Raw genomic sequence first — 121,896 nt, 5'->3', positions numbered from 1 at the left:
TCAAATTGGATATCTTTGCATCATATGCCTTTCAAAGCAAAACAATGAAGACATACAGAATACTACTAACATTTGACAACTTCAGACACATTAAAAGGAGAAACTTCTGATCACAAATTTGAGTTTTGTGGTTGTTTGACTTTCTTTTCTTACCGTATTTTTTATTACTGTACTTTGTATGATTCATCATTTCTATAATTTTGCTTTGCTTTCTACATTTTGAGAGAACTTGGAAAGCATGCACACAAACCATGATATTTGCAGACTACAATTTGTCAATACCTATTTAATTCACAAAGCTCCTGTACCTGCTCCAGTGTAGACTCTGAATGAGGGAAAAAGATGATGATGTGAGAAAAATACAAACAACCAGATTAGACGAGAGATGGAGCAAAATTTGAGGAAAGTGCAGAAAAGACAGAGAGAAAGAGAGCGAGAAAAGGACAGGAAAGAGGGAGGATAATCCACATTGCAGGGGTTACTTACCTAAACACAATGCAAACTTCACAGGGAAAAAAAAAATTTTTTGCAAGTTGAGATGAAAACGGTACATATTGTCAGTTTGGATCCAATAACACTATTTAAAATTTCTCCAGTGCATTATTGATTGGATTTTCTACTGAATCACCACCACCAAAAAGCTACCGATTTCCAACAAAAGTTTGCAGTTTGTAAATACTGTGTATTTGGAAAGAACTGCTCCTGCCCCTTGTAGGCCATAGTCACAGAAAATCAGCCAATGCATGATGTGGCCTACAACGTATGTACCAACCCAATTCAGTATACTTTGCCCACATGATATATTCTTTCAAGCAAGTGTAGGCTGGACAGAGTTTTGATAAACTGTATCTAGAACACCCTTGAGACCTTTTGAAAACCATTGAATATTTTACTGACCCCCACTTTAACACACACACACACACACACTCACACAAACATACACACACTCACAAGTATATACTGAAAAAAAAAATTAGAGCTACACCTGGTGACAATTGTACCATTCAAATAAGAGAACGCCCAACCATATCACACCCGTCCTTTAGCTGTGAAACAAGACCCAAACACACACAGTCACTCTTACCCAACACTGAAGCTGTACCCAGGGTCAACCCCCCCCCCCCCCGCTTTTTTATGGATTTGTATCATAAGCCGTACAGTTAGCACTATCAATACAATGCTAATTTAATTATGATTTTTTTTTTCTTTAATCTATTTTCTTTTTCGTCTTTTCTTTTTTTTTACCAAATATGGAATGCTGCTTCAGCTGCTTTCTCGCCAAATTTCTCCTTTCCTCTCCCCCAAACTGCTGCAACAGGGCTGGCCAGAACAGCTTTTCCGCTGACGCACCATACTGCACTGGACAAGCCGAACGCTGCACTTCTGCCAATGTGCTCTGGATATAATTAGGCCCTGCAGCACCTCCTCACAACTCTGCTCAGCGGTACACAGCTACTGGTGTGAAGAGGCTGGTTTTTTAAAGATTTTCTCGGCAATAAAGCACCTTTCGTACTGCCACCTCCTTCTGCTCTGACAACAGCTGCACATATTTCGTTAAACAGCTTTTCTGCAGGAACCATACAGCCACTGGAAGCAGGCAGGCAGGTCTGCATAACCCCACTACAGCCAACAGCTTTGCCTCTGCACGGCTTTTAACAGCTCTTTTCTCTCTTTAACAACCCCTTTAACAGCACCAACAACTGCTTACTTTCAGGCATACACTGGTGCCTAAGTAAGAAAAGACAAGGAGAAACTGAGTGTTAGAATTGACAAGCAAAGAGTAACACACAATCGTCTTTTTGTTTATTATTACTTCTATACTTGTTAACAAGATTACAGTGAACAATGTTCATGTTTGTGCTGAATAAAATCAAAATACTCGTATTGAGGGACAAAAACTTGCCTATAAAGCAACATCATTATCTTTTAACACAGTTACTCAAACTTTTCTTTGTCAATACATTTTTCCCACAAAGGGCCCACTTTGTGTGTATAAACTGTGTCATGACAGGCCTACAGGAAAGTACACACACAAAGTTTAGAGTACGCAGGACACTGAATTAAGCATGACCTCTGCAACATTGAAATACTTGCTAAAGTTCGAAAGCTACACAGAGTGTTCACTTTTGAATATAACGTGAACAGGACCCCCTTCTACCATGCAACATCTGATCATGAAGAATATAGTCATCCTCTTATTTTGTCACCTGCTAATGTTTCTGGCAACAAGAAGCAATAAATGGATAAGAAAAAAACACAGCAAATGTAAACTGATTCAAAATAGATACCAACACTGTAGATTCAAGAGTAAATATACCTGTAGCAACAATGAATATGGGGTTTTGCAACAAACATACAAGATGAATGTATCAAAATACTAAATACATATGAACTGAGTCTGAAGTCTTGGTTAATTCTTCATAAGATATTTGGCTTTTCCTTTAAATCTTCATGCATATACAATTGTTTGGGCAAGGGGGTGAGTATCTTTCATATTCAAAAAGCAGTTTAAATGGAGAGTGTAAGGTCAGACTACAAACAGGAATGAAAAACTGCTAGACAGCTCATGAATCCTGTGTAAGAATTTGCTGAACATTAAATGTGGAGAGATGACACAGTGTCATTCTACGAAAATCATTGCATGCTTATCATATCTAAGACAGGAAATTTTTTGAAAGTAGGAAGGCGAGAGTATTTTTGCAATACATGTACACCAGGGTAGGCTGGCTGGCATTTTACATAGCCAGATATGCAGCCATGTTTGGGTTTATATTTCTTTCTTCATAATAATAAACTTGATTACTGAAAAGTGAATGACTCGTGTATTTGAAGCATAACACAGATTTCTATACCACCCAACCTGAGATCAGCATGATACAGTTTGCCTATCCCCTGCTAAAAAGGTCCCATAATAATAATAAACTGCTCAATTTCTGTTATATCAAAACATCAAATGGATCATAATGTACATTTAACCCTTCACAACAAGTGCTACACTGCATTACTTCAGCACTGAATCTGCAGGCTAAACCGTGATACATAGTTTTCCACTGTACAGGAAAGAAAAGGGAAATGAATCATGATAATCTATGGAGATCACCACCGAGTGGGAATAAGGGGTTATTTTCTTTTCTCAAAAATCTCAGGACGGAAAAAAATTAAGACAGAATTTCACACATTGACAGTTTGTACTTCGTATCTTGATGTCCCCTCTGTTTAAAATTGTGTATATTCTAATCTGAAAACTTACAAATTTTCAGACAATCACTGCATGAAACAGAGCTTTTAGACTTGTTGGATAACAAACTGAATTTGTAGAAACGCTGATGAGAATAGAATTAACAGTGAAAAAAGAAAATAAATGTATATTTGGTGATGGTACAGTGTGTAACTTTGCGGTGTCAAAGGCTAATTTTAGTTATCCATATTTTTGGTCCCAAAAGTTGATAGCTCTCATAAAATTTTATTACCTACGGTCTGCTGATGGTGACATATGAGGGAATCTGACACGTGACATGAACTTATTGTTATATTCCAAGTCATATTACAAATTTTGAAATCACTTCGGACTTATTAACAGGTATAATCTCTGCAAGGTTCTCAGAAAAAAAAAAAAAAATAAGAGAGCAGACTAACCAAATACATAGAAAAGCAAAAGTACATTCACTAAGTTTTCTAAACACATACACAAAATTGGGTAATAACATTCTACAATTCACATAAAAAAAAAAAGAAAAGAAAAGCAAAAGAGAAGAAAGAAAAGGAGAAGACACCAGTGCAGACAGAGTCAGGAGAGAAACACAAAAGAACATCTTGACGATGTGGTATGGAAAAAAGCATCAGCAATATTTACATCTGGACGAAAAAGCAGACATTTACCATTCCATTACTGCAAATGCTCTGGAGCGTGTTACTGCCAAAAAGCTGTATCTACAGGAAACAACATAGTCCAGTGTCCTGCCAGTCATCTGGATTTGATAGGGTAATTTACAGCGTTCCATCCAGCTATGGTGTTGATGAGTAATCTCCCACTGGCTGCTCTTACAGTTGGGCCAGCCTGTTCACTCCTCATCATCCTCTGGCGTCTGGGACCGGGACCGGGACCTAGACCGGGAGTGCGAGTGGTCCCGTCTGGGCGGCGGGGAAGGCGAATGGGATCTCCGCGGGGACTTGGATGCCCCACGGCTCTGCGACCGGCTCCGCCCTCTGCTGCCGCCCCGGCGGGGTGAGAAACTCCTGGACCTTGATCGGCTGCGTGAGCGGGATCGGGAATATGACCTCCTGCGTCTGCGAGGTGACCTTGAATGAGACCTGGAAAGGAAGGGACAATACAGTTTTGATTAATATCACTGTCAAAATACTACTAGCTTTTGACAAAGTACATGAGTGACAAAAATGATCATGCACATGATATAAACTAGTCTACTTTAACTGACCACAGACAAACACAACAGAATATAATGGCAGTTACATACCTCAATTTAATACATTCGTACTTGAAGAAATTTTTTTCTACATACTGCACAATGAAGACTATAAAATTGTTTATAGCCAAAAGAAAAAAAGCAGATCAATCTTCAGCAAGGCACCACGTCATGGAATCACAAGTTGCTGAAGCCCTGCTACTCATAAAGAAACAACAACAGGAATCACACCAACATTACCTGTATCTTCCACGTGATCTAGACCTTGACCTTGACCTGCGAAACAAACAACATGAAGGACTGATTAGCACCACCTCCCTTTGGAAAGGTGATACATCATTTTCGAATGCTACGCTAAACTAGATCCAGAATGGCTGTGAAACAAAGAGTGAGGAATGATTATCTACCATCCCTGGTAAGAAAGACATAGTAAAGTTTTGGAATGAGCTCAAGTAAGCACATGACTGTGGTGCACCTCAAGCTGAACAATACAGAGTTTTAGATCTGCGATGCGAACACTAAGATGATGCAGCCTCCCGGGTTGGACAATGGGAACAGCTGTCTGGTGCATGTCCAGAACAATATACAATGTAGGTAATTAGTGTTCACGTTGCAGATCTAAAGCTCGCCTTGTATCCTTTGATGTTGTCAGGCACTGCGAAAACATTGGGGAAAAAGCATGTTGTGTGTGGCACAGAGGACCAAGAATGAGATAAACCTTTTATATTCAAGATTTTTGAATTTAATATAATATACCTATTTCTTAATTACTCATCAAGCCTCATCTGCAAAGGAAGGCGATTAGCACGTGTATGGTGTCTGTAAGAAAATTCTTGAGAAGGAGGTTTACTTATATAACAACCTTATTTTGGCTTGCCAATGATATCCTGCAAGGGAAACAGACTTAAAGGCTTGTCCATTTTAATTTATTCAATAAGATCTCCCTCTTGTATTTCTTAGTATTGCAAGCACATCCTGCTTGTGATACTGTAAAACGAGAAATGTTCGTGTGCATTTAATTTCGCGAATTTCGCGAGAGCCAAGATTCGCGAAATCAAAATGCATGTGAAAAATTTTGTCTACACTATATGCATTGAATGTTAGAGACAACTAGCGAAAATTTCATGATGCAAAAAATGCCATCGGCTCCAATTCGCGAAAATTTCATGCCACGAAAATCAAGAGTGAAAGTGAGTGTGTGTGTGAGGGCAAGAAAGGGAGAAAGGGGAGTCGGTCTATGAATTGATTCTCCATGCCCTGCAGACCGATACAAGTTACATGTATGCTCAAGCTAGCATCTCTGGCAGCAATTGTAGGCTGCATGAGCATTTCACTTGGGCTAGGTCAACACCCAAGCTGCAGACTAACAGTGGTAGCTCTTCAGAGAAATATGCACGCTTGATCTCTGTAAATTACAAAACATCAGATGCTAGAGAGGAAGAACAAAAACGCACAGATCTTTCTAGATTCTGGACCCAATTTCAAAGACATGGGAGTCTTCGATATAGACGAGTTTCACATTGCATAATCTGACATTTACCTGCTACAGCCTACATACTGATACCTGGTTAAATAGTAAAAGCTCTAAAACAGCAAATTTCAGCATGTGGCTATGTCAATTAAGTGTGGTAGATGGAAGTCCTACAAAAGTGAGTTCTACATAATATTTTAAGCATTAAAACATCAAATCCTAAAAGGAATCCCATTTACACTGTAAGATAGCTTTCAGTTGTCTGATGAGTGTTCTAGATGCAGAGGTCTTTATAGTGTTTCAATAAATTTCTGAATAGTGATGGATACAACACTTAAGACCATCAATTCACAAAATCCTTATTTGCCACTCACTTGTTACTCCCTCTATACGAATATATTACTTGTAGGTACATGTACAATGTATTGTATGTCTAGCATACAGTAGTACACTATAAATATTGCCCTACGCCTGGCAAGGAATATCCCTGTTTGTGGGTTGTTTCCTCTCTCAGTCACGTTATCTGTTGGGGTGACAACAGAGGGAGAGGGTAAAAACCCCACACACAAACTTCTGCAGCAACCTGCCACAGGGAAATTAATGCATTCATCCCACAGCTCTGAGTGTCATGGCAACCAGCACACCCAAACGTGCCAAAATGAATATACGAGTATCAAGCAAGTACAGAACCAATATGTGCACTCCATGATATTCATTGAAACAATGCAATCAATATGGCCAAACTTGGATCAAACGGACATCAAAGAGCTGACACATGTGAGAACATAATTCTGTAACCTAAAGCATCAATTTGAGTAAAGCAAGCAGGCCATAATTCGGTCATTACACCGTCCAAAATTTGACCGCCTGTTATGCATAAAACCTATGCTTTTGCATGCTAGTGAATTTTGGCACGGGAGGTTGAACCTTGGTGCAGGATTTTTTTTTGCAACCGAGGTTCAATCTGAACCAGGGTTTGACCTCCTGTGCCAAAATCCATCCACAAGATAAGCACCTCAGGTTTCTACATGTGGCTGGCGGTCCAATTTTCGACAGCAATTATGGTTGAATCATGGGCAACTTGCGTTAGTTTGTGCATGACTGAACAGGGGTCGCACTTAACTTTTTTTTTAACTAGCCAGGCGGACGACTTAGAATCAATTTTGACACTGAAGCAATATTTTGGCTAGCCAGACGGACTAGTAACTTCAGATTTTATGATTTTTAGCTAGTCCGATGTGATTTTGGGTGGACAATGGCCAGCGGACCATCGCCAATTTCGAACCCTGCTGAAAATCGTTGGTAACCATACCAAGGTTTGACCTCCTGAGCCAAACTTTGACACCATGAAAAAAGCAAAGAATAGTTTTCTACATGCGTAGCTACTGCAAATAGCAAAGTCAAATTTGAAATGTCAAGATGTAAAATGGTCAAAAGTTGAGCAGCTGTTACATTCGAGACAGTGCAAAACTACTTCATGCCTTGCTCTTATAGCTCACAGGTGTCCATGTATCTGCCCCCCCACGGAAAAAAGCAGTAACTGACATTTTTATGAATGTTTACTTTTTTGCAAAAATGAATAGTTTACCCAATGCTCTCCAATGTTAATAGGTCAGTTTTGCAAAAACAAAAATGAAAGTGACCAAAAATGCAATTTTTCACTTTTGCAAAAAGCAGTAACTGCATCCAGTTGATTCAACTTTGCAAGTTTCCCCACGGAAGAAAGCAGTAACTAACAAAGCCCACGGAAGAAAGCAGTAACTAACAATTTAGTCTAATCATTCAGACTCTGTATAGTCCTTCCTGTATATTTTTTCCGTAATACCATTTATTTTTTCTACTAATTTTTTCTTCAAATAATGTAAACAGCAGTTTCTTCCATAATTTAGGGGAGTAGATATAAAAAGATTGTTTCACCAGTAACTTGACTCTGCCCGCAGGGAATCATATGACAAGTTGTAGAAAAAGCTTCTTTCTGGAGACTAGCAAACCTGGCAGACTCGGCGCGCTCAGAGTGCAGAATACGCGTGCAGCTAGCTGCATGCGCATAAATTCTGCAGCATACAGTAACTACATTGCATCACATCACAGTCATCACTTGCACAGTATTGCAGGTCTGGTAGGCCTACAGTCTGAGTGATCATGCCAGTGCTAACCATGCTGTCACACAGTTTCTGCGGTCCAGGCATGCCTGTAAATCTATCATGAATTGCAGAGGAAAAGTCATGGTAGCCATGGCTTTGGCCAGAACCAGAAAATCTAGGTGAGCTGAAAATATATTGAAGGGAGATGAGCACTAGTATTAATACACTAACGTTAGTCTAACGTTAGATGTAGGCCCTAAAGTTAGGTCGACCAGATCTAAATGTTAACTGTTTAGTGTTAGACAAAATGTCAGTAGGCCTAATCTAACGTAATAGATCTAGGTCTAGCACTAACATTGGGCATAGATCTGTAGTCTAGCTTAAGTGTAACGTCAGAGTTCGTCTAGGATCTAAGACGAAGAGACTTGACTTTAACGGTTATTGTCTAGTCCGGACTCCAGGGTCATGTGTTAGGGGCCAGGCCGGGCACTTCAAAGTTCAACTTCAATTACCTTATTTTTACACAGAATGCCATTCAATCGACAAGACCTAGTCTAGGTCTAGCGTTAGGTCCTAGATCTTATAGATCTAGACTAACCAGAAAGTAGAAGAACTTTATAACCTGGTTGTGGTAACAATTCTCCTCCTATGGTCATGTGGCATGTGCAGTTACTGCTTTTTTCCATGGGGAAAACAGCAGACTCCTGGCCGTCTGCAGTTACTGCTTTTTTCCGTGGGGAAACTACCCAGAATCAAGGGTGAGCCACCGCAGTAACTGCATTTTCCTAAATAACATTTAAAAAATAACGGAAACATAATTTTTTCCTAGGTATTGTTAGACAACTAGGTATGGTGCATAATCATACCACAAAATTATTTTTGAATGTTCCTGTGTTTTTAAAGAATCTGCAAAAAACACAAAATCGCATTTATCTCAGCTCAGGAGCTATGCAGTTACTGCTTTCTTCCGTGGGGGGGGGGGGGGGGGGGGCAGGTATGCAGCTGCAGCGACCTCGGATCAGAGGTCCTAATCCTAATCCTGAACCTAATCCTAACCCTAACCCAAACTAGAACAGTAAACCTAACACTAACCCAAATTTTTATTCTAACCTTACCACTTACCAGTATTTAGCATAGAGGTGGTGGTGTGTGAATGAATTTGTACATTGCCTGCAGATATGGCTACCCACAGCAGGCAATATCCAGTTTCTCTGTGAGAAGACATGCGCGCTAGGGGCTGTACCCAGCCACTCGTAATATGGCTAATGCAAGCCACCTAAAATTCGACCACAGCGCCGTCCATGACATGTGAAAACCTACAGACTAGACCCCTTTGCTTTTGCGCACCATTGAACCTTGGCACAGGTGGTTGAACATTGGTGCAAGTGCCAATACAACCACACGGGTGTGGCTGGATCATCAGTTGATGTAAGCCCGGGGCACTCCATCACACACATTTACATGTATACTGTGGGAGCGCCCAAGTCAACAGAGTGGTGTCTCTGTACAATGAAAAAAGAAACACAGATTTCAGCACCTCTAAAAATGCCCTATTCTACCAGCTAAAGGCTTAGATCTACTTTTATACTATAATACATTTAATATAGATATTCATACCCGTCATACACTTGCTCATTTCCAGACTGATCCCACGGTCTTGAAAAGATGTTTTTCTAAGAGTTCATCCCCATTTCCCCCGTTCCTTCCTCCATTTTCGAAACGACCCTTACATTAGCTACGACGGCCCAAACACTTATTTGACAAATGTTGCTAAAAAATCACATCAGTAGCACCCTGTTATGTTGCTCATAAGCTGGCCGCTATCAAAACCATGAACGACGAGCACACACACACAAGTTTCCGATCTGTTGAAAGGAACAGTTGTCGTTCTCACAGATTCCACTTGAACGAATAAAGAACAAAAATAAATCTTTAATTTGGGCAGAAACAGGACTAGAGTTAACAACTCTGTTTGTGGTAGGGTGCCTATTTCTGGCAGGTGCACTTTCATTCATCAATAAAACAGCTAATGAACATCATGTGTGCTTTGTCCCATAGGGCCATATCTCACTTTGGACCACAAGCAGGAGTTTACTCTCAAGTGCTATGGGAAGTGACACATGATTGAGCCTCTTCATCAATGAACGAAATGGCCCCAGCCGCAAATAGGCATCCTGTACAAAGCCTCCCACAAACGGGTTTACTCTTAACAGTAACATGTTAGGCTATTGCATGGGGGGAACCAAATGTTCCACAGCACTACGCCCGCTGTCAACCAATTAAACGTTAGACCTAGAATCTACACCAAGATTTGTAAGATTGTACGTATTCAGTTGGATTTGTTGGATTTAAAGGGATTGTATAGTTTTGGTTGAGACTTTACCTAACCTCGGGTTTCAAACATTTTGGGGTGAGATTATGAGAAACCTCTTATGAAATATGAAAGAGCATGTAATTCCAAAAGGAATTCAACGTTTATTTGATGAAAATTGGTTTTGAAATGGCTGAAATACTCAAAACGGAGAAATTCTAATAAAATGTGGGACCGGACCCAGCATTTATTATGATCGCTTTGTTTTACTTTATTTTTTGGATGTCTCAGCCATTCCAAAACCAATTTTCATCAAATAAACTTTGAATTCTTCTTACTAATCTTAGAAAGGTACGCTCTGTACTGTACTATTTTACAAACGGTTTCTTGATATCTCGCAAAAAGCTAAAAGCCCAATTCTCACCTCTACCAATAGAGTAAACCCCCAATTTTTGGACACTTAAGCTTTTTGCAATATTTACTCAACTCATATACAGTAGCGCTCACGGTAACCTGTGTCACTCCCGCGTATTCCCGCGTGCTTCTTCGAGTGGATAAATCGGCGTTCACTTCCGACATACCTGCGGGGATACGCGGGAATACAGCGGGAGTACAACGCAGCGAGAGCGCGTGCGATTTATCGTGTGGGAAACACGCCAAAACAGCCCGATGTACGATCAACGCAAGCCCGATGTACGATCAACGCAATGTATGAACAATGCCATCTTCGCATGGCTGAGTGTGCGATTTGCGCTGTGTTGGCCTACAGGTACATCCTTGCATAGCGCGTGTGCTTGCAGACGAACCAGCTCAGTGACAGTTGCAATTATTTGCAGAGTAAGAAAAGCACGCAAAGAAAGCTGCCTCCACGTGCCAGCACATCGTACTAGTACCTCGCACGGAGGGCCCTGTAAGCAGCGAGGTGGGAGGGACTCGATTCTACCTTCCTGTCAGTCCACTGCACAAAACTGCAAAGCAGTAACGTCAGTATTACGAATGGAGCGATGTTACAAGCACGTGATTTCCCGAAGTTTTTTCTAGACTCACAGAGAAATTACAAAAAAAAAACCCTGTTTCTTTTCAACTTCGTGCACTCACCTCGTGACACATTTCCTGAGAAGAGTTCTTCTATCTTTGTCAATAAATTCACATCGAACCATGCAGTAATTTTCCAGAAAAAAAAGAAAGAAAAAGATTCATCTTTAAACAATAAAATACAAGTATTCATGTACGGAGAAAACCTTGTGAAGAAATTACTACATGTACGGTATCCGTAAATCGCTACTCATTCTCGGGGAAGTTGCACATCTCTCCATCCCGTACTCAGTGGAGGAGTGTGGGAGAAACGCGGGAGTTACAATTTCAAGCACGCGGATACGAGAGTTTACAAAGATCGAACCCTCGGGTGTGAGGGGAAACGCGGGAGTTACAAAACTCGCACCCCTCCCGTACTGAGAGCATGGTGTGCGGGAAACGCGGGAGTTACAAAGCTCGGATACGAGAGTTACAAAAAAGAACGTACCCCACCATCCCGTATTAAGAGCATGGTGTGAGGGAAACGCGGGAGTTCCAAGCTCGCACCCCTCCCATAGTGAGAGCGTGTTGTGCGGGAAACGCGGGAGTTACAAAGCTCGGATAACAAAGATAATTGTACCCCACCCGTATTAAGAGCAGGGTGTGAGGGAAACGCGGGAGTTACAAAGCTCGCACCCCTCCCATAGTGAAAGCGTGTTGCGCGGGAAACGCGGGAGTTACAAAGTTCGGATAACAAAGATCGTACCCCACCCTATTAAAAGCAGGGTGTGAGGGAAACGCGGGAGTTACAAAGCTCGCACCCCTCCCGTACTGACAGCGTGTCGTGTGGGAAACGCGGGAGTTACTATAAAGCTCGTCCCCCTGCCGTATTATTTTGTGCCCGTTTACTTTTCTTTTTTTTTAATCAGGTGATGAAACATCGTAGACCAACAGAAAAATAACAAAAAGCCTTTCTATTTCTTTTCTAATTTATGCACTTTCTCTACTGTTATCTAATCTTTTTCTGTTCTTCTTTTTCTTTTTTTTCTTCTTCTAATTACTGTCATTACAGTAGGCCTATTAGTATCATCACAACTTTGTTACTATATATAACCTCTGAAATTTTCTTTTGTGCAAGCAACAAACTATCTTTCTCTATCTTTCGTCTGCATGAGCACCAAGTGTTTTCTTTATTCAAGAGAAAAAGAAAAAAAAAAAAGCAAAATCACAAGCGTTGCGCTCAATCTACTTCCTTACGTTTATTATTGAGAAACTTAAATATATACTATAGCAACGATTGTACTAGAAATGCATACCAGCATCAAAGTAAGCCCATTTTCTATTATTCCTTGAGTTACAATAATCTCGCATCCTTTCCTTGTTAACTCTATACCAGAGGAGGGATTACGGGGTAATTTCAAAGTTCGCGCTCTCTATTCAGTGGAGTGCGCTTCTGCGGTAAACGCGGGAGCACTAATCTCTCATCCCTCTCGTGATGCTTAGAGGAAGTTGAGGGAATACGCGGGAGTTACAAAGCTCGGATAACAAAGATCGTACCCCACCCGTATTATGAGCAGGGTGTGAGGGAAACGCGGGGGTTACTATAAAGCTCGTACCCCTGCCGTATTATTTTGTGCCCGTTTTACACTTCTTTTTTTAAAATCATGAATCATGTGATGAAACATCGTAGACCAACAGAAAAACAACAAAAATCCTTTCTATTTCTTTTCTAATTTATGCACTTACTCTGTTACACATTTTCTGGGTAAAGTTCTTCAATCTTTGGCAATAAATTCACATTCATACTTTTCTCGAAAAAAAAATTGTGTTGCACAATAAAGTTGAGGGAATACGCGGGAGTTACAAAGCTCGGATAACAAAGATCGTACCCCGCTCAGGGTGTGAGGGAATTAAACGCGGGAGTTACAAAGCTCGCACCTCTCTCGTACTGAGAGCGCGTTGTGCGGGAAACGCGGGAGTTACTATAAAGCTCGTACCCCTGCCGTATTATTTTGTGCCCGTTTACATTTCCTTTTTTTTTTTTTTTTGTTTAATCAGGTGATGAAACATCGTAGACCAACAGAGAAATAACAAAAAGCCTTTCTATTTCTTCTATAATTTATGCACTTGCTTTGTGACACATTTTCTGGGGAAAGTTCTTCAATGCAATCTTTGGCAATAAATTCACATTCATACTTTTCTCGAAAAATAAAGATTGTGTTGCACAATAAAAGCAATGAAATATTCTTCCTCACATTTTCTTCTATACAGTTATGGTTTAATGAGAAAAATAGCGATATTTCCTTATAGTTTAGGCTTCATTGAAAAAAAAGAAGGTATGGTTGGATGTTTTGTGATACAACTGACTTACACATTTGCACCAAAAAGTGATATCCTGAACATATTTAAAATCATGATCATCATATAGATACAGTAAAATGTAATATATGATTTTTGTTTGCTATATCCCTTTTTTCAATTAGATATCATTGCATTTCTTCAATTTCACAAGCTCTGAATCTTCGATCTAACAGTACCATGAATATGAAGTGCCTACATTTTTTTTTTTTTTTTTTTTTTTTTAGTGGCCTAAATCACTTAGCGATAATGGTCTAACGCATCATGGTGTGATAGAAAATTATTTTCTGGCACGGGGTATATCCCTTTCTCATTTTCGCATGAGTGACATAGCTCGTATCCCCCTCCTGTATTGAGAGTAGAGAGTGCCCCTCCCCCAACCGATACTTCATAAGTGATATCCAGAGTGCGTGATTACACGAGTGACGAGGTTCGTATCCCGCCCGTATTGAAAGTAGGGTTTGCAGGACTATACCCATACGCGGGAACTTCAAAGCTGATTACCCCTCCTGTATCGAGAGAAGGGGCGCGGGAAAACGCGGGAGCAACAAAGGTCGTAATCAACTTGCCTGTATTGTGATTACAAAATGCGGGAGCACGCGGGAGCTTCAAGGGTCATTACCCGCGTCCCCTCCCTTATTGAGAGTTGAACAGGCAGAGCGGGACTACACGGGAGCTACTATCTTTCTTCTCATTTACATGGCCACTTTCAGTGTTAATGCCTTCACAGACCACAGGCAATTATTGTAATTATATAATAGCCATGCTTTATTTTCACTTACCTTTCTCCTCACTTTCACGAAGAGTTTGTCGGTATATCATTATCCTCACTTCCTTGACGGAATGCTTGCCCTTCCCATTAAGGTCTTGGTTCACATGTCCATCGACAAGCTCCGGATCTTAAATTTATTATGTTAAATATCTGATGAACGCTATTAACGAAAGCTTAAACCTCTCTGCCACGACACGGAGTGATCATGCATTTCTTCATCTGGCGGCAAAATATTACATACGGTAAATATCCAAATGATGGTTGTACACCCGGAAACTAAAATTGAGTCGTAACGTGGCAAGCAAAATCCTCGACGTTGTTGAAATATCAAGTGTTTATTGTAGATTTCATTGACATCCAATGAAGTGAAAAGGGAAAACTTGTCACATAGTTTCATAACCTTACTAAGTGTTCATCACGCAGACGAAGAAAAATTTGTCAAGGCAAACCTATGGTTTCACTATGCGTTCACTTTTTGAATTGTATTCGAATAATCTATTCTGTACTATCCTTAATCTGATCAATCTTGCTGCTCTTCTCTGCGTCTTCTAGTATCATTGTAACTTCGTTTCTTTTACCTCTTTAATGTCCTTTCCGATAGGCGATAAGGCAAGTGTCTTCTCTATATTTCCTCTGAGCACCAAATGGTTTCATCAGTCAAAAGAAAAAGAGGAAGACAAACAGCGAGGAGCTCGATATGCAAGTTATATACATTCTTCGTAGAATATTTGTTCTGGCAGGATATTGGTCCTGGCCATCACTATAATGTCTATTTCATGTATTCATGAACTGCGCATTCTTTTCTTCAAACCCACCAGTTATCAAACTCATTTTCTTTACTGGAGTAACAGTAACAGTAATGTCGCATCCTCCCCTTGTTAAGACAGGATACAGAGGGGCAATTTCAAAGTTCGCACTCTCTATTCAGTGGAGTGCTCTTCTGCGGTAAACGCGGGAGCACAACACTGATCTCACACTCCTTTCATGATGTTCAGAGGATGTTGAAGGAATACGCGGAAAGTGCTACCAGCTCCACAATACTTTGGGTGCTGAGGATTACGCGGAAGACACAAAAGCTTGCACGTACCCCTTCCATATTCCTTGGAGCGAACGCGGGAATCGCGGGAGCTACAAATCTCGACTCCTCCCGCGTTCACAGGAGGTTCTGAGCAAATACAAGCATACACAAATCCATTCCAGAATCTTATTTTCTGTTACATTTGGTCCTATCCATGGCCACATTTTTTCGGAATTGTGGTACCGGAAATTTTATATTGTACTTCTTCCCATCCACAAGCTTTGGTTCTACTATTTTTTTTTTTTTTTATAGTATGCATGTAATATGGCAAACCTGTAAATCCATCAACAGATTACAAGTAGTTTTTTGATTTGTTCTGCTTTTTGATAACAGTAGTTACAAAAATCCATGGGAAGAGGGAAACTTGTCAAATGCATAGTATTCAGCATTCACCTTAAACAAATGCGTTCATCTTTCGAACCTTATACTCACATCTTTACATCTGTTATCTAATCAGTCTTTTTCTCTTCTTCTTCTTCTTCTTCTTCTTCTTCTTCTTCTTCTTCTATACTGTCATTCGTATCATCACAACAACCTTGTTACTATATATTATAACCTCTGTAATTTTCTTTTAGACAAGCAGCAAACTGTCTTTCGCTATCTTTCCTCTGCATGAGCACCACGTGTTTTCATTATTCAAGAGGAAAAAAATCACAAGCGTTGCACTCTTAATCAATACTTTCTTGACAGAGTATTTGTTATGGCCGATTTTGGTGCGGGTCATCAGTATAATGAACATGGGAACCATTTTTCAAACTCACCAACATATCTATAGACATGAAGCAGAGAGGTGGAACTGCTTGAATTAATGCACTATAAACTATGGGTATACACGGTTATATTTACTTGAGAAACTTTAGTAAATAGCAACGACTGTAGACATGCATATCAGCATCAAAGTATACTATTTTCTATTATTTCTGGAGTTAAATAATCTCGCATCTTGTACTTGTTAAGACTATTATATTATACAGAAGAGGAGGGATTACGGGGTAATTTCAAAGTTCGTACTCTCTATTCAGTGGAGTGCGCTTTTGCGGTAAACGCGGGAGCACTAATCTCTTATCCCTCTCGTGATGCTCAGAGGAAGTTGAGGGAATACGCGGGAGGTACAAAAGCTTGCATGCCTTCCGTGTTCACTGGAGCGTACGCGGGAATCGCGGGAGCTACAAAGTTTAATCTCGACTCCTCCCGTGTTCACAGGAGGTTCAGCGTGAATGCAAGCTTACACAAATCCATTCCAGAACATACTTTTTTTTTGTTACATTGGTCCTGCATGGCCACATTTTTCGGGATTGTCGTACCAGAAATGTTCTACTGTACTTCTTCAAATCCACAAGCTCCGGTTCTTCATAAAATAATAAATAATCATATATGAAATTTTATACAATGTATATATACATTTTCGGAAACGTTGTTTATAGTAATAAAAGATGGCAAATTAAATCCTCGAAACATCACAAGTCTTTGTTTTTATCTTTTAGTTTGATAACAGGAGTAACAAAAATCCATGGTTAGAGGGAAACTTATCAAATCACTCAGCAATATTATTCAGAGTTCACCCAATAAACAAACAAACAAAATAGTATGCGTTAACCTTTTGAACTGTATATACTCACATATTTACACCCGTTATCTCATCAAATCTTTCTCTGTTCTCTTCTTCTACTTGTTACTGTCATTATTAGTATTATCATAACAACTTTGTTACTATTAACCTCTATAATTTTCTTTTGGACAAGCAACAAACTAACTGTCTTTCTCTATCTTTCCTCTGCATGAGCACCACGTGCTTTAATTATTCAAGAGAAAAATAATCACAAGCGTTGCACTTAACCAATACTAGTCTTTCTTGACAGAGATTTGTTATGGCCGATTTTGGACCGGGTCATCAGTATAATGAACATGGGAACCATTTTCTTCAAACTCACCTGCTTGAGATCTTACAGACATGAAGTATTGGGAGGCGGAACAATTAGAATTAACGCATATTTATTTGAGAAACTTCAGTATATTATTTATAGCAACGACTGTACCAGTCTTGCATAATCAGCAGCAAAGTATAGCTAGTATAGGCCTATTTTCTTTTATTTCTGGAGTTAAACTTAATAATCTCGCATCTTTTACTTGTGAAGACTATTATACAGAAGAGGAGGGATTACGGGGTAATTTCAAAGTTCGCGCTCTCTATTCAGTGGAAAGCGCTTCTGCGGTAAACGCGGGAGCACTAATCTCTCACCCCTCTCGTGACGCTCAAAGGAAGTTGAAGGAATGCACGTACGGGAGGTACAAAGATTGCATCCCTTCCGTGTTGATTGGAGCGTACGCGGGAATCGCGGGAGCTACAAATCTCGACTCCTCCCGCGTTCACAGCAGGTTCAGCGTGAATACAACCTTACACAAATCCATTCCAGAATATTATTTTTTTTTTTTCTAACACTGGTCCTGCTTGGCCACAATTTTCAGGATTGTCGTACCGGAAATTTTATACTGTACTTCTTCAAATCCACCAGCTCTGGTTCATAATCAAATATTATACTTTTTTTTTTTTTCCGTACACGTTTTTCTTCTAGTAATATCAGATGGCAAATAGATCCCTAAAAACATTACAAGTCCTTGTATTATTCATTTTGATAACAGCAGTAACAAAAATCCATGGTAAGAGGGAAATTAATCAAATCATTAGAGTATTCAGCATTCACCTTAAAAACAAACAAATGCGTTCACCTTTCGTACTGTACTCACATATAAATACACCCATCATCTTACCAATCTTTTTCTGTTCTTCGACTTCTACTTATTACTGTCATCATTACTACTATCATAATAACTTTGTTACTATAACCTCTATAATTTTCTTTTAGACAAGCAACAAACTGGTATCTGTCCTCTGCAAGAGCACCAAGTGTTTTCATTATTTAAAGAAAAAAATATCAAAATCACAAGCGTTGCCCTCTACTTTCTTGACAAAGTATTTGTTATGGCCAATTTTGCTCAGGGCCATCACTAGGTAGTAATGAACTTGGAACCATTTTCTTCAAACCCGCACCAGCTAGAGATCTTAGACTTGAAGCAGGGAGGCGGAATTGCTTGAATTAACGCACTATCAATCTATGGGTACGTATTTGAGAAACTTACGTATACTATAGCAACGACTGCATACTATAGAAATGCATATCAGCATCAAAGTAGGCCTATTTTCTTTAGTTGAGTTACAATAGTCTCGCATCCTTCACTTGTTCTCTATACCAGAGGAGGGATTACGGGGTAATTTCAAAGTTCGCACTCTCTATATTCAGTGGAGTGCGCTTCTGCGGTAAACGCGGGAGCACTAATCTCTCATCCCTCTCGTGATGCTCAGAGGAAGTTGAGGGAATACGCGGGAGGTACAAAAGCTTGCATGCCTTCCGTGTTCACTGGAGCGTACGCGGGAATCGCGGGAGCTACAAATCTCGACTCCTCCCGTGTTCACAGCAGGTTCAGCGTGAATACAACCTTACACAAATCCATTCCAGAATATTTTTCATTTTTATTTTTTATTTTTAACGCTGGTCCTGCTTGGCCACAAATTTCAGGATTGTCGTACCGGAAATTCTATACTGTACTTCTTCAAATGCACCAGCTCTGGTTCATAATAAAATATTATGCAATTTTGTTTTCCGTACACGTTTTTTCTTCTAGTAATATCAGATGGCAAATAAATCCCTAAAAACATTACAAGTCCTTGTATTATTCATTTTGATAACAGCAGTAACAAAAATCCATGGTAAGAGGGAAATTTATCAAATCATTAGAGTATTAAGCATTCACCTTAAAAACAAACAAATGCGTTCACCTTTTGTACTGTACTCACATATAAATACACCAATCATCTTATCAATCTTTTTCTGTCCTTCGTCTTCTTCTTATTACTGTCATTATTACTACTATCATAATAACTATGTTACTTTAACCTCTATAATTTTCTTTTAGACAAGCAACAAACTGGTAACTGTCTTTATCTATCTGTCCTCTACATGAGCACTAAGTGTTTTTATTATTTAAAGAAAAAATATCAAAATCACAAGCGTTGCCCTCTACTTTCTTGACAAAGTATTTGTTATGGCCAATTTTGCTCAGGGCCATCACTAGGTAGTAATGAACTTGGAACCATTTTCTTCAAATCCGCACCAGCTAGAGATCTTAGACTTGAAGCAGGGAGGCGGAATTGCTTGAATTAACGCACTATATAATCTATGGGTACGGTTATATTTGAGAAACTGAAGTACGATAGCAACGACTGTACTAGACATGCATATCAGCATCAAAGTAGGCCTATTTTCTATTATTTATTGAGTTACAATAATCTCCCATCCTTCCCTTACTCTATAGAGGAGGGATTACGGGGTAATTAAGTTCGCGCTCTCTTTTCAGTGGAAAGCGCTTCTGCGGTAAACGCGGGAGCACTAATCTCTCACCCCTTCGTGATGTTCAGAGGAAGTTGAGGGAATACGCGGGAGGTACAAAAGCTTGCATGCCTTCCGTGTTCATTGGGGCGAACGCGGGAATCGCGGGAGCTACAAATTTCAACTCCCCTGCCTGTTCACGGGAAGTTCTGAGCGAATACACTGGTCAGGAGGTAAAATCAAAACTTGTCAAATCATTATGAAGATATTTAATATTCACAAATGCGTTTATTTTTCGAATCGTATTACATCGTCTGTGTCTACTCTTTGCCTCCTCTTGTAATCATAATTTTTATTGTCTCCTCTCATTTTGCAAGGGGTCTGTGCCGTCCATTTACTCACTTCACAAAAGCTAATTCCAATAATCTATGTCATTATTATCATGACTTCATAATTTTCTTTTAGCTCTATAATTTCCTTACGGATATTTCTAAGCGATACGATAATTGTTTTCTAGCTCTATTTTTCGTATGAGCACGGTATGGTTCCCTTTTCATATAAGCAAATTTAATAAACAGAGGGCCGCGGGGCGCTCAACAAATTGTCGATCGCGAGTGCCAGCTGTTGTGATCGCATATTTCTCGACAGGTTGTGAGTATCAATGACATTTCGGGGAATACACGTTCTTTAGGGGCTACACGTGTTTTCATGGTTCTCTGCTAAACTTTATTCTCTGACGTTCGTGGCATAAAGTTACGGCAAATACATAGGCCCTAAGTAAAGCAAACAAATGGAAAAAAAAATCTTTCTCGTACGTTGCCTTACGCTGTGACAGGGAACAGCTGATACGAACTAGCGCAGGCTTATTAGCTCATGCGGTACCAGAAACACATGGAAGGCAATATTATTTATTTATTATCACTATTATCATTATTATTATTATTATTATTATTTTTTTTTTTTTTTGGTACTGCCAACCAATCGACTCGGTGGTCATACAGCACGGCCGGAGAACTAGATGTGAGACACAGGTGCGTCAGTTACCAGTGGGCCTACAAACTGTACTTTACGTACAGGAATACTGCACTACTATCGCGCAAAACACATCGTGCTGTTTTCATGGGACTGGAAATCAATTCGACGTTTTGCATTTGCCATTTGTTTGTCATGTTGCATTGATTCTTGCCGTTCGATACCTCCTCGGGACTCACTCGAAATGAGAAGGTAACGATATTGTACCGTTGCGTTCGTGGTCCAATGCGAATGTCTTCTAGTCTTTAATGATATGTAGCATAAATTTTACTTGGGTTTTGCTGGGATTAATTCCACATTTGTTTTTTTAATGTACAAGTTTTGTACTGTGATTACGCCACTCGTAACACATACAGTGAGTGCACATTGCGTCGTCAGGAACAGCACTACAAGCACAACGTTGAATCGCGCGCTGCTAGCTGTGCTGTGCACAGTGTGCATGCATGCTGCAATAGCGATCGTACAACTCGCACTGAACTGGAGTCTCGCTCGTGTGGGCGGGAGTTCCCTGTACTGTGTGCGGTATTGTCGCGATTTTTGGCGCTGCACACATCGTCCACGGACTTGCGAAAATTCTGCATGACAGAGCGCGGGAGTACGCGGGAGGACGCGGGCATACGCGGTAATCGCGGGAGTGACACGGACCCCCACAGGTTACCGCGAGCGGGACTGTAACACTCTACAAAATCATATCTATAATAATGTATGTTAAATATATCAACCTTTTTCCCAATATTGATTTTGCTAAAAACATTGTAAAATTTCACAGAATCACGAAATATTATCACCGTGTCAATTCCCCAAAATTTGGACAGCCTCTCCAAAATTTGGACATGTGCGCAATCTCAATACGCATACAAGGCCACTGAAAAATGAGCGTGCGCCATGCCTTATTGGCGCAATGTTGCATCGGGGATGTTGCGGCGCCCGTTCCGTGTCCAAATTTTGGTCACTCTGCACAACGAGTGCATTTAGCCCCTGTACATTTATACACTGCATCGGCACATACAGAGATTTTTTTCTTGTGTGTTTTTTAGGATACCATCACACTCTGACTGAGCTTGCGATAAGCGAAAAATCTCACAACAGAACGGCATAAGTTTTCAGTTTTTAGCGCTTTTTCGGTGACCCTGATTCTTTACACGGGACCTAATTCATGCACGCTTTGGAAAAGTTGCGGCTATTCTGCATTTTTGACGGCAAAATTTGGGATTTTAAATGGATTTTTGGAGGTGACTCCGGCACTTTCCTGTGGTGAATGTGTGTGTCAGTAAGCCTATGGCTATGTGAAACGATGTGATATGCGTGTGTTGTGACAATAGAATTTGCTGGCTTGTGATTTAAGTGATCGTGTCCGGATTTTGGAGGCCGGCCAAAAATTGGGGTTTTTACTCTACGTAGGAAGGTCTACTGTACCATCCCTTATCACTACCACACACAACCAAAAATCTTACCATCCACAGCCGAACGCTCTGCATTCGCTTTGTGTTCGAGCTGGTCGCAGTTACAGTGGATGGTAAAGACACACTGACACACATGTGGCGGCACTGCCTTTACAAAGATACTGTACGTGTTAAACAGGACATGCCTATCTAATAATAAAATGCCTATAGAGGTCTAAGTGTTGAGATGATACGCATGATCACTGATCTGATTAATACTGCCTGGTACGCCTCATATCATACACTGCATCGGCATGTCCCAAGATTCTTAACGACACAATCACACATAACATGCTGCAGATTGTGCAACTTAACTTAAGTGTTTAAATACTGTTAATCTACCACAATTACCAGACCGCTACTGGTACCACTCAGGGGAGTCAGAGCCTACTCTCTTGCTCTGTTTTATTCACCTTCTTCTTCCGCCGCCGTAGCCCCCGCCGTATCTTCCTCCGCTATCGTAACGACTTCTACCTCCTGACCTACGGGTGTCGTTCGGCCTGCCGTATCTTGCCATTTGAACTCGGAGCTTCCTTCCATCAAGAATGTTGCCATCCATGGAATCCATTGCATCTTCAGCATCCCTCTTATCGAGAAAGCGGACAAAAGCGAACCCACGGCTTTCTCGCTTGAATCTGTCCCGTGGAATGTAGATGTCGCCAACTTCGCCATACTTATCAAACACACGTCTAAGGTCTTCGGGTGTTGTTCTGTACGTTAAATTGTCAACTTTGAGGGAGGTCATTCCCTCAATATCGGGTGGCATTCGCCCATATGACATATCTGCTGTTGATGTGTACAGCTGTGAAGAGAAATAAAGATGCTCAGAAGGTGATTTCCTTGGATTTCGATGGTCTGGGCAGCTCTTCTCGTTGGACACCTCGAAACGCTCGTATGTACACTTCCGATGGGATTTACGTGTACCAAGCATGCATGCACAGCTAGCTTAGCTTTACTGTACTGCACTGTACGCTCGACCACTGACACCGTGTAAACTTGTGTCAATAAATTTAGACGCGACGCGCGGCGGATCCTAGTCTGGCTTCCAGACCGTTTGCTCGTACTAATAATTCTTCCCAGAATATTAACGCCCTCTAACGACAAAAGAAGCAGCAGATTCAGCTGCAGGCCGCCGCACCGCACACCGCACAGCTGCCTCCCAGTCATATTAGTTACAGTAATGCTCCCAGTATATAGTACATTATAGGCCATGCAGTATGAGCTCAAAGTCCGCCAAGATATCGTGGTTTCTTTTGCCAATACTTGGTATTAATGGGTTAATTGGGGACGTAGAATTAATTGAACACAATTTCAAACTCTTATTACGTCATTGTGATGCTAATTTTTACTAGCTACAGAAATATATCTATAAATGACGAATTAACAAGCACCCCTTATTCTAAGTTGATGTCTTTCTTCGAAGGTTGATGTGATAGGGTTTGATTTATGTTTTTCACATTCAGTGACATTGTTTAATATACTACCAATGAATAAAAGATGTTAAATAAACATTCAGGTTTCATTAAAGGAATCAAATTCATGCTTAAAGTCACCTTTAGTTTTCATGCTTTTGGGCACTGAATTTATTTCCCCACTTCTACATTTGAATTATTTTGTTTACTTACCCACTCTTCTCCATCTTGCCATGCTCAATCCTTCACGTACAAATCTTTGGGGTTTTTTTTCTGTTGTACAATACTCTCACCTATCCCCTTATTGATGCTTGGGTCTGATGTATATTAATATCACGTATTTTGTTTCTATGTAGGTTTATATTATCAGTGTTATTTAAGTTTCATCACGAGTCTGATGTATAAAGCAACCGTATCAGCCTTCGAGCTGCTGGATTGTTATCTTATATTTGCACAATAAACCATATTAAATAAGAAAAAAAAAGTTCCACATTACAAACGTCCAGCAAAATGATATCATTGTCCGTGTAAAGTGTTCAAGTTTATGATGTACGCTGTACTGTTGGGCGAATTTCTTCGCTCTCTAGCAGAACACAATAGAATACGAGTGACAAACCAGTCTTCGATATCGCCGCCCTTAATATATCAATACGTATTTTAAGCGCAACACAAAAAGGTACTTTTTAAAAATACTCAACTGGAAAGATAACAGAATAGGAAGCCAATAATCAGGAAAAAAGGAGGTTAATGATTCAGCAATCAAAAAAAAAAAGAGTCTCCATTGTAAGAAAGTTTGCACTGAAAAGAAATTCTAAAAGACTTGTTCATGAAAATATTCTAAAATCACTATCATGTGAAATTATATACCCCCGTTCCACAGAGATTCTCTCCTCCCCCCCCCCCCCATCGGTCACTCGTCGGAAGTATTTTTTTTTTCCGGTAACCCACTGAAGTGTATCGGATCACAGTCTATGATGAATCCGACTTTTGGTGGCCTATCAAGTCCGTATCAGACATGTCAGGCATGATGAGATGAGGCAAGAACGTCCGATGAGGATCACGCGAGCAATGTCTGGCACTGACCCGACAGTCGATCGACACAAGTCGGAGTCATCAGACTGCGATCCGATATACTTTGGTGGGCAGCCGGAAGCAACAAACTTTGCTTCCGAAGAGTGACTGATCACATGGTCAATTGCATTATACGTTTCAGCTGCATAGTGAAGAGTGATAGGATCGAAGTTCTCTATAATATGTGTCCATTATTGCCTATATAATATCGCAAAGTTGTAGAGGACGTACAGGGCGAGACTGTAAATACAAAATGTGATACCTCCTTTGTTATGATGATGATAACAATGATGATAATAATAATAACGATAATGATAATAATAATGATAATAATAATACACGTAATAATATCAGATTCTGGCGCTCCACCATGCGGTGCCGTATATGATGAGAGATAATTATTCTTCAGCGGCTGCGTGCACTGGTCCAAAATAGACGTATTGTGTCGCGGAAAATGGGCTCCGAGCACAAAAAAAAAAAAATGGCAAAAGGTGGCAACCAAATCTGGTAATATCAGCTTAAATATGGTATTAATAAAATTGAGTCGGAAGTCCACAGAAATCTAAACTTTTGGATATTCAAAACTCAAATAATCAGCCTCTTTGCCAGGATATTTACCATTATAACATTCACGAAGATTAAAATCTTTGACTTTTTGCGACATTCATACATTAAGATGAACTCTGAGGAATATGTGAGAGCAATTATAGGTCGATATCTTAAAAACTATGTGTCGAATTAACTTATTTATTAAAGTGGTTACAATTTGTTCTGAAATCCTTATTATAAGTATTTTGCTACTTCAGGAAGGATATAATGTACATAAAATGAGTTGGATTTTTTTGTGAAATATTCTTCAAAGTATTGTCTTTCAACAGGGCATGTCAAAAATTAAAAAAAAAATCAAAATTTCCCAAAATTACTTTTGGCACACTTTGGTATCTCCCTGTGGGTCCATCACTCACTGTGCGCCGCGGCGACAAAGTCGCTGCGGATATTCTGTGGAAGAGAGTACATTTGACAACGGGTCTGGAAACCAGACTAGGTGGATCCGGTTGAACGACGTAAAACCCACTGATCTCTGGAGATCAGTGGTAAAACCGACGAATGCAGTTTGTTTGTGTCAGAGTCAAGGAAAGAACAAAAAGCATGTTGTGCAGTATAGTAGAGAAGACGCGTCACGTGAGTTGTTTACCCGCCAAGCTAGATCAGAATACAGCAGCAAAGAACTCAAAGCAATCAAGCCCACACAGACCATACATGCTGCACTGGTTGAGAGTGCAATGCGTTTGCGTTTTTACTCAAAACGTATCATAGAGAAAACATATTGAACATGCATTATATTTAATTAGAGTCACTTATTCAATCGACACAATAAGGTGTTGTAGGGCCTATAAAAAACCCAAACAAACAGGAGTCTGACACAGGAATAGATTTAAAAAAAAAAATCCCATCATGCATAATCTTGATTTTTTGTTGTTGCAAGTTTCATGGAAGCCAACTATCTTCTATAAGGACCTACTTAGAGCCAATGTTTTCTAACTGATATTTGCGAAAACATAATACTCCGATAATGTTCTCTTGTTTCATTTAGGCCCTATAATTTAGTAGGAGGCCTACATGACCACCCTGTGTCTTTACTAAAAAATGTAGCTTTACTTTTTTTCTTCTTCAATTCTTCTTCTTCTTCTTCTTCTTCTTCTTCTTCTTCTTCTTCTTCTTCTTCTTCTTCTTCTTCTTCTTCTTCTTCTTCTTCTTCTTCTTCTTCTTCTTCTTCTTCTTCTTCTTCTTCTTCTTCTTCTTCTTCTTCTTCTTCTTCTTCTTCTTCTTCTTCTTCTTTAATTTTCAGTCTAAGCCATGCCGAGAGATACGCTGAGTATCGGCGAGCGCCAACAGAGAGGCCGTATAGATGAAATGTACCTACTGAATGCAACTTGATATGGCTTGGTAATGTGGAAGGTGTGTATGCTTGCCTTCTCATGTGGAGATTACAGTACCTTGTGTAATCATATCAGGGAGATGTTACAAAGGAGTGTAATCTCTTCGCAATGTATGCAAATTTACGCGTAGGGTAATATTTTAACATGACAAATAATAAATGCTTAGTATTTCACCGGCTGAATTATGTTCCGAGAGTGGTCCAAACTAAGCCGCTCGTAAGAGTTTTAATATGAAGACCAAAGAAAAAAAATGTTAGAATCATGTGAAGAACTATAGGTGGTAATCTTGTGTACGGAACAACTATTTCAAGTTTTTGTTCAAATCTCATTATATCCCGGACTGAAAAATAAGAGTATTGCATTCGTAGGCGTATATTTCAGTCACAAAAAATTAAAGTATAACCATCTTGTGCACATTTTGGGCATTATTGTTCGCCAGGTTTATCTTTCGAATTATAAGTTATTGGCTAATGCGTTTTTGTGTTGTTGTTTTTTAGATGCAGGGCAGCATTTTCAAAAGAAGTATTGTTTGTTTGTTTGTTTGTTTGGTTGGTTGGTTGTTGTTTTTTTTTTGTTGTTTTTTTTTTTGCTAATTTCATTCGTGTGTCTTATATTCTTCGTATATACACTCAACAATTGCTGCCGTAAATATTGAAGGGGACAGGGAATTGCTGCTGGCTAGTTACGCTGTGTTTAAGAATTAATGATGCATATACACCTAAACAGAAGTGCCGTCTTTTATCAAAACAATAACCTGAAACACCTGCGATAGCGCGCACAGTAACTTTTCGGCGGCTCGGCGCATGGGTAGGCCTATCTCTGCCCCTCCCGAGCTCTCCCGGTAACACCTCCCTTTATCATGTCTCGATGTGTCATGCTCACTCTCTCCCATTCCAATAAATCAACCTCGAGTCATTTTCCCATAGTTGTGTCATGTTATTACAACTTACTTTTGAACTAATTTCGAAATCACACTTGAAGATAACCTCTCATTGTTGGCCGTCTGAAAGTTGAGGACGTGACCTCGGGGATATAGCCTTTTGCAAATGCAGCTCGCTTTAATTTCAGCACACGCTCACATCAGAGAGCGAGACCTAGTACTGTATTAATACCACCATAATTATTTCTTAATATCTCTCAAAATGGGTCTAGAGCAATTACCCCCTGGGTAATTACCCCGGCCGGACCCTTCCCCTGGCCCTAATCCTAATCCTAACCCTAACCCAAACTCCCCGGTAACCCTATAACCCTAATCTTAGTTGCTCGGATATACGCTCAAAATACCTTAACAGCCCATGGCCGGCGGAGCCGTGGGGGCCGTGGGGGCTCGATGTGCACCATACAAAGGAATACATAAGGTGTCATCACTTTTGGGCCCCCACATTTCTTTTTTTTTTTACCCGGAAGTACGTAAGCGGCACTCAATAGAAATAGGCCTAGATAGAGATCTTGAAGTGTGAGCGCGGTAAGGTATGTTTTTGCACTGAAAACCTTTTTTTTTTTTTCTTTTTGCTTGTCAGCTGAAGAAACCCGGAAATGGAAGAGGAGAGTGGAGGTGAGGAGCTTTTTTTTTTTTTTTTTTTTTTTTTTTTTGCTTGTTAGCTCATGAAACCCGGAAGTGGGCCCCCACGCTTTTAAAAACGCTCCGCCGGCCCTGCAGCCTATTTATGATATTGCATGATAGTACACCACGTGGATACTGGATCTCTACCTATACAAATATCGGGTTTGATTCAAGATTTACAAAGGCTGCCAGCCTTTGTAAACTTAAGTTTCATTTTCTCCAAAGAGATTGTGTTGTGTTAATACTAGGGTCCTAACATATTCCTAGTAATCATTTTGAATGCCTGTATCAGCTTGTTGGATATTATGTAGACGGCTAATGTAAAATATGTATTCAAATACACATATTCCCATGCACTTTTTATTATGCTTGACTGGCACACATTTTCCACTTTGTAATTTTGCTTAAAATGGGTGTGCTTTTCACCACTGATGTTACTGATTATTTATTGTCGAAACAGAGTTACCTTTTAACATTTTTTTTTCTTTCCAGCAAGGTTTCATTGTCTTCTTATGGAGGAGCTCCGTGGTCTTTTTTTTTTTTTATTCGATTCAATAATGTTAAAAATGTTAAAATTGTTGTATTGTTCGAATGAAGACAATAATATAGATGTATTTTAACTGAAACTATAGAGCTCTGTTCTAGTATCTAATATGTCATCCTTTTTCATCCTTGATCAAGATTATGGGAGGGGGGGGGGGGTGCGTTCTACGTTCGGGCTCGAGGGGATCAGAGGATCCAAGAATGCTAGTGATAGCGAGAATCAATCAATCAGGAATGAAAACCATGTGACCATTTTCAGCCAATGAGCATTCATCCTTGTCACTTCGATACACAGTACACAAAATGTACGTGACTGCGAATATTCGAGGGCTATTTCATTAACCAATGGAAAGGTAAGAAATTTATCCACTTCTGTAAATGTCTTTTTTTGTAATGTTCAAGTGCTTTGTTTGGCATTACATATTTCAAGCTCTGTATGGATTTTCTAGGCAAAGCGATGGGAGGAACACGAAATTCCATCATAACCGGTTCGCAGCTAGTGCAGCTGCAGATTCCCGCGAAGCCTCGCCGAACAGACAGCAAACTGACCCTGATACACCGGGGGAGGTGTCTGCCGTGGTCCCGTTAAGAGCAGCTAGCAGCTCCCTGGCCTTGTGTACGGTATAGTTGTTCCATTTGCACTGCACTGAGTGCTGAGGCGCTGCGCTGACAACAATGCAATATTAATGTCAACTGTCCATCACCATCAGAATTTGCACTCGAACGTTAGATTGAAATTGCGACTTGCAACGCATAATCATTAATAGCTTCTAAGCTACTGTAGCATGAATGTGTCTACTCCATCGAGTCCATGTCTGATGAACCAGGAAAAGTGTCATAGACATCCCATAAAACTGTCAGTTAAATTGCCGTCAGTTCTATTAAATTAACCGTGTTAACGTTATACCTTAACTCAGATATCTAACATTACTACGTAGAGAATCTGAATGGTATTTTTAATACTGACTGAGTCATAATCATTGCCAATTGCATGGATCGGTAGTCTACATGTAATAAATAAAAGACTTTGTATGACAAACAAGGTCCATAAAGTCTGTTCTTAGTGTTATATGTAACGTTAAGTGTTAAGGTGTAGATTATAATGACATAAGTTAACAGTAAGAATTCCAGTACTATGGATGGTATCTAGTATGAATAGTGCATAACTCCTATGAGAGAAGAAGGGAGGGTGCCGTGTCACTGGCAATGCAGTTTCGTACTCCCTACACGCACGAGTATATTCTTCAGTCCTCAGTGTATAGGATATATGGGTTAGGCCAAGGGTGTGGGTTTATTGTGGTATTAAGATCTACATGTATAAGAATGCCGATACAGAATGAAACTACATTATAGCATCAAAGGGGGAATGTGTCTTAGTCTGAGGATTCCACTGAATGCAGAGCTATTTGCGAGTGAGATGAATTTCAATGCAGTGCAGAAAGGATTTTGTGTATGTTCTCCTTTCAGAAATAATTCATTCCTCTAGGAACCAGCTCATATGAGAAGCTAGATTGCTTGGATTGTTGATGCAGTGTAGTCATTTGCTGATAGTCATTATGATTTAATATGAATCAACACATTTTTATGCATCAAACATGTACTCTTAGACTTAAGCCACTGTTAAGCGTCAATATTATGAACCTAGAAAGTACATTAATGAACGTAAAAAGTACATTATTCATGGTTTGTAATCTTTGACAAGTTATTTTGTATGAAGTATTCACTTTGCTTTGAAATGTTATCAACAATTGTTTATCAGTAAACTGGTCGATTTGATTTCAGCAGTTCACCCTACATATCATAATAGGAATGAGATGAGCATTGACCAACTACTGCAGCTAGATTAGCCATGATTCAAAGCTATCACCTTCTATTACTATCATTCAAGGAAGTACAAGTATCACATTCATCTGTCAATATGGAAAATGATTATGTAATTTTATTTGTCAAAGAAATTCAGCTTACTCAACTGGCATTCTAAAGGTGATAGTCCAGTATCCAGAACTTTGAAAAGCTCAGAAAACTTAACCTTTACAAAAGAAACATGGCAAGTGACAATGGGACAACAGCAACATAAATAAAAATACTCCTTGGGTTTACTGCAAATACTGTACGAGCTGAAATTTTCGCGTACAGATATTTTCGCGAATTGCTACTAGGAGGACATTTTCACGTGTTGTTAATTTCGCGGTTGCGAGGTCTAACTGTACTTATCTATTCGCACGTTGTTATTTTCGCGTGTTGTTATTTTCGCGATTCAAAGGTGATTCGCGAAATTCGCGAAAATAAAACCACCGCGAAATTTTCAGCTCGTACAGTAAGGCATGTTTTGCAATGATTGTGGAAATTCTGTTCGTGTCAGTGTAATGTCAGATACAAGCATTCAAGACAAGAGTGTAAGTATTTAAAAAAAAAGAGCCAGCAAAGAATTTTGGACAAGTTGCTCTTACCAGACAGACTTTAAAAATTTCAAAATTTTCAACAGACTGTCTGATTTTCCTCAAACTTCCCAGACAGACTCTCAAAAAAAAAAAGCAAAAAAAAAAAAGCAAAAAAAGCAACTTAACGCATGATGATTTTTTTGTTTTGTTTTTGAAATCACATTGTGTACTCACAGTGTGGGAACATACTGAAGATTCCATATCAAAGTAAATAGTTTCTATAGTACAAGTGAAGACACAGTCTTATTATGTGTAGTTTTTATGGCTTTAACAAAAATCAGGGAAGTTTATTTTGCAGGGCCTTCTCTCTTTTATAGTAAAGTTTGTGGTGTCTAATACACAAAACAATCAAGCCTTAAGTATCATATACACGTTGTATTCACTCATATTCATGAACTACAGTCAAACCTGCTGTGGCAACTGACAACCACCTGTATACAACAACCTGCGCATTACAACCACTGTGAAAATTCTCCACAGAGAAAACATGTTGCTGAGTTCCTGCTATATAGTGACCTCTTGCAGCATGCAGCAATAGAGCCTATTAGTGAAGTTTAAGGAAAATCAGACAGTCCGTTGAAAATTCATGAAATTTTTTCATGAAATTTTGGTGCTGCCATTGCTGGATGAAAAGACTACGGTGTACTGCAGTTTGTGATGTCACTACAGACCAACAATTATCTAAAAACTGTACCAAAAGAGAATCCCACAAAATTTTAGGGATTTTTTGTGATGATATGGTTTTATAGAGCTACCTACATGTGTATGTATAATGTGTAGATGGTAATGTTATATAATATGTAATCACATTATGACTTATTTCCTCCAAAGGCAGCATCTAAATGTCAGGGAATGTTCCTGAGCACTGATAGATGTTTTATTGGATTTTCCCAGAGGATAAAAATATGCGAGGGTGACTAAACAAATCAGAACAAACTCCCCCAAAACAAACAACAACAGCTGACAAACCACTCCTCTGCTATTTAGGTGATACGCTAACGACATATCACCTATTGTGTTTGCTCAAAGTTCCCATTTCTTTCTGACGAATTTTGTGAACAAAATATCTCAGTAATGACATTCAAACCATTTCACATGAAATTTTCAGTCATCATATCTCATGACAATATCTCAGCACAGCAACATTTTCATGCCGATAACTTATCTGTGACGTCATCTAGGCGTCATTTTGTGATTTTCAATGATCCATCATAACTTCATAACTAAATGTCATTTCTTTACCATTTTTGGTAGACATAAAGTTCAAGTCACATCTGGGGGGTGTTTCATCAACGCTTGTCAGCGCCGCCAACTGTCGGCGCTGACCAATTTCAACGAAATCTTTGGTTTTGATTGGCTGAGATGCTCTGGTCACTGACTGTTACTATGGTGATTCAAGTTGTCAGCGCCGACAAACGTTGATGAAACACCCCCCACATCATCCTGTACTATGCTAATTACCCAGGTCACCATGACCTCCAAAATATAAAATGCTCCACACGAACTCCCGACCAGTTTTCTCGAGGTTTCAGACAATTTTAAGCGTTTAAAAAAATTTTGTGCGTGCGCGTCTGTCCGCACGTTTTCGCGCACGCAGTGCGTAAGCAACACGAAAATGCACTTTTTTTGACTGATTTGGATTCCTGATACATTAAGTAACAATATCCATTGATTTCCGATCGATTTTGACCAATAACAAAGGAGTGCACTGGCGTCAAAGTTAAAAATCCGCGAGCGCGTCTATGTGTAAATATAGTTAAAAACATGTCTTCGTTTATTTTGCCATAGCTCTTTAAAATGTCCGGTAACTCTATGTTTTTATTGCATATTGCAAAAGCATATGAATTGTTAATAACAATACAGTATCAATATTTCCATGAATACTCTATGACGTCATCATATCGTCATCTGAAATCAAAAAAGTTGAATTGAATTTTTTGAGGTACTGTTTCTGACATTCATTTGCTGGTATCTGTGTTGTTTTAGCTCAATATTATCCCAAATTTATGTTGTACTTTGAACATTTCTCTTTCAAGTCCATGTCATTGTTTTGCAATTTAATAACGTCATCATACTGGAAATTGTGATTAAAGGCAAAGACTCAAAATCAGCCAAGTTTACGTGTTATGTCTATGGGAGGTGATTTTTTTTTAACCATGCATTGACTTGAAAATGTTCAAGCACCTTTTCCTCAGCTGATTTTGCTCCATTTCCTCTGAAACTTAAGTATGTTGTAGCTGAGACAATAAGCTGCAGTAATCAGGCATTTTATTTTTTTCAAATCTCCTCATCAGGTTGATAATTTTGCAGCTTAAAACTGAAAATGAGAATGGAATGTGGACGAAATGATTCCTGATTTATCTTTCACATAATAAGCTTACGTTCCTCATATTTCCTCGTCGAGACATATACAGTAGCTGAGAGGTTAAAGGCGACGTCTCTGACGCCAGAGACGTGAGATTGCACACGTGCGGGTTTGAACCCCACAAGAACATGGAAAAAAATACTTCTATCTTTTACTTTTTTTTTCTTCAATGGAGTAATTACACTTTCGTCCATGTTGAAATCACGTTCTCATGTAAACGCACACACACACACACACACACAATATCCCTTTGTTTTGTGTCGGAGACCACATTGCTTCGACTGCTGCAAAATTTTGCAGGCTTATAGGGTTTGTCAAACTTATCATATTATATAATGACGACGAGATGAGACATAGCCCTCTTGGTTTTGTAAATAATGGTCAAAGTTCATATTTGAAAATACAAATGTTATTTACGTAAAGTGAAGGTGACTCTTAAAAGACTTTATCGCCATGTTTGATTTCTGTTTTCTTTTTTTTTTACATTTTGAAGACCTATTGGTAAATATTCATTTACATAGCCTGTCTAATCGACTTCCTTGCACACGTAGACACATGCATGAGATTTCCGCTTGGTTGCATGACAGAAACAATTTGATCTGAATTATGTAGGACTGTATAAAAAAACTGGACTTCACAAATGTTTCTCAATATGATTTCAAGTCGCTATTTAATATCATTTTTTCGTTGTCGATCACCCGTGACCGATATCTGATGACCCCCAGCGTATCACCTAACTCGTCTTCACTGTGGCGAGTTTCATATCTCGTTAATAATTCAGAATCAATTATTGGATCTTTAAAGGAGACCTCCGGATGATTTTCAGATTTTTACATTTGAACAACTATAAATTAGTTGTACTGAGGACAGAGTTTCAGAATTTATGATTATTGGGATGAAGAATAAGAATATTTTCAAAATTTATAACAAATTGCAATGAACAAGGATGATGACATGGCAGAGTCACCATAAGAATGCATGAGTTGGGGCTCAAGGAAGCAGAACAAAAGAAGAAGGCATGCATAGATTATTCACAGGTGAACTCGCAGGCAAGCAGTATTGTAAAGAAATTACACTGCTACATTTCTGAAATATGTGAGCCTCCTATGTCATCATCCTTGTTCAGTGTAATTTGTTTCAGGTTTTTCAAAGTATTGTTTTGCTGCTCAAGAATCACAATAAATTCCACAAATCTATACATGAAGCTGTTGATTTATGTTCTTCATGATGCTAAATTATGAAAATCGTCTGGAATTCCCCTTTAATACAATTCTAACAATGGTTGCAAGCAGCTGAAAAGCAATCAGCCTAACCTTCACCATACACTGCTGATGTTAGTAATGCACAGATGACTAGATGATAATCCAAATTTCACATTGGTCACTCATCATTGTGGAATGCAAAATGTCGCTCTTTTGCCAAGTCATGTATAAATTACAATGTAGGTGTGTGTACATTCATTAATATCTTAACTTGAAAATCCTCACAACCCACAACAATCAGAATACAATGGCCTTGGTTCTGAAGAAAGAAAAAAAAAAAATGTGTGTACAGTTTGTTCTTCCTGCTAGGTTTACTTCATGATGCAAGGGCTGCAATTGATGACAGTTTTCAAATGAAGTATAAATAGTGGGATGCAGTTTGATTACTGTAAACAGACTAAACAATATTTTCACGGTATGAAATTCCTGCAAATTGGAGCCGACGGCCTTTTACGCGGCACAACATTTTTGCAAGTTGCCTCTAACATTCAATGCGTATAGTGTAGACAAGAACTTTCACATGCATTTTAAAGGGTGTGTACAGTTCTGGTCGAGGTGAGGATTTAGCTTTTAACGTTTTGGAAGATATTCAGAAACCACTCTATGAGATGTCAAAGAGCATGCAGTTCTGAGGGGTATCAAAAGTTTATTCGATGAAAATCGGTTTTGAAATGGCCGAGATATCCAAAAACAAGGTGAAACAAAGAGATCCTAATAAAGTTGTGGCATGTTGCCTTTTATTATTAGCACTTTTTGGGATATCTCAGCCATTTGAAAACCAATTTTCTTCAAATAAATGTTGAATCCTTCTTAAGATTACATGCTCTTTCATATTTCATAAGAGGTTTTTCATTATCTCACTTAGGAATGTTCAAAACATGAATCCCCACCTCAACCAGTACTGTACAGTCCCTTTAATTTCGCGACTGAATCTTGGCTCTCATGAAATTCACAAAATTCAAATGCATACGAACATTCCTCATTTTACAGTCTTGTTTTTAACCATTACAGCCCATTATGTGGAGGGCTCAAGGCAGGCATTGCATAGTCTACCCATGGAGCTACCAAACCCAAAGGACAGCATATGAAATCATGATAGGCCTATTTGTGTACTTGAAGCATATAAAACTGCCTTCCCTGAACCTCCTGTGCATGTTTGTTTATAAATATGGTCATTATTTGTATTTCTTTTTTTTTACATTTATGTGATTTCCATTGCTTCATTGTTTTTGTTTTGTAATATCAAAATGTAGGAATGATTTAAGTGTTCTTATACTTGTTTAAACTACATATGATCATGTCTGTCATTTCTGAGGTATTTACTCTTACAGTATGGGTGTTGTATTTTTTTTCCCCACAGTGTTTCCAGTTACACCCAGTGGAATTAAAAGCCCTCTTTCATAGTGTACATGTGAAAATATCACAGACATAATACTAAGAATGCTGAATGATTTTTTTTTTTTTTTGCATCCAATGAAAGAGGGAGCGTTTGCATTTCCTACGATTATTTCAGGTGAAAGCGCTCGGCCAGTGACACGAAAGGAGATGACGTCGCAAAGAGATGTTTTTGAGGGGTAGCGAGAGAAAGTTTGCAGGCAGCTGACGGAACAGTAAAAAGAGAGAGCAAGCATGTTCAATCCAGATGGATCATTCCCTTTCACCCCTGACAGGGATGTTGGCCAACAGTATGAATCTACTCCCCTTTTTCTTTTATTTATGAAATCATTTTGTATGTTGTCTCTTTGTAATTTAAGACATCTCGATGGCTGTTTCATTTGATTTCTTTGACTAACACTTTCCTTTCGTCATTGTATTCCCATCGATTAAAATCCACTCTTTGAAATGCAGGGTTGCTGTACGATTGATGTGCTGTCACCACACTTTTAACTTTTAACATATAGTAAACAGAATGGAAGTAAGAATCATACATTCATAATTCATCATGTACACACATTTTAAAGGTCTAGTTTACCTTTCAGTGATTTAGAATTTTTTCAAGATATCACATTTGATGCATCTGTAGGTCTGTTGTATTACAAAACATCCTACCATATATAATTTTTGCAATAAAGCCTAAAGTATAAGGAGATATCACATCAGTATTTTTCTTTTAAACCATAACTGTAGACAGTTAAAGTCTGGAAACATTTTTATTATAACTACTGGTATTGTTAACATTTTGTGTATTTAACAATATTACTTAACATTGATAATATGGATTCAGATTCACAGTGGTTGTTTCTATCCCTAACTCTCAGTTTAAAACTATTCTAAAGCACTAATGCTGGGTTTTGTTTCATCTGCAAATGGTATTAAATTAGACCTTTAAGTGCACTGGTCTATGGCTTGAGGAGCGATAAAGAGGGAAATGTCCGACGAAATCTTGATTGCGTATGCAATACAGTATTAACACTATTTTAAAACTGCTTAATGTGAGGCACTGTTGCCTTACAGGTGCTCTGGCAGCTCTGCACAATGTTCAGACGGTAATCCTCAACTCTAAGTTAAAATGGCAATCCTTAACTCGAAATTAAGAATCACCATCTGAATGTAACTATTTTTGTGTTATCATTAGATCATTTAGATGTCGCATTTTGAATAGTAGTACTTATACTGAATAGTATATAGTAATAATTACATTAAAGGACAAGTTCACCTTCATTAACATAAGGATTGAGAGAATGTTGCAAAATTAGTAGAACACATCATTGAAAGTTTGAGGAAAATGGGACAATCCGTTCAAAAGTTATGAAATTTTGAAGTTTTTGAGCAGTAACCGCTGGATGAGAAGACTACTGCAGTGTATGATGTCACATGTGTACAACAATATAAGGAAGATATAAAGAGAATTTCACGAAATTTCATCTTTTGAAAAAAGTACACATTCCCTTGACTCGTTACTGACATATGTTATGGGCATTATTATTCCCATTGCCTTTAGAAAGGCAACTCAAGTGCTCTTTTATTATACGAGAAAAGTGAAAATATGTTTAATTTTCCTTACATTTTCTTTATACTGTTGTACTCATATGACATCACAAGCCTTAGTAGTCTCCTCATCCAGCGGTTCCAACACAAAAATTTTAAAAATTCATAACTTTTGCATCGATTGTCCAATTTTCCTCAAACTTTCACTGATGTGTTCTACTAATATTGCTGCATTCTCTCAATCCATTTGTTTATGAAGGTGAACTTGTCCTTTAAGTACACACCTGCGTAACCTTAGAAATGGAGTTGGCAGCCAGTAAAAGTATGGAGAACTTCGAATGATGCAGTAGACTGCAATGTTTTGTTTGCACTTTGCACAGAAGCTTGCCGTGCGTAATTGTAGTTAAATTATTTGTACAATCGGAGGTTGACACAAGGCTTCATTGGTACAGTACTGTGGTGTTGTTGATAAATGGGAAATCTGAGATGAAGTTAAGATAATGTTAAAGGTAGGGGATACCTTTTACAGATCTCCCAAAATGCAGCAAAACATTAAATATGGACCTCAGGGGACTTGTTTAGGCCACTGCTGAGAAATTTGGAAGTCAACAGTTATCTACAATTTGAATAATGCACAAAACTCAACTACTCAGTAGTTCTGTGTGTCAGCCACACTTAAGCCTTTTTGTTGCAATCTTCTGTATTTTTCATCTATGAACACAAATCTAAAAGTATAAGAGCTGATGTAATAAGATATAGAGTGTGTGGCAAGAATGTACATAGAAATGTTTGTAAGTTTTGATGAACTTTCTTCACAAAATATACATGATGGACACACATGCAGTGCATGGGTCTGCAAAGGTAGCCTAGTAATGTACTGGAATTTACGGTGAGCCCCGAAAAAAATTCAATTCAAAATCTAACGGTCAATAAAAATGTACTAAATGTTACCTTTCACTTTCAATACTTTATGGGAGTTTCTAAAATGATACTCTCTTCAACATACCACTGTATTTATACAACTCTTCATTTAAGGCATGCAAATGGGATTCCCTACCTTTAAGTCAGAGTAGTCAAGATATATGGTTTGCTGTTGGGTCAATATGTTTGTTTGTTTGTTGTACATGTATTTTATTGCTGTTTTGTGGAGTGCACCGGCAAGCAGAATTGATGATGTTGTTATCTTGTAGTGAAAACACTCATGTGATGGCACTTGACCTGATGGCCAGGAATACTATCAGAGCAGCTTCCCAAATGGCAAAGTTTTCCATATTCCTGGCTGTTCTAGGGCTTGATATCGTATTATAAAAGCATGTTTTAATTAACTTGTGTTATCATGACATAATGGTATATGGTATATAATACAAGGGGTTTGACACACTGTCAGCTGATTAAGATCTCCTCTCTACTGGTAATTCTGTGACATCATCTCATACTAAATTACACAGTATACACACACACACATAAACCCATGCAGGTTACAGTCGCACACAGGGACATCGGTGTACATGTATGTGCAGCATACATGCAATGTGTGCTCTGCATGTATGTACTACTGTAATTAGTTGATAACGATTGTATTGTGTTGTTACAAACTCGCATGGCTTAACTCTTGCCTTTATGGAGCAACAACACATTAACACACTGTGTTCACAGAGGACATTATGGATGGAAAATGGAGAGAGATCACCAGTCCAAATAAAGCAGATAATGATATCAATGATAGTACATTACAACAAAGGAGAAGATGCAAAAAAAAAGTGTATATGATAATCATAAGGTAATTCTGTTTTTCTCTGGCATTTGGCATGAATGTACCTCAGCAGCCATTATTTGCAAGAGTATTATTTTTCAAGAAATGTATCATTAGTATGAAATTCATTGTAGAAGCTATCTGTGTAATGCATACCAAAGCTATGCGGAGCTGTAGACACATGTCAACCAACTCCAGCTTTGAAAAGGTGCTCTGCCCCATTAGTGCATGAAAGAAGAAATGGGTATAACACTGCATTCTTGGTAGTACATGTATATTGTGAGTATTTGTCCAAAGTGATTACTGGTAGAAACATCATCCTAGAGCTACTTGTACTACCAGTATATCAAAATGAATGCCCAGCCATAGCACGTTAAATGGAAATTATATTTCAGTCTCATTAAGAGTTTATTTCTTTATTTTGGCTGAATCATGACAAATATTAAAGACTGTTGCTTTGACTTGACACATATTGAGACACCCCCCCCCCAAACAAAAGAAGTTTAATGAGCAGTGACATTTGTTTTTATTTTTCTACTGTAGGGCCTTTGGCAGTAAATTTGGAGGCCCGCAGCCTCTTCCGGGAATCCCTTCGCAGCAGACACCGCAGCCAAGCCTGGAGAACGCCCTCGTGCCGATTGGCGGGCGTCGGTCTCAGCTTTCCCAGGTCCCCGGCAGCCAGCTGTCCATGGGGGACTACCAGAATGGCCGCCTGCAGCAGATGGAAAATAGGCTGGGCATCGCCGAGCAATCCAACCGCGCCCTGCTGGAGGAGGTCGTCCGCTTACAAGGTGAGCACTCGACAGACTGCGAAGAAATATATCCAATTCTGTGTCTTTTCGTGTCGACACCTCTCAGTTGTATTAATGTGCAAAAGATGAAGGCACCTTTTTTTCATTACACTCGGGGAAACATTGCCCTCAAAAGATTCAAAGCTAATCGCAAGTCGATCTGAAGTACCTCACTGTAAAGAGTTGATGTGCTGTAGTCACCCTAATTTGTACAGAATCAATGAGATCTTTTGAATGAGGGTTTGTTTTCATGTTGCCCTAAATCCCAGTGAATGAATATCAGGGTAAAACCATTTATATATCATGTTCATGTGTAAATTGCAGTATAATATATGGAATCCCTATTTTCTATTGTCAGGCGAGCTAAAACAATCACATCGGAGAACAGAAGACTCTCTGCTTGCTGAGCGGCAGGCGCGGCAGCAGCTGACAGAAAACATCCGAGCCTCCAATGACCTGATCGGCCAGCTTGGGGCGAGGCTGAAAAGGGCCGAGGAGCGGGTGTCCGACGAGAGGACGGCGGTCGGTGCTCTGGTCAACCACACCAAGCAGGTGGAGCAGGCTGTACTGGGGAGCCAGCAGGAGTTGATGGCTAAGAAGGACCAGCAAATGGCCAAGTAAGCATGCCAGCTGGTGGTGGTGGTTTTACTGGTGGTGGGGATAGCGATGGTGCCGATGGTGGTGATGGTAGTGGTGGTGATGATGGTGGTTGTGGTTGTGATGGTACTAGTGGTTGTGGTAGCATGGTGATGGTGGTTGTGGTAGCATGGTGATGGTGGCGGTGGAGGTGATTGTACTGGCTGTGGTGGTGATTGTAATGGTGGTGATGGTGATGATGGTGGTATACTACATGATGATGGTGATGGTAGTGGTGATGATGATGATGGTGGTTGGTGGTGGTTGTGATAGTGATGGTGGTGATGGTGGTGATGATGATGGTGATGATGGCGATGATGGCGATGATGATGATAGTGGGGATAGTGGTGTTGACTGTGACGGTGTTTACTGGGATGCTCATAGCAATGTGTTGATATTGGTAGTCATAGCAATAATGGTGAAGAGGAAGAGGAGGAGGAGGGAATAAATATAATATAGAGATGTTGGTTATGATGATTGATGTGGATTTAGTCAGATGCCTATGTTTGCAGTCATGGTATGGTCTGCTTGGTACTAATGACCCTCATAGAATCACAACTTCTTCATTTCATTTACATGAGAACAGGTTGCCAATTGCAGTGAAAGCATTAATGGATTGGAAAACGAAAGGGGGAGGATGAAGTGAATGTCATGACAGATATGAATTTTACAGGGAGAGTAATGCTCAACTGGATGAGAAGTAATTATCTGCAAGGATGATTATCTGTCATTTTAATAACATTAATGGCATTAGTCTTTTAACTGATGTAATGTACAAAACATTTAGAGGAATTATGAGGTGACAGCCTATTACGATGGCCAGTCACTTACTGGAGATGAAGTACACATTAGTCTTTATCAACCTGAAAACTTTTGAGCTAAATAGACCGAATAGTGGAGGAATGGTGAGATGAAAATAATGCTTGTATATTGCAGCTTTGGAAACAGGATGCAACAGTGGGGATGGGTCTGTACAGTATAAATTGGCAGCATCGTTTGAGATTATACAAACATCCTGCCCCCAATGCAAAGGGACCTTTGGCATGTGAGCAGGCATGAAAGGTGACAGGGAGAATGAGTCTGCTTTATCGGCCATTATAAGATCTTGTTTGCCCTGTGCAATCTCGACTCGGTCGTCTGCTCGAAGAACAGAACTAATGAATTGCGACTTTGTACATTGACAGTGTGACATTGACAGCCAGGGTCGTCAATTGTATGAAGTGATTAATTATAGATATTCCTGGGCACACTGCTTTCATCTTTGCCATCCTTGCTCTTTCTTTTGTGTTGCATAATTTATGTGACATTGATTGACATTCTGCTGCATGAGTATGCCCCCAGAAGATTTAATTTTCTGTAGACTAGTTTCTTCGACCAAAACGCTAGGTTTTCATTAAACATCGACCCTTATGCTCTTAGAACATGAGGGAATGCGCTGCAACAGCTAAAGAGAAGGAATTAAGTACACTGTACAAGCATAAAAATGTATTGGAACATGTGTTTTTTTGGTAAAAAAATATGTGGGAGCTGAATGGCAAGTGAGATGTAGTGTGATGAATGATGCACAATCATGTCCACCAGGACTGAAGAATATGCATCTACTTTAAGAATATATTTGACTTTTGCATGTATATGTACAGTGGAATAATACACAAAAGGCTATGAATATCTATTGGGACTTTTTATTTAATTGATCAACTTGGCCAATCATTCCCCAGATGAACAGATGACTTTAATAATAATAATAATAATAGCTGGTTTTTATATAGCGCATTTCACACACTTCAGGGTTTCAATGCGCTTTACAGACTATTATTACCCCGATCACTGGATACATTATCAACCAGCACTAACAGGTGGAGTTGACTGTTACACAATCTAAATTAATGAACTGTGCTTGTATGCTGGTGTGTTTGAAACGTGGTGTAAAAAAAATGTTCTCAGTTAGTAAAATTACAAAGTGTGTGATTTTCAATTCTTGTATGCCCTTTCATGCTTTATATCATTTGAAGCCCCCATTGCGATGAAGTTTATTATCAAAGAGAGCATCCATCTATATATTTTTATGCAGAGGAGGGGGTACATATTTAAATGCCAAAATTTAATGCAGAGGATTATATAATTGTACTTTGGTGAGTGAGCTACAATTTTCAACACTGTAACATCTGTATTTTGTAAACTAGAAAGACAGATTTATAATTAAATTAGGAAATGCAATACGTTTTGTTTAAATACTTGTTCAGAAGGAAAGGAGAGTGAACAAAAGAAGTGATCTGTATTTCATGAATTTGTGAAAACAAATTTTTTGCATCAAGAGTTTTAGTGCATTTAGACTATTAAATGTCAAGAAAGTTAGATCAGTCTGAGTGTGCATTTTGTAGGTTAATAGTCATGTGATGTTCCACTAATATCTCAAGACAGGACCTTGTGAAAAGCTGCAAATGTTTCACACTTTCCCTAAATAAGATGATATATATTCTATTTATATCATGGACATCAAGTTATTAAACACGTAGAATTACAACACGTACAGTATGTCATTATTAATTCACGATGCAATCTGACTATTATCGAATCATCTCTTTTTGCTTACGTTTTTAATAGTTTTAACAGCTATTAAAATTTATGAAACTTTGTTAGTAAGCATATGATTCTTTCAAACTTAAAATGATATCTGATATTACTCGTATTCAATGACTTCATTTCAAAAGTGATTTCATATTTTTGTCAAGAATGTTAAAAACTTGAACATACAGTATGTAGCTGTCTTTCAAATGAACTAGATTATTATTTTTATTTTGTTCTATTGTTTAGAATGCACTTTTGAAATGTTGGCACGGTATGACATATGTTAAAATATGCATCTGTTTGATAGTTGATGGGATTCCTGCACTTTCTCTTCAAAGATATGCGGAGCTCAGAAATGATCTGGACGAGGCCAACCGGATGAGAGAGCAGGTGGAGCGAGTGATGACGACCCTGGTCGATGATGTCCGGCAGGTCAAGAGCCGCACCGATGCCTCGCAGGTGGAGATCAACAGCCTGGTGCACGACGTCAAGGAGAGAACCAAGAGACTGGAGGAGGACAACCGAGTCTTGGTGAGTGAAAGATGTGGTCAGATACCAGTCTCGTACCTGTGTGGTATGAGAAAATGTCTGCAGATACTTCAGGGAGATGCACTTGTAAGATATGGTCAGATACCAGTCTCGTACCCGCATTTGTGGTACTGTATTTAACCAGAAACATTCGTGGCATGAAACTTTTTATGAATTGGAGCTGATGACCTTTCTCACGGCATGAAACTTTCGCAAATGTGTAGCATATGAAATATTGTCTATGAGAGTTAGGTGAGGTAGATTGGTAGTATGGTACATGCATCGTATGTCTCTCCCATCTCAATTCCCTGTAATAAAATACAAAATAGTTTGGATTAATCATAATTACACATTGATCACACATTTACATTCCCACTTGTAGTTTGTCTGCTTTAATATCACAATTTATTATTTGAACTGACTGAGGAGAATATTAGTACATGTATCATATACCACCTTCATATTACCCCTGGTTTGTATTGTTTTAGAGCATGTAATAACTTTGTCCCAATCATTCTTTCCCTTGTCATTTATCTGCATCATTGATATGCATGGATTTTTTTGTATTTTTGTGTAAATTGTACAGAGGGTAAGACTAGTTTACTTCTAATAACTCATCCACCAACTGCTGTGTGTTTGCATGTTTCATCATACTCATTGCAAAGAGTTCTCACTAACTTACCATATCACGTTTGTGTGTAGACAAATTGCGGTCTTTCAAAATATACATGTGTCATGAAAGAAGAGAAAAATGTTTTTTTTTTTTTTTAATATATATTATTGTATTATGTTGAAATCTTTATGGTGGTTTTGTCATGATGGTTAGAAGACCACAAAGACAACAAATTACTAACTGGCGAAAAAGTCTGATCAATGACCATTCACAGAAATATCTGTGCATTACCTCTTCAAGGAAAATTCCACCTTGAGTCTTGGTAGACTTTAGTATTGAGAGTAGTGAAGTAAATACAACCAGAGTCGAAAAGAGGGTGGTTGAAACAAATTGAGTACGAGAAGTTAAATGAATTTTCAAGATGAGTGTGATTTTGTGAAAAAGTGTTATTGGTTACAATATCAAATGCAAATTAGGCAGTTGATGATGTCATAGCTTTACATGTCCGACCAATACAGTGAATATCCAAATTTAGCGATCAATTCTTTTTGTAAAGAATTCTGCTACCATGTGGTACTTAAAATCTCTCCCCTGTACAAAGTCATAAGTGCTGCTTGCTTCAACTCCAAAATGAGATAATGTACAAAATATATAATTTCTTCTTCAAGTAAAGTCAAAAGGGTCTATTTGTGTACAAGTAAATATCAGTGGCACCATCATGTTGCTAGTTTGTCTATTGTGAAGGTAACTGAAATCACTGTTCTTGGATTTAAGTGAATGAAAGCTTGACATAACACTACTCATCCTGTGGATCTTTTGTCCATTTTTAATGAAATTTTCTCATGTTTATTTTATCATAATCTTCAGTAAAGTCAACACTAACACGCTGTGGATTTTGCAAATTGATTTATGTTTTCTTAGTGGTGTAGTTAGTTATTAGGCAAAGCAGAAAGGCCTTGCTGCATGTAACAGTTCACTAAATGAATTTTCAATAATAATTGCAACTGTAGTGCTGAAGCAAATATAGCTCGCAAGATTGGTAACTGCACACATATTGTATTCAGTTGCAAGGTCTCTTAAATTTGGGGCTGCAGTGCTACCAGAAGTGGCAGGGTCACAGCTTTAAAGGGAAATTATAGTTTTTGGTTGAGATGGGGATTCAGATTTTAACTTTTTACAAGATAATTAGGAACCACTCATATGACATTATATTAAAGAGCACACCATTCTGAGAGGAATCAAATATTCATTTGATGAAAATCGATTATGAAATACATGTAGCTATCATGATATTCAAAAACAAGCAAAAGCAAAATGGTCCTTACAATATGTAAAAGCTGGTTCCTGTCTTTTTTTCAGGACCACTTTGCTTTTAGATATCTCAGCCATTTTAAAAACACTTTTCATCAAGTAAACCTTGAGTCCTCGTAGAATTGTGTGCTCTCTGATATTTCATATTTAGTGATTTCTTATTACCTCACAAAGAGTTAAAATCTGGAACCCATCTCAACCAAAACTATATTATCCCTTTAATGCTGCATTTATGTGAGTGTGCATGGATGTGAGTGTACTGTGTGTGGTTTGTTTGTTTGTTTGTTTTTTGCTGACTAATGACTAACATATAGGAATCAGTAGTTGAATGATGCGTGTTGCTTTATGAGAGGGTGCAGTGAAAAAACAACAACAACAACAACACAAAGTTGAGCAAATGTACTCCTAAAGGCTGAAAAGGTACTCTTTGATAAAGTTTCCAGCTTAAAAAAAAAAAAAAAAAAAAAAACGAGATGCATGGTCCTCCAATTTTATATGACATGTTACCAAGATCTCCAGTCATGTAGATGGGAAGCTAAAAAAAGAAAAGAAAAAGAAAAAGAATAGCCAGACAATTGAAAAAATGAAAATCTATTAAGTGTCCACATCATAGGCACTACCGTACTCAATATTTTCCCCAAAGGCAGAATGGAAGAAACCATGAACCAGTAAATAGTATAAAAGCATGTTGACATTTATATAGTTCATTGATCTCTTGATTAGTACAGGGTAGTTATTAAAAAACACACACAAAAAAAAAAAAAATGACAACAAAAACCCTTGGATACTGGGAGTGTTTTTTCATGCTTTTGAAAAATTAATTCAACATTCCCACACAGCTTAGCTAGCAAAGATAGTTTGAGCCAGAGCAATTTATGCTTCATTCCATTTTTAATTCTGCATGTGTCAGTTCATCAGAATGCTATGATTGGTCATTTTGGGATGATTGCAATTTTCTTAGTTGTGTGGCTGTCTCCACGGGAGAGCATTTTGAAGTTATTTGCTTGTGATAGTAATTTCAGGCACTCAGTTTTATTAAATGGTACCGTATATGTGGTGTGCCTCTTTCTGACAAGTGAGAGTGAAGTTGGGGTACAGCCTTGTTTTAAAAATCACAGAAAGAACCAGCCGTACATGGAGTGGCAGTTGAAATGCATGGGTTGAAATGAGCTAGCTGAAATAATTTAAAAGTCAATTTCAAGGGAGAACAAAATGAAAAATATCCTATATCCATTCATCCTTGTTTTCTTATTTTTGACTATGAATCAGTGGCAATTTTTGTACAAAAAAAAAAAACCAAACCTGCCACTGATTAAAAAATCATAATTAGAAATCAACTACTAAAGTAAGACGAGTGGATATAGGCGATGGAAGCTTCAACTGTTCGTAGTCTCACCTCATCAGATGTGTTGCTTAGCAAAGATAATAGTCTTGCCGCATCAGACATTTAGCGTAACAGCAAAGACAATAGCTGCATCATGCTCCGCCTAGATTATATAGGCAAACCCTTTCCGTGTCCTCTTCTCCCTTTCCTACCCGTTCCCCTCCCCCTCCCTCTTCCTATCCCCTTTTCCTTCACCTTTACCTTTTCACCCTTCCTTTCACTGTCACCTCCCTATTCCCATTCCCTTCTACAACGTACCTCTCCTTCTCCTGTCCCTTCCACTCTCTCCTCCTCCCCCCTTTCCCCTCTTCCCCTTCCCCCTTCTTACCCTTCCCTTTATCCCTTTTTGATACCCTTCCTCTTTTTCCCCTCCCCATTCCCCTCCTTTTCTTCCATTTCCTCCTCTCCCTTCTTCCTTTTCTCTTCCCACCCCTTCCCCCCTACCACCTTCTTCTCTCCCTTTACCTTTTCCTCCCCTTTGCCTTTTCATCCACTCTTTCCCTTTTCCCTCCCTATTCCCTTCCCCTTCTTCCTCCCCCTCCCCTAGCTAGCCCTTCCACTCTCACCTCCTTCTCCCCCTTTCCCCCTCTACTTCTTCCCCTCCCCCTTCCTTTTATCCCTCTCCTCCCCTTCCCCCTCCCCTTCATCTTCTTCTTATTCTACTCCCCTCTTCCCTTCTTCTTCTTCTTATTCTACTTATTCTACTCCCCTCTTCCCTTCTTCTTCTTCTTCTTCTTCTTATTCCACTCCCCTCTTCCCTTCTTCTTCTCCTCTTCCACATGCCTTTCACCTTCCTCTCCCCTTTTCCCTCTCACTGTAAATATATTCCATGCTCTATTAATAATGAAATATTACCATCAACCTTTTGTATACCATTACATGTGCAATCAGCATCACATGATAGCGTATTTCCCATTTATCAAGCCATTTATGAAATGATGTTAGAGCCAGAAATATTTCATCCACATAATAATGCATTCCCCCCCCCCCCCCCCCCCCCCCCCGGTAGATCAGTAAATAGAAAAATAATGTGTGTATTATTTCTGTGCTTTTTTGCTTGTTTTTTTTTTTTGGGGGGGGGGGTGGATTTACAAGTTTTCTGTGTTATGGAAACAAATGGTTTGTGCACTGTCATCTTTGTTTGTCATTATGTGGTGTTGTGGGACTAAAGCTTTACTTTCATTTCTAATGTATGACATTTGTTTTATCCTTCCTGTGCATAAATATGAAAATACTGGTAAAAATGACACATCATTCCATGCAAACCAGACTACCATACCATCTTTCAATATTTAAAGTGTAGTTAAATGATTGCAGGAAAGGAAAATCAAGAGGGTCAGCATATGTTAGTGGAATACCTAAAACAGACTTTCCCTCCATTGGCAAATATGCAACACATTGCAAAATTGCACTGTGAAATTGGCACTGAATTTACCAGCCAGAATTTGGGAGTTGGCAAATGCAGCAAACTGAAAATTATTGTGCTAAAATTAGACACACCGGGTAAATTGCCGTGGAATCAACAATTGATGATAACCATGCGACATTTGTTCAGTTCGATGTTGGGAAGAGAAATTAAGAGCGAGGGGGAGAGAGATATGGGAATTACAGCAGATGAATTTGCCTCACGTTGGCATAATTCCTCTGTCCTTAGAAAGGCATAGAATGTGGATTTCATGATAGATATCATCCCCACGGTTTGATGATATATTCATGAGGTTTGTTTGCATGCATGTTTTTGTATACAACATACATATATCTATAATGTATTATGTGCAGTTGTGCATGCGATGTGATGAAAATAATGCAGTGTGTATATAAAGCAAGTTAGGAGTCCTAGTGAAACTGTAAATATATTATGTGTATTTATTATTAACTTGTGGGTATATTTAGTTCTAGAGCATATTATTTGTTGGCAACTCAATAGTAATTTGCTAATTCTGCCTGGTTGAGATTTTACTGGGCTTAGAATTGCCCTGTAAAATTGTATCATGAACTGCTCTTTGAATGAAAGAATTAATTTCTTTAATGAAAGACAATTGAAAAACCCTGCTTGCTAATCATGTGGTTGTAAAAATGCAGTCAGTGGGATAGAAATCAAGGTGGTGAATTAACTGAACTACAGATTCGTAGCTTACTGAATTTGGCGGAACAAGAGCCAATTAAGAGTGAGAAAAAAAAGGGTGTATAGTGTTTGTGCGTGTACATTGTGTATGAATGAACGTCTGCTCTCAGAATCAAATACTGTAAAAGTGGATACTTTCGCGCGACTAATTTTTCGCGCTTGGCTGGGTAAGAAGAGTTTCGCGTGTTTTTAATTCCGCGGAATCAAGACATCACGCACACAGCCGTGCAACAGGAACATATGGCAAGCAAAAATATTTGTGTGCTTTTATTTTCGCGCTAGTTTCTGAAATGCGCGAAAATTTCAACACTGCGAAAATTTCCACTTTTACAGTACATGTATGTAGGATTTTCCAAGGGCTGATAACAGTACGTGATACCTCCCTTAGTTTCAGCACATGATGTGAATTGCACAGTGAAGTGGCAGTACAAATAACACATTTAACTTGCAATCCATGCCACAATTAATGTGGGTGATAATTTGACATCTTTTTACCTCCTTTTTTTTTCTGGTTTTTTGCTGTGTTGGTTATCTTTCCTCTTCTCTTGCACTAAATAGTCTGCCCAGCTGACTTCTCTCAATGTGCCAGATCCCTTCCTAGAAAAACTCATAGATCAGTTGAAGTCCCAAGTGAATGACAGGTAAAAGTCGGCCACACCGTCAGTGTAATTTGTTTCTTTGTTTCTTTGGTTTGTTGTGGTTATTTTAGTCTGCCTGAATAGAATAAAGAAAAATTGAGTGAAATTCATCCCCTTTCCGTGCTGTTTTTTTTTTTTTTTTTTTTAAACCAATCAGCTGAAACAGAACTGTTGCATTTCTTTTGTGTTGCATGTTCCACAAATTATTCGTTGATGTTATCCTCCCTTTCTGGATAAGGCACTTTTGTGACAGTCCAGTCTGATATGACATTGTAGTAACTTAGTTGCCTAATTATCTTTGTGTGCATGCACCATGCACCATACTGTATTTACATTCAACATCTTGAGAAGTGACTCTAACGCACTACACAAATAGACTGTTAGTTTCATGGTAACTCAGTGATGTCTTATTTAGCAATTCTGTGCGTGTGTGAATTTGTTGCTCTATTCTGTGCACAGCTATTATTGTCTTAAATTTATTAAACAATTTATGTCATTCTCAGTCGGTTAAATTCGCTTTTGTATGTCCCGACTCTGAGGCATGTTTGTTTATATTTTGTGTTGAACACTTCCCCCTCTTCCCCTTCAGTGGTGGGTCAGCACAATTTTGAAATTGAAAGTGGTTCGTGGGCCCCTTTAATTAATGTTTTAATCAGAACATAGAATGTTTAATGACATATATCTGAGCCGACCTTGCCCTGACATTTATAATTGTGCCCAGAATTAGCCTTGTGTTCTTGGTTACTAAATTATGCACGTACCTGACCTCAACAACAGACTGCCTGTCTGGATGCATAGCGGTGGATGTCTGTGAGAATGGCAGCACTGACCTTCATTCACTGATTAGGGCATAATTAATGAGGCGATGCATTCGGATTGAATAAATTTACTCCATTAATAGCATTAGTGTTGCATTATGTAGCATGGATACCACACACTGGAGAAACCATCACATCTGTTAGATAGAAAGATTGTATTAATTTATTGAAGCACCGATTGACTAGTCATTTTAAAATGAAAACCTATCCTGCAAAGAATATATGCTATTCAAGTATTGAATGGTATGAGTCAATCTACAGTAGGACATGCTTTGTGTAGTGCCAGAAGGAAAGTGAGCCATCTGAATTGATACGGATATAAAAAGAGTCATCTCGAGAAACTACATCGGTCGACAGTGGCCCACAGATGATAGGAAATTATTGATTTTATTGTCATTACTTTTTTTATAAAATCATAGCAGAACACAGAATAGACATATCTTCTTGTGAGCTATCCTAATAACAAGTTTTTACAGCAGTTTTCTTGGATCTAACCAAGATCATTTTTATTTTTGGAAGTTCTTTTAATAGCAAATTCCTGGCCAGGCAAATGTAGAAAATCAAAATCTCCTATCCATAATACCATAAATTTTTCAATTTTTTTCATTGAAAATAATATGTGTTAGCTTTTCCTGTACAGTTCCCATCCATTTCTGTCTGTTTCCAACAGTATGCTTGTAACATTTTTCTTTATGCCCATTTGTGCATGCTGTGTTTCAATTTGGTGTTTAAAGGGTGTGTACAGTTCTGGTCAAGGTGAAGATTTAGCTTTTAACATTTTGTGAGATATTCAGAAACCACTCTATGAGATGTCAAGGAGCATGCAGTTCTAAAGGGTATCAAAAGTTTATTCGATGAAAATCGGTTTTGAAATGGCTGAGATATCCAAAAACAAAGTGAAACAAAGAGATACTAATAAAGTTGGGGCATGTCGCCTTTTATTATTAGCACTTTTGTGGATATCTCAGCCATTTGAAAACCAATTTTCATCAAATAAACGTTGAATCCTTCTTAAAATTACATGCTCTTTCATATTTCATAAGAGGCTTTTCATTATCTCACTTGGGAATGTTCAAAACATGAAACCCTACCTCAACCAGTACTGTACAGTCCCTTTAAATTTATTTTCTTGATTTCCTCTTTTTGTTTGCTTTGCTTTTGTGCATGCATGCTTTGCATTTGTATTCTCCCCGGCCGAACCGCTAGATGGATCATCAGAGAAAACACAACGAAAACCAACACCACACTAATCAAACGACAGCGGTGTTGCGATCTCAGCTCGATGCTCGGTAAATGTTGTGTTGTAGTTCGAGTGCTGTCATTGGCTCCCTAGAATGACCGCCAGCCACTAAGCCACCATAGGCCTGTATTAACGAAGGTGGTTTAAAATCATAACCATCATTTAAATCAAGTCTATGGACTAAAATAAGCATGAAATAGGCATACATTACATGCGCAAGTATCAACGCACAGTTATTATTGGCATGTCTTTTACCATACATGGTATATCATCCTGTCATATACATAGAAAATAATTTTTTTATAAACCATGGGCTGGATTTAAACTTTCTTTTATGAATACAGGCCAAAGAGTCACCAGAATTCACAATCTTACTTTTGTCCTGTCCAAAAAGACTTGACTCTTAGCTTTAAGATACTGCATCTTTGTGTCCAAAAGCCAAAGCTCCCAAAATCACCTGATTCAGTTGTCAATAGTGGCAAGGGGCAGAAGAAATCCCCCCCCCCCAAAAAAAAAGTAGAAAATGGAGGGAAGAATGAAAAGGTCTTGTGAGGTTGCTGTTCTAGGGACTTGATTTTTATTCATGTGAAGTACTGAATCAGAAAAGTAAAACAACTGGTTTAATCTTAAATTTCGTTGTTTTTTTTTTTTATCTGTTGATTGGGGAAATATTTTGTGAAAGGCCTCAATTTATCCTCTATTAGTTTGCTCTGATGCATTGTCTTGTGTCACACCTTGAAAATGTGTTGTAAAAGAATGTATAGAATTTCCTGTTTGTTGACATTTAACCTTCTATATCAATGGAAGGTAAAGGGGGGGGGGGGCTGACGAATTTCAAAACTTGTCTAATCCCAAGTCAACAAATTTAAGTAATCATTTGTCGCTCTTGCTCACCTGTGGAAGGCAATCACACACTGTTGCCAGACAAAACACAATGGGAGATGGTGTCCAGCTTGAATTGACATTTCCTTTGAACTTGAAATTATATTTCCATCATGACCTTACGTGACTAACATTTTGCTTGAGCAAACATTGTAGATAGAATGAAGCAAGAAATATTTATAATAAAGAATGATGCCGTGAAAGACATAGTTGATATACTTTCTGCTGTGAATTCATATGTGCATGTAATGTAAAACCAACCAGAATTTGTCCTTACATGCATGTAATTAAAGAATCCTTTTATCAAATTTTGATTTTTCTGTCAGATTATACCACTGTATAGTAATTTATTTCTTTTATTCTTTTATTTCTTTTTTTTTTTTGGGTGGGGGGTCATAAATAAGTCCAACAAGATATTGAACATGCTTTAACAGTGGTTATTGAAGCACTTGACAAGTTAGCGACCATTTTGATGGTTTGATTGCCTCCTGTACAAGAAAAGTAATTCATAGATCACAAGTAAATCCCTGCCCTTCTTGAATATGTGCTCCTTTCCCCCCTGGATTTTGGTAGCATTGCATATGTATTGGTCTGGTGTTCTTGCTAAAATTAGACAAAATGCAGTGCACAAGACGTCAAAATGAAAGTTACACCGTGGAGCTGTAGAATACATTTTGTTATTTCAATAGTGAAAGTAGTAGTGAGTAGAGCAGTGAGCAATGTTTTACAGTGATCAGACATATATTTTGCATGCCTTTGCAGAGGTTTTTCTTTGCTCTGTTCTTGTCAGTTTCAGTTTGCATTGTAACCACAGTGTTTGAATATGTGCTGAAGTAAATGATTTCATTGTGGTAAAAGACTGCTTACTTTCTTGTTTTATATATAATGACATCCTGTGTAGTTAGAATGCCAATATGCTAAATGCTTTTTACACAAAATTGTTGCTAGGATCCTGATTAAAAAATAAACAAACCCTGAGAATTTAAAAGCTGTCAAGCAGTGATTCAACTGGTTCAATATTGGCCAAAAGCAAATTATGTACAAAGTTTCTTCTTGAATTACCTCTGCGTGACACTGATAATGAAATAATTCCGCAAAGATTTTATGCATAGTTTACAATATAGAGAGAGAGATACTTGTAGACACTATATGAAATGAAAATGTTGATGAACACGGATTGCATCTCATCTGCATTGACAGGCTGGGAGAGATTCGAGATGTTCTCATGGATCTGAGAAACAGGATAACGTCGGAGGAGACGGAAAGGAGACAGCAGGAACAGAACATACAGATCAAGTAAGTCAAGCCCCAGGAGGACGTTCCCTTACACTTTACAAAGTCATTGAACTTTTTGCCCTACCTGTCTCCCAACCAAATCACTGACAAATGGATATATGACACATACATATGTACTGGTAATGCATATACCAGCACCTTGTATGCGCTACACAGGATGCTATCAGTCAGAAGGTCCTTGGTTCAAGTCCCTCAGCTGCTACAGTCGGGGCCCTAGGAGGGCCACAGTATCCTCCTTGCCTAGTCTTTCAGAGCTCTTGGTCTCTTGGTCACTTTGCTTGCTATTAATAGAAGCATCCCTTGCTTCCCTAGTGGTCATGTAAAAACAAATCATTTACATTGATTGACCCCTCACCTTACAAGATTTTGTGTGCTGCCCTCTTCCATGGTTTGCTGTCATCCTTTCACCGGCCGCAATCCTCTTACTCCTCATCCATAAACTGACTTGAGTCAGATGTTTCTTTTTCGCTCTTCATCATAAATATGTGAAATGATGAAAAGCTACTCACTCCTTTTTGAAGGTCCTAGTGTTTCCTTTATGAAGATCCAAGCTAGAATCATCAAATTGGTCTGCTCTTCCAAAAAAAAAAATATTGGAAGCTTTAACATGTCTCGTCTCTGCTATGAGCACTCCTGTGTGATCTCATCGACCTTTCACCCCAGTGACCCTGTATGTGACCTTTCACCCCCTAGGACCAATGACCTCCAGGCCCAGATCCACGAGGTCAGCCGCAAGCGGGACGAGTCCATGCACGCCCTGGACGTTGTGCAGCGGGAGCGGGAACACGCGGCTGACAATGAGCGGCTGAAGATGCACGGCAAGATCGCGGAGATTGCTGAGGAGGTCAGCAAGAAGATCCTGTCCAAGGAAATTCGTCTGCGAGAGGAGGCGCAGCAGAAGTTTTCAAACATCGAAAAGGTATGCAGAAACCCTTTTCTTATTCTGCTGCTTATTTCGTTCATCCAACTTTAATTGGAGGGTCTCAGCTAACGTTGCAGAAAAGTAAGAAAACAGAAGAGCTGTGTTGGCCATTGCACGTGTGAAGCCATGAAATATCCAGCAATGGAAGTTCTGATAGGACAGTTTTTCATTATTGAAATTTCCATCAAAGGTTTGAGAAGATTAGGTGCCTGTGAATTTATGATGTAGCTATTATACGTGTATCCCTATCATAAAGTTTTTTGATTCGGATAGGTAGTGGTTTCATTGCCATTGTTTGTTTGTTTTTTCTTCTTTTGCACAAAAATCACCCATTGATATAGATTGTTTGTTGCCCTTTCAAATATTGTCCTGTCAACTCAGCCATGTTTCAGGACTGATTGTGATGGAAATTCAGGCACATCCAAGTGCTTTGTCTGTATTTATCTATGTTCCATACTCTCTGAATCTCTGTGTCTTTACCTTCATTGAGCTAAGTTATTTTATCATAGGACACTGCACTTTGATTCTGTAAGTGATGGTGCAACCGCTCCATGTGTTATACCCTGTCCAAAATGCGTGCCATTCAGTTTCAAAGAAAATGTTAACATGTAAGAGAAAACTTAAATGTTCTCCTTCTCCCCATCATTAAATTCCAGTTGACAATGTTGCCCTTTAACCTGAAAATTTTGTGTCTTCCAGTACCTGCATGCGGAGCAGGCAGCCCGTATTGCCCATGAGCAAGCCATGCGGGAGGAGAATGAGAAGAGGTGGGCAGCGTTGCAGAAGCTGACAGAGGAAGAAGTGCTGCATGTCAGGGAAGGACAAAAGGTGAGAAGCAGTGATGTCAGCTGTGTGCTTGTCCTTGAGTTAACTGAAATGATCGCACACCAAACTCAGCTGATAGCTTGCTAAGTTTGCATATTTTCACTTAAGAATTAAATTTAAACAACTTTGACGGAAGAATTTCATGAATTTGAATAATCATGCAGTACCCACTGCAAACTACAAGGATTAGAACCAGCACTAGCTGTCGGATGGATAAGACGCCTATCCGGAGAACAGGAGGTCGTGGCTTCAAATCCTGCTCGAGTATGAATGCCCATGATTTCTATTGTCATGGCTACTACTGAAACACTGATCAATTCAGTGCATATTTACATTGATGTAGGATAATTTGTTAATCAGTTGCAATAAAGACAACTCGCCAGAAGAATTCATGAATTTGAATGATGAAACTGTTGGTGGCTTTAGCATGAGTTTTAAAAAGAAGAATTGACAGGAGGAGGACACAAAAAAGAATATGAAAAGAAAAAAAAAAGAAGAAAAGGGTGATGAGTAGGAGGGAACTAAAGAAGGACAATAGAGAAGAAAGGAGAGAAGGAGAGAAAATAATGAGACAGAAGGAGGAAAGTTATAGAATGAAAGGGATGAGAAGGATGAGAATGGGAAAAGGGTCTGAGGATTTGATTGGAATGTATTATGCTGTTTTACACCATGTTCCCGGCAACCACGGCAGCCACGTTTCAGGCCACCGTGGATAAAACAGGATGAATGTGAGACAACGCTGTGAGACGGGATAGGCAAACGTGACAGGTTGCGATTGCCGTGTCAGATTTTAAACTGTAAAAAATTTGTCACAACAGTCCCGGAGCTAATGAGGAATCTCGTACGCCGTAATCAAATGGAGTGGACCCAACAGAACGTAGCGGCACGTTACAGGCCGTAGCAGGATGCTATGGAAAATATTTATAGTCTAGCATGACCAGACACCGTGAGAACAGCATCTGATAGCCACATGTTCACCAGGGCGAGGACTGGAACGAACAAGACTGGAATGGGAAGGAGAGAACTACGTTTTGGGCGAAAGGGGCTGCGTGGCTGCCAGGAACATGGTGTAAATGCAGCTTTAAGGATGAGGAGGAGAGGAGGAAGATTAATGACTTACAAGGTATTAGAAAAAGAGGAGGGGGAAGAAGAAGTAAGTATGTGGAAGAGCAAAACTTGCAGTTTCATTATTGTAATCATCTCTTTGTTTGGTCCACAGCTGGACAGGCACAAGAACCTGGGAGGCATCAACAAGATGGGTGATTCGGTGGAGAAACTGGAGAGGCAGGCAGCTGAAACCAGGAAACAGCTGGAGCAGGTCATGAAGGCTGAGATTAAGACAAGGTTAGATTCAGGGGTCTCATTCTATTCACTGTGTATACCACAAAATTACATACCAGTTTTACGAATTCAATTAAGATAAAAATGAAGGATGTTTAACTCAGTAAAGTGGTCCCGCCTTACATCTAACTGGATCCCATGGAAGACCAGCTATTGCAGCTGAATATGGGCTATCAAGCCATCTTCTCAGATAGAAATGAAACAAACAAACCAACTTCCACACACAACAGCACAACCAAGTCTCCCTTATTATGCTGGAGGCTTCCACCCACCCCCCCCCCCCAAAAAAAAAAACAAACCCAAACAAACAAACAAACAAACAAACAAACAAACAAACAAACAAAAAAACAGGATTTTTTTTTTCAGGCTCATACAAGAGAGAATGTCAAAAACCCAGATGATTGGAGAATTAACAGTGCCCGTGGAGATCCCTCATTGCTCTTTGGAACCTCCATAATTTTGATGTAAAATTGGCTGCAGTTCTGTGCAATATAGTGTGAAGTCATATCATTACATTTCTTGAGGAAAAGACAAATTTTGTCTTAGACCTATAATTATGTTCATTGAGAGTGTCTGCTGCTGACAGAACATTTCTCCCCCCCCCCCCCCCCCCACACACACACACAGGCAAAGCCAGGACAAGCAAATCGAGACCAAGATTGAAGATGTGCAAGAGAAACTGGGAGTGGCTATTTCCACCCTGCAGCAGGCCATTGGTGGTATCAATGAGCAGGTGGCAGTGCAATCCAATGTGGTGAGTCACTCAAGGAATGTGTTTGTTTGTATGTGTATTCCCTTTCCACCTGTTGCATTGAGTACCAAAGTGATGATGTCAGTCTTTTGTTATAGCTGTGTTTGAAACCAGGTGCAAGCATGGTTACTGACAATAGAATGCCAGGTGATGATATGGGTTGGAACCAGGTGGAAGCATGGTTAGCAACAATAATGTTTACAGATAGTTTGAGTTGTTTACAACCAGTTTCCATGGCGATAAATGGCTGTGACATTACACTTTGGTATTCTGTTGCCCTCAATTTAATTTGTTATTGATTTGTTATTGATCTGTCAACTGCACCACAGTTGAAAGGTTCAGTTCACAATAGTCAACTTGAATAAGAAATGTATGGAAATGTGGAATACATACATGATACAAACTACTGTGAACTAACTGCCCTCACTTTTTATCGTGAGCATAGTTGAACCAATAAGCAGAAAGTCTTTCAGTAGTGGCATATTTGACCAAGTTTGTCTCTGATTTGATTTCCTTTCTGTTACATGGCAGAGTAGATGTTCACTGGCTGAAAGCCTAGTTCTTGAATATCAAAGTTATTGTTTTATGCACATCCATGCTTGACCAGTCTTCTATTGCAAATAAAGACATGCCTTTCTAGGACTTTTGCTTGGAATGCTAGTCATAGATTCATATATCATTTCCAACTCCCGTGATGACAAGCAATAATCCTGACTGCTGATTAATCTATGCTATAGCAGTTGCTCTCAGAGTACCAGTATTAAAGTTACTGTTAGAGCATTTCATTTCCTGATGGAAATGGTAACTGCTCATTTCTAACTTGTGCAAGGGATACTACCCAAGCAACACTGAACCACTGCACTACTACTCAAGTCATGGAATCCTACTGCAACGATACATGGAAGAAAAAAAAACCCCATAAATCATACAATGAATGAAATTGACAATTTGTGACCCGCTACAACAAAATGATCCTAAAGTCGGGTGATGTCGATTATTTGAAAATTGCTTGACAAAATTCCCTAATCTTTCTGCTTTAAATTGATATATAACACATCTTATGAAAATAATCGGGTGCGGAGATATCGATGTTTAAAAGAGAGCATGTCGAGACGTATGGGAAATCACTGTTTCGAGAAAAGCGCCCTAAAAGTTTTCCTTGCGACGCAATCGCGATCAAGGGGCACGTAGTCAGTTTTCACCTCCGGACAATAGAAGGTAAACCCTAGCAACCCCCGAAATGCTCATTCAAGCACAGCGTCGGCGGTCTCCTCACCGACCAATCAGTGACCAGGATGCCAGGAGAAGCGGCTGGGCATAGCGCACCCCGCCCGCACGCACCAGTCGACTTGGCAGTGTGCGAGCTTCACGCTTCGGTTAGCGGCAAGCAGCAAACTGACCAATGAGATCACTCCGGTCGTTGTTAGGGGCGGAGCCTGTCTGTGGCGCTCAATCCAAATTTTCGAACCGGTTTCTGCTTGGTTGAAACGCCAAAAACATGGCCCAGAAAAACGCTATTTTTTGGTCTTTCCTTTCATCATTTTGCTTCAAAATTTCGACAGATGATAGAAGACATGTCAGACTCCAATAATATGTCAAAGTCAGAAAATCGTAAGTTTTGACCAATTATGATGCTCTGACTTCAAACTTGATTTTCACGGCTTCGACCGTGCGCGACTTTAGGACCTTTTTGTTGTAGCGGGTCACATTTTTCCCTCAATGTATCTGTCCTTGCCTGCTTGTCCTTATGTGTGTGTGTGTGTCTGTCTGTCTGTCTGTCTGTCCCTCTCTTGATAACCCTCTCCTGTTATTCCTGACCCATGCAGAGTCAAGACAAATTGTCGGCAGCCTTGGAGGAGGCTAAGCAGAGCAGCCTGAGGGGCCTGGCTGACCTGGACACAAGGCTGAATTCCATCAGCGGCAAACTCAATACCCAGGAGGAGACTCTAGAGGACAGGATAGTAGCGGTATGCGTGACATTGCCAAGGGCATCAGCCATTCATACTACTAGGGCCTGTTTCGTAAAAATTGAGTGTATGCTGCAATCAATTGCAAATTGTGTTTCATAAACAACTTTGCAATTGATTACAAGTAACGCTCAATCTACTGAGAGTTACCCTTGATTTTTCTTGATATCGAGCCCAAGTGTCTGTATGGAACAGAACTTACGCTCAATTTTGAAATTACGCTCGATTCATCAAGTTACGCTCAATAAATCAAGCGTAAGATCATTCGCAACTCTTTATGAAACAGGCCCCTAGTGAAATGCCACAAGATTTCAAACTTTGCAAAACAAGTGCTAAGCGATCTCAAATTTTGAGAATGATGATGTCACCGGATTTCAAAACTTGAGAGGTTTTCCTCAAAATAGACCATTTTGTAGTTCCACTTTGCACACCGGTAGAAAAAAGGTCATTCATACCAAAAGGCGTGTTGGTTTTAATTTCACTTAAATAAGCATTTGTGATGTAGAGATTATTCATGTGATCCTTATAAAACAGTGCTTCGGCTTGCCAGTACGTCCATCTGACAGTAAGCCTGGTATTTGGCAATATTGAAAGAAAAAGATGTTAATGCATTCAATGCCAAACAATTAAATGTCAGTTTCCACAAGTATGGGCCATTCTGGTCAATTGCTCTCACAAGCTCATTCTTTGTTTGAACATGCATTTCAAAAATTATTATGTCGGGCTAGCTAGCTTTATGCATAGCCTATGTTAGCAATAGCAGTAATTAGATAGTAAAAGTATCATTATTGTTGCTTCTATGTTACCAGTGACTACCCAACGTACTTCATTTACACTCCTCTCATACATCTGATTCCCTTTTCCTTGTGTCTCATTCATTTTCAGGCTGTGGAGGCTGCCATGGCAGAACAGGATTCACAAGTGAGTTCTTATATACCGTTGTCCTCCTCCAAACAAACTTTTTAGCTCATCGTCTTTGCTATTATTAGACTTTAATATCAGGATAAGGTTTTGTGGATGTTGCTTTGTGGCAGCCATACAAACTTTTTAGCTCATCGTCTTTGCTATTATTAGACTTTAATATCAGGTTACGGTTTTGTGGATAGTGCTTTGTGGCAGCCAAATACCATGTTGTTTTGTTTTGTTTGTTTGTTTATTTGTTTTTTTACATTGTGTTTAGTTTGATTTATTATCTTCCTTTTTTCTTCTTCCTTTGACCATGAAATGTGGTTGCAGACAACAATAGATAGTGGGATAGAGACTTTTAATTGCCACATTGACATTGATTGATTCATTTTCAATGACGTCACATAGGGGATCTGATTCATACGTAGGAATATGCTCAATGAATTCTCTCTGAATTGCCTGAAGAGAAGTGATGATTTGATGGTTTTTTGCCATTTTCAAATTAAGCTATGGTGAAGTGTTGATTCCATGATATATATTTGATTACAATCTCAATAGATCAAATCCCAGTTGACATTTATTGATGATTTATAGTCTCCTCTGCGTGGGAAGCAATGTTTAGATTGTATCAGTGTTTGGATACCATGGTTACGTGTTCATTGGCCAGAGTACCTTGATGGAGCAAAATGATAAGAGACTTAGGCTCTCCACTTTCAATGAAATGCACATACAAAAAAAAAAAAAAAAATGTGCTGTGGCTAATTTAATTGTCACCCTTTGTACAATGTGTTCAAAAGATCGCAACTACTGATATACATTTTAACAAACATGTCGGAAAAAAGGAACCTGTAGGATTCAAACCTCTCATCTGCTTTTTGGGCAGCAACACTATCATCGGGCCATCCCTGGTTGCCAGCGGTGACACGATAAACTTGGAACAAATACCCAGCTCCAAAATTCTGACATTGTTATGTTTAGTAGTCCAAAACAGACAAGGCATGTGAAAGAAAGATTATTAATACAGAGGGGTGAAGATAAGCTTTTGCTGATATTTTTATCAATTGTTACCCACTGAACAAATGTACATGTGTATCAATCTTCCCATAATTGAATTCTTTGCCCTTCTGTCATGCATTGGATTGAACTTTGACCTCTATCCTCCCTCCTCCCCTAATCCCTTCAGATCATGTCCAAGGCTGTGGAGGAGCACACAGAGAAGCTGGATACCATGGAAGACTGGAAGGACAGTGCGGATAAGAAGATGAGCAACATCAAGGAGCGGATGGATGAGCTTGGGCCGGAGATCAAGGAGATGAACCGCACCAATGAAACACTCCAGGAGGACATGAAGGGCCTCATCGACTCAGAGGCTAAGGACAGGTGGGGATGATAGGACCGCTTCTTCCCATTAACCCCCCCACACTCCGAGGCTAAGTACAGGGAGGGATGATAGGACCGCTTCTTCCCTTTAACCCCCCCCCCCCTTAACTCTGAAGCTAAGGACAGCTGGGGATGATAGGACCACTTCTTCCTACTAACCCTTTTTTCCACCCCTCCCCTCCCCTATCCCTTGACTCCGAGGCGAAGGACAGGTGGGGATGATAGGACCGCTTCTTCCCATTAACCCTCTTATCCACCCCTCCCCTCCGCCCCTCTTCTCCCACACATGACTCCAAGGCTAAGGACAGTTGGGGATGATAGGACGGCTTCTTCCCGTTTACCCCCCTCACTTTGACTGTCCCCATTAATACCCCTCGTGTACTATCCCTACATGGTTAGCAATATTAGCAATAAGGTCCATAATATTTTGATCGTAACCTTTACACCCCTTGTTTAAGTCTTGTGCCATGATTAATACTCCCCCCCCCCTCCCAAATATTGTGGCGCACCTGATCACCCCCTGCTTGATCCACCTTTACCCTCTCTTCCTGCAGGATCCGCGATGTGCAGATGATCCGACAGGAGTTCTCAGTCAAGTTCACCCAGATGCAGCAGCAGCTGGAGTCCAATGCCCAGAAGGGGGCGGGCGGGGCCGCACCCCAGGCTGCGGCCATCCCTGTCTCCCAGAAGGAGAAGCTAGCAGCTGGCAAGGGAGGCAAGGTGGACTCTGCCGTTCTGGAGAAGATTGATTTCATGGACGAAGAGTTGAATAAGGTCAGTTTCAATGTAACTCATGATAAATATTGCCATGTTGTTGTTGTTGTTGTTGTGTGTCTGTCTCATGCAGACTACAAGTGTGTACCATGTTTTCTGTTCACTCTCCAAACGAGCTAAGTCAGAGTATGTTAGTATGTCAGAGGTAGAACAGCTAGATCTTGTACATGTAAATTCTCTCCAAATATGTTTGCCAAAAATGTGAAATGTGACACGTCATTGAAATAATGGCAAAGAGTTTCTGCAAGAAATTTATGTTAAATCATTTCATACAAAGGAATTGAATGCATGGGTTATGATGTACATTGCAAGCAGAATGTGTTCTTCAAATGATTTCAGGACACATCAGTGATCTATCCATGTGCTATTTATTAGAAGAATGCGTATCATGCAGAACTTGTGATATGAAGACAGAAGTTTACAGGTGGCTTCACAAAGCTCACAGGCAGCTGTAAGGTCTCTATGTGAAGATCAGTGGCTGATTTGTGGATGTCTATGTACACTGAATCTCTGCCTCATTGTTTGCTGGACTATTGCACATCATACACACCCACAAACAAGACCCATCTTCATTTACTCATGAATCCAGTTTTGGCAGATCTAATGTTCAGTCTGTACTTCAGAATTTTGATAGGGCATGAAGTTGAAATCTGTCTCAACAGTAATTGAGGGCCTTCCCAATATGAACAATGAATTCCTATTAGAATATTCTCATACCATTTGCAAGAGTAATCTTTATGAAATTGCTCTTTTCACACAAAGATTTAGACCAACTGATCTGTCAAATTTTGGCATTTCAAAAAAAAAAAAAAAAAAACACCATGAAATCAGACTTGGACGAATTACTCACTTGCTTCTTTCTGCCACAGTGGTTCGGTATTTGCTTGTCAGCCATCTGTGCCTGTTCTTTGTATTAAATTTGATCCTTGTCTGATCACAGCATTTGCTTTTTTTGTGCAATCATTACCATGATAACTGTCGCTATGCTCAGTGTTTTAACGTTAACATTTGTATTGACTCATCCTGCATTGCGACCACAGCAAAGGAGAAAGGTTGATGAGGTTTGTATCTCCAATGGCGTAGTTGGTGCCTTGTTTGTTATTATTTTGTTGCTCTCTCACACCGAGTAATTGATTTGCCGTACTCACTCTGCACACCTGTGATGTCTTTCTTTGTTTTCACATGTATGTGTAAGTGTACCAAGATCATACAGTGTCGTACACGATGTTTACCACCTCATTTAATAATAATAATAATAATAGTAGACATTTATAGAGCGCCTTTTCCACTGGATGCAAAGCGCTACGACATGTCATCCGTGGTCGCCATAGGAGATAAAAATACATACAAAATACCAGGCAGTGACAGTATCATTTCTTGTGAATCATTAACTCGACAATGAACTGATTGATAATGAACTGATTGATATACATACGGGAGAGCAGAATGAAAAATGATGTTGAGATTTGTGTCCAGTATTCCACACCAAGCAAGTAAGCCAGCAGCTGGTGATATGTTTTGCTTTGGCAGCATGTGTAATAATAGGAACAAAGGAAATGTAGTAACTCCATTAATGATATTAAATGCTCTTTTGTTTATAGATGCTTTTTTAAAGAATTCAGATACATTGTACCCCCTCCCCCCCCCCCCCACTTTTATGGCATTCAAGTAGAGAAATAATGGTTTGACTTAAATTGTATTGTTTGCATGCTTTTTCTTTTATAGATTGTCTTTTTATGAGCCTGCATGCACCGCAGTATACATAAATTTGATTGGAGTTACCCTTGTTTTATCTCTTAGATGCTTCTGACAAGGATAAACTACCTCCTGTGGAAAATAAATGTTTGGTGTTTACCATATCAGAATCAAACAGGCATTTTGTGTTTAGGCTACAATCTCAGTGTTGTCAATGTAGAACGTGAAAAAAAGAATTGACTGCAGCAGGTCATTACAATTATTTCTGACTCAGGCAGATTGATTTCAACATTCTGCTGGGTGCCAAAACATCCCCTTTTCAGATGATTTGAAATAAACTGTTGCAAAATCAGTCTTAGGAGTATGCACTTACTCTATGCACTTTATTCATCAAACATTTGAACCCTCTAAGTTCCCTTCCACATGCACATTTTTGTTTTTGTGATCAATCATGCAATACATTCTAAATGAGTGATTTTGATATCGTGTTGGGCCCATGTAAGGTGAATATACTGTTGCCTTACTTTAGAGCCCGCACATATTGGTAGTATCTTATTTACTAACAAAATTTTCTGTGTGTATCAAGTTTGATTTTCCTTTATCAATGTTTGCGATATTCATCTTGGACTTATTTTCCCCTCCAATGTTTGTTTGTTTGCTTGGTTTTTGATGACACCTCCATCACCACATGACATAGGTTCAAATATGTCAGTAGGCAGTTGGTTGGTTTCCCCTAACATATTACATGTATGCCAGAAAGATGATTGTGTTTTCAGAGTTGATTTTTATTCCTTGTTTTGCTGATACATATTTTTTCCCACTGTATAACTATGCACATTATATTGTTTCTGTTCCACATCACAACACTTTGACTGTATGACCATGAATACCCCGGGGTATTACCTTCATTCATACACACTATGTGTTCAGCAGCACTCGTATCATTGTATGAAGAGCATGGCATAAATTTTAAATGAGCTCCTAGGATAATCATCCCAGAAAAGTGTTTATACACGTATTTGTATTTGCTGTGTATGATATACAAAATATGTTTGCATGACCCATTTTATATTGTTTATAGAGTGAGAGTCATGAAGTTTTGATGGATGTTGTAACATTATTCAACCAATGTGTGCATGATCCCAAACCAAGTGTAAATCCAAAATTTGTGTGTTATTAAACTTTCCTTTTTGTTCAAGCAGAAAGTTCTGGATTTTTGTTTTTCTCCATTGAAATTGTTTTTTTTTCTTTTGTCATACTTAAATCTGAACAGATTGTGATGGAATGGAGTATCTATATGTTGCAGATTACCATTAAAATTACTGATGTTGAATAAATGAAAAGTTTCTATTTAAGTTTTTAACCAACAGGTCACATTTTAATGATGATCACTCTATTGCATTATGTAATGATTTGCAAACTTTCAAACTTGAATTTAATTGGAATAACTTCCAAGAAATCAGAATTTCTTCAGTTTGTTACTGCTCCAGAGTTCTCTTTATCCAAAGAAAAAGAAATATGCAGTCTCTCTGTTTCTGTGAAATGTTTTCCATGGATAGTTCAGAATTCTAAAGTAGGTCCATTATAATTCATACATGAGTATAGGAAGAGAAATTCAGACTTATTCACGTACGTCATTAATTGCATACATACTTTCTACCATTACGAAGAAAAACAGGTTTCAAAATAAGAATGAAACTGCGCAAGATTCAGGTGCACAACAAAATTGGTTTATTTCAATTTTCATTACACTTCAGTGAATGCGATACCTTTCCCCCTTGGTCACTTTTGAGTACTGTATGTGGTCATCAATCCATAGGTCAAGGAACAGATGGCCAAAGTGGAGAGCAGTGTCCAGACGGTCAGGGTCCATCTGACCAGGAAGGTGGAGAGTGAGACCAAGGCGGTGAGTTCACCATGAGACAGCCTAAAGAGCTGCTCTTCAAGTGATATGTGTGATTGATGAGTGTTCCACCATAAAAATGAATGTGAATGACACCCAAAGGGTGCTAGCAGGATGTGGATTGGTGCCTATGAGTGGGACTATGCTCTAGAAAGATAAACAAGCACACATACAAAATCCTGTGTGATATATTATCCTGGTAGAGAATATGTTGATGTTTTGTGTTTGTTGGTTTGTGTTTGTTTGTTTGTTTGTTTTTTTTAAGGGGGAGGGGCAGTTTCTAAAGATGAGGGGCACAAAGTAAACTTCCTTCATTTCTGAGATGCTTACATCTAAATAACTCAAGATAGGAAGTGTGTCAGGAATAAGTGATGTAAAACTGAGAGCATGACAGGAAGTGTGCGGGAAAAAAAAAGTGCATGATGTTTAAAGGGACTGTACAGTTCTTGTTGAGGTGGGGATTCATGTTTTGAACATTCCTAAGTGAGATAATGAAAAACCTCTTATGAAATATGAAAGAGCATGTAATTTTAAGAAGGATTCAACGTTTATTTGATGAAAATTGGTTTTCAAATGGCTGAGATATCCAAAAAAGTGCTAATAATAAAAGGCGACATTAGGATCTCTTTGTTTCACCTTGTTTTTGGATATATCAGCCATTTAAAAACCGATTTTCATTGAATAAACTTTTGATACCCCTTAGAACTGTATGCTCTTTGACATCTCATAGAGTGGTTTCTGAATATCTCGCAAAACATTAAAAGCTAAATCTCACCTCGACCAGAACTGTACATACCCTTTAATGTTAGGTGTGTTGTCTCGTCAAAGAATGTTGAGTGTTTTGTGTGCTGGTTCATGTACTATCTGTGAGTAGGTTGAACTTATGAACACTTAACTAACAAGATTTTACACAGTCACCGAGATGTTTTTGTTTTGGAGAACAGTGCACTGACTAACTCCCACCTCTTTCTCACATTTTGACCCACACTTCCTCTCCTCCTCTGCTGTAACTCTCACTCTTGGTGTGTCGTGCAATGGTGTGATGTGTTACCATAGCGACGGGAAGAGATACGCGACCTCCAGCTGGTCCTTGAGGAGTTCAAAGACGAGGTGGAACCAATTATCGAGAAACTGAAGAAGGAGGAGAAAGAGAATGATGAGAAGGAGGGATCATCAAAAGGAGACGACAAAGAAGACGATGGCGGAAAGAAGAACGAGGATGATGATAAGAAAGATGATGGGGAAAAGAATAATAATGATAGCAAAGACAAGGATAAAGATGGCAGAGATGCAGGTGGTAGTGGTTGAAACGACTGAGGGACATGAGCAGAAAAAAAGATCTTACCTTTTGTATTCTTCCTGCAAGGAAAACAGCCCTCTGTAGGGGTGATAATCGATGGCATCTTACTTTTGCAGCAGAGCTCGTAATAGCTACAGCGTTGTGGTGTGAATTGGTGTTGTTGTTGTTTTGATGAAGTCCATTATTTTACCAACAGTATTTTGTTTATGAAGATTTATAGAAGAAGCTGATGAAAACTACACCTTGAATCAACTCCTAGGTAGCAAGATGGGCCTATCGTTGAATCTGTAGAAGGCTTATTGCACTCTGAGACAGAGAGCGAAGCTGGCAGAAGCTGACACACAGTCCAATGACCATGTGCAGATTACATATATATGTAGCATGAAAAACAGTATCAGCTGTGTGAGCTATGTGTGTGGAAGCTTAGTTGCATCCAGTGTGTGCGAGCGTGTGTGTTTTAATATGTTTGTGTGTGTGTGTGTGTGTGTGTGTGTGTTCAAATCCAGATAGGTTTTGATTCCCGAGTCCTGCCGGTATTCACACATCAGCCGGAATTCACGAAGGTGGTAGAAATGAAACCATGGTTTAAACCATGGACAAAAACCATGGAGCGCTAAGTGTAGCATGGAATATTTCGTTACGAAATTGGTCATTTCGTTGACAAAATGACCGTTTCGCTAACGAAATTATCATTTCGTGGAAGAAATGTTAATTTAGTTACAAAATGTTGTCCTTTCGTTACAAAATAATCATTTCATCAACGAAATGACTGATTTCGTAACGAAATATTCCATGCGACACTTGGCGCTCCACGGTTTTTGTCCATGGTTTAAGCCATGGTTTCATTTGTACCACCTTCGTGAATTCGGGCCTAAATGAGAAAAATTTGTATTGATATTTGTGATGTGTATGAGTAACAGTTAATTGATGATGTAGGAGTTAGCCTAGCGCCGGAGCGATTCCTATTTGAAGTGTACAGAGTGAAAACCCTGTGAATGAAAATTCTTTAAATCCTCAACAGGTCCTCGTAGATTATTAGCACCTATCCAATGTCTTTAATGTGAAACCATAAAACAAGAAGGTAGCCTTGACCTATCTGCAGTGTAGAGGTGCCAAAAATGCCAAGTCCTGTACATTATATCCTTGTGTACATATTTTCTGATATCTCACTGTGTAGGCATACGTTTCATGAGAGGCAATAGTTCTGAAAAATGAAAAAAATCTTGCCAAATATTAATTGCAGATAAGATTTCACCACCATTCCACTTTGACTCTTTTTGCAGCAGAGTCTTGTGTAAGTGCACTTTAGTGTAACATCTCAAAGATGGCATCTCACTACAAATTCTCCAACTCTTAGATCAAACCATACCAGCAGTTCAACTCTATCTAGCTTCACCAAGCTTTGTAGATAGGGCTCCACAGGTTTAGCGAGCAGTAAGGCTTGTTTTGTTTTGTTTTGTTTCGTTTTTTAAAGTTTATATGGCACCAGTCAGAATTCTCTGATGAGCTTGCCACCAGTCTAAAGTCCAGTTTCCTTTGCCTGTTGGGAAAACTGATGAAGCTGTGCCATTTAGGAATTGAGGAGTTTTACTTTATTTGGAGAAGTTATTGTGAGGATAAATTGTGTAATGTCCCCTAGTAGTCCCTAAAAATCATTCTCGAGAGAAATTCAGTGTCGATAGCAATAGCCGTGATGTTTTATGCGACGAGTGCTCTTTGGCTAGGTGCATAATAGTCAGTATTCAACTTTTTACTGTGACCAGTTGTTCATTGCTCAATAGATTAATGTGGTAGGCTGTAATTACCTCCGCCAAGGGGGGAGGTTATGTTTTCGTTACCGTTGGTTTGTTTGTTAGTTCGTTCGTTAGTTTGTCCGTGTGCAAAATAACTCAAAAAGTAGTGAACGGATTGGGTTGAAACGTACAGGAAAGGTTGAGAATGACACAAGTAACAAACGATTAAATTTTGGTAGTGATCCGAGAATTTTGGGGGAATTTATGAAGGATTTTGATATTTTGGCAGGTAGGGTCAATGAACTTGGGAGTTCAGGCTGCACGTATTTGAGGTTTACATGCGCGCACTAAAGTGCGTGCTCTAGTTTCTGCTAGGGCGAGGCGCGCCGTGCAGCTGAGGGTTTATGACGTAACAATGGCTTCTATATTGGGAAATCGGGTGACTTTCAGCACACTATAAACACTTTTAGCATGCTATGGGTGGAAATCACTGATATCTATATGGAAGAACAAGATCAGTGATGGAAATGAGCTGCATGCTTGGCAGGGGTCTGCGCTCTCAGAGTGCTTCTCTAGTTTATGAAAGTGACGATTCACCAACTGTACGAGACAAATCCAAAACTTGATTGAAAAAAAAAAGAAAGATGTTACATATAAACATAATATTTCTTTTGGCATAATTCCCATCCACACCCACTATAGCTTACAAATGTATATATGCTGATGGCATTGTACATTGGTTTGCTTTGTGTGTAGATACTAATAGGTAAGTTTTTTGCCATAACTCAAAATATCCAAAACCTGCCCACAGTGAGTATTGTGACAAAGTGTTCACAATGGTAATATTTTTCTTTCATTAGCTGATTCGAACATGTTTGACATGTTCCATAAGCTTTGTGTAAATGGTGTGGGAATACTAGATATTGTCGCTTGAAGTTTGAAGAAAGTATAATACACCAAGGCAATTTGATTTCAGTTTGAAAATTAGAACAGTGTGCTTCCATAGGATGATGGGAAGGGAGCATGCATAGATCTGTTCTGAAATTTTTGACACAAAAAAAAAGTGGCTTGGCTTGAATCCACACATTTCTCAACAGTCATCATGTGTGATATCTTCCTTTAAAAATACAATAAACATGATGTTGCACATTTGGGTGACTTTAAAGAGAAGTCCTTTCACATGATTTTGATTTTAATTTTGGTTGCCCCCCCCCCCCTTCACAGATAGGTCTTTAACTTTCATTTTACTTTTGTTTCACAATGTTGATATCAAATATGATATTCTGTGGTGATGCTTGATCACAGACAATGACAACATTAATGCTTTGCTTCACAGATCTAACTGTAATGTTTTTATTCATTTTTTTCTTCAAAATTCAAGGCTTCCCACAAACCAGATTCGAGGTATTATGTTACTCATGGCATGTTTTACATGTATGTACATGCCACATCTGGGAAATTGTTAAGGGTTGTAAAGTATTTAAACCAGTTCACTTTTTCTCGTCCATTCTTTAGTTGGTGTTTTTTTTTTTTTTTTTTCTGTCGGCATTATCTATACAATGTACTTCAATACTCGATCACCTTGATGTTCTAGTGTGTCTGAAATATAATTGACAAGATATCTTCCCATAGTCTTTAACACCGCAGTTTCCCAGTTACAACAAAAAAGGGATTAGAGTAGTCTTCTTTTTTTTCAGTATATTTTTCAGTATATATTTTTTTTTTGTATATACAGGTAAGAGCCTATTTAAGTGCATTATTAATTAGTCAATATGATATGTAAATAAGAGTACCAGTGACTGTACAAGCTGTATGTGTGTTGATATATATATATACATATACATGCATAATGTTAAAGCTATACATGTAATACATATTTTGATAGTTGTATGTATATATTCAAAGTATTTGGTTGTTGAGAGCTTTCTATATCAAGGAAGGGACAGATGCCTTTGTGTTTATAAAGCCTTTAGCTTCAGTGAAAATATGCAATGTTGCAATACATGGCAATGCTTGTGGCAGAGTTCAGGGCCCTGTTTTATGAAGAGTTAAAATTGATTATATGTAGTTGATTTCAACTGTACATTGTAAGTTTATGGCAGCCTGTGTAGTAAGGAAATTTAAAATTTGATTTTATCTTTTAATAAAACTGGGCCCAGGTCCTGATTGCAACTGCATCTATGATAATTTATTCATGTTGCATGTGCTAGAAGAAATGGGTCTGCAAAAGTGTTCCTCCTTTCCTTCAAACACAGTGACGATATTCATGTCAATAATGAAAAAAACAAAACAAAAATGTGTGAACTATCTGCATGAAAGAGACTGGTATTACCACAAACCTCTCTTCCTCATTTACATTGTGATTTACCATGCAAACTTTCAAACAACACATAAAGAGGCTGCATTTCTGTAATGTCGTCGCTGTGCAGTACATATGTTTACAACATTGTAAAGCAGAAGTAGTTCTGATACTGTTAGTGATGTGAAAACAAATAAACAGACAAACTTACAGTGTGTGGAAAGAAAAGGCATGTTTTAATGGTAAGGTAGCTGTATCCATGCTGTCAGATACTGAATATCATGGATCAGGACCCTGTTTTACTAACATGAAAATGATATCGAGCCAAACATAAAAAAAAAAAACAACTCAAAATTGGGACAGATTCAGATCAGATCAAGTTGGGAAAGATGCATCTGAGACATTCAAGATGTACTCTAGAACTTGGAATGGTAAGTGCAAGATATTGTTCCCAAATGACTTAGTGAAACAGTTCCTAACTTCCACTGACTGATTGATCCCTCTTAAACATATTCATGCCTATGTACATACAACATGGCAACAGAATTACACCATACAACTCTTTATTATATATTTTAAAAAATTGTTTTGTTTTGGTTTGGTTTTCGGGAAACCTGGGCCCTGTTTCATAAAGCTGTTCGTAAAGTTACGAACGACTTACAAGCGACTGGTGATCAGTTCTGATGTGCTATACTTATCAGATTTTCAATAATTCAGCAAAAGAATTGATCACCAGTTGCTCGTAAGTCGTTCGAACAGTTTTATGAAACACCCCCCTGGACCCTGTTTCACTAGCATGGGAACTATAACGAGCCTAACACTGCCCCTAGAGTTAGGACAGATTAAGATCATGCGTATCTAGTTGGGAAGGCTAGAAGATGTATTGCAGATGGTGGCAAGGTAGGGGCAATATATTGTTTCTAAGTGGCTATGTGAAGTTGTTCCTAACTTTTTAGGACTGATTAATTCCAAAATCGTCCCTAAGATCAGTTGGATTGAACTTAGGATCGAGTGTAGAGCTTAGTGAAACAGACCCCAGGTGGTGGAATAGCTCTCAAGACTGAAGTAATACTTGTAGTTCTATGAGTTCTATGTAATGGTATACGACCAAAGGCAAAAGCTGATGTTAGGATCATGGTAATTTACCTTCTTTCAAGCTGTGAAGACCAATATCACTGTACTTAAACACCACATGTCAAGATATATGCCAACACTTGTAAACTGATAACAATTTCCATACAATGTTGCACTTTAAGTGAGATTGCTATGCGAGATTGTGCAGCAGTTGCAATGAATGTGTTGTGAAAATATTTCAAGTTGAAAGGCTTGTTGCAAAGACTTTATATGCAAAAATCTTGAGCTTTATCACCTTCAGAACAAATTATATTGATACATATTATACAACATGTAGTTACACGCACAATGTCATGTATGTGTATCATCAGGTATTTTAGCCTATTTTATGTAATAAAATATGATTCCAACAGAAAAGATGCATCACATTTCATTAGCCTGTTCTTTGCTTTCACGTGTGCAGTGCCGTTGGTTTGTTACCGTCTTTGTTACTAATACTCAATCACATACTCCTCATACACCATGTGGTTAAGATTGTACTTACTAACGCCACTTTCAGTTTAAGACAGTAGTAATTCAAAATTATTTTTGATATGCATTCCAAGCAGAACAAAGTAAGTGAAACAAAGTTGTCCTAATAAAAGGTAGGTCCCACCTTTTATTAGGACCATTTTGTTTTTTTTGGATATCTCAGCCATTTAAAGCCAATTTCGATCAAATGAAATTCCTCTTAATTCCTCTTTAAATAATATTGTATGCTTTTGATATTCAATACAAGTCGTTTCTAATTGTCTTGTAAGAGCTTTAAATGTGAATCCCCATCTCAATCAAACCTATACCATCCCTTTAAGTTCCAAAGAAGTTTTCTCCTTGTGTGATGTTGATGATAACAATTCATCAACCTTGTGTTCGTACAGGGTGATAAAATCTTACCGATCTACAAGGTATTGATATACACGTATAGTAATTGCGCTTTACCGGTCGAGATTAGTAATAGTATGATATGTGCACCATATAGTTACAAACAATTGAAATACCAGTTACAGTAATTGCTTATAGTGTACTAATGTGACTGAAGTGCTGCGTGACGTTTCATATTTGCAGTCCACGCACCCATTTCTTCTCTCCAACACTTCTGCGGATATTGCGTAAGTATCACGGTTTGTTTTGATTGATCGAGAGAATGCTATCCGCCACGGATGTGCGTGCGTTTACGGGTGACCTCTCTGTCTTTCACGTAGCGATCAGTAATCTACCCCAGATATAAACCTCTTATGTCTGTCAGTACAATTAGAATAGATTGGTTACTCTATCATTTGGATCAAGGGTATTTTGGTAAAGTAATGTTGCTGATCACTGTAACCAAAACGAGTGGACTTCCCCGCAGCTGAATTTATGTTGTTAGTTTTTTCCCCCACAGAAACTACACTTGCATTCAGTCAAACATTGCGTGAAACGTAATCAATGCAACGTAGATCGACTCTTTCATCCACGTATTTACTCGTATAGAGACGGTCAAGTGTACCACGCCCAATACATGCACGTACATCCGGGGTTATGGGGCATTCTCATTATTGCCGTTATCCGTCGGAAGATTGTTCTGTGTTTATGTTTAGTTATGTCCTATGTATATTTTTCATCAGTGTGGTATGATAAGAGAGAGAGAGAGAGAGAGAGAGAGAGAGAGAGAGATAAAAACGAAAAGAAGTGGATGGATACCCTCTTACGTAAGATTTTCACAGAAGTTTCCCAGATTGTGGAAACCTTCGATCAGGAGAAACTTGCAAAGGACCTTTTATACATACTTTGGCTTCATATACACTTGTATATATATGTTTTTTTTTATGTGGTTTGTGGGCGCATTGTTTCAATGCTTTATTAGAATCGATAAGAATATAGTTCATATATCTGACTTTCACGTTGTGATATAGCACATGTTTAATATGACAGAACACGGACGAATGGCAGCTGGTGTGAAAAAAAAAGAAAGAGAAAACTTTCTCCTTTCTCTTTGCATTTGAATTCAGGAGAAAATACAAGTACAATGTAGGCTTATTTATACGTATGATGTAATTGTGGTTAGATATCGTATATGTAATACTTCTAACTCTATAAAGGTTTCCAACCTCTTCCCTTTTACATGTCTCCCAGTGTGCCTTATTATGTTTGCAAGGAAAAAAAAAGAGAAACTCGTAAAAATGTCTAAGCGCACACTTGTTTGCAAACAAAATGAAGGGCAGTTTCACGAACAATGAGTGAAACTCACACTTGCATTAAACTCCAGAGAAAATCAATATAGTTTAGAAGACTGTAAAAGGTGCTGAAGATACTGTACATGTATTTAGATCACCCGTGTTATGTTGACAGTGCGGATGCCTTGTGCCACTCTATAGTACACTGAATGTTCTCATGACTTTGCACACATGGTATAATTTAGGTTGTATATCTCTTGGGTAAGAGAAGCCTTTACTACTGATCAAATTGATTCAGGCAAACTAGTCAACAATAATTGAGACCCCTCTACGACGCTTATGTTATTAAGGAGAATATGCGCCTGACGGTATTTGCAAGATGAAAATTGTAGCAACTAGCAAATGTGTTCTTTTATAGAGATTTGTAAATGTATAATTTTGAAAGTTACTTTATCATGTTACTTTGCAGAACAAAGAGCGGCTGGACAAAATGGATGCTCGCATCGGTGTTATCGAGAACAAATCGGGTGTACCGGTAGGTGGCAGCGGAGCACCATCGGGCGTACCCCCCGATGACGCCGGGTCTTCGTCCGCCTTGAAAGATGATGCCAGCGGTACCAAGAGCGGCGCCAAGAGCGGCGCGAAAAGCGGCGGGAAGAGCGTTGCCAAGAGCGTTGCAAGGACCGAGAAGAGTGGTGCGAAGAGCAGTGAAAGGGGCGATGAGGAGGCAGGCGGTCCGGGTAGTGGCCCAGCTAGTGGTGCGGCGAGCGCTGCGGCAAGCGCTGCGGGTACCGGTAACCGCAGCGGTGAGGGGAACGCCGATGAAGGCGAATCCGGCGGCAGGGGAACCCGAGCGCGAGGACGCGGAAGGCGATCGCGTCGCCCCAGCCGATCGGAAGGCGGTCGGCAGCGGAGCCGCTCTGAAGACGCCAGCAGAGATCGCGGCGAACGCGAATCTCGAGCGGCAGAAGGCACCGAGGATGGCGGTCAGAGGGACAGCAGTCTGGATCGAGGCGAGGCGGCACCGAGCCAGGCGACGACTGCCAGGTCTGGTCCGGGTCGTGGTCGCGGTCGTGGACGCGGTCGCGGGCGAGGCGGTAGCAAGGCGTCCTCACGACAAGGGAAGACCCCACGTGAAGACTACGGTGGAGCTACGAGCCAACAGCTCAGTGAGCACCCGTCGCTGCAATCTGCTGAGCTGCCAAAGAACGTGGAGTCTGTCGAGTAATCGTTCACTCCTCGTCTTTTGGTTTACTTTTTCCAGCAATTCATCTATAGGTTCTTCTGTTCTCGTTATTTCTTTATTGTTCATTAGGTATAAAATCAAAAGTTGCAATGCCGTCCATTTACTATATGACATTTTTTGCTGCATCTATATTGTATCAGGTAGATGTGAATTTACATACAGAATGGGGGGGGGGGATTGCTGAGATTGTTAAGTTTACAAACACCTACACGAAAGCATAGCCCCTGGTGAATAACAGACACCAGTTGGACATGAAAATTGTCATTTACATGGTGACTGTAAGATTTGAATATCTGAATTAAAAAAAAAACAACGAAGACCGATTAATGATGATAATAATAATATGAATTCATATTGCGCTAAATCCACTCTGAGTGCTCAAAGTGCACACATACTATTATTACTATTGCGAATGTCATTTGTTTACCCCCACCCCGCTCCACCCCTTGTGCTGTTCACGGTAACTTCCCACTAAAATCAAATTACAGTTATAATCACATTTGTTTTGAAAGCAAGAGATTATGGATCCGATGCATGTAGATCAGCAGTTGCGATAGTTAGACAAATTTATGAAAATAAATTGATAACCCACACATTTCATTTGTTTTGTTTGGAAAATAAAAGAAGACAAAATTCAGTTTGAACCTAAATTTGGCACACATACTCTATAAAATATGAATAACTTTGTCGTGCCACTACTTATGGGTATAGAAACAAACAAAACGTGCATGTGTAAGATGTGTACTATACAGGATTCTCTCGTTCAATATCTAGATCCATAGATATAATTATGATTCCAATACGAAGAGGGTGAATGAAGGTGGTTCATTCTGCTCAATCGTTTCGCTCACTTTGCGGATTGAGAGATTCACTTCGGTTGCATTTAATTTGGATTGAAGTTTTATTCGAGGATTCATGAACTACCGTATGTCCAAAAAAAAAAAATAATTACCACGGTACCCTCCGCAACGATAACTTTAAAAATAGTGAATCAATCCAAATACGATTTCAGGGTATGAAACTATAACTCATTCCCAACATCTTACAGAAAACCCCATTTGATTTACTTCCGTGGTCAGAGAGAAACGGGGAATTTTGTAGAGCATGTCAGGAATCTCCTCCCTCCAAGTTCTGTCTATTGTGTTCACACAGTAATTTGCAGTTCCAAGAGCATCCAAGTGGTAAACTTGGAAGAATCAGACTCATGACATGCTTTACAACAATCCACATTTCTCTGTGACCGCTTATCCAAATTGAATGGGGTCTTCTGCAAAACAGAGCTAAGATGTTATATTTTAAGACCGTGGAGTAGCATTTTGACAGTTTAATCATATTGGGTGTTGACAATGCGAAAATCCGATTGTAATTTTTTTGGGGGACATACTGTACAGATCATGTCCGCAACCCGTTAGGTGTATATAAACTTCATGGACACCACCACTGCAGCTCAATTCCACTGGATATCAGTAATGGTTTGTAACGAAGTGATCGTATACGGGTCGACTGTTCTTTAATACACGGAAATCCAATATCATCTTAACTTCTTATTTCATTGGTTGTACGTTCTTCGAGTAAACTTATACCGATACACAAATTTAAACAATGGCCAAATTATTCTCAGTTCCTATAAAAAGCATTATTATTTTTGTATTTTTTTACGGTTTTCATACAGATGCTTACATTAGTGATGAACATTAATTTATAGATAATGTAGTCTTTTTCTCATTATTCGAAATATGCATGTGGCAACGTAGTATAATTATATGTACATACTAGTAGCATAGTTCGGGCTTCCGAAAGTAGGTTTTACCAATCAACTTTTTACTACACCCATCATGTCTGTAATTATAACAATGTATTCCATTTTTGTTAGACAGTATAGATACCGCCGTGCGTGAGATCCCACGATTTTTCGTATTTTTTATCTACATAATGTACACTCGGCAAAAAAAAAAAGAAAAAAAAAAGAGAAAATAAACGCTTTTTCATGTTTATATTTCTCATATAAGTTTTGGCTAAATGTCAATGTATTATACCATAAGAAAGATAATTTGATTGGTTATCAACTGAGTAAGTCAGTAGAAAGGGAAACTTTACGGATGAATGAACACCTTTGTTTTTCTCTTCCAAGACAAAAGTACAAAATGCAAAATTGAGCAAGTTGTCATCCATTCGTAAGTGCTCTACCACGTAACAATAAGAACAAAAACAAATTAAAGACAATAAAAAACATGTATTCAGTTGCAAAAATATTCCCATGATCTCTGTAATATCTTTGAAGCCCTAAAGATCAATAAAGGCTGAAAATTTAATGAAGGAAAATGAAGAGTTTTCTATCAAATCCTTGTAGGATTTAAATTGATTTCTCAAATTATTAAAATTGTGAAATATATTTGGTTGTTCAATTTATCACATGAATTCTTAAATTACTAAACTGAATGAATGAAATAAACATATTTTGTCATTTTGTCAATTTATTTTTGTGCCTTGAAAGACAAAAACAAATGTGTTCACTCATGCGTAAGGTTTCTCTTTATATTGACCTACTAGGCTGATAGCCAATTAAATTACCTTTGATATAGTATATAATACATTGATTTTTATCAAAATCTTCTATGTAAATTATGAACTTGAAAAAGTGTGTACTTTCTTTCTTTCTTTCTTTTTTTTTCTGAGTGTATTAGAGCCCAATGGCCCAAAGCGGTAGTACATGCAAATGCTCATGACTGTTGAAGAGTACTGAGTAAATACATATTTTCTATAGATTTACAATATGCTTATCATGACTGTTTGTCTTTGTTGAAATTATTTTATTGTTTTTGATTATCTGTTTCCAAACTGAATCTGCTAGTGCGCCTTTGTATAATAAAGCAGTCATCGTATCATACTTTTTTTTTTGTATGTAGGCTACTTTGTGGGAGAGGGAGAGAAGGAGAGAGAGAAGGGGGGGGGGAGGGAATTAGGAACCAGTGAAGGAGGAATCAGATTGAAACATATCTTTTTCTTGCAATGCATTCAACATGAAATGATATCACACACACACACACACACACACACACACACACACACACACACACACACATATACCCATATATATATTATATATACATTTATATATATACATATATGTATATATATATATATATATATATATATATATATATATACATATTATATATATATATATACATGTATATGACATCTGCATTCGTCAATCACAAGCCGTTAATTTGATTTTAGTGATCTCTTGCCATTGATCGTTAAAAAAACGGTACGATTTAAGATATATAAAGTCTATTCCAATTCATATTACAAGGATATGTGCCATTATCATTTGACGTAAAAAAACCCCCCAAAACTTGATTGTTTTCAATCAGTCAGAATTTGTGGAATACGCTTCAATTTTCTGATGATCAAGCTTGTTCCAATTACTTCCTTCTATGTGATGTGCAAAATGTTTTTATTTCATACTACGCTAAGAGCAATGTGGATATGAGTTAAATTTCCTAGAATATAGCTGTATGTTTACTTCATATCTACTTCATCTGTAAATTAATTCCATTAACAAAATATAAAATTTCATTATATTGTACGCGTATTACCAAATTTGCAAATAATGACCTGAGAAATTATGCACAAGGATTGCCAAATGATGCTTGAACACGTGGCAGCCCAGAAAACCTGATCTACGTAACATTATTATACGTGTTTTATCTAGCAGAATGGGGGAAAGACCAGGGTACCGTTTCATGAAAGTTGTCAGCACTGACAAGTTGGCAATCTCTGACAATAACCATAGTAACAGTCAGTGACCACAGCTTCTCAGGCAATCAAAACCAAGGATTTTGCTAAAATTGTCAGAGACTGAAAACTTGTCAGCGCTGACTAAATTGATGAAACATCCCCCAGAACATAATTTATGATGCATTAGGCTTTATTATTTAGGGCATACTAATTAAGATATGGTAAATTGCAATTATGGTGATAACAGAGTGATGCTTAAAATGAATATAATTTGTTTTATCATAATCTATCATTTCTAAACCAGTTTGATACATTGTCATTTAGTAACTCTGCATTAAGTGTGGACACTAAACATATCTATATATTACCATGCAAATAAAGAATATTTGTATCAGCATAAAGTATGAAATGATATGATAAGATAGACATAGACTACGAATTAACGACGTCATTGATGTATCAATGATGTATCAATGACGTCGTTAATTCGTAGTCTATGTCTATCTTATCATATCATTTCATACTTTATGCTGATACAAATATTCTTTATTTGCATGGTAATATATAAATATGTTTAGTTATATATATATATATATATATATATATATATATATATATATATATAGAGAGAGAGAGAGAGAGAGAGAGAGAGAGAAGGGGCCTATAGTGAGCGCTGGGGCATGCCATCAGTTGATCTCTAAAACACTGGATGACATGTCATTGTTTACAACATATTGCTGTCTACATGATAAATAATCCTTGACCACGATATAAGCGCAACCTCACGAACGCCTGCAACTTTTTCAAAAAGATACCTTTGTTATAACGTATCAAACGTTTTAGATGAATTCGTACATTTGTAATCGCAATCTGTAGAATAATTCTTTATGAAACCACATCGATTTAAATTCAAAACTTTATGCTCATGCAAAAAAAAAAATACAAAACCTATCATATTTTTTTCAAGAATTGTCGACATACTGCGAACAATAGAGATAGGTCTATCATTACTAATTTGACAAGGATCGTCTTTCTTGAAAACTGGGTTTACTTTTGCAATGGCATTTTCCTGAAAATATGGAAAGATTTGAAATGTGAGTAAGTGGATCAGCAATTTGATGTATAGTATGTTTAAGAAATGTTGTGCTTATTCCGTCACAGCCAGTTGCCCTACTAGAATTCAATTTTTGTAAGACTAACAATTTCTATAGGATTTGTAGGGTTTAAAACATTATATAGCGTATAGAGTTCTCTTTCTCTCTCTGATCTCTATGAAATCACACACACAGCCGATTATCATGGACTAGTGAGTTTCCAACGACCTGAACGAGGGTATACATTTCGATGCGCATATTCACAAACTGCTGCGACTGTAAAACCAGAAATATCCCTGGCTTGCAACTTTCGCGAATTAGATGGAGCCGACATCCTTTTCGTGTCATGAAATGTTCACGAAATTTGCATTCATTGTCTGGTGTGTGTAGACAAACACTTTCGCGTGCATTTTACTTTTCTAATCGATGACTCCTTGCGAAACTCGCAATAGTTTCAGGCAAGAAAAAACATGAGAGAGGGAGAGAGGGGAAGAGAGAACTGGTTTTACAGTGGAGTGGTTTTTTTTTTTTTGTTTATTTTTAATCATGTGCGAATGTACCCCGGTGGGCAGCGAATAAATCGGGACATCCATGTATCCCTATGCAGCCTATCGGGTCTTTGGTGTCAGTCGCAGCGCAGTGAATTACATTTATTTCAGTTTTAGTTTCAGTAAGTTTTATATCTTCTCTTGTATGAATGAATGAAGTATGAATAAAATGTCATAACATTTTCACATGAAAATATCAATAGCAAGAACACTCATTAGAAATATATGATTATGTGAATAGTAGTTACATATTTCATGGTATATCTTAAAGTAAACAGGTGGAGGAGACTCTTGCCTCTGGACACTATGGTTTGTGGCAGTTCTCTCTCTCTGCGTGCAAGAAATCGGAGTAGGCCTAAGGTGAGTCTAACGTTAGATCTCAGGCCTAACGTTAGACATACCGAAATAATGTAGATTGAAGGACCTATTTACTAACAATTTGGGGCATGCTCTATTGATGCACCAGTACTGGACTATAGAACTCCAAATACTAAATTATCCCTCGTGCCGTTCTATTCACCTCGGCCTGCGGCCTCTCGGTTATAAAGTAGCACTTGGGAAGATTTTGTCGTTCTATAACAATCCAGTATAGTGCATCGTATAGATCATGTCCTATTTGTATAATATCTGTTTGTGTTTGTCGTTATCTGATAAGGAAGCGAATTGCTCTTTCTTTACAGTGGGGTCAAGGGTCAATATGGTATCTACCCGCGTTTGTATCTCTGGTTGAGGAGTCATTTTTAAAGGACAAGTCGACCTTCATTGACATGTGGATTGAGTGAATGCAGCAATAGTAGTAGAACATCCAGTAAGAGTTTGGGGAAAATTGGACACTGCGTTCAAAAGTTATGAAGTTTTTAAGTTTCGCGTGCTCAGTCACTGCTGGATGAGAAGACTACCACAGCTTGTGATGTCACATATGTACAACAATATAAAGAAAACATAAAGAAAATTAAAACATTTTCACTTTTCTTGCATAATAAAAGAACGCTTGACTTGCCTCTGTCAGAAGGCAGGGGAATAATATTACCCTTAACACACATCAGTGACAGAAGAGGAAATGTGCACTTTTTAAGAAAATCTAAATTTTGTGAAATTCTCATTATATTTTCCTCATATCGTTGCACGCATGTGACATCATACGTTGTAGTAATCTTCACATCCAGCAGTGACTGCACAGATAATTAAAAAATTCATATCTTTTCAACGGATTGTCCGATTTTCCCAAAACTTTCATTAATGTGTTCTATTAATATTGCTTCATTCACTTAATCCACATTCTTATTATTAATAATTTATTATCAATAATTTGATTTATTATCAAAAATTTAATTTAACTTAATTTATTATCAATTTAATTTATTATTAATAATTTGATTTAATTTATTATTAGTAATTTATTATTAATAATTTATTATTTAATAATTCATTCTTAATTCACATTCTTCAAGGTGAACTTGTCCTTTAAGAGCCATACAAGGGGCAGCCCACACCCCCTGTTTGATTCTCATCTTCTAGGGGCAAAAAAAACAAACACATAAGACGCTCAAGAAAGGCGCAACACTAAATGTCATAACCCACTACATCAAGGTAATTTTTAACGTGTGCACAAAATGTACGGCCTACACTATTATAACAAAGGATCACAGAAAATCGTCTTGCACGGGACGGAACTCCTCCTTTCATGGGCCTCATAGATATTTTATAGCATTTGATGCTTTATGCCTATTAGACTTTCACGATGTTCACCATGTGCATCAAACTGATTTTACCGTTATTCCAATTCCCCAAAGTTCAGGAAGTTTGTTCAGAATCGGGATAACATTTATGTTTGTTTGCTGTTGTTTTTTCCAAGGGACCTAAATCATTTTTCTTGCAAAATGCATGGATTTTCTCCACAATCGTGAAATGGCTAAACATGGAGCTACTTCGGGGGAGCTACTCGAAGCCACCATTGGCTCTCCTGGGCCCCGTTTTATCAAAAGATAAAATCCATTTTAAATTTCCTTACCACACAGGCTGCCATAGACTTACAGTTGAAATCTTTATAATCAATTTTAAATTCTTCATAAAACAGGGCCCTGACCAATCAGAAATCAACACACAAATAACTGAGCAGGGTACTCTGTGTGAGGCTATTTTATGGAATGACTTAACCAACCATGTCATATTCTTTCCTTTAATATTTTATTGATTCCATATTCAATTTTAAAGGACAAGGTCACCATCATAAGCATGTGGATTTGAAAGAATGCAGCAATATTAGTAGAACGCATTAGTGAAAGTTTAAGTGAAATCGAACAATCCATTCAAAAGTTATGATTTTTTTAAAGTTTCTGCGATTGCTGGATGTGAAGACTACTATCTTGTGATGCCATACCATGCGTTCAAAGATATAAAGAAAATAGTGAATACAGACAACTCAACATTTTCACTTTTCTCGCAACACAAAAGAGCACATGACTTGGCTCTTTCAGAAGGCAGGGGCAGTAATATTACCATTAAGATTATGTCAGTTACAAGTTGAGGGAATGTGTACTTAAAAAATGAATTTTGTGGAATTCTCTTATATTTTCCTTATACATGTATCGTTCTACGGATGTGACATCATCAACTGTAGTAGTAGTCTTTTCATCCAGCAGTAATTGCACAGAAATATTGTACAAATTCATAACTTTTGAACGGATTTTCCGATTTTCTTCAAACTTTCATTGATGATTATGTTCTACTGATATTGCTGCATTACTTCAATCCACATGTATATTTATGACGGTGTGTTTGTCCTTTAAATACATGAAAAATCAAAATACTTATGTACCGAAATCAACACAAATGAGGATTACATAATCATAATTGATGATAATGATGATAGATCGATCGATCGATCGGTTAATGGTGATGATGGTGATGGTGATAGTGATGGTGATGATGATGATGGTGATGGTGATGATGGTGATGGTGATGATGATGGTGATAATGATGGTGATGGTGATGGTGATGGTGATGATGATGATTATAATGATGATGATGACATTGAAGAATGAAGATGGTGATGGTTGAAAAGGGAATTAAGATTAACACTAAAAAGCATTGATTGTTCAAGGCTTTGTAATTAGTAGAGACTGCCGCTATATCGGGCAAGGGTACTTTCTGGTAATGCGGACAGTGTTGAGAATGTTCATCGGGCATGTCGGGTACTTTCAATAATTGACTTCACTATATATTTCTAAGGCATAATCTCTGCTAGTAAAGCTCAAATTTTATATTGATTTTGAGTTGTTGCTATATCAGGCAAGGTTTTTAGAATAACCAAATGAACAGTTTAAACAGATCAACCGACGAATGACAGGTAGGAAATAAGAGAGGCTGTATTTGTGTTCATGATAAACCTTTAAAAAAGTGTGCTTAGCAATCACCCTTCAAGACTTTTCTTGCAAAAGGGCCCAAATAGTAAATCTACAAATTTACATAAAATTCAAGACACGCAGGATTTTTTCCTTATAATTGTCTCTCTTTTTTTTTGTTAACCACAGTGATTACTTTTTAAACACAGCTAGTAGAAGAACTTCTAGAATGGAAGCAAAGATTTGTGTGAAAGGAACACACACAAAAAAAAACAACAACCCAAACTTGATTTACTAGAAACTATCTACAGTATAGTTTTAGGCCCTTTCCAGGAAAAACTCTTCATTTTATTATAGCGTGTATAGAGAGAAGAGGTTTGCAAAAGACAAGACCTCACTTACACACACACACACACACACATAAATTGTAATCATATATGTATACGTATATATATATTATATATATATATATATATATATATATATATATATATATATATATATATAATTATAAGAAGAATGAGTCTCAACTACGCCATCTGTAGATCCAACAAGGTTTTTTTTGATGTTGTTGTTGGATCTACAGATGGCGTATTTGAGACTCATTCTTCTTATAATTATAACATTCGAAATCCAACACGTGGAAAATTCCTATATATATATATGTATATATATAATACATATATTATATATATATATATATATATATAGTACAGATAGTGAGTATCCCATCCACCCTCTCCTGCTCTAAGACCCCCCCCCCCCCAAAAAAAAAAAAAAAAAAAAAAGAAAAGAGAGGGGGAGGGGAGAAGTAATAATGTATGGGCCAGTTATTAAAAGGAAACCAAAGCCCTTTATCAGTAAAGTTTGAGAAGAGTCGGACAATCGTTGGATAAGGACACTACTACATATTCATGATGTCATTTTGGAATACACATTAAAGGAAATATAAGGCGAATTCCACAAAACTGAATTTTGCATGAAAATTACGCATTCAATCCACATTTATATTTTGGCTTTGGTTTCCTTTAAAGGGACTGTACAGTACTGGTTGAGGTCGGGATTCATGTTTTGAACATTCCTAAGTGAGATAATGAAAAGCCTCTTATGAAATATGAAAGAGCATGTAATTTTAAGAAGGATTCAACATTTATTTGATGAAAATGGGTTTTCAAATGGCTGAGATATCCAAACAAAAAAAGTGATAATAATAAAAGACTAAAGGCCACGCCTTTTATTAGGATCTCTTTGTTTCACCTTGTTTTTGGATATCTCAGCCATTTCAAAACCGATTTTCATCAAATAAACTTTTCATACCCCTTAGAATTACATGCTCTTTGACATCTTATAGAGGGGTTTCTGAATATCTCGCAAAACTTTAAAAGCTAAATCCTCACCTCAACCAGAACTGTACACACCCTTTAATCGACAAATTAGGCTTATGTCTTTTTATCTTTTTTTGCGTGAATGAAACCTGGCTATTGTACATATTCACGCTCAGAAAGACACATGACTATCCATATTCACATTCTCTTAATTCTTATTCGCATACCTGTTTGCTTTCAAAAATCTTGTTCACGAACACTGTAAAAGCAGATATTTTCGCGCGACTAATTTTTCGCGATTGGCTGGAAAAGAAGAGTTTCGCGTGTTTTTAATTTCGCGGAATCAAGACATCAACTACTGACACATATGGTTACCAAAAATATCCACATGCTTTTATTTTTGCGCTAGTTTCTGGTTGCGCGAGATGCGCGAAAATTTCAACACCGCGAAAATTTCCAGTTTTACAGCACTTTATGCTTTCTCGTGACGTGTAGGTGGAGTTGCCGAAACTGTGAGTACCCAAGATGTTTGTTTTTTTTTCCAAAAAAAAAAAATTATAGCACATTAGAATTACACAAAATATTAAATGAGTAAAAATAAATAATTTAAACAAACAATTAACAAGATAACATTTTTAAATTGTACTTTTAGATACAATATTCGACTCACAATCACCCTAACCATGCCATGCATGCCATTGGGCCAAAGACTTCTATTGGATGCATCATCCTGTAGAAATAAAGTGGGCTGCGGTACGCGGTACACATTCATCGTGCGTGTGGTTGGTTAGAGAAGAAGTGCCCAGATCAACGACACATCGTAAGTACGTTGAAATTCAAATCTTAATTTTCTGAGTAGTCGGTAATATTGCTGTCTTTGCTTAGTGATTATTTCTTTGGCGCTCTTGTACTTTGATCACCTTTTTTCGGGACATGCGAGGGTACTAATCAATGAAATCTCTATTGAGGAAGTCTCATCGCCAATAGCTTTGAAGCCACTGGCAGCCATTTTCCACTCATATCGCCTACACACTTGTGTAAGGGAGCTCACGCGCGCGCGGTACGCCACCACGTGAGGTGTTCATGTTGCAATTGAAGCTCGAGCGAGGCTGCCATCATATCCATGCGCATGCGCGCATCAAAGACGGATCTCTTCAGAAACATTCCCATAGAGATCAGTGGATGGTACGCACACACAAAACACACGCGTCCCCTGCGTGGCTTGGCTCGCTCGCCCGCGGCGGACCTCAACAAATCGATGAGGTACATTTGTTATCTGGATATTATCTCATTTGACCCATCCACGTGTTACAAACAATGGAAGCTGCAGGGGCTCAGCGCCATTTTACGAGGCATACTCTGTGTCTTCATTGTCATCCGCCAAGTTGCAAAACTTGAAGTAGGCCCTGCGTTTGCACGACATGAAAATCTGGCTTACATCCAGTGTTATTAAACTGAATGATGATAAATCTGAGGGGTTTTTTTTGTTTTTTTTTTTTTTTGTTTTTTAATTGGGTTCAAAGCATATGTTAAGTAAAGTTGATTACCAGTCATGTCATGTCAGCATCGCGGTAGCAATTGCATTACTTCGTCAAAACTAGCCGTAATTAGTGTAGGTGTTATATTTCTTCTTCTCATCTTCTTTCTAGAAGTGCATCCTTCATAGTTGAAGATCAGCGCACTGCAGAGTCTTATGGCGTGCATGCCGTCACTTTGAGAGACTGGGCCCTCAAGGGCCAATCATTATTTACATAGATTGAACAATACATTGTGCAGTAATAATTTTATGTACATGTGAAGTGCTAATAAAAAATCACTTATCAGGAAATGTCATTTCGAAGTCATGTAACTCAAATTCAGCTGTATGTTCAGTTGCGTAATTTAAGTTTCATAAGGAAATATTTGTCTAAATCTACAGCTGAGATACCTATTCATGCTTTGATTTCTTCTCGGTTGGATTTTTCAAATTCATTGTTGAGAAATCTTCCCCCCCCCCCAAAAAAAAAAAAAAAATGAAAAAAAAAATGTCACAAAACTTCAACGGTTGCAACATTCTGCTGCCCGGTTGTTGCTACTTTTACATTTAATAAGTTTGATCCCACATCACCAATCCTCCGTTCCTTCCATTGGTTACCTGAAGAAAAAAAAAAAGGGATTATTTTCAAGATTCTGTTATTAGTACATCATTCAGTGCATTCTTCCTTCCCCCCGTATACCTAAGTAACTCTGTTCCAAAATATAAAAAAAAAAAATCCGACACGAAGTCTACGTGCTTCATTAGATGCATTGTTACTCCAAACACCCAGAGTAAAACGTGGATGGGGTGATCGTGCTTTCTCCGTTACGGCACCAAAATGGAATCAGTTACCTATTCAGTTAAAGGGACTGTACAGTACTGGTTGAGGTGGGGATTCATGTTTTGAACATTCCTAAGTGAGATAATGAAAAGGCTCTTAAGAAATATGAAAGAGCATGTAATTTTAAGAAGGATTCAACGTTTATTTGATGAAAATTGGTTTTCAAATGGCTGAGATATCCAAAAAAAGTGCTAATAATAAAAGGCGATATGCCACAACTTTATTAAGATCTCTTTGTTTCACCTTGTTTTTCGATATCTCAGCCATTTCAAAACCGATTTTCATCGAATAAACTTTTGATACCCCTTAGAACTGCATGCTCTTTGACATGCATCTCGTAGAGTGGTTTCTGAATATCTCGCAAAACGTTAAAAGCTAAATCCTCACCTCGACCAGAACTGTACACACCCTTTAAGGCAACTGTCATCGAAAGAGACATTCAAATCGAAAGAGACATTCAAATCCAAACTTAAAACAGCCATTCCATGTAACTAGACACCAGGACCTTAAAATTTCAAGTTCAAGCAATTAAGAAAGAGCATTCATATTTGGGTAGGTATATGATCAAAGGGTGTAAATCTAATTTTTTACTGCTTTTCACTTCCTAACAGCCGAGTTACACCTCCCAGAACAAAGATCACATTTGCTACAAAAATGATGCCTCTTTGGTACTTTTTTTTTTATTTTACTATTTAAGGCATGTTCTATTATTTATAGATTCATAATTTTTTGATGCAAGGTCTTATTGTATACCCATTTCACCATATCAAGTTGTTTTGTTCATTTATATGCAATGGGTTTGGCAATATTTTCGATTGAAAACACCCTCGAAATGTGTCACGCGAGTCACAAAAATAAGTCTAAATTTTAGATTGCTTAAAAAGTAGTAGACTATAGTATTATGAATTCTAGCTGATGAATAATGAGGATCTAAGAGTCCTCAGTCATACCAGAAAATAAGGTTTCCATTTGTAAACCCCTTCATTGTAAAAAACACCAGAACATTTGTGTCACGCGAGTCACGCAAGGATTTCTTAGGGTTGTCACGCGAGTCACAGTTTACAAGTTTGAGAAAATTAAAGACCAGAATGATTGAGATTTAAAAAAATAAATTCTGCCTTGAAACTAAATCATGTAATATGTTTAATTTTCCCAGTAAAAGTATTTTTTTTAATGTTAATTGGTAAATAAGTAGTGTTATAATAAGTAATGAAAAGCTAATTGGATTGTCAGCTTTCGTCTGGTTGGACAGTAGAAAAACTGGTAGGAGGTGGGTGGCCTCCTCATCAACAAAAAAGTAAAATGCATCAGGAACTCTTCATGAAAATTACATCTACTTGTACTGTACGTCAGCTCCACTTCTGTGAAGTTCTTTAAACATTGCTTCATAAAGTGGCAACAATCAGCAAGTTACATTGTATGAAGATGACAAGAAAATTGCTTCAAATCTTCCCTCAGATTTTGCTGTACTCCAAATTGGCTTCGCTGAGAATCATTCATGCTCCAGTTAAGATAAAGTCCAATCTGCCATTTGGAATCAGGTGCAAATAGCTCTCTACATATACATCAATCATGTGACCCCAGGAGAAAATTATTACAAGTCATCATCAATGATGAGGCCTACAATGTACATAGACCATGACAAAACAGTATTATGTTATAGACTAGATTTTTTGGATGAACTTCTTTAAGTGGTCAGCAGTGAAGTGCATTAGTCAAAATATGGTTATATGGTCCTGCAAGCCAATTCAAAATAGCTTTGTTATCAGTGCCCTACCTATGCTGAATGGAGAAACACAACATTGACCTACAATGCAGTGTGGAATTTCAGCACTACAAGTCAAGGGAAAGATCCAGTTGAGTGGAGCAAGCCTGAAGCGACAGAGCTGCGGCTATGTGAAAAATCAAATCTTGTGCTCTATCTCCACTGCTGAGGAATTTTGTCTTGCTGTAATTCTTTAAACTCTTTCTACAACTTTCATCACAATCAAAGGGAAGTTGAAGATTGTTCTGAGGGTTTGTACCTGCCTGTTATCTTTGGAATATAGCTGCACCACATAACTTAATCATCCCTTCGATATATCACCTTCAAAAAGTGAATATCTTGTCGCAAAAAGGTTCACTTCTCAGAGAAGCAGTGGTGATCTATCCAATAATGGCCATAATGATGGAGGAAATGAGGATACCATTGGGCCTGCAATTGGCTGATGGTGGCAGCAGCCTTCAGCAGAAAGCATCCCGCTGCATCTCTGGCACAAGCCTCCTAAGTGGTCAGAAGTGACAATTACTTTAAGTCACCTAGAGAAAAGGGGAATATATTCCACTGGCTGGATAAAAGAGCCATGGCAGCCTGAATCTGACATCTAATGCAAATTACAGCAGCCATATCTTGTCAACAATAGGAGACTTTAAATGAATGAAAAGATTGAGTCTTAAAAATAAAAATAGAATGGCCCCAACAAACTAGGCATGAAAACTGTCTCCACGAAGCAGTGACAAACTTTCTCAAACTACAGAAGACACTTTGGCAAAGAAAACTTAATTAAGTATATACTGTATCATGTAGTTTGCTATGATTAAATAAGCAAAACATGGTGAGCATTCTTCACATCAGACTCAGTAATGGTAGATAAAGAAAAAGAGTATCAGTATGTGTGAACATTATCTGTTATAAGAAGTGAGGATTCTTTGTGCATGAAAATAACTTTGTTTCAAAAGGAGCTTAAATGGATTCATATAAATCCATAAGCAAATATGCAAGCTAACCTAAAGAAAGTTTAAATTTGATTCATTTTGAATAGAAGACTAGTTGATACAATTATAGTAAATAAGAGAGAAAAAGAAAATTCATTGAAAAAGAATGATTTCCCAGAACTCTTGATTTGACAAGGAAAAAAAGAGGTTCAAGTTAATTTTTTGCTGGATGTTTTATGCATTAAATGTGCTATGAGCTCCCATGATTCCGTCAGAGATTGGAGTTAGATGATTTCTTTGTTTTAAAGATATGTGTGATGAAACTAACCATAAAACATGTTAGGTTAAACATTTGGCTCATTTCACTCAATAAGACTATTATATTAGGCTCAACTTTTGGTCCTGAATGATACTCGTCACGCGAGTCACACCCATGTGTCACGCGAGTCACATTTTTTATATGCCATCTGAGTTCAAAGGAAAAGTCAAGGCCTGATAAAATTTTTACTAGTTATCGCTTAATGTCTCAAAATTGAATGCAGAAAATTCTGTGTACATAGGACAAGTACTTTCTTACGAAAATTCATTTACGTACAGTAAGGTCAGAAATCTTCAATAGTTTCGCGTCACGCGAGTCACAACAAAAAAAGTCAAGTATCTCTTACTAGAATGACTTCACATCAAAAATTTCTATGAACCAATGTGAAGGGTCCATACCTTGATGGAAATATATAAACTAAACAGGTCTGCAAAATAACTTTTTCAAGTATTAAACCATAACAAGTCAAAATTTTGTATAAATGTCACGCGAGTCACAATGGAATGGCTGAAAAGCATAATACCATTTGCAGATGGAACAAAAACCCAGCATTAGTGTTTTAAAATAGTTCTAAAATGTGAGTTAGGGATAGAAACACCACTGTAAAAATTTGAATCGGTAAAATCGATGTAAAGTATTGTTAAATATACAAAATGTGAACAATAGTTATAAAAAAATGTTTCCAGATAAACCGTCTACAGTTACGGTTTATTGAGAAAAATACATACATATTTAAGGCTTTATCGCGAAAATTTTACATGATAGGATGTTTTGTGGTACAACAGACCTACACATATACATTTAAATGTCATATCTTGAAATTTTTTTATATCACTGTTCCCATAAAAGGTAAACAAGACCTTTAAAATGTATCTGTTCCTCTCACACTGAGGACTGTGATTGCTGTCATTTGTGTTCGGAACAATATTTATTGTATTCTTTATTTGGTATATGTTGTATTTTTTATTTGTATGCTTGTTTGTTGTTTGCCATTTTCTTCTTTGTTGTCATTGTTTGAACATGATATGCATGTATATATCTCGGTCTCGCCTTCACCCGCTTCTCGCAGTGCTCGGTATGGCGAGTTAGTCTCATTCCTTAGCCACGAGGCCTTGTCAAAAGGCTAGGTGGACCCACAGAACTCTACAGTTCTGTGGGTGGACCAGCCCGGGGGCGTTTTTTTTTAAAAGACGGCACAGATTGGGGCATGGCGCGTGTTAAACCTATGGGAAAAACGTTGGGTTAGGGTTTATGGTTAGGGTTAAGGTTAGGGTTAGGGTTAGGGTTGGGGTTAGGGTTAGGGTTAGGGTTAGGGTTAGGGTTAGGGTTAGGGTTTGATGGTTAGGGTTAGGTTTAGGGATAGGGTCCCCAATCTGTGCCGTCTAAAAAAAACACGCAGCCCGGGGATATGCACCACTGACCTCGTTATGACGTACATTGGATATCTGGAAGGCCAATCGCATTGAAGCCAACCAGTCCGTATTCTATCACGCACATTACCCATTCATGCTTGTGTCTGATCACATGATCTTGTGACAGTCTCTGGTGGTCGTTTGCGTGTGTGCGCTTCTGGAATTCTACGCTCTTTGGTTTTGACTTTGTGAATGGGACGATGAGAGTACAATGTGTATCCAGACACTGCTATCAAACAGTGAAACACACCTAGTGGGAAGGTTCCACCTCCCTGCTCAGGTACAATACCTACTGAAGAGGGAAGTATGTGTGTGCGAAATTGAAGCGACCGGGCGCCATCTTTAATCCGGGACAAAAAAAAAAGAAAAAAAGAAAGAAAGGTCCCGCTGTGTCACCACGCTCAATTAACGTACCAACCATAGACATCAAGTGAAACTCAAAATTTGTATAAACGTGCCAATAAAAAGACAAAATGTTTAAATCTCACTCTTACAATGTACCACTAGAGAAATATGGAGTAAATGTATTTGAAAGGTCACATTGTACTGCTGCAAAAGAGCAGAGTTATAAACATATATAATGTATATATATATATTTTTTTTTCTATAGAGGAAACCTCCGAAAAGAGTTTGTAGGAACTGCACGTTTCCAAGGAAATTTATGACCTCTTTTAAGTTCAATGTGGAGTTTGGAAGTGAGAAGTAACTAATCATAAGAAGCACTGATAAAAAAAAAAAATGAGTAGGCCTCGTGATGAGTAGTTAATGTTAATTGCACAACATGGATTCATGGAGCATATCAGGCCTATATAATCAGATATAGCCTTATATTCATTTCGCTTTGTACAGGCCCTATCATGGTCCACATTGCACGGAATCAGTACATTAACACAAGGAGGTTCAAGAGAGTGGAGTCACAACTGTCGTGTTTCCTTTAAAATCACGTTTGATGCCACCACTCGAAAGTATTTGAAGCATGTGGCAAACTGGATCTGCCGCGCAGATAGGAAGACAATTGACTCATGTCTCATTGCATAATCATCAGCCACTTTCTAACGAAAATATGTCTTTGTGATGGTAATTACTTTTCGCCATCCCTACTTATAAAAGATAGGTGGTATGGTAAAGACACGGGGATGCGCGAATAGAAATTGCGCAAAAATGTTAATGATGAAATGAAAATGAAAATTACTCGACTGGCCGTGCCCGGCCACTAATCTGATATATCTATTAATATAGAATTATACTCGAAGATTGATTCCATATCAGTTTTATTTGGAGGAATTAAGTGGAAAAGTGATAAAACAGGCTTTCCGGGAGGGTACAGTTTTAAACACTTTCACATGATACAGCTCTGATTTACACTTTTGCACATATTTCTTGAAGGGATTGGCCTTTGTTTAATGAGCTTTATCATTAAGTGAGATTTCGTTTCATTTAATAGATAAACAAGCAAAATATAGCCAACATTAAGTTAACGTTCAAAATGAATCTTCAAATTGCTCAGCAAGACGGCGGCATCAAACCCCGTCACCAAAGGCACAGATGCACCTGTGGAATTCTTTTGTACATCAATAGAAAAGTGACAACTGTTTGAATAATGACAGCCAGTTGGAACTCCATCTCTTAAACCTCCTTGATTAACACATCCAAATTAGAGGCAAGCTTGCGGTGGCGGATGTCAAAACAGGGCCGCGTGCGCCCCTCCCCCTTTTTGATTAGCTCATCTGAGCCAAAGGCTCAAGGGTAAACTTTTTACATTTTCATCTTCTTCTTGAAAACCCCATGACCGATTTTCACCAAACAAGTTGGCAAGGTAACATAACTATAAAGGGGGATACAACCTCAATTTTTCAAATTCATGAAATTCTTCCGTCGAGGTGTTTTCATTGCAACTGATTGACAAATTGCCCTACATCGACGTAAATAAGCACTGAATTGATCAGTGTTTTAGTAGTAGCCATGATAAAAAAAAATATATATATATATATATCACGGGCGTACATACTCGCCCCCCCCCCCCACACACACACACACTTTACGGAATTCCTGGATCCGCCCCTGTAAAGACAAAGGCAAGCGTCACAATAAGCCAGTTCGGGGTTCGACTTAGAGCATGAGCAGAAAAAGGTCATCTGTAATAGAAATGCATGTTGGTTTTTAGATTCACTGAGATAAACATGCGTGATGTAATGATTATTCAAGTGATCTTCATAAGCGGTGCTTGCCAGCACATCCACCTGACAGTAAAAGCGGGTGTTTGAAAATATCAATAGAAAAAGATTGTTAATACCAGGGAGGTGGGAACAACCTCCCTGTTAATACCTTCAATGCAAAATAATGAGATGGATGCTTTCCAAAGTACTAATTGATGGATCATTCTGGTCACCTGGTCTACGCCAGTTCATCCTTCTGAGGAATTCCATAAATTGTTATGTCGGGCAAGCTTATGCCTTCTGTCGTTTAAAAACAAGTGGAGTGCCTAATCAACTGAGAAAGAAAGGTCATTTTGTACCCATGTGCCCATGAACCCCGAACTGGCTTATTTCGGTAGACTCCTGGCAGAAACAGTTTGGTCGACAAATATCGCATTAAAAACATAATCGGTTATTTCCACTAGAATGGTTTATTGCCACTAACTTGGTCTACTATCAGATGGTCTACTTCCCAGTTCGTGTAACACCACTACGGCTAAACTCACTTGGTCTACTATCAATTTCGTCTAATGCCCGTTTGGTCTACTTCTCACTTGGTCTATAATGCCCAGTTTGGCTACTTATCGGTTCGTCTAATGACCAGGTGGTCTAATTGCAGTTTTGTCTCCGTGGCCTTTTTCCCATTTTGTCTAATAAACTGTGGGTATTAGACGAAGTGGGCATAGCCAATATGGAAGTAGACCATTGGTAATGAGGCTGTGACCCCGTTTACAGTGCGAGGCTCGGCCGCGGCTAGCTCGGCCGCGGCCGTGCCCAGCCCCGCTTCAGTGTAAACGCGCAAAAGGCCAAATGCGAGGCCAACGCAATTGGCCTCGCTCTGGAGGTGGTCTCGGCCGCGGCCGAGCCGCGGCCGAGCCCGGCCTTTTCTTGGTGTAAACGCAAACTGGGCCAAATGCGCGGCCAAAACTTGTATTGCGCGGCCAATTTTAGTCTGGCTACCAAACCCTCTGCCTGTATCTTTCGCTAGTCAGGATATTAACCCCCTCAACGTTGAAAACCAGTATAGTTTAAGGTGGTTTTGTCCTGCAAAGGATTCTTTCCTTCGGCAAAGGCCTTTGCCCGAACGACGACTTCGTAGCCACGGAATTCATTTGGCAAAGGGTCTGAAAACCAGACAATACCAAATTGCATTTGTTTACAAGCAGAGCGCCACTACGACAAAATATTGAAAGGTTTGAGTCAAAAGCGCGGCCGAGCCCGGCAGTGTAAACGGACAAAATTGCGGGGCCCGGCCTCGCAATTGAGGCTGGGCTCGGCCGCGGCTCGGCCGCGGCTCGGCCCAGCCCCGCACTGTAAACGGGGTCTAAGTGGCAATTAGACTAAATGGTCATTAGACGCACTTGTTGTAGACGAAACAGGATTAGACCATGCGGATTGAGATTAAAGGGCTGTTAGACTAAGTAGAAGTAGACCAAGTGATAGATCATCGTCTAAGTGGATGCAAAAAAAAATCTCGGTATTTGGATTGCCATCGACATCGGCTTTTTTGTCTGCAGGAGTGACACATTTAATGTATTTCATGAGACTGAGCAGATTTTACACATCACTATAATTTAGTGTAGCCTGAATATTTTGGTAAAGTTAAGTTAATACACCAGTAAACACTATTGATGTGTGTGTGTTTTTTTTTTCAATGTTTGTTTGTTTGTTTGTTTGTTAACTTGCTTGCTTTGTTTTGTTCTTCCAGAGATAACATAAAAACCGCATTGTGTCCAGGGTTGGTGAGAAGTGGTCTACACATAATGGAATATGTGAATGGAACAGAAGCTCCGTATCAAGGTAAAGAAAAAGTTGAATGTAGGAATGAATGAATGAATAAATAAATAAATAAGTAAATAGATAAAGTAATTAATCAATTAACAAAGGACTAAGTGTATTCATAACTACAATCTGCTAATCAATAACATAAAGATGAAAATAGTGGTGCATCGTTCTGTATAGGGAATATTTTTCTCTTTCTTTTGAAGTTTTTTTTTTTAATTTTTGGGGTGAATTTCCTCTATAGGTGGGTATTATCTCTCTGACATGTTCATCAGAGAAAGCAGCTAATGGATCTAGAATGTTAGTGAAATATTTTAAATCTTGTATATACTGGCTCATTGAATAAAAACGTATAATAGTAGTATTGGATTGTTTTAGTCATTTGAATATGCACCACTCATGAACATATCTCAACTATTTTCGTCTCAACAATTATTCATACTAACTCCGCCAGAGGACAAAATTTCAGCAATCTTTTGCCGTGGTTAAGTGACAAGTTCACCTTCATATACCTGTGGATTTAGTGAATGGAGCAATATTAGGAGAACACATCAGTGAAAGTTTGGGGAAAATCGGACAATCCGTTCATATAAGTTATGAATTTTCAAACTTTCTGCGCTGTCGCTGTGGGAAGGGAAGACTACTATGTTTTATGATGCCACATGCACAGAACGATATAAGGATATATATATATATATATATATATATATATATATATTCTCTTTTTTTTTAAATCCACAAAAATTCTTTCTTTTTTTTCTGAAGTATACATTTCGTACGTGGGGAAAAGTAGTTATTGCAACAAAATTGAATGACAAGACCCTATAAAAGTGACAAATACACATAAATTACACCAAAATTAGAACTGAGAATTTCACAATTTATAACGGAATGTCCACTATCGATGATGAATGAAAATCTCAAAATCGAGAATTTGACCGAAAATCGGGATAGGGCCTATACGACGGTTCGGATGATCGCCGACGATACATTTGTACAAAAGGGCATGAATACCCACCCCGGGGGGGGGGGGGGGGGGGACAGACAAAACTCCCAAATTTAGGACTCTTTTCATTAATCTTCTTCTCTTAAAGGGATCGTACAGTTTTGGTTGAGACTTAACTTCAGGTTTTTATCATTTTTTGGTGAGATAGTGAGAAACCTCTAATGAAATATGACAGAGCATGTAATTCCAAGAGGGATTCAATGTTCATTTCATGAAAATGGGTTTTGAAATGGCCGAGATATCCAAAAACAGAGCGATTCTAATAAAGTGTGGGACCCACACTTTATTACGATCGTTTTGTTTTACTTTGTTTTTGGATGTTTCAGCTATTCCAAACCCGATTTTTATCAAATAAACTTTGAATTCCTCTTAAAATGGTATGCTCTGTACTATTTCATAAGTGTTTTCTTGGTATCTCGCAAAAAAGTTAAAGCCCGATTTTCATCTCCACCAATACTGTACCATCCCTTTAAATTGTAAGTGATAAGCTACGGTGGTGCCATTAATTTAGATTAGTGACTGCGTGGTAGGTGAACTTGCGATACTCGGTATCGGGTGAGCGCGAGACCCCCGGGTCTCTTGTTTACAATGGTTTGCTTTTGACTCAGAAATGTTTCTAATAAGAAGGGAGGGAGATATCACTCTTGTAATGGCCTATCTTAAATGGTTTATCTACTAGATACGTGTGATGGATCATCCACCATTTTTTATCCGTTTTTTTCTTCTTTTTTTTTTTTTTTTGATCAGTCAAAGTGAACTTGAAGGTGGGGTTGAATTTCACCTTGAGAATAAGTGTGAAGACCAGTTCCGAATATACTCGGGTAAGTGCCTATAGGATACATACGGGATATGCCTGTTACAGCAAAGTCAATTTGTCCTACATGGGCCAGTTGAAAGATAAGCTCCAGAGTGTATCAAAGGTAGAAATAGGGCTGCCCTTGGTTATTATAAACAATGCTGCATGTATCTCTATAAATAGATGGAGTGGGTTTGATTTTTCTTTCAGACAATCAGACAAGGCATTTGATATCAGTGTTATTTCACCAATTGAATTGAAGAAAGCAGAATATCTGTGGTTAAGAAATAAGGAAAAAATAGCGGAAAAGGTGATATTCAATGTATGACGTTGATATCCATTTATATGTTTTTTTTTTTCTATCGTTGCCTTACAGGAGCGTCTACTGCAGAAGGTAAGAAGAATATAAACTTTTTGAGAACAGATATTTGTAGATCTTTTTGAGGAAACCTTTGAAGCATCCAAAATGACACTTTAAGAACTTGAAATTCACCGGAGTTGTATGGGAGAGAAATACAAATAACTTGATATCAAGGTTGGTAAATCCAGTTTTATCTGAGTCATTACAGGAGAATGTCATTAAAATGTCATGGTGATGAAGTTTTGTGTTCACATAAAAAAGATCAAATTAACCAAGTTCAGTATAACAAGTAACAAGTATGACAAGAAACAGTGAAAAACAACATTGTATTGATATTGTAGGTTGTGTTCTTCCAGACAAATTGTAAAGGTTTATAGGGTCAAAGATAATTGTATCATTACAACTACCAATATCCTGCTTATGTGCAGCTATACAAACAAGCCCAAATCATACAACCTACCTTCAAAGCATTTTCTAAAATCCACATGTGCAACGAAGACAGTGAATGAACTATTCAATAATTAAACATTGTAATCTGTTATTGAGGCATATAAATGCATTGTTTGATATGAATATTTGTGAAATATATACATACAGCTTTTGCCCAGTGTTTGGTACAATCGTACAAAGCATGACCATACGCTAGGGAGAAAATTTCATACCCAACCCCTTTTTTTAAGTCCAGGTATTACATTAAAAAAAGAAGAAAATAAGTTACTGAGAACTTCAAATGCATTTGAATTTACTTTGGAAGCAACTTTTGTTTGCAATGTGAGCTTCTTTACAAGGAGGCCGTAGGAAGCAGCGGACGGATGCTATAGCGTCAGTTACGAAATCTATAATCACCTATCTATATATCTATCTATCTATCTATATATCTATCTATCTCTCTTGTCTTATCTTCTTTACCAGTCTGGGGTTACGGCTTCCTATTTGTCACCATCATCAACTTGGGTGCCTTTGCAGGAGTCTGGGTCATTCCACTCATGAACAAAAGGCTGTATAAACGCGTGCTCATGTTTCTTGTGTCTTTGGCTGTGGGTACACTGAGTGGTAACGCCATACTTTGTCTCATCCCGCAGGTTTGAATACATTTTGTTTCACCTAATTCAAAGTTATGTAATTTACTTGATTTTACGTTCTTTTTTTATGCCATGTGTGCTTTGATTTATATTTATGCCGCCGCCACGAAGTGTCGCCGGAGGCGCTATGTTTTTAGGGTTGTCCATCCGTCCGTCCGTCCGTCCGTCCGTCCGTTGTGACAGACCTGTCATTTTGATATCTAGCCAGTTAGTTCAGTGAATCTGTCGTTACATCATTGTCAAGACGTACTATTATATGCCTATTGGGACAACCATGCATAATGGCGGAGGCATAGCAGTTGTCATAGCGACATTTCTAGTCGTTTATATTTTTCATTTTGATTTCATTTTATTCACTTACTCATTTTATTTCAATTTATGATTTAATTTATTCAATGAATATTTTGTGTTCCTTTTATATTTTCATTTGTTTTTGTTTTTAATAATTCTACGTTGTTTCACTCCAATTTATCATTTAGATTTGATTTTAAATGTTGTGCATTGTTCCAGTTTCTTTCACTTGTTTATTTCACCTCATCTTAATCTTTTATCAATTTGTGCTTTCTCAGATTTTGATCAATTCTGCAACTTTATTGATCTAGTTATAAGTCACTTCATATTCCTTTTATTTTGTTTATTTATCTATTTCTTTTGTACTCATTTGAGGTCTAAAAGTACAAAGGAGGGGATTCATGTCTGCAGTGTGATAAAGCATAGAGAAATTGTTCATTAAAAAAAAGTTATTTCTTTCTACGAATCTTGATATTATCATCCAGTTTCATATAATGTTGAAGCAATGTGACATGTCCCGTGGATTATGTTTGATTATGGAGTCTAATAATTCTAGTAGAATTTTGTTTTCATTATTGATAGACAAAGAAGTGATTGCTAAGCAAAGGTTTATCAGCAGTGCACTATACGTGTATAATCTGTTATGTGATGGCCAAAATGAAATCGATAGAATATTTTCCATAGACACGAGGAGTTTTACGCTATATGAATTTGCAATATTACGTTATGACTTCGATTGCTCCCACTACCGGAGTCTTACCTCCCCTGCTTGTGAAAAAAAAGAATAAAGAAAAAACTACTTCTCGAGCAAAAGATATATGCTACCAAGTTTTCAATATGTTACTAAATTGCAATGATTACAAGTTGTCTGTTGTTGTGATGGTATCATTGATGAATTTATGAATTGTTTTCAGTATTTAACGAGAAAAAGATAAGTCCTTCGTCGCAAGATTGTCCGTCCACATAGGTCATAGTGGATTAAATATGTGCTTTGATTGAAGACCCTGTATGATATACATTGTAAAAGAATTGCCAGGGTAAAAAAGGCTGAAAACTTAGGTCTTTTTGTCATTTCATAAGTGTCATATGTTTTGAGTAGACTTGAGAGTTGATTGACATGGCAATATCATTTTTTTTTTGGAGAAGCCATGATATGCTTATAGAATTCTCTATTCCCACGCATTAATATAGCTATGTGGAAAGCTACATGAGCATGCTTACAGCAAAGTTGGTTGACCCCGAATATCTGCCAGGCTCAGGGGTTGCATGGTCATGGGGAGCACGAGGAGCACGAGGGAGAAGAGGGCGGACATGACCGTGAGTCGATCTGGAAGAACATGGTGATCCTGGGTGGTATCTACCTCTTCTTTAACACGGAGAGAATCCTCAAGATCATCGGAAGCAGAAAGAGGGTGAGCATCAGTCAACTCTGGAAACTCTGGAATTAATACAGTGTCCCACAGTGTAAAACACAATGTGAAACACAGTGTAAACACAGTGTCACACAGTGTGAAACACAGTGTAAGCACAGTGTCCCATAGTGTGAAACACAATGTGAAGCACAGTGTAAACACAGAGTCAACACTATGTCAGCAAAGTGTGAGATCTTTTCATTAAGTAACTTCGAGCGTTTTAACATTGTGAACATGCTTTGAATCATCAGTTTAGAGTGTGGAGCAGAATAATCCTATTATCGTAACTATGAACATGCTGTGAAAACCTCACCACAGTGTTAAATCATCTTCACACTGTTAAATTCGAGCGTTTTCACGTAGTCTACTAGGTGAAAATACTACGAACACACTGTGGGATACGATGCTCTGTTCATTGTAGAATTCAGCTATGAATTTGTAACGGGGGTAGCATCTAGACATCACATGTGATCCCTATTTTTAGCTCACCTGAGCCAAAGGCTCAAGTGTGTATCCGGGCAGTTGGCCCCTGGGCAACTAGCCTCCGAATAACTACCACCCGGATAATTATCCCCAGGACTATTCCCCATAAAGGCAACTATCCCCCGAACAAATATACACTTCTATTTATAGGGCAATCAACATCCGGGGCAAATTACCCCCTAGGACAACTACCTTCCTATAGGGCAACTACCCCCAGAGCACCTCCTCCTAGATTCAGGACGGGAATGACGTCGTCGCTTGGGGCACTGGCAGCCAGCGGGAGGGACGCGGCCATGACGTCATAACAGTACGTCGTGAACGGCGTGCACTGAAAATCGAAATGGGTGATAACACCTCGGACGTAACGAGTGGGCTGCAGCCATTTGGAACCACTCGAGTACGAGAATGGCATCCCCGTCCACACAATCGAGAAGTCCCTATTAACCCGTTGAGGACGAGCTGATTTTGCTATAATATAATATAATAACAGACTTTTCCTATAGACACATGCCAGAGCTGGACTTAGTTTCAACGGGTTTACATGAGATAAGTGTGACCCACAATAAATAGATGAATAGATGGTTAGATGATTGTATGTGCGTGTTTTGCTGAAAGGTCGATCTTTGGAACATTTGCATCTCTCAGGAGCCCACAGTCTCTGAATTTCAGGGCGCTCCCGTTACAACGTATTAATGGTTTATATAACGACATTTTGTTACAACGTACATGGTTATAACGAAATCTCGCTACAACGACTTAAAAATTCAGGTCCCAAATCTGTTCTCATATCAAATGTCTATGGAGCAAAGTTCCCTTTGATTATAACGAAATTTCGATATAACAAATGAAAAAAAAAAAAAACACAACAAAACAAACGTAACGATACCGATTAATTCTTTACACCGGCAGTGACGGTAGTCACCTTTAATATATGATTATGAACTATTGACTTTTTTTTTCTGTGCTCACCAGGAAAAAGCAAGGAAGAACAGGGAACGGGTCCCATCTCAGCCGTGTGTCCAGGTGACTGCCATGCACAATCTAGACTGTATCAATCCGGACCGCATCGGATACAAGTTTACCTCCCCCACAGAAGCCATGGCGATGAGTGACGTCAGGGGAGAGGAGATTGCGGAGGATAAACAACAGGTGTGTGATGGGTTGCCAGGTGTGGCTTTTCTCCTGGATGGTTGCTAGGATAATTGTGTGCTTTGTCTTTTAATTGATTAATTGATGTTGTCGTAGGTTTTCTCCTTGGAAATGTCAGATTTTCATTTTGTTGTTGTTGCAAATGTATTATTTATAGAAGTGCTCTCAGTTGTTATGTTTGTTACATTCGATTGCAAGTCCAAGTATGTTGATATGTTCTTTGTACCTTATCAATGGTGTAATTAGTAAGATCCATTCTGTGCGAAGTCAAGAAGAATGCTATTATTATACATTCTTATGTCAAATAAAATTCACCGATTTTCAAACTCCGTAGAACATAGAAAGAGATGGTGCTCGGAAGAAGGATTATTGATTCGTTTGAGTAAAGAGTATTATCACAATGTTTTACTGTTTAACATCTCTTGGTTTTATTTTTTTCTCTGTGAACTCCCAACCAAGGTTATCACACCTAGCATCTCTTATATCAAGGATGCAGAAAATGGAGACTTGCCATCTAATGGAGTCGGGCATAATCAACAAAACAATGGTTGTAATGGGAACGGTCACCTCAGCAATGGTTTCCATGGCAACAACCATCAAGGCCACTCCCACAACCCCATGTATGACGAGTCGGAGATGATAGCCACCGTGGCCTACATGATCGTAGTCGGCGACGGACTTCATAACTTCATCGACGGCCTGGTCATCGGAGCTTCCTTCACTACCACCATCTACCAGGGAATCAGCACATCAATTGCCGTCATGTGCGAGGAGTATCCCCATGAATTAGGTTCGTTCGACATCATCTGCACTTCTCTCTCTTTCCCGACTTTATCTCCCTGCTAGAAAGAACACAATATCCCACAGAGTCCAGCACAATGTGAAGCACAGTGTGAACACATTGCGAACACCAGTGTAAAATCTCTTAACACTGTTAAATCTAAGCGTGTAAACATCGTGAACACACTGTGAATCACCGGTTCACAGTGTGAATCATCAATTCACAGTGTGAAACTGAACATTACTATGTTAAAGGAGACCTCTGGATAATTTGGATAATTTTCTGACTTCTACATAATATGAGCAACTATATGACTTAGTTATACTCGGTACAGAGTGTCAAAATTTATAGTGATTGGGATGAGGAATAAGAATGTTTTCAAAATCTATAACAAATCGCAATGAACAAGGATGATGACATTAATGACAGCCTCGCCACAAGAATGCATGAGTACGGGCTCAAGGAGCAGAACATAAGAAGAAAGCGTGCATAAATTCTGCATAGGTGAACTTGTGAAGCCCATGGTATTGTGATGGTATTTCATTGCTACATTTCTGAAATATATGAGGCTCCTATGTCATCATCCCTGTTCAGTGTAATTTGTTATAGGTTCTTAGAATATTGATTTCTCTGTTCAAGGACCACAATATATATTCTACAAATCTGTACATGGAGCTGTTGATTAATGCATTCCATGATGTGAAATTATGAAAATCGTGTGTGGAATGTCCATTTAACTCTCTGAGAAAAAAACGCACCACAGTGTATAGGCCTAATCTTCTTCAGACTGTGAAATATGAACATTTTTCATAGAAATAGTCCACTGTTGCCACTGCTCTATACCAGAGGGCCCTGCCATTGTCTTTACCCTAATAATGGTATGATATCTCTGAGAAATCTGAGTGTGATCAAGGTTGCTCGTAGGCCTATAGACTATACAGAGATATCAAATTACAAAGATAAGTCCCCAATCGCCTAAAGATGCATATGCCGTGATCTAAAAGTAGACTAGTCGTCTAGCGTTTGCATAGTTCATAGTTCGATAATAAATAGATTGTGTAGTTCGATAATTTTCTGTACAAACTTTGATGTTTGGTTATCGCTTTTCCAACTCCTATAGAGGTACGTGGCGTGTACAACGGACTCAGCTGAGTGCTGACAGGCATCGGCACAGTCCTATCAGCAGCGCGCCAGCGTGTGGCGTCATAATAAGGACGTAGTGTTCAGCGACTCGCTGAAGAGAGCCAGCGAGCCGGGCGCGCGTCCGGCCAGGAAATCAAATTCCCGTACCATACCTGGCTCGGCCATCCTCGAAATTTGCAAGGCGCGACACTTCTGGACGGAGCAAACTTCGTTTACTTTTCGCTTCATTTTAAAATATTTTAGTCGTTTCTCATATCTCTTTAAGTACGATCTCTCCCTTTAGTGTCTTTCTTTTCTTTCCCTTTATATTTCAAAGTAAAGTATTGTTCTTTCACGTTGTTGTGTGTATCTTTGTATCGGTAATTTGTCCATTTTGCTGCGGTGATTTGAGAGAAGTTTTGCTCCTAGTCCTTTCACTTTGTCCTATAATAGCTGCCTATATCATTTGTAGTAACGCGTTTGTCTTGCAGACACTGGAGTGTTAGTACTTTGTGGTTTGTATGCTCTGGTGTCCATTTCGAATTATGATCGTGGTACCGTGTTTCTGAAAGTTAGGCAGTGTACCAAATGATATGACGAGCGATATGGTGATGATGATGATGATGATGATGATGATGATGAATTACTTATGATAGTGTTAGTAAAAGACAGCTTGCTAAGCATACATGACTTTCATTCGACTTCCCTTCTGCCTTGTCACTCATTTTCCCTCCATGAATGGTGAAAAAACGGTTACAGCTCGTTATTCCGAAGGTTCGTTATTCCGAAGGTTCGTTATTCCGAATTTCATTTTCGGATTAACAAATCTTCGGAATAACGAACCTTCGGAATAACGCCACAAATGTTCGGATTAACGAACCTCTAGGTATAGGGAATTTGTGTGTTTCGGATTAACGAACCTTCGGAATAACGAACCTTCGGAATAACGAACAGCACCCGAAATAAACAACAAAAGTTCTTACAGTGCAATAAACAAGAAAGCACGTGTACGAGCAACTACTTACATCTCTGGGTAATTGAAGCAAACACTCAGTGGACATTTCCACTAAAGCAGAGCGCCACATTATATAGTTACGACTGCTCATCTTTCATGCATTCCTTCACTCGCCTGATGGGTCGTAAAGGGCTAATTTCACGAAGCATGCGAACGATTTACGAATTATGGAAGCGAATGTCAGAAAAAATGGCAAAGTCAAGCATTCGTATTTCTGTCTGCAAAAGATTGGATGTCGCACACTGAGTCGTAATTTGGGTGTGATTTGTTCTCGAAAATGTCTTAAAAGCCTCGTCACATGCGCACGACCTCCGCAAGACATGCGCGATGTTCGCAAAATCTTCGTGACACTCCAAACAGATATCGATACCGACAGTTTGGAGAATTTCTTACTCGCGTATGTTTCGCGAAATCCGCGAAGTTCTTCCGATCATTTTTACGACATATCCGCAAACTGTTCGGGTACTTTATGAGACATTCTCACGTTCGTTAGGCGGCAAATTTGGGGGCAAATCCCCACCACTCGACGGCAGCTGACTACTATACAGCTCGTGGCTGAAATGCTGCCTTCATGATGACCTCATATCATATAATTTCATTTCATTTTATTTCATATTTATTAGGTTTTTTACAGATCAAAATCGTAACTTACATCTAGACGTCAAACAAATTAACTATGTTAACAAAAATTCTAAAATCCCGTATAGAGGACGAAATCCTAAATCAAAATCCCAGGATACACCTGAAATGACTGTATAGAGTACGCCAATATCATATCTGAAAATTAAGATGTTGTGTGGGAGAACTTACAGGAAATCAATTATTGCTTGTGGGGTCCTCAGAAGAGAAGCTGCACAGACACGGTGTACACACACACCTGCACACACACACACACACACACACACACAAGCGTCATAATCACGATTATCTCTTTTGACATCGGGACTGTAGATGTCAACATGGCTAGATATAGAATAAATGAATTTTATGAATAATTTATTACTTACGACTAAGTAATCATTAATCTTCTCTTATACGTGAATACTAGCAATTTTCATGGGAATACATAAAAAAGAAAGAAAAATAACTGCACACTTTCTGAACTCTCATTCGTTGCCAAGGCATCCAATTCAACTAATGAGGAGGTGCACTTACACAGATGAAATGAAGTAACTCTGCATTTTATACAGAAATTAGAATTCTCTATGCCATATGTCTCTAGATCTGAATTCAATCGTCATGAATTGCCTGCCTCGGGCTCAACGATTTAATCATGAGCGATTCTCAACTGTACAAATTTATTCACACAGACGTCGAAAAGAAGCATGATCAATGGAACATTTTGACGGCAGCTAAATTACGCTTCTTGACGCTTCATTTACATTAGCTGTCGATTCATCTATTATGTATATCTGTAGCTATTGTAGTTGCACAGCATGCCTTTTATGTACACGTGGCTATGTAGATGTGACTTTTATCTCTTATGAGTCTAATCGTATTTACATCGATTTAACCAAAAATTCATAAATTCATAACTTTGCGATGGATTCTCCTATTTTCTATAAAATTCATTGATTCGTTTAAGTAATAGTTCTGCATTTGAATTCTCGTTGATTATGTGTTTGAGGCGAACTCCCCCTTTAGGCAATGAAAATCCAAGCGCGTTATTTTTTTCTCGTATGAATTACATGCATAATAGATTATGAACACCTGCAATGACAAATGCAATAGGCAAATGCAATATACAATAACATATAAAATATTATCTACTTAGATATAGTCATATTAGTTGTATGTGTGAGTTTGTTTACGTGTGTGTCAGTCCTTACCGTTTCGAATACTCGTATTCATCATGATTGTGTACTCAAAACGTTTTCATTCATCATTCTGACAATATTTTACGTAATTCTTATCAATATCTGTGACAATCAAGTAACCTGCTTAACCATCCGTTCATTCCAGTATACTACGCGAATGCGTGCACTGATGGCACGATGACCAGTATCACACTGAATACAGAAAATGAAATGTACCGGTAATCTATCATCAATATCATGACTCATTTTTTTTGAACACATAATCATAAACACAGTATGTATATGTGCTTCGTATCTAATCAGACAGAAAGAGAGAAAGACAAATATGGTGAAGTATACTACTGTAGTGTTTGCATGTTGAATACAGAAATTGGATATGATTGTAATTATTCCTAATCATATTTCATTCATTTCGTTTCATTTCATTTTTATTTCATTTCCGGCCAAAGCATACATGACAATGGCATATAAACAAATTAAGTACAATGTAACTTTTGCATATCCAATTGAAATTGAAACACTCGTCGTTTGTTTACATGAAACAATAAACATACTTTAGTTGAAGAAATACATGGACAAAATGTGACTGAATCATAACAAAGAAAAGGTCGGAAATGGAGGGGACTGCTAAAAAGCCAAGCTTGTAGAATGCAGTCCCCTCGTGAGTAGTGAAAATTCTAGTAATAATGAAACGAGACAATTAGACACATATATTAGATACAGCATTTGATTTTGTGACTTATTCTGAAGCGCAGAAGGACATAACTAGAGCGAGTTCATATTATGACATGTGAATGAGATATTATCATGAAAATTGATAATATACAAATGAAAACGAGAAAGGAGAGATGAATATGCATGTACATTGTATAGAATAATGTATAGAAATAGATATGTATACAATATGAACAAGTCTTAGAATATTCATCTAAATAAAACCCCAGGAAAACGGCATAGAAATAACAAATAGGTAAATTGGAGATAAAATCGCAGTCTCGCAGGTTGCATCCTGACATATTGTCTGAAATATTTGTTTGCAGGATCTGATAATCTCTCGAAAGAAAAAAAGTAGTGTCAGAACGTGTCTAAAAATCGAAATTTTCTATCGTTAGATCCAAACTCTCACCTCAACAAACACACGTCAATGTCAGCAATAAATTCGAGCAGCTATATTAATGAAAAGTAGCAGCTATAATTCGTCATTTTGATACAGAGGCTCATAATAGCTACATCCTGGGTCAACCTCAAAATTTCCAGGACCATCGTCTTTCGTACCGCTGTTCAGCTCGCATACATCCGCCTTATAGTTGAAAGATGAACATTCGGAATTCTTTAAGCATTCTCCGGCGCACTGCATCCTGCTCTCCACAGCAATTGTCGCCATCACGCTTCCTCGTAAGCATTTATTCTTCACTGGTACACCAAACTCGTCCTTCACCAACGAATAAAGACTTGATCTCGTCCGGGTTGGATGTATCGGTTCCACTTAAGAAGTTATAGAAATGATGCAAAGAAATATTTTTTTTTTAAATAAAATTTTGTGGATCAAAACTAAACATTTAGACTATGGCTATTTCACCACAAGAAGTTAAGTGATTTTTATTTTTCTTTAAACAAGCAATTTTTTTTTTTCGCATTTCTGTATCCTACGTTTTCCACAAGAGCATCGATAACAAGGCGTGCAATCAATGATACATGATAGAATTTTCAAATGAAGTTTCAGAGTCCCCTCATGATTTTTTTTTTTTGTAACAAACGCAAACAAGAAAACTGACCAGAAATGAATAATAGTTAGTAGTGAAAAATTGAGCAAAGAAAATAGGATTCCATCGGGATTCGAACTCGAGACCTAGATATTTACCACATAACGTTGAAAATGTTGAATATGTTGGAAATGGGGGGGGGGGGGGGAGCAGAGCTTGAGATATGCATTCCTCTCAAACCATTATCAATAAGGTACACACACAAAAATGTTACCATGTACGGGCAGAAATATAAACGTATACGTATGGTATAAAGTGACAGTAACACGTCGGAAATTGAAGACAAAGTTAACTAGAAATGTCGCTATGCGACTGGTATGCCTCCGCCATAATGCATGATTCTCCCAATAGGGCTATAGTACATGTGGACAATCTGTGATTACATTTTCACAAAATTGGCAAAATATTAAAATGACATGTTTGTCACAAATGTGTTGCATGTTCACCTACTTTGACCTATGTTTAATTGGATGAATAGGAGAGCACGTATTTGGGGATTTAAGGACTTTAACTTGACTTTGACCCTTTCATAAGTTTATGTATTGAGTAATTTTCAAAGTATGGAGAAAAAGTGCAATTTCTGTATTGAATAGTAAATTGTTACCATTTTCATCTGGCCTTTGACCCTAAAATTCATAAGAAAATCACTGTCAGGCAGAACATGCATTTGAATGTGTACTATAAAGTTTCAAGATAACTTTCGAAGAGCCACTCCCGAGATATGGAGGAAGAAGTAAGTTCAGCACTTTCACTTGTTCTTTGACCTTTTGACCTTTGACCTTTTGAGTTAAAAAAAAAATTCCCAGAGAATCTCTACTGGGTTATACATGCATACACCAAGTTAAAAAAATAATAATCCTGCCGGCATTGCATAAATATGAGGGAAATAGTAAAATTTGAAGTGTTGCCTTTGACCTTTGACCCCTGACCTTTGACCCCATGAACCCAGAATTCCCTAGATAATCACTGCCGGTCCGTACATGCATATATATTATGTTCCATGAAGATACCTGGAACAATTTCGAAGATACGGAGAAAAAAAAATGACATTTTAACATTTTACTTGACCTTTTGACCTTTGACCTTTGGCCTCATGACCCCAAACTTTTACCAGAGAATCTTAATTGGGTAATACATATATACACTAAGTTTCAAGAAAATATCTTCAGGCATTGCATAGATATGGGGGAAATAGTGAAATTTTAAGCTTTTGACCTTGACCTTTTGACCTTTGACCTTGAGCATGTGCACCCAAAAGTTGATAGGCACAACTTTACCCCTTAATACACATAAATGCCCAGTTTCATTAAGATACCTCAAAAGGTTTTTTAGTTACGCTGTCCACAAAATTCATTACGGACGGACGGAAAGACGGACGGAAGGAAGGACGGACGGACAACCCGAAAACATAATGCCTCCGGCTCCACTTCGTGGCGGAGGCATAAAAACCCTACAAATTCCTTTTGATACACACTTCGAGTGTGTCTGAAAAACATACATAATACATATACAAAGGAAGTATCATGCACACATATTGTTCATAAACACATACCTGCATACATGTGTGACGGGAAAGGCGCCCCCCCCCCCCCCCCCCGTAATATCAATGCATTTTGTATAAAGAATGTGTTGTAGTGTTTGGATTCATGAGAAAGGTGTGATTTTATTTGCAAGGTATTGTTTTTTGTCGTGCACTGACTAATGAAGGTCATCGATCAGAAAATGTTCTGCACTTACTTTCACAGAGAGCGTAGGTGTACACGCTTTGCGTACACAGAGTGTTAACTGGAGCTTGCGAAGGGAAAGCAGGAGACCTGTCAGCACAGTTTAGACTTGTGTCGGTGCTCCATCCTCCATTCCAGACAACTGTCAATGAGAGAATTAATAATTAAACATGGATTATCATTTCTCTAAAATTACACATAAATTTACTGAATTTATGATGATACTATAAGTCCGCAAATGTTAATTCAAACATTAATTTTAATGTAAGCTTGCTTGACGTCATCTTGCAGATATATTGACACATAGTATGCAATACAGGCTTCAAAATCAAATATTCTATATACTTACTAATTGTTATTGCAATTACTGTCAATCAGGTCTGGTGATAAACACACACTGGAATGAAACTGTAACAGACTTATTTTTTTTTTTCAAATATAAAAATGTTACATGCTTATACGATGACCGTCTACCCAAATCCTAGAGATACTCTTTTTATTTCTTACCGTCAGCACCTTGAAATTGCCATCCATCCTCACACTTGAAGGTTCCTTCTACCTCTCTGTCTGTACAGCCAATCCAGATGAATTCATAGGGCAGCCATTGCTTAAAGGCTGTAACGTAATCTGACGATAGTACTGCTGATGTCTCCTCGTAGTTGTTGTTCACCCACGGGTAACCCCCTATGGCACTACAGGCTGCCACGGCTCCGTCATAATTCACGTAGGAGCTGGAACCATACTTGTAGCATCCCATGCCTATGCTTTCCCATCCATCGGGACACGCAGTACCTGCGTCTAAATGAACCAAAATTGAAAATAATATCACCAGGGGCCCGTTGCATAAAAGGTACAATTATGGTAACTTTGCCATCCAATGGTAACTACCATGGCAACAATACTCAACAGCCAATCAAAATCAAGAATTCCATGGAAGTTACCATTGGATGGCAAAGTTACCATAATAGTAACTTTTATGCAACGGGCACCTGTTACTCTTCTCTCAGGAAGAACTGTTCATGTTTCTCAATGTTTCTCATGCTTCTCAAACACTATAAAACAATCCACTGCGGCAAATGGAAATGATGCACGTCTAACATTACAGAGAACGTATCAGACTCTATCAACCCATATACAAACACACCAAAAAAAAAATGAAGAAAAGAACGGACACTGCAATATTTCGTCTGTGGACTGAACAACTGTTAGGACAGTCGATCGAGGCGCCGCGCCGGCATTAAGGGCAGCGATTAAAGGTCTTGTTTACCTTTGGGAGCAGTGATTTTAAAACAATTCAAGATATCACATTTGATGCATATGTGTAGGTCTGTTGTATCACAAAACATCCTACCATATAAAATTTTTGCAATAAGGCCTAAAGTATAAGGAGACATCAGTATTTTTCTCAATAAACCATAACTGTAGACGGATTAGTCTGATTTGTTTTTATTGTACATATTGTTCACATTTTGTGTATTCAACAATACTTAACATCGATTATACATATTCGAATTTTCACAGTGGTTGTTTCTATCCCTAACTCTCTTTTAGAACTATTTTAGAGCACTAATGCTGGGATTTTGTTTCATCTGCAAATGGGAAATTATGCCTTTAACTGGTCACATGACCTTACATGACGATTAATAATTATGATCACTACAGCCTGCAACTTAACCTCCTGTGCAAAATTGTTTTCCGCCAGATACCATCATCTTGTTCCATTTCCTAGCATTCAATGAATGTTTTATATTACACTATCCTCTCTTATTCTTCTATCATTTTTACAGAAAAAAAAAATAACGATATAACACAGTGCGTATCAAAAAAAAAGGTAATCCAAATTTGGATGGCTATTATTTTATAATTGTCAGCTATAGAGAGAGCAATATTGGTTGAAAGGGAAGGGAATCTCTTCCTCTTCCCTTTGAATTCTAATTATGTTATCCATGATGGGCACTGCATACTTGGTTATGTAAAATAAAGGCATTTCATTACCTTCAAAAAGTCTCGAGAAAACAGAAATATTTTGCTAAATGTCGCGAGAGATAAGTACTGAAAAAAAAGTTCATGCTCTCATTTCAAAGAAACGCTAACGGACATTGCTATGTGTTACGTACTGAAGTCCAATTTTTTTCTTACGCGAGCTCGTCATCACTGACTTATCAACAAGACTTACATAATTTTCTGTGTTTCGAAATAGATGAACAAATATATCACAGATATATCGGTCGTATCACAGGCAAGCGCAACGTTTCGTATAAACTTGTCCAAGGGTACAAGACATGAGTATGTAAGCAGTGATCAAAAATTCGTTCGAATCCAAAATGAACTTCAGTGATATGGTCAAAATTTCAATGATATGTATACTTAAAAACCTAGTATCATTTTAATTGAGATAAAGCTATAACTTCATATTTAGCTTTCCATGTCATTGATCGAATAGGGATGATCGAAACCATATCTAATCAACAACATGTTCAGCACCAGCAAAACTTACTGTGCATAAAGATCGATAAGAAATGATGAAAACAATCATCCGACAGAAATAAAGAAAAACATTGGATGATTTTCTAAAAATAAAGGCATAACAATCTGGTTGCACATTTTTTTTCTAATTCAAAACTAATTACCTGTTTTATTAAAAGTCTCCCTTTCTCATATAAAATTCAAGGAAACATCTTTCATGGAAATGTAGACACTTTAGCTTCAAAATACTACTCAAACCTTATCTGTTTATCTTTAGCTATATGAGTTGAAAACCCATCAGCTTATTTTTCGTGCATTAAGTCGACATACAGTGTAGCTGATATTGCAGAAGTGCGATATTGCATGGTGCCATTTTCTGTGTATGGAAGATCTTGGCACCGCAAGACATTATTACCTAATATTATCATATCCTCTGATGACATGAAGTCACGTAATAATACAATTATTGTAAGACCTCAAAGGGATCGAGTGTGACACCTCACCGTTGTAGTAACTCCTCATCACACAAAATGCAACACACACACACACACACACACACACACACACACAAACGAAATCGAAGATCAAAAGTTGGACACAAAAAGCAACCAAAAGCAAACGGATGAAAAAAAAATATCACCTTGACAGCATGACAAGGAAAAGAATGATAAAAATAGCAGCCTACCTGCGTGCTTTAGCAGGTGCATCAGCAGGAGCATGTTGAAAAGTAGTTCCTTAGCCATGATCTGCGTCAACTCCAACAATCGTTATAATCAAAAGTTTGATCCTGTGTTTATGAAATAAATCTAGTTGCGTGAAGACACAGAGGAGGTACATAAAATTGTGTCTCTTCTCCACATAAGAGAGCTCTCTCGCTTCGACGAAGTTACACAAGTTGAGCAGTCCACTGAAATGAGGCAGGGCTGGAAATCATTCACGACTACATGTCACTGGGCGCAGCGATATTCAAATGTGTATTAAATTATCATGATAGATACGTTTCAGATGCATAACGCTCGCGTCTGATATGACAGTAATATCAATGTAATATTGATGTGGCGCATTTCCCTTTGATATCGGTCTATATAGGTTAATTTTCTCTTTCTTTCTTTTTTTTTTGGTTTTTGTGAGGGCATAACCAGAAGAATGCAATGAAACGAGTTACCAGCAGAACATTTTCATTTGTCTCTAAGTATCTCATCATTTCTTTTTATATATGATCGAGATGTCATACAGGTTTCTCTTGTTTCTAGTGAGGATTATATCGCATAATTCAACACCACAGCAAACATATAGGGACAACAAAGTGGAGGTACTATAGGTGCAAAAATGACACAGTTGTCGAATTCAGCATCTACTTCAAGTAAACTCTGTGTTTGAATTCCTTTCTGTATATTCGTTCGTTTAGACTCGATTCATTTACTTTCTTCTTTTCGTCTCATCTGTTTTTTGTGTGTTTTTTTTTTAAAGACAAATAGACAATTTATCTTTCTAGTGAACATTTAGCAGTGTGTTCAACTATACATATTCCATTTTTTTTGGGGGGGGGGAGGGGTTGTCTGATCTTTTTTTTACTGTATATGCATTTCAAACTCTCACGTATAACTATATAAAAACTACACTACTCTCAATATTTTACTTGTTCTCGAAGTTTTTTTTTCTATACGGTATGACATGATCCAGTAATAAGATCACTTTGGCATTTCGTTAATCAGGCTATAGGATATAACACGCCATGTTAGTGCAGGTGTTCAGTTTCTGTATAACTCTCTGATACAATAAGCCAGTTCGTAATTAGCTCATGTACACATTGGTACAAATGACCTTTCTGTTTTTCTCTTCACTCGTTTTCAAAGCGGCATAATGCATATGCTTGCCCGACGTACCAATTTTATGGAATTCATGTTCAAACAAAGAATGAACTTGCGTATATATATATATAGAAGAGTTTGTTTGCAAAAACCGATAAGTCCATTTTTGAAGATTTTGAAATACGATTTCTGTAATAAAGTACAAAACGATACCTTTTAAATGATACATTGGTCACTACATATAAAGGTACATTTTTGAAGTTTTTCTTGACCTTTAATCGCAAATATCTCCATTTGGCAAATATGGACTTATCGGTTTTTGCAAACAAACTCTATATATAAGCACTTCATGTAGCGTTTTATCTTTAGTGTAACCAGTAACTTGGACAGTATATGGGTCGGGTCGCTGTCCTAAATAAGATGCATGTAATCTTTTGTCGCTCCTATTTTGGCAAAAGAGACGTGTCGATTCAAGGCCATAGAGGTATCTGTTCATATTTTAACGCACTTATGACTGACCTTTGTGTTGCTACACACCACCTGACCAAACTAACAGACGATTTCACGCACACTTTGACATGCCATGTACACGCATAAACACACACACACACACACACACACACACACACGCACACACACACATACACACAAGAGTGCGTGAATAAAACAACAAATAGCAGAGAGAAATGAAGGATGAAAGAAGGAGAAAGAAAAGAGAACAAACTTTACTTCAGCTCAGCTCAGACAAGCTATCCACTCTCCGTGGATTTTTTTTTTTTTTTTTTTTTTTTTTTTGCCCCGTGATTATTGGCAAATTTGCCAAGTTTGACAGAACTAGTCTGGGTCAATCTAGTCCCTTTGGATTGATCGCACGCGTCATGATTATTCTTTCTTTGGGCATAAGAGAAGAACATGGAGCAGTCCATTGGTGAATCATGATATTTTGCTCACTTTATTAACCATACAGTGCATATGGGATAGATACATGTACATATCACTTTTGGGCAAGAAAAAGTGAATCACGTTGCCCAAAGTAGAATACGAATAGGCCGAATAATATGATATTCCAGTCCCCATTGCCTTTACACACAAATGAACGTAAAATATGGAATTTTTCTTGACATCCTTGTGAAAACGTGATGTAACCCTGTAGTAATCATACATGCGAGGCTTGCAAATTTGGTATCAAAAGTTGCGAAAACCTCTAAAGAAAAAGAAAATGTTGAAACGACAGCCCGAAATCTTTAAGCGTTACAAAATAATCGCAGTTTATATTGGGGGGGGGGGGGGGGGGAGGCCCCGTCTTTTCAGGGTTAACACAACCAAAAACTTTCGAAAATTCTATTCCTACTTCTACAGTAAGATAGGCCGTTGACTGATATTTCACCGGGAGATCTAACACTTTCATTGATCTTTTTAACAGTTAGATGTTGATTTTATGAATTATTTTGGTCAGAATGGTGGCAATCAATAAAGTTGATTCTTACATCGCGATGTACAAACCGATAACGCCTGCGTGTACGTGGATGCGGGTATTGTGTTGGATGAAGAGGTACGATCAAACATGTTATTACGTTTCCATCTTACAGGTGACTTTGCCATCCTGTTGAATTCTGGGATGTCCGTCAAACAGGCCGTGTTCGCCAACTTCCTGTCGGCTTGCACCTGTTATCTTGGCCTCATTCTGGGGATAGTGTTGGGTGAAAACTTCCAGGCAAGCGAATGGATCTTCGCTCTTGCAGGAGGGATGTTTCTCTACATCTCACTCGTTGACATGGTACGCTACCATTTCATATGATTTTATATCCTGTACTGTCTGCTTGCCAATTTTAGTTTCATGTAAATGCCATTTAAAGGACACCAAAACCCAAAGGCCCGAATTCACGAAGGTGATACAATAAATGAAACCATGGCTTAAACCATGGACAAAGACCGTAGTTTTTTTATGGGGCGCCTAGTGTCGCATGGCCTATTTCGTTACGAAATCAGTTATTTCGTCGACGAAATTACCATTTCGTTACGAAATAAACATTTGATCGACGAAATGACTGATTTCCTAACTGATTTCCTAACGAAAAAGGCCATGCGACACTTGGCGCCCCATCACATAAAAAACTACGGTCTTTGTCTATGGTTTAAACCATGGTTTAAATTGTACCACCTTCGCGGATTCGGGCCAAAGAGAAATGTGGATTGAGTGAAAGCAGCAACATTAGTAGAAGATGTGTTCTACTAATGTTGCTGCCTTCACTCAATCCACATTGCTCTTTGGGTTTTGGTTTCCTTTAAAGTGTATGAAAGAATAATATTGCATATTGTGCAGCTCTCGCAGGAGCTCCTGTTCTGCTTGATAAGTGGGGCCTGCGATCACTTATCAATTTAGTACATTGGTATGTAATATTTGATACTCTTTTTGTAGTAGAAGTGTAAATTTATGACTTTCACTAAGTTGTTTTTGTTTTAAATGATTGTCCTGGGTTTATGTAATGTGTGATTGGCAGCTAAATCGTACTATGTTGTATTATGTTCATGTGTATCGCCACACGCTGTATTCAGTTTTAACTTTACAAGGTAAAAATATTACCTTGTAAAGTTAAAACTGAATATTCTTTTTTTTTCTGGGATGTACAACGAAAGTAACTTTATGTGTTTTTCCTGTAATTTAAATTTTTCTCTGTACGCATGCCAACATAATAATCTGCGCACTTGCTGTCATACTCTTTTGTATAGCAATAAAACCAAATTGATTTGAAATTAACTGAATTGAATTGAACTGAATTGACCTGACTGTAAATGAAGTTGAGCAGACTGGAATTTCCTATTTCTGCACAGTATAGAGTATAAGATATCTGTATATATAGCAGCTGTGCTTTAGATATGTTACACCTTATGACCTTATAATGATATTGAAACATACTTTTACTCTGTCGTTTTGATTGCGGTTTTTTTTTTTTGTTTCTTTGTTTTTTATCATGATTATGCCCTCTTATCTATTTTGGCCTTTTATTCTTTTCTGACTTAGCAGATGATTTGGCAAAATGCGCAGTCGACCTACGCAGAGTTGCCTGTTTATATTTGTATGTGTTCATCATTATTAACTGAATGTAATATATCAATATATTTGTATGTAATATATCATTAGCAATTGAATGTACTATATCAATATATCTGTATGTAATATATCAATATATTTGTATGCCATAGTTGCTGTTATGTCTTTTCCTTTTGTATTCTCTCACCAGCTGCCTGAGATCAACAATGTCGGGGGCGGGGACCCTTACCACAAGGACCAGCGTAGTTTTGGTATCTTGCTGCTTCAGAACGCTGGTATGCTGACCGGATTCGGTATCATGCTGGTCTTGGAACTCTTCGCTGAGAACATCGAGCTGTAGGCCATGTCCACCGTCAACGGGGTCACCCCACTAGACCGACACCCATGAGTCATACAGCCCACGAGTTCGACAATGAAAATAATTCCATGAGTCAAACAGCTCACGTGTCATACAGCTCAGGAGTTCGACACTAGGCAAAAAGTTCGACATATACAACACGGGACTAATAGCTAAGTTTCGAACTAATGGGCTGTATGGCTCGTGAGCTGTATAATTCATGGGCTGTATGACTTTTGAGCTCTATGATTCGTGGGCTGTATGACTCGTGGACTGTATGATTCGTGGGTGTCGGTCTCGTGACGTGCACCCCCTTACTGGATGGTCAAGACAGGGAAAGAAACTAACGGTCAAGGCTGTCCACTCCGGCCGGAGTAGGACTGATTTTTTTTTGTTTCAAACGATATATTTTATTTCGATTCCATCATCCATCCCTGATCTCAATTGATCATTCACTTATTACTGCTAACTGCGTGACATTATTTTCAAACATATTACAAAAATATTGCAAAGTCATTCTTTGTTAATCATTTATTATTTCTCTTCTGTCAAAACAATTTGCGACTTTGAAAATAAGATCTAATATAGCTGAAGATGTGGGGTGCCCCGGTCTAAACCCATATTGGTGATCGGAAATAATGTTGCATCCATTCAAAAAAATTAAAGAGTCTATTATAAAACAATTTTTCTATCTTTGAAATACGAACAAAACTGACATAGGTCGAGAATTGCATATATCATTTTCTTTACCACCTTTAAATATTGGAACTACTTTTGCGATTTTCATTTTGTCTGGAAATACTCCTTTCTCTAAAGATAAATTAAATATGTCGCATAATTGGACACATGTAATATCAACAACACGCTTAATAATTGAAATGTCTATGTCTTCAAATCCTGGACTACAATGTTATTTAGATTACGTACAACAGCAATAATTTCTTCCTTTATTATAGGTACAAAATAAGCAGTTTTCTCATTCTTAGTAAGATACATATCAAAATAATTTTGCGAAGGTTGCACATCGTCTCTTAACTTACAACCAATGTTGACAAAATAGTCACTAAACATTTCTGCGATAATGCGTAGGAATTCCATTCACCTCTATTTCATATATATTCGTCTTATTCATTTTCTTTTTAGTTCCTTAAGAATCCTGAAGCACATTCCAAGTACGTTTCAAATCATCTTTCGCAATTTCAATTTTTTGTCTCAAGTAAGAATGTTTAGCCCTTTTCACTTCCTTATGCCTGTATTGTGTATGATTTTTAAGGATTTTTTTTTCTAGAGTAACCATTTCTTCTTACACATCTTACGTTACTCTTTGTAAACCAAGGTTTGTTTTCCAACTTTTTACCTGATGTTATAATCTTTATTGGAAAGCAATCATTGCAGTCATTGAGTTGGATCTCCATGTCCGATGATCCATTTTACTTTCGATATTTCTTCCCGTAAATCACGTTTTCCAAAAATGTATTCAGGGTCAACCCTCTTGTTATTTGTACTTCTTCTTTCTAATTTGTGCAAATTTTATGTATATACCAGATCCAGTCTTTCTCCGATTGTAGGATGATCTACGGCAAATCTAAGAGTTGCCAATCTAGTGAGGAAAATATGATTTTATGAAACCATGGTATAGTTTAGAGATAGATATAGTGTACCATGTTTGGTTTTTTTTTTTGTATCATTCTATTATTACTTCTTTTTTATTCTTTTATTTTCTGTACCGCATTTTGTATGCTATTTTGTGTGCTGGTACAGAGTCACTATACAGGGTCACCTTACTCTCATAATAGAGTATACGAGTCACTGATGCTGCCATCTAG

The 121,896-nt window shown here is 38.3% G+C and overlaps 2 protein-coding genes and 1 pseudogene across 4 annotated transcripts; 2 read left to right on the top strand and 1 right to left on the bottom strand.

The window, feature by feature from the left end:
- Nucleotides 1-204: 204 nt before the first annotated feature.
- LOC140232014 (uncharacterized) lies at nucleotides 205-23,303 on the bottom strand. 3 transcript variants are annotated; one of them, XR_011901468.1, is made up of 4 exons: nucleotides 22,785-23,303; nucleotides 4,665-4,700; nucleotides 3,880-4,311; nucleotides 205-1,728 (listed from the first exon to the last, which is right to left on the bottom strand). XR_011901468.1 is itself a non-coding variant. In XM_072312165.1 (3 exons), exons 1-3 carry the CDS (start codon nucleotides 23,300-23,302, stop codon nucleotides 4,062-4,064), a joined length of 804 nt encoding a protein of 267 aa, XP_072168266.1. In that variant the 5' UTR covers nucleotide 23,303; the 3' UTR covers nucleotides 205-4,061. The 3 variants fall into 3 exon arrangements, 1 of the variants encoding a protein (XP_072168266.1); XR_011901469.1 differs by lacking the exon at nucleotides 4,665-4,700 and having other exon boundaries at nucleotides 22,785-23,301; XM_072312165.1 differs by having other exon boundaries at nucleotides 205-4,311.
- A 5,922-nt stretch (nucleotides 23,304-29,225) lies between these two features.
- LOC140231802 (uncharacterized) lies at nucleotides 29,226-76,770 on the top strand. Its single transcript, XM_072311954.1, has 20 exons — nucleotides 29,226-29,254; nucleotides 36,483-36,654; nucleotides 40,194-40,441; nucleotides 40,800-41,058; nucleotides 43,984-44,176; nucleotides 44,760-44,762; nucleotides 52,269-52,351; nucleotides 54,385-54,480; nucleotides 55,174-55,399; nucleotides 56,102-56,230; nucleotides 57,447-57,571; nucleotides 58,196-58,322; nucleotides 60,146-60,286; nucleotides 61,172-61,207; nucleotides 62,376-62,572; nucleotides 63,127-63,346; nucleotides 64,387-64,407; nucleotides 66,861-66,947; nucleotides 76,012-76,077; nucleotides 76,270-76,770. The coding sequence occupies exons 2-20, from the start codon at nucleotides 36,599-36,601 to the stop codon at nucleotides 76,768-76,770; spliced, it is 2,814 nt and encodes a 937-aa protein (XP_072168055.1). The 5' UTR covers nucleotides 29,226-29,254; nucleotides 36,483-36,598.
- Nucleotides 76,771-91,364: 14,594 nt separating this feature from the next.
- Nucleotides 91,365-120,073, top strand: LOC140231801 (metal cation symporter ZIP14-like; annotated as a pseudogene).
- The last annotated feature ends 1,823 nt before the right edge of the window (nucleotides 120,074-121,896 follow it).

The sequence above is a fragment of the Diadema setosum genome, chromosome 8, assembly GCF_964275005.1.
Source record: "Diadema setosum chromosome 8, eeDiaSeto1, whole genome shotgun sequence".
In the NCBI taxonomy this organism is placed as follows: domain Eukaryota; kingdom Metazoa; phylum Echinodermata; class Echinoidea; order Diadematoida; family Diadematidae; genus Diadema; species Diadema setosum.
This window is presented reverse-complemented; position numbering and strand designations above follow the sequence as displayed.

Bases quoted from the DNA above. Each gene is read 5' to 3' on its own strand.
- LOC140232014 (XM_072312165.1), bottom strand. From the start codon at position 23,302: ATGCTTGGTACACGTAAATCCCATCGGAAGTGTACATACGAGCGTTTC. The intron at 4,701-22,784 runs GTGAATAAAACA...TTTGTTTCGCAG, and splicing joins TACGGCGGCGGAAGAAGAAG to GTCAAGGTCAAGGTCTAGAT. The intron at 4,312-4,664 runs GTAATGTTGGTG...CTTCCTTTCCAG, and splicing joins AGATCACGTGGAAGATACAG to GTCTCATTCAAGGTCACCTC.
- LOC140231802 (XM_072311954.1), top strand. From the start codon at position 36,599: ATGTTCAATCCAGATGGATCATTCCCTTTCACCCCTGACAGGGATGTT. The intron at 55,400-56,101 runs GTATGCAGAAAC...TGTGTCTTCCAG, and splicing joins AGTTTTCAAACATCGAAAAG to TACCTGCATGCGGAGCAGGC. The intron at 60,287-61,171 runs GTATGCGTGACA...ATTCATTTTCAG, and splicing joins TAGAGGACAGGATAGTAGCG to GCTGTGGAGGCTGCCATGGC.